The 144179-nt window shown below is 39.9% G+C and overlaps 1 protein-coding gene and 1 non-coding gene across 2 annotated transcripts; both read left to right on the top strand.

Annotated features, from left to right (window-relative positions):
• Window positions 1–43983: 43983 nt before the first annotated feature.
• Window positions 43984–124248, top strand: TMCO5A (transmembrane and coiled-coil domains 5A). Its single transcript, XM_029237122.1, has 11 exons — window positions 43984–44069; window positions 44633–44730; window positions 45634–45783; window positions 46202–46325; window positions 46947–46997; window positions 47721–47792; window positions 50910–50966; window positions 51420–51479; window positions 51908–51972; window positions 52913–52970; window positions 124003–124248. Exons 3-11 carry the CDS (start codon window positions 45695–45697, stop codon window positions 124246–124248), a joined length of 822 nt encoding a protein of 273 aa, XP_029092955.1. The 5' UTR covers window positions 43984–44069; window positions 44633–44730; window positions 45634–45694.
• LOC114905440 lies at window positions 55648–55755 on the top strand. The gene has a single exon (XR_003796265.1). It is a non-coding gene; the product is annotated as a small nucleolar RNA U13 (small nucleolar RNA).
• Window positions 124249–144179: the final 19931 nt, after the last annotated feature.

The raw sequence follows: 144179 nt of genomic DNA, 5'->3' as shown, positions 1-144179 counted from the left end.
GAATAACTGAGGCAAAGGAACAGATAAGCGACCTGGAAGATGAAATAGTGGAAATAACTACCACAGAGCAGAATAAAGAAAAATGAATGAAAAGAATTGAGGACAGTCTCAGGGACCTCTGGGACAACATTAAACGCATCAACATTTGAATTATAGGGGTCCCAGAAGAAGGAGAGAAAAAGAAAGGGACTGAGAAAATATTTGAAGAGATTATAATTGAAAACTTCCCTAACAAGGGAAAGGAAATAGTCAATCAAGTCCAGGAAGCGCAAAGAGTCTCATACAGGATAAATCCAAGGAGAAGCACGCCAAGACACATGTTAATCAAGCTATCATATATTAAACACAAAGAAAAAATATTAAAAGCAGCAAGGGAAAAGCAACAAATAACATACAAGAGAATCCCCATAAGGTTAACAGCTGATCTTTCAGCACAAACTCTGCAAGCCAGAAGGGAGTGGCAGAACATATTTAAAGTGATGAAAGGGAAAAACCTACAACCAAGAGTGCACTACCCAGAAAGGATCTCAACCAAATTCGATGGAGAAACTGAAATCTTTACAGGCAAGCAAAAGTTAAGAGAATTTAGCACCACCAAACCAGCTTTACAACAAATGCTAAAGGAACTTCTCTAGGCAGGAAACACAAGAAAAGGAAAAGACCTACAAAAACAAACCCAAAACAATTAAGAAAACGGTAATAGAAACATACATATCGATAATTACCTTAAATGTAAATGGATAAAATTCTCCAACCAAAAGACACAGACTGGCTGAATGGATATAAAAACAAGACCTGTATATATGCTGTCTACAAGAGACCAACCTCAGACCTAGAAACACATACAGACTGAAAGGGATGGGATGGAAAAAGATATTCCATGCAAATGGAAATCAAAAGAAAGCTGGAGTAGCAATACTCATATCAGACAAAATAGACCTTAAAACAAAGACTACCACAAGAGACAAACAAGGACACTACATAATGATCAAAGGATCAATCCAAGAAGATACAACAACTGTAAATATTTATGTACCCAACACAGGAGCACCTCAATACATAAGACAAATACTAACAGCCATAAAAGGGGAAATCAACAGTAACAGAATAATAGTAGGGGACTTTAACACACCCACTTTCACCAATGGATGGATCATCCAAAATGAAAATAAATAAGGAAACACAAACTTTAAATTACATATTAAACAAGGTGGACTTAATTGATACTTATAGGACATTCCATCCAAAACCAGCAGAATACAATTTCTTCTCAAATGCTCATGGAACATTCTCTAGGATAGATCAAATCTTTAATCACAAATCAAGCCTTGGTAAATTTAAGAAAACTGAAATCATATCAAGTATCTTTTCCAACCACAATGCTATAGAACTAGATATCAATTACAGGAAAAAAACTATAAAAAATACAAACACATGGAGGCTAAACAATATGCTACTAAATAACCAACAGATCACTGAAGAAATCAAAGAGGAAATCAAAAACTACCTAAAGACAAATGACAATGAAAAGACGATGACTCAAAACCTATGGGATGCAGCAAAAGCAGCTTTAAGAGGGAAATTTATAGCAATATAATCCCACTTCAAGATACAAGAAAAATCTCAAATAAACAACCTAACCTTACACCTAAAGCCATTAGAGAAAGAAGGACAGAAAACCCCAAAGTTAGCAAAAGAAAAGAAATCATAAAGATCAGATAAAAAAAAAAAGAAAAAGAAATGAAGGAAACAACGGCAAAGATCAATAAAACAAAAAGCTAGTGAGGAGATAAACAAAACTGATAAACCACTAGCCAGACTCATCAAGGAAAAAAAGGGACAAGACTCAAATCAACAGAATTAGAAATGAAAAAGAAGAAGTAACAACTGACCCGGAAGAAATACAAAGAATCATGAGAGATTACTACAAGCAACTATATGCCAATGAAGTGGACAACCTGGAAGAAATGGACAAATTCTTAGAAAAGTACAATCTTCTGAGACTCAACCAGGAAGAAATAGAAAATATAAAAAGACCAATCACAAGCACTGAAATGGAAACTGTGGTTAAAACTCTTCCAACAAACAAAAGCAAAGGACCAGATGGCTTCACAGGTGAATTCTATCAAACATTTAGAGATGAGCTAACACTTATCCTTCTCAAACTCTTCCAAAATATAGCAGAGGGAGAAACACTCCCAAACTCATTCTACGAGGCCACCATCACCCTGATACCAAAACCAGACAAAGATGTCCCAAAAAAAGAGAAGTACAGGCCAATATCACTGATGAACATAGATGCAAAAATCCTCAACAAAATACTAGCAAACAGAATCCAACAGCACATTAAAAGGATCATACACCATGATCAAGTGGGGTTTATCCCAGGAATGCAAGGATTCTTCAGTATATGCAGATCAATCAATGTGATATACCATATTAACAAACTGAAGGAGAAAAACCATATGATAATCTCAACAGATGCAGAAAAAGCTCTCAACAAAATTCAACACCCATTTATGATAAAAACTCTCCAAAGAGTGGGTATAGAGGGAACCTACCTCAACATAATAAAGGTCATATATGACACACCCACAGCCAACATCGTTCTCAATGGTGAAAAACTGAAACCATTTCCTCTAAAATCAGGAACAAGACAAGGATGCCCACTCTCACCAATATTATTCAACATAGTTTTGGAAGTTTTAGCCACAGCAAACAGGGAAGAAAAAGAAATAAAAGGAATCCAAACCAGAAAAGAAGAAGTAAAGCTGTCACTCTTTGCAGATGACATGATACTATACATAGAGAATCTAAAGATGCCACCAGAAAACTACTAGAGCTAATCAATGAATTTAGTAAAGCAGCAGGATACAAAATTAATGCACAGAAATCTCTTGCTTTCCTATACACTAATGATGAGAAAGCTGAAAGAGAAATTAAGGAAACACTCCCATTTACCACTGCAACAAAAGGAATAAAAGACTTAGGAATAAACCTACCTAAGGAGACAAAAGACCTGTATGCAGAAAACTATAAGACACTGATGAAAGAAATTAAAGATGATACAAACAGATGGAGAGATATACCATGTTCTTGGATTGGAAGAATCAACATTGTGAAAATGACTATACTACCCAAAAGCAATCTACAGATTCAATGCAATCGCTATCAAACTACCAATGGCATTTTTCACAGAACTAGACCAAAAAATTCACAATTTTCATGGAACCACAAAAGACCTTGAATAGTGAAAGCAATCTTGAGAAAGAAAAATGGAGCTGGAGGAATCAGGATCCCGGACTTCAGACTATACTACAAAGTTACAGTAATCAAGACAGTATGGTACTGGAAGAAAAATAGAAATATAGATCAGTGGAACAGGATAGACAGCCCAGAGATGAACGCACACACATATGGTCACCATATCTTTGATAAAGGAGGCAAGAATATACAATGGAGAAAAGACAGCCTCTTCAATAAGTGGTGCTGGAAAAACTGGACAGCTACATGTAAAAGAATGAAATTAGAACACTTCCTAACACTATACACAAAAATAAACTCAAAATGGATTAAAGACCTAAATGTAAGGCCAGAAACTATAAAATTCTTATAAAAACATAGGCAGAACAGTCTATGACATAAATCACAGCAAGATCCTTTTTGACCCACCTCCTAGAGAAATGGAAATGAAAAAACAAATATAAACAAATGAGACCTAATGAAACTTAAAAGCTTCTGCACAGCAAAGGAAACCATAAACAAGACGAAAAGACAACCCTCAGAATGGGAGAAAATATTTTCAAATAAAGGAACTGACAAATGATTAATCTCCAAAATATACAAGCAGCTCATGCAGCTCAATATCAAAAAAACAAACAACACAATCCAAAAATCGGCAGAAGGCCTAAACAGACATTTCTCCAGAGAAGATACACAGATTGTCAACAAACACATGAAAGGATGCTCAACATCACTAATCATTAGAGAAATGCAAATCAAAACTACAATGAGGTATCACCCTCACACCAGTCAGAATGGTCATCATCAAAAAATCTACAAACAACAAATGCTGGAGAGGGTGTGGAGGAAAGGGAACCCTCTTGCACTGTTGGTTGGAATGTAAATTGATACAGCCACTACGGAGAACAGTATGGAGGTTCCTTAAAAAACTAAAAATAGAACTACCATATGACCCAGCAATCCCAATACTGGGCATATACCCTGAGAAAACCATAATTCAGAAAGAGTCATGTACCACAAGGTTCACTGCAGCTCTATTTACAATAGCCAGGACATGGAAGCAACCTAAGTGTCCATTGACAGATGAATGGATAAAGAAGATGTGGCACATATATACAATGGAATATTACTCAGCCATAGAAATAAACGAAATTGAGTTATTTGTAGTGAGGTGGATGGACCTTGAGACTGTCATAGAGAGTGAAGTTAAGTCAGAAAGAGAAAAACAAATATCGTATGCTAACACATATATATGGAATCTAAAAAAAAAAAAAAAGGGTTCTGATGAACCTAGGGGCAGGATAGGAATAAAGACACAGATGTAGAGAATGGACTTGAGGACATGGGGAGGGGAAAGGGTAAGCTGGGATGAAGTGAGAGAGTAGCATTGACATACATACACTACCAAATGTAAAACAGATAGCTAGTTGGAAACAGCTACATAGCACAGGGAGATCAGCTTAGTGCTTTGTGACCACCTAGAGGGGTGGGATAGGGAGGGTGGGAGGGAGACACAAGAGGGAGGGGATATAGGTATAGCTGATTCACCTTGTTATACAGCAAAAACTAACACAACATTGTAAAGCAATTATACTCCAATAAAGATGTTAACGGAAAAAAAAGGAACTAAGGCTATCAAGTATAAAATCCAATAGAAAGTGTGAAAATGTGATGGTATGTTCATACCCACCAATACCCAAGGAAGGCAAGGGAAGGTACAAATGTATTTACATTTGTCCATGAAATTTGAAGAACTCTTTGTTAATAGGAGTTGATATTTGAGTCTAATAATGATGGCATATTGATTATATTGGACAAATCATAAATACATCCCTCTTATCTATAAAGTGAAAAGATAATTAAGCTCTTTAGCATATGCAAAGTATTACTGTAAATACGTATAAGGATACACAGAACACCCTATTATTTGGTGCAGTAAGAGTACTGAGTGTTTAAGCTAATCATGTATTTCAGTCTTCTATAGTTTGTCAGTTTTGAAGGAATTATAAAACAAAACAGAAAAAAGAAACTTAATACCAAAACTATGTTGAATACAATTCAGTTTTGTGAAGATTCATATGACACCACAGGATCTAGCCATGCTTCATAATCATCATTTATTATAACTCTGCTAACAATGGGAAGATGCAGAAATCATATCCTTTGAGAGCACAGTGTATTGAACATAGAATTAGAAGACCTAGATACATGTTCTCACTTTGTCACTTATTAATAACACTCTATTTTCTGAGAACAGTTCCAGCTTGTGCCGTTGAACTGAAATACTTATTAATGCTATTCTCTTTTAATCACAAAACTATCCCAACTGAACAAATGATATGGTCACCTGACTTACATTTGACCTTGAAGAGCCACTTAAGATATCACAACTCTGGTTTCCTCAATTACAGAAATGAGGATCAAACTGAAATAATATACATAAAGGGGATTTGCAAGCTACTAAAGCTATTAAGCACTATATACTTGTAAGGCATCATCCCCATTATTGGAATTTTTTTTCCATAAAGTATCAAATATGATATGCAAAAAGAATGAAGGAAGGAAAGATCTCTTATACAAGCAAAGCTGTGAGAAAGATCCCCATGTAACCAAGTAGGACAAGAAAAAGACATTGAGATGGGACCAGTGTCCCTAGGAGGGAGCTATGAAAGAAGAAATATCCACAGGGGTGTCCTCCCACCATGGGAACTCCCTTCACAGGCTGGGAGGTCCACCAGGACAGATAGAGGAGTTACGTACAGGTGGCACATAGGTTCGCTGTGACCACACTGGCCTCACTTGCTCCAGCATACACATCCTTGGGGACAGAGCACACACTCAAGGGCAATAAAGCCTTATTAAATCTGACCCTCAGAGCTTCCACTCCAACAACTGGGAAGCAGACCCAGCCTCTGACAAGGCTATGACAGCCACGGAGCAAAGAAGAGGCCCTGCCCCACATCCAGTGCAGGCTCTGGTCACCACAACACCAAGGACATATCCATATTAAGGGGATAACGACCACCACACTCTGAGGAAAGATGTGGCTAGCATCCATACCTAAAACAGCCCTTGCACCAAAAAGATTAGATTCATACAGTCTACACAGGTATGCTCCCACATAAAAACAGCCCTTCAAGACCACAGTAGATAACTAATTCTCCTAAATTCATAATTCACAGAGATAGAAAAATTTAAATGAGATGAGAAAAAAAAGAGGAACTACTCTCAATTAAAGGAACAAGAGAAATCCCCTGAAAGAACAAAGAATAAAACAGACCCCTCCAGTCTATTAGAGCCTGAGTTCAAAAAGGAGGTAATAAGGGCTTCCCTGGTGGCACAGTGGTTGAGAGTCCACCTGCCGACGCAGGGGACACGGGTTCGTGCCCCAGTCCGGGAAGATCCCACATGCCGCAGAGCGGCTGGGCCCGTGAGCCATGGCCGCTGGGCCTGCACGTCTGGAGCCTGTGCTCCGCAATGGGAGAGGCACAACAGTGAGAGGCCCGCATACCGCAAAAAAAAAAAAAAAAAAAGGAGGTAATAAAAATGCTAAAGGAATTAAGAAAGACTATCAATAGAAATGTAGATCACTGTAACAAAGAACTAGAAACTACAAAGAGGAACCAATCAAAATCAGACAACTCAATTGCCGAGATAAAAGCAATGAATAGCAGATTAAATAATGCATAAGAATGAATAAGTGATCTGGAAGATGGAATAATGGAAATCACCCAATCAGAACAGCAGACAGAAAGACAAATGAAAAAAATAAAAGCAATATAAGAGATTTATTGGATAAGATAAAGCATGCCAACCTATGCCTAATAGGGGTTCCAGAAGAAGAAGAAAGAGAGAAGGAGATCAAAAATGTCTAAAGAAATTATGGCTGAAATCTTCCCAAACCTCAAGAAGGAAACAGATATCCAGGTACAGGAAGCAGAGAGGCTCCCAAGCAAGAGAACCCAAACAGATTCACATCGTATCATAATTAAACGTATCATAATTAAAATTGCAAAAGTTAAAGAAAGGATTCTAAAAGCAGCAGGAGAAAAACAAAGAGTCAGTTACAAGGGAACCCCCATAAGGCTATCAGCTGATTTCTCTACAGAAAATTTTTGGGCCTGAAGGGGGTGGCATGATATATTCAAAGCCCTAAAGAGGAAAAACTTGCAACCTAGGATACTCTACCTAGTAAGAATATCATTTAGAATAGAAGGAGAGACAAAGAATTTCTCAGACAAGCAAAAACTAAAAGAATACAGCAATACTAAACCTAACTTAAAAGAAATATTGATTCTCTAAATAGAAAAGAAGCAAGGATGTATAGGAAAGGAAAAAACACAATAGAAAAGGCAAATATATAAAAGGATTGAAGATCACTTAAATAAGCCAGTATATAGATTAAAAAACAATCAAAAAATTTTTGTAAAAGTGATTATAACTACAATTAACAGCAAAAGGATAAACATGAAGATGTAAAATAGGACATCAAAATCACACATTGTGGAAGAAGGAAGTAAAAAAATACAGCTCTTTTAGAATGCGTCTGAACTTTTATGACTATCAACCTAAAGCAAGTAGATATAGGTATGGGTTAACATACATGAAAACCAGGTATCCACAAATCAAAAACATACACTCACAAAAAACAAAAAGAAAAGAACTCAAGCATAATACAAAAGAAAACCATCAAACCACAAAAGGAAAAACAAAAATAACGAGAGGAATAAAGAACTACAAAATCAACTGGAAAACAAGATTTAAAATGTCAATAATTACAGACCTATTATTAATTACTTTAAATGTTAATGGACTAAATGCTTCAATCAAAAGACACAGAGTGGGGCTTCCCTGGTGGCGCAGTGGTTGAGAGTCCACCTGCCGATGCAGGGGACACAGGTTCCTGCCCCAGTCCGGGAAGATTCCACATGCCGCGGAGCGGCTAGGCCCATGAGCCATGGCCGCTGAGCCTGTGTGTCCAGAGCCTGTGCTCTGCAACGGGAGAGGCCACAACAGTGAGAGCCCCACGTACCGCAAAAAAAAAAAAAGACACAGAGTGGCAGATTGGATTAAAACACAAGAAACTACAATGTGTGTTGCCTACAAGAGAGTCACTTTAGGGCAAAAGATACACATAGATTGAAAGTGAGGGGATGGAAAAAGATATTTCATGCAAATGGAAACAGCAAGAAAGTGGGGGTAGCAATACTCATATCAGACTAAATACACTTTAAAACAAAGTCTGTAAAGAAAAAGAAGGACACTGTATAATGATAAAGAGATCAATACAAGAAGAGGCTATTACAAACATTAATATATATGTACCCAATATAGAAGCACCTAAATATATAATACAAATACTAACAGACATAAAGGGACCTATTGACAAGAATACAATAACAGCAGGAGACTTTTAACACCCCACTGACATCAATGGACAGGTCTAACAGACAGAAAATCAATAAGACAACAGAGATCCTAAATGACACAATAAACAGGTGGACTTAATTGATAACTATAGGACACTATGTCCAAAATTCAAACAAAAAAACAAAAAAAAATACACATTCTTTTCAAGCACACATGGAACATTTTCTAGGAAAGACCACATATTAGAACACAAAACAAGCCTCAACAAATTTAAGACAGAAATTATTTCAAGCATCTTTTCTGACTAAAACAGTATGAAACTAGAAGTCAACCACAGAAAGAAAAACAGGAAAAAAAGCTCACATGCATGCTAAAAAACATGCTACTAAAACACCAATGAGTCAATGATGAAATTAGAAAATACCTCGAGACAAACAACAATGAAAAGATAACCTTACAAAATCTATGGGATGCAGCAAAAGCAGTCCTAAGAAGGAAATTCATAGTGATACAGGCCTTCCTCAAGAAATAAGAAAAATCTCAACCAACCTAACCTACCACCTAAAAGAATTAGAAAAAGAACAACAACAAAAAAAAAACTCAAAATAAGCAGAAGGAAGGAAATAATAAAGATCACAGAGGAAATAAATAAAATAGAGACAAAAAACATTAGAAAAGATTAACAAAATCAAGAACCAGGTTTTTAAAAAGATTTAAAAAATCGACAAACCTCTAGCCAGGATCACCAAGAAGAAAAGAAAGAGGACCCAAATAAACAAAAGAAGACATGAAAGAGGAAAAATAATAACCAATATTGCAGAAATACAAAAAAATCATGAGAAAATACTATGAACAGTTAAATCCCAACAAACTGGACAACCTAGAAGAAATGGACAAGTTTCTATAAACATACAGCCTGCCAAGATTAAGTCAAGAAGAAACAGATAATTTGAACAGACCAATCACTAGAAGTGATATAGAATTGGTAATTTTTGGAAAAAAAAACCCAAAAACTCCCTGCAAACAAAAGTCCAGGGTCATATGGCTTCACTAGGGAATTCTACCAAAAATACAAAGAACTTATACCTAACCTTCTCAAACTAGTCCAAAAGACTGAAGAGTAGGGAACACTTTCAAAGTCATTCTATGAAGTTACCATCACCCTGATACCAAAACCAGACAAAGACACAACCAAAAAAAGAAAATTACAAGTCAATGTCTCTGATAAATATAGATGCAAAAATCCTCAACAAAATATTGGCAAACCAAATCCAATAATACATAAAAAGGATCTTACACCTTGATCAAGTTGGGTTTATCCCAGGGTCATAAGGATGGTTCAAATATGCAAATCAATCAATGTGATGCACCACATTAACAAAAGAAAAGACAAAAACCACATGATCATCTCAATAGATGCATAAAGAGCATTTGATAAAATTCATCCATTCATGATAAAAACTCTCACCAAAGTGGGTATAGAGGAAACATATATCAACATAAAAAAGGCCATTTATAACAAACCCAAAGCCAACATAATACTCATCTGTGAAAAGCTGAATGGCTTCTAACTAAATTCTGGAACAAAACAAGGATGCCCACTCTCACCACGTCTATTCAACATAGTATTATTGGAAGTCCTAGCCACAGCAATCAGACAAGAAAAAGAAAGAAAAGCTATCCAAATTGGAAGGGAAGAGGTAAAATTGTCATTATCTGCAGATGACATGATACCTTATATAGAAAACCCTAATAAAGACTCCACACAAAAACTATTAGAACTAATAAGTAAATTGAGCAAGTAGCAGGCTACAAGATTAAATACAGAAATCTGTTGCATTTCTTTACACTGACAATAAAATATGAGAAAGAGAAAGTAAAAACCAAAAAATCCTGTTTAAAATCACATCAAGAAATAAAATAAAATACCTAGGAATAAACCTAAGGAAGCGAAAGAACTATATGCTGAAAACTATAAAACATTGATAAAGAAAGCTGGAGATGATTCAAAGGAATGGAAAGATAGCCCATGCTCTTGGATTGGAAGAATTAATATTGTTAAAATGGCCACATTACCCAAAGCAATCTACATATTTAATGCAATCCCTATCAAAATACCCATGATATTTTTCACAGAACTTGAGCAAATAATCCTAAAATTTATATAGAAAGACCCAGAATTGCCAAAGCAATCCTGAGGAGAAAGAACAAAGCTAGAAGCATAACCCTCCCAGACATCGGACAACACTACAAAACTACAGGAATCAAAACAGCATAGTACTGACAAAAAGACAGATATATGGATCGACAGAACATAACAAAGAGCCGAGACATAAACCCACACACCTATGGTCAATTAATCTACAACAAAGGAGCAAGAATATACAATGGAGAAAAGACACTCTCTTCAGCAAGTGGTGCTGGGAAAGCTGGACAGCCTCATGTAAATCAAGGAATTTAGAACACTCCCTCACATCATACACAAAAATAAGCTCAAAATGGTTAAAGACCTAAATATAAGATATGACACCATAAAACTCCTAGAAGAGAACATAAGCAGAACATTCTCAGACATAAATTATAGCAATATTTTCTTACATCAGTCTCCCAAGGCAAAAGAAATAAAAGCAAAATAAACAAATGGGACCTAATCAAACTTAAAAGATTTTTCGGCAAAGGACATCATAAACAAGACACAAAGACAACCTACAGAACGGGAGAAAATATTTGCAGATAATGCGACCAACAAGGGGTTAATTTCCAAAATATACAAACAGCTCATACAACTTAATATCAAAAAAAAAAAAAACCCAACTGAAAAATGGGCAGAAGACCTAAATAGACATTTCTCCAAAGAAGACATACAGATGGCCAAGAAACACGTGAAAAGATGCTCAACATTGTTAAGTATTAGGGAAATGCAACTCAACACCACAATGAGGTATCACCCCACATCAGTTAGAATGGCTGTCATCAAGAGGTCTACAAATAATAAATGCTGAAAGGGTGTGGAGAAAAGGGAACCCTCCTACACTGTTAATGGGAATGTAAATTGGCACAGCCACTATGGAAAACAGAATGGAGGTTCCTTAAAAAACTAAAAATAGAGTTACCACATAATCCAGCAATCCCACTCCTGGAAAAGATGAAAACTCTAGTTCGAAAAGATAACATGCACCCCAATGTTCATAGCAGCACTATTTACAATAGCCAAGACATGGCAACAACCCCAAATGCCCATCAACAGATGACTGGTTTGAAAAGATGGGATATATGTGATTGAGATATATATATACAATGGAATATTACTTAGCTATAAAAAAAGAATGAAATATTGCCATTTGCAGCAACATGGATAAACCTAGAGAATATCACACTAAGTGAAGTAAGTCAGATAGAGAAAGACAAATACTATATGATATCACTTATATGTGGAATCCAAAAAATAATACAAATGAAAATGAAACAGACTCACAGACATAGAAAACAAATTTAGGGTTACCAAAGAGGAAAGGGGGGGCATAAATTAAGAGTATGGGATTAACAGATACAAACGACTTACATAAAATCAATAAGCAACAAGGATTTACCATGTAACACAGGGAACTATAATCAATATCTGTAATAACCTATTTTGGAAAATAATCTGAAAATATATATATATGTGTGCATGTGTGTATATATATATATATACATAACTAAATACTTCACAGTACACCTGAAACTAACACAATATTGTAAGTCAACTATACATCAAAAAAAAGAAGAAACAAATGGTCCTTACTCAACCATAGATTTTACACTAGTGCCTCTAAAAATTCTGTTGCGAAAATCTATTTTTTCCATTTAATTGGGGAGACAACTAAAGTGCAGAAAGGTGAGCTTCTCAGATCACTCTGCAACTCGGTCCATTTTGGACAGAAGCTAAAATTTAAGCATCCTAGTTCATATCCATGCTCTAATCAGTTCATTATTTTGTTTTTAAAGGATTAATGGAAATTCTTATAGTGTCCTTGATCTTACCTCAAGAGATCTCCTAGTTCATCCTGGCCTCTAGGCAGGATTGCCCTTAAAGGCACAACAAAAATAAGGCTAATCCTGGCAATTGTGAACAAAGTTGGTCAGTCATGTTTATACTGGCTCCACAAACCAATCTTCAGGATGTTATTTTCAAGCTTAACAGTCTCATCTTCAGAACTTTATGAGCTGCTATAGCCCTGTAAACCTCAAAACAGTCTAACATTCTGTTAAGAAATGGAGGACTTTGAAGGGAAATGAAAGGAAGGAGGGAAGCCTTCCATAATTAAATGTCCAAACAAATCACAACTGAGCAGTTTTGGCAAAGGATCTACAAAGGTAAGTTTTGGGGGTGAATATAAATGTCTTTTCTCTGCTATATTGTGTGATTATCAAAACAGCAGCTCCTTTGGATACTAATATATTACTATACTATAAATACAAAGGGAATAAGATTATGAATCACTAATATTAGGTGCACCTAAATAAATGTGTGTCTTCAGCTTGAAAAGAACAGGTCAGAGCCTAACCAACTGTGTCTTCCACATCCCTTCTAGGTTCAAAAACCATATTTTAATTAGATCTATGCTATGGGAGTCAGAAAACATCCTGACAAGTCTAAGTCAAATGCCTGCCCTGATGCAGCTGTAACACCATTCAGAGAGCTCCCTCTTTTGGCGTAAAGAGAGAATTGCAATCCCCTTCTGTTGTCAAAAGAGCCCTTTGTAAAAAAGAACGTGTTTACAACAAAGCCCTTTACTTATGAGCAAACCACAATGATGGCAAGTGAAAGTTGCCTCTAGTCAAAGCACTTCTGCTTTCAGAAAGCCTCATTAAATGAGTTTCATTATACTTTCCTCTCAACCCTGGTCGGCAAACACTGCTCATTCTTAACCCTCAGTCGAATACTGGATTTTAATAGCAATTCGTCAGGGAACGGCATGGTTCTGTCTTATAAGCTGCCTCTGAGGACAGTTTGTGGCCACCAGTTACCTGTCCTCTTCTTCTCTTCATTTAGCATTTATTTCATCCTGTCCTATACTGTAGTTAGCGATTTACAAAATAGCTCGTCAATTCCTTGAGGAAAAGTAAACTTGTCAGTAGCTTTCCTTCTAGGACTTTTGGAACTTGAACACAGCAATAAGAACCCAATGGTATTAGGTGGTCTAAGTGTTTCAAAGGAAAAGGAGATACTTAAAGTTTTAGGGTCCCCTTCCTAGGTCTCTGCCTTTAAAAAATTTACAGAAAATGCAGTATGATGTTAGTTGCAACCCTTAGTCTTCTACCTTGGCAAAGAGATATACAGTTGGTTATACAAAGGTAACAAATTCAAAAGCTACCAGGTCAGCATCAAACCTTATAACATATTGTCATAGGAAATGCAGCCTTTGTCTGAAAGATATCCTTGAGCAGATCTTAAGATCCTAAACTAAATATTTTCTCAGGCAATATGCACATCAACTTTACCGTTCTTATTACTGCTACAGCTGAGTATGGTGGATGTGCACTGGAAATGCTTGCTTGATAAATTACACTGAAAATTTTTAATGTGACATATACATCAGATGTTATATCACATCTTTACTAAATGTGGCTTTCTGAAATTCCAAAAGACAACGTTGGCTGTATATTCCATATACAGCCTAAATCACAGCATAATACAAGTCCATAATGGTCACCTATATGACCAAATTAAGTTTTATCAGCAGTTACCTCAAAAGAGATTTGAAGATGTACTAGGCGCACTTTGATAAGAGAGGGCCATTCTTTGCCATGAATTGGTTACCGAGCACCTACCAGATCCAGGGCACCTTGGCAGCTACTTGGCTAGAAAAGCAACAGATGCTGCCAAGAACCACGGTCCCCAACCAGGGGGACTCAGTCCACTTAACTAACTGGCTGAGTGGCCGACATTTACAGAAAGTAGTTGAAACACAAACAACTAGAGACACCCAATATAAATAAACAGAATAAACCCCATTATAGCAAGATGCTAATAGACGGCACACTCAAGTCTACTTGATATCTGCATAGAACAAGTATATGAAAAGATAATGAATCTTCTAAATGATTATTTGTTGGAAGGGGTATATTGAAGGTATATCATCCCTGCCTTTCCTTAGCCCAAGAAGGCTTTATAAAGTAACTAAAATAGAAACATTGCTTTCAATTAGAAGCTGTGGTAAAGGATCAAGACTAAAGTGTCAGTGGATTAAAAAATAGTGAAGTATTCAGATATCTTTCTCAGAAATAAATAATTTGACAAGTAAATTTAAAATCTAAAATTTTACCTCTCTTTTTAAACTAATATATGAGGAACTGATGACATATATGAGGAAATATGACATAGTAATACAACCTAATGGGACAAAAGTAATTAATTAGCGGATATTTTATAAATTTTATAAATTTATTTTTAAAAACCTCAATAGATAAGCAGAACAGAGATTTGTAAATGGAGAATACTAGTCATTTATATATATTTTTAATTAATTAATTTATTTTTGGCTGCATTGGGTCTTAGTTGCTACACGCTGGCTTTCTCTAGCTGCAGCAAGCGGGGGCCACTCTTCACTGTGGTGCACAGGTCTCTCATTGTGGTGGCCTCTCTTGCTGCGGAGCACGGGCCCTAGCACGCGGGCTTCAGTAGTTGTGGCGCATGGGCTCAGTAGTTGTGGCTTGCGGGGTCTAGAGCGCAGGCTTAGTGGTTGTGGCACACAGGCTTAGTTGCTCCGAGGCATGTGGGATCTTCCCGGACCAGGGCTCGAACCCATGTCCCCTGCATTGGCAGGCGGTTTCCTAACCACTGTGCCACCAGGGAAGCCCGAGAATACTAGTCTTTAAGGTACTGAGACACTTCCATTTTTAAGTCTTAGCCCTAAAATATATCATTAACAAAAATAACTTTACTGCACAGTTGATAAAACTTTGATATCTACATATGTCCATATATGTGCACATAAATATAGACCTGTATGTATAAATATGTACACACACAAACACACACACACACATACACATAATCACAAAACATAGTTGCTTGGGGAAATATTTAAATCAAAAGACAAACCCATAAATTTCTTTTGCAGAAACTATTTGTTAGCATTTCTCCTGAACACATATTCAGCAAAGAAAATATGGTATTAAATATGATATATTTATTAACATTTCCAATTTTGTTCCAGTTTTATAAATTTTCTGTCTGGGCTAAAGCATTCTGTATTTGATCATCATGCATAACCATTTAGGGAAGCAGAAAAAAAAAGGTTTTGTGAAAAATATGTTTAGTCCTACAGCTATTTGTCAACAAGGTAAGAGTATCACTGCTGCTGGATCATCCACCGCTTCATGAAAATAGAAGAGGCAAAGGAGGAAATCAGACCTTATGGTGGTGGTATCTACTATTTATCTATCTATCTATCTGTCACTCTAGATCTATTTCAGAACATTATCTAGTCCAGGGTTCATAATTTTTTGTGTGCCATGGGCTCCTTTGACAATCTGGTGAGATCTGTGGATCTTTTCTGAAATAATATTTTTAAATGTGTATAATAAAATACATTTTTATAACAAAGAAAACAATTATATTTAAGTATATTAAAACATTTTAAAATGGAAAATTATAACAAAATATGTGCTTCTTTAACTTATTAAACATCAATATCTAGTGGTGGATTTAATAACTACCATAATTTCAAAGTAGTGATGACTATAAATGACATTTTGAGATATCTGCAACAACTCTAGTATGCTATAATAATATCTCTGGTTGTAAAAATCTCACTCATTCTTCAAGATGAAGCTCAATGTCAATTCCTTGAAGTCTTTTCTAGTGAACACTCTCTAGTTAGAATTAATCTGTACTTCTCTACTTTGGCCTTTCAGCATTCTACCATACCACATTATGCTCTCCATTGGGTTGGTTTTGTAAATGACTGGTTAGAGTGACCAGATCTTTACGGCAAAAGATCATAAGCTCCTCATGTTTGATATTCTCAATAGCATTTACTATCATGCCTAGAATATAACAGGTACTTAATAAATGTTTATATATTATCATAAATATCTCATCAACAAGAACCAAATCCAATGATTCTGTACCATTCATGGAGTCATGCTGCTTCTGACCAGTAGAAATGCCCAGAATGAAGACATAATTGTCTACTCATTAGATACCAGCTCCGGAAATGACCTCACCAGCCATCTACTACTTTGCTGGGTTTTAACGATGACAAAATTAAAGTCCAGAAAAAATTTTGCTTATTACTGAATATCACAGCATAAAAAATAATGTGGGGCTTCCCTGGTGGCACAGTGGTTGAGAATCTGCCTGCTAATGCAGGGGACACGGGTTCGAGCCCTGGTCTGGGAAGATCACACATGCTGTGGAGCAACTAGGCCTGTGAGCCACAACTACTGAGCCTGCGCGTCTGGAGCCTGTGCTCCGCAACAAGAGAGGCCACGACAGTGAGAGGCCCGCGCACCGTGATGAAGAGTGGCCCCCGCTTGCCACAACTAGAGAAAGCCCTCGCACAGAAACGAAGACCCAACACAGCCAAAAATTTTTAAATTAATTAATTAAAAGAAGGCTCAACATTAAAAAAATAATAATAATAATGTGGATTTCCTAACATCCAGTCCACCAATCTTTTGGCTTCACCCTAACATATATTAAGAAGAGAAGAAAATAGGAACTCTGAGTTAAAAGGCCATAATTCTCATCACATTAAATTTAGCTCTGGGGGGTGTGCTTTTATGTTTTGTTATGCTTTTAGTAACTACAAACTAAAAATAAATGGAAAAATAAACAAGATGGCAAATAATATATCACAGGAAAAACTGAGACAATTTCAAAACTGAACTCGAAGGTGAAAGACAGTGAACAAGCTGTAAAGAGATGAGGAAGGCAAAAGAAGCAACGTGCGCGTAGGAGATGCAGAGATGAGTGGAGGGGAGAAGCTGGCACATGTCTCCCTGATGTGTACCATCATCACTTTAGTTCTTCCAGCTCCTCAGACAAAATGCCGTGCGGTCATCTCTAGCTCTCCTTTTTCTCACCTCCTCATGTAGTAGTCCATCAGCATATCCCATTGGTTCTACCTTCAACATACAGCCAGAATTTAACCGTTCTCACCATCTCCACTGTCACCTCTTGTCTAGATTCTTGCGATATCTACCTAAATTGCCTCCACTTCTGTCTTTGCAATCTATACACAGCATAGCAATCAGGGTAACCCTGCCAAAATGTTTGTGAGATCACATCACTTCTCTGCTCAAAGCTCTCCAATGGCTCTCCATTGGCCTCAAGGTAAGAGTCAGTGTACTTACTGTGGCCTACAAGGCCTACATGATCACCCCTCACTCCCCATTAACTCTAACCTCATCTCCACTATCATCCTTACTCACTCAATTCCAGCCACACTGGCTTCCTCTCTAACCTCTCTAACCCAGACCCACGCTGCCTCAAGGCCTTTGAACTTGCTCTTCTGGGAAAAAGAAGAGCCTGGCCACAGACGGGTTCAAAAGTCACATTCTCAGTGAGACCTTCCCTGGCTACCTATCTAAATTGAACTCCCCATCCCCTCATGATTCATTTGTCCTGCGTGTGCTTTTAAAATTCTTTTAAAAGTTCCTAGCACTGAATTTTACATATTTGTCTTGTTTATAGTCTAATGCCCAAATAAAACGTTAGCTCAATTGGGGCAATTTTTGCCTTTTTTTTTAATCACTAATATATTCCTAGTACCTGGAATGCTGACTGATAGCTAGTTGGTGCTGAATAAATATTTGTTGAATAAACTAATGAATAAACTCACAAATCACACTCTGCTCTTAATAGGCTCTTAACATATTAAGCCTTGCACCTACCTAAAGGAAAACTATACCCACACTCTAAAATCATTTAAAACTAAACAAATTCTCTAAAAGGTAATTAAGGTGTTTTGTTTCAGAGACAAATTAGACAATTTCCTACTGACTAAAGAACTCCCTACTTGATCACTGGAATTTATTAAGCATACCAAATTCTCAGGCTGCACGTTAGAGAAGGGATGTGTGTGTGTGTGCATGCACAGGCGCACAAGAAGAGGGGAAAAAGAGACGTGTTTAGAGAGAAACTAATGTCCTTCAGACCTAAAGACTGGTAAAGGCATAATTGGTGGGCACCAAGTCATTTGGTTACCGAGAAACCAGAATAAAGAGTTATGAAGAGTTTCACCAAAACTGGAATATGAACTAAAAAAATCTCCAGGAAGGACAGAAGCTACTATCTGGAACTCAGAAGTTGTCCTTCTGAGCCTCTGGAACTTTGGATATAATTCTCATTCTAAAAATTAGTTCCATCCTGTTTCATAATATTCATTTCAGAAATTCTCTATAAATTTCAGGCATTTTTATGTTCCAAACTTAGTGAAAGTATGCTAAGAATAGATGGTACCTAGAACCTAGAAAACAATATAGTTTATAAATATTATTATTAACTAATATTGAATAAAACTTTACAGTTCACAAGGCATTTTAATGTACATTTTTGAAGTATATGAACTATATTTCTACATTTTACCTTCCCCCTCAATCTTTATTGCCCACTGTACTTGTATTTTCCCTGAGCATGAATTTCATGTTTTATCTATTTTAATTTAAATCATATATGGAACAAGGTAAAAAGAGCAAGTGAGGTAAATATAGTGGGTGTGTAAGTACAAAGTTTCATTATCCATATTTTGCAGGTAAGGAAACTGAAACTCAGAGAGTTTAAGGGAATATGTCCAAGGCCACACACCTCACTAAACTATGGAGCTGAGATGCATACAGAGCTGATCTGACCCATGCTTTGTCTACCAAACCATACTTCTTTTCTGTGATATGCCATCCAAGCTAGCACAATGCTTTGTCCAAAACACTAATCTAGTATAAAGTATCACCTTGTATTGTGATTGTTTATACAAGGCTGTCCCTCCAGCTGCAGTATGAACACTACAAGTTTTCATATGTAAATACGGAATGTCAGATTGGCCTCTCTGCACTTAGACTTTTGACTGGCCCAATGCATGGCACAGTGGTATTCATCTTGGCTGAGCATGGCCCTGTGAGCACACACACCCAATCACTCTACCTAGTGCTCTGCCCATTCTCTATTCCTCACCCAACATCCACTCACATGCACATTGAGCTACTGTCCAAAGGAATTTGTTGGACATAAATTTAGAAATTTGGGGCTATCTTATCATCATGCAGTACTGGCATATAGTGGATATTCAGTAAAAGTAGTTTAATTGCTTAAAATGATGGAAATGCTTAAAATGAGGGATCTATGAATTGGAACATGGACATTTATATTATAACCGGCATTTGTGACAGTCTGTTCATAATAATGCTCCTAGCAAGATCTGATCTATAATGACATCATTAAACTCATTTTTAAAATCCAGATGCATCAGGATATTTCCCACCACAACCATTTAGGCCAAATGAGTGAAGCTTCAAGAAAACCTCTCAGAAGGCTTAACATGCAACCCCTGGAATCTGGAGGACACAGAGCCTTGGAGGCTGACTCTAGTCTGGAAAGAGTCCAAATGTATGAAGCTTACACGAACTACTGCTTTTTCTGGCCAAGGAGAAGAGAGGGCTATGGTGGGAGCAGCCTGCACTTCAAAGTTTATGGGACAAAAGAGCCAAATGTTTCCTCTGAGCCAGAACGAATGCCAAGGAAAGTAGTAGTACTTGAGTTGCCATCAAAGGGTCATGCCCAAGTGGTCACCCTCCAGAGCCAGCTGACTCTAACAGAAAGAATCAGAACCAGGGTCAACCAGAGGGTACAACTCCTTTGCCAGGGGACAATGCTATAAGAAATATATCCCATATTCCATTCAGAGGGCTACAAAGTCATATGATCACTATACTAATTAACTTTACTCCTTCCCTTCCTCTCCCTCACCTCACTGTGACCTTGAGAAGTGAGTAGGACAAGGTGGAATATACCAATAGAAAGCAAAAATACACCACATATCCTCTTCCCAGTGCAAGCTTCTGAGCCTGGGTCAGGCTGGGAATTATAGGGTGGAGATGGGGAGAGGATCTTTAAACTGAATGAGAGATTGAATATTTGGCATTCCAAATACTGGGCTTCCAAGATGAATACTTTTTTTTTTTTTTTTTTGGCCACACCATGCAGCATGTGGGATCTTAGTTCCCCAACCAGGGATCAAACCCAAGCCCTCTGCAGTGGAAGCGTGAAGTCTTAACCACTGGACTGCTAGGGAAGTCCTCTAAGATGAGTACTCTTTCTGTGCATTGTGTTGCTAACTCATAGCAACTTCCTGTTTTCATATATACCTATTATACAGTATATTTATCAGACCACACAGTGTAGAGCATAGGAGCTCTGGCCAAGGAGGCAGAGAGACATGACTTTGGGCAAGTTATGTCACCTCTCTAAGCTTCAGTTTCCTTACACACAGAAAGTAAATAACAGTAGCATTACAGGATCAGGTTGTTGTGAAAGATGTGGTAGTACACATGAAGCAGTAGAAAATTCATGTATATAACCAATATTTATAGACTATCTACTGTATTCGTTTCCCAGGGCTACCATAACACAGTACCACAAACTGGGTGGCTTAAAACAAGATCTCACAGTTCTGGAGGCCAGAAGCCCGAAATCAAGGGGTCAACAGGGCCCTACCCTCTGAAGGTGTGAGGGAAGGCTCTGTTCTAGGTCTCTCTCCTAGCCTCTCTTAGGACCTTGACTTGGGCCAGCATAACTCCAGTCTTCACATGGTGTTCTCCCTATGTGCAGGTCTGTGCCTAAGCTTCTCCTTTTTATAAGGGCACCAGTCATACTGTATTGAGGCCTACCCTTCTCCTGTACGACCTCATCTTAACTAGTTACATGTGCAACAACCCATTTCCAAATAAGGTCACATTCTGAGGTAGTGGGGATTAGAATTTAAGCATATGAATTTTTAGGGTATATAATTCAACCCATAACACGTATTTTGTGCCAGACACTCGCACTGGAAGTCCAGCAGTGAATAGACCGTGCTTGGGGTATTTATGTTCTCGTTGGAGAAAGTCACACAATAAATGTACAAACAAATAAATAAACAAAATAATTTCAGGTAGATGTAAGAGCTCTAAAGAAAGTAAAATAATGGATTAGCGCAATGGTCCTCAAACATTTTGGTTTCAGGACCCTGAAGCATTTGTGTATGTGCGTTATATATCTGTCGATATTTACCATATAAGAAATTTATTCTATTTTATCCATTGTTCCAAGTTCAAAAATTGGTGACATGTATTTAATGCTTCATGTGGAAACACCAGGTTTAATATTTAAAAATACTAAAGTAATGCTCAAAAAAATGTAAAATTTTAATGTCAACATTTATAACTCAAAACACATGATTTTTACACTATCATGGAATGTTGGCTCAAGTGATCACTCAAAAATCATGCCTAGCTGAGCCACATCTAGCCAAATAACTAAGCAGTGTGTCCCTTTTGGTAGTAATTTACTGCCACTTCCCTCTGAATTTGTGGTTCTCAGCCTCACTGCACCTAAGAATCACCGGGGGAACTTAACATTTTTTGATGACTAAATGCCACCCTAAATCATTTTGGTCAGAATGTTTGGACGTGGGTTCTCTGGGTATCAGTGTTAATTTCCTGATGCCACCATAGATAATTATGTATGCTACAGCAGCTATGGAGAATCAAAACCAAACACACACAAATGCTATACAGGTAATTTTAAGCCAGGATTGAGAACCATTGCTCTATTCTAGACGAATATGAACTCCAGCAGGCATAGATTAGTAAAAGCAACGTCTCGTTCAATATTCTGAGAGTCCCCAACCTGACCTTGTTCTACTCTATGAAATCATTTTGATCCAACATGAATATGAACTAGAATATGTACATTATATTAATTCCACCTGTATATAGACAGTCACGTGATTTCAATGCTGGAAGGAAAAGTTCAGCTCTTGCTGCCTTGGAAAATGCCCAACAATCTGTCCTGCAAAAAGGCTGAAATGTCAAATGACGTTGCTTCCTACAAAACTGAATTAGAGCATGACCTCAAATGTTAATATATTCAGATTTTTCCTCTGCCCTTAGAAGGTCAAATATTCACAACAGTCATAAAATCTAAACTGCCCTATCCTCCCAGGACTTCTGAAGCTGCAGTAACAAATTATAAAATAAAAAGAAATTCCCTACTGAAGGAAAGTTATAGCTAAGAAAAAGTAAGACTTCATGAAGTTGCAGCTAAACAGAGAAACATGTCAATTCCATGTTAATATCTAATAGTTATGCCATGCTATACAACTTAACAAAACTCTCTTGCATCTGTCAATTGATTTGATCCTCACAACAGTCGTATTTGGTGATTATTACACATATTTCCATTTTCTATAAAAGAAAATAGAAATTACAAATGGTTAAGTGACCCATCCAAAGGTAACAGCACAGATAAGACCTAAATTTAGGTCTTAGTCAAGAAAGGCCCTTTCAACTGCTTTTCCCTATATAGGGGAATGTGTCAACATTTCTTGAACCTGTTTTCCTGTTAGATGCTACCCAAAATAAAAACTTCCTTCCCAGAACAAGTAAATGCAAAATCTGTTTTTAAATTTTATCGATATATTATACCACTCATAAGTCAGAAAGGATAAATTCATTCATTAAAATAGCATTTTTCCTCAAAAGATTACTGGAGATTTTCTATTCTATATTTTCATTAACAATGGTTAAAACCAATAGTTACACAGGAGGGCCAGTTTGGGGCAGATTCCTTAAATGCTAGATAGAATATTTTTTCAGAACTATTTTTCTCGGTATTATCTCTCATGTAAGTCATATAAACTGTAATAACGATGAAAAATCTAACCAAACAGACATGAACACAATTATCCCTAGCAGACAATTCTGAGTCAAATGAAAAGGCACAACGGTTAAAGAAGAAAGAGCTCTCTAGCATTTCACCTAAAAATCTGATCTGACAAACAATGTAGTAATGGTAACCTACATAAAAGGCAGTACTTTGAGTAATAGTGATGAATTTGAAATCCAGTCAATGTCCCATTTTAAATAACATCTGTGGCTCTTTGTAATCAATAATAATAAAATAATCCTCTTTAGTTTGTGTTCTTGTGTAGAGGCTGAGGGGGAAATAGCCCTCAGAGTAACAAGATGGCAGGGACATGCTCTCCTTTCACATTATTCCCCCCAAATAGCAGCCGTTTGTTACAGAATCAAACAGCCAAATGAAGACTGGACAGAATAAGAGACCAAGGGCAACAGAAAATCAGATGCTTTGGCGAGAAGGCAGCCTATAAATGTTGGTTTCCCAGGATTTTGATAGCAGTAGTGTTTTATCTTTATCTCTGCTTGAAAGCAGAGTCTAATTGAATAAAAGAGTTTTTAAAATAGTGGGCCATTAATTAGGCGGCATGGGGTAAAGCACAGATTCAGTAATGTATGAGGCTTCTGGGAGCCACAGACTGCACTCATCGATTCTGTCAGGGCGCCAGAGAAATGAGAGAGCCGAATGTTTTGCCTCTTCTGGAAACCTACCTGATACATTTGGAAGTGGCTTCCCCATGCATTGCCTCTGCCCAAATCATGCCATAATTACTCTGGCACTGTAAGCTGTGAACTTGGCGGGCTCTGAGAGATACCAGATGTTTTTCTCATGCTTGCTGAACCTCTCTTAGACAAATTTTGCATTGTTTTTTGTGTCAGTTTTATCGTGAAACATCGTGTTGCCATCTGGGAAGAAAAACAACATGGTAGAGGAACAGCTGGTAATGGCAATGGCCAAATAAACATTGGCAGGCACCCGCCATTAGGTGAGATAAGAGGGATGGGTGGCCGCCAACACCGACAATCCCTCACCGCTGGAACATTTTTCACTGTCCCCTTCTCTCTTATCTTCATTCAAATTCATGGCAATTTTTCATTCAGATACTCAAGCTCTCCAAGTGTCAGGTGTTGGGCTTTTCCTGCTCTGTCCTGGAGGAACAAGACAGACCTATAAATTCCCCCTCCAACTGAATTTCTCTCCTGGGCAGGACAATGGGCTTCTTGAAGCAACAGGTGAGCTTCTGATACCTTAACAGAAAGGCTCCCCTGAGGAATAAGAGGAAACCAAGGCTCTTACCAAGCTTTTCAACCAATTTGATGGCCTTTATTTTGGTCACACCCAACAACATCAGTATTTGTGGCTCTCAAATCCTTAACTCTTTTAAAGGCCATATGTATGATAAACCAACAGAAATAATATTGTCATGCCTTTGGGAGCAGGGCAGTGAGAGGAAGTAAGTTACACCTGATTTACAAAGTTATACCCCATGCTTTCTTGTTTCTAAGGTAAAAATTTTCCATTGCAACATTTCTAAAATTGAGATGCATAGAATAGATGTCTAAAAAATATCTGACAACCTCCAGACAGCAGAATAAGTTGTGAAGTGCCAATAGTCACCACTGCCTGCACATATGCAAACTGGTGAACATTTGAAGGTAAACATTCATCCAATCACCTCAGTTGTATTATTTCTATTGTTGGAACCAACATCGTTGAACTTTTAACTTAAATTTGGATTCCAAGTTTTGGCTTAAAACATCTTCAAAATATTATATTGAAATACAGCATTTTTAATTTGTTCAGTTTGCAGAAATTTGTTTCACATAGGCAATGTGATCAGAGGCAATAGAAATTGCTGAATCACTCAAAATAACTCAAAAATTTTTAAGTTAATAGAGGTTGGAATGATGAGCACATGTGTCTTGGAGACTGACACTCAAGCTAGTACATCACCTGACAAAACCTTTCAACTAACTTTCAATACACAATTCAATTATATATACTCACTATATATTATATTCATTAAATTGTATATTCAGTGTATTACATTCAATATATATTTATATACTTTATGGTCAAAATATTATATATTCAATATATATTATATTCAATATATTATATATTCAATATATTATATTCAACATATAATTCAATTAAGGGAAATTTTATATGAAATATAATGGACATGTATTATACATAATTTTCCCTCAATTGAATTATACATCGAATATAATCTATAGTGAATATATACTGTGTTATATATTGAATATATATTATATAAGATTTTTTCATACGTATGAATTTAACCAAAAGTGAAACGGAAATGCAAACAAAACCCTGGAACTCTTGACAAGATTTAGCTCTAGGTTCTAAAAAGGATGAGGTTACAAGAAAGAAGAGCAGTGTACCACCATGCCATTTATAAAGGCCAGTGACTGAGGACCTTTGAATGCTGGAGTATAAAATGCTTAAATATAAATTTCACTTGTGAGAGTTATGAAAATGGCATGAAATTGTATGCATCATTGATTATTTTAAAAAATCATACATAAAACCTATGTACAGTTAATGTATTGTTTCTTCTACTACCAAAAAAAGAAAAATTGATGGTGATATAGGAAATATGCTAAATTTCAGAATTGCTGAGAATCACCTAATTCATCCTTTTGTTTTAAAAAGTAAGACCCTAAGGTCGCACAGCTCACTTGCAACAGAACTCAAACTAGAATTGCGAACTAAGCAAGTGGACATGAAAGGGAGAATGGGAGAGCGTGAAATGACATGCCTTGACCTAAGGGACAGACCAAGTTAGGACCAGCCAGGAACTCTCCTTAAACAACATTAGAACAAGTTCTCTGGAAAAATTCCTCCTCCTAGAGATCAATCGTCACTTATACAACTATGATTAAACACAAACAAGAAGATTGCTGCGAAAATCTAAGCAAAACCAAAGCATAAAGAAAACTTCCTAAAAATCTGTTTAGATTTGTTTCAATATTATTCATGAGAAAAGTCAGTCACTCTGAATGTTTCAATAAGTAATATAATTTATGTGTAGCCACATTCTTTTGTCAATGTATTATTCATTCTTTTGATATCTGTCAGGTAAATATATGACAATTGTTAATACCCTGATTTGAGCTCCAATGAAATTAACTGAATGAGTCTCGTTATATTGCTAATTCAGAAATTCTGAGACTGTAATCCGTTAGTCCATAATGCTTAATCTATAAACTCAATAAAATTTTTGCCTACAGACCACTCATTTATAAGAAGTTTGATACTAGAACAGCAGGGAAATACTTTTTAAAGTAAACCCATCATTGGAAAAAAGAAACTGCAAGTACTTCTTCCTTTCTTAAGCATCTACTGTGTATATAACACTTAATGGACTCTGTAGTATAGTAATGTCAAGAAAGGTCATTCTCGGCCCTATTTTACAGAAGAAGAAACTGAAGCCTACAAAGGTAAATAACTTGCCCAAGGTCAAGCAGCTTGAAAATCTAGAAAATCTGTCTCTAAGAACTATGACCTTAACTGCTACACTATGATGCAAGGTGTCCAATAATTAAATACTAAACTAGTAGCATATAACTGATATTGTGACTTAGAAGTCAGTTAAAGTAGTTCAGCAGGCTGGAAAATAAATAGGGCCTTGAAGGATAAATAAGCTTGGTAAAGGTAAATTTTGTCAGAGTCAGCAAATAGACAAATATAAACTAAATAACAACTATTGGACAACAAGAAAGGGAAACTCAGAAGGAAATAGTTGGAATTTTGTAGAAAGCCCACAGGAGAAGAAACTGAAATTGGAATTACATGTTGGCCAAGGCAGTGCAAATCAATCTGTAAATGATGGATGTTCCTTTGGAAGGCTTCCAGGGAGACACAGGAGTATAGACAGGAAGTAGCCCCCTCTTGATGAGTAAGTCAGTGCCTTCCTGAGAAGGGTAATAGCCTCACCTTTCAGTAGGGCCCAGATGACAGAACGCAAGAAAGCGACAAAGCTAATATGATCACTGCATTATAAATTAGAGCATTTAACCACATGGATATTTTTCACCCCAGAAGACAGGATCTTGTCACTTAACAGGATCAGTGAAGAAAGAAGCATATCCCTGGCCACAGAGAAGCACCCAGAGTTGCTGTATCTCTGCCCTGTTGAGAGTAAGATGGTTTGGGCACAGCTACAAGTTCATCTTTTGACTTACCAGAAGGTCCCTATCAACAACAGAATTTCACAGAAATAGAATAAAATGTAATTATTAAGTACCCCAAACTCCAAGAGGGGTATGCAAGTTAAAGCTCAGGCTTTGACGAGCCCAGATTTGTGATGTCTAAGGTAGAAAAATCTGGTAACATCAACATTAGCAAAAGGGGCACACTGAGTTTAAAAAACTAAGTAAAGTATCCTATCACAAGTAGAAACAAACAAACAATAAAACAAAAACCAACCTCTACACTGCACACTTACAAACAAAGCCAGGCCTGGGGCGAGGGGTGGGAGAAGTATTGGGAGAACCAGGGAGTCCTTGCCACAAAGTGGGCATAGGTGGGAACCCTAAAGGCTATAGAGTCTGTTTAAATATGTAAGGCAATTTATTCTAACCTCTAAATGGACTGCTTGGAACAATGTCAAGTACTTTAGGTCCTCAGAGTGGGAGCCTAATCTCTGGGGAAGCAAACGCAAGGAACTAAGAACTACTGGACCTGACAATGAACTCCTTAAAGAATGGGATAATATTTTATTTATATTAGAATTTCCAGTACCAAGCACAATGCCCAGAAAATATTAAAGAGTTTAATAAACATGTGATGGCTAAACAGAGGCATGATGTCCCTTCTAAGAGTCCATGAACTGTAGATGGATGATACAGAATAAGCCTCACCCTGAGATAAAATGTACATCGCTTAGGTGATGTTATCTGAGAAGGGCAGAGGGCACCTTCTTCCACTGAACTTCTTTGACAGCCCTCATGTTAGGCTCAAATGTGACCATTAGAGGGTCATTTCTCAGTGTTAGGCATTGCCCTCTCTCCTGGAAGAATGGCCCTGGGAGCAGCAAGCTCATGAAATACAGTACAACATCTAACTAATGTCACTCTCCGAAGCACAAGTGGCATGAATAGCCTGATTTGGAGATATTAAAAGCAAATGAGGACCAAAAAAAGGAATTTTCAGAAAGAAACCGCCCACTTAATTTGCTTTGAGCTCCAAACAGAGAAGACCACATCTTTTGTAACACAGAGACACCGCCATATTTTATAGCGGTAGCAATATTTGGATTCTCTGGTGCTACGTCCTCCCTTTCTTACTCTCTTCTTCCTTTTTTAATTTTTTATTTATTTTTTTAGCATCTTTACTGGAGTATAATTGCTTTACAATGGTGTCTTAGTTTCTGCTTTAATAATTGCTTTACAATGGTGTGTTAGTTTCTGCTTTATAACAAAGTGAATCAGCTATAAATATACATATATCCCCATATCTCCTCCCTCTTGCGTCTCCCTCCCATCCTCCCTATCCCACTCCTCTAGGTGGTCACAAAGCACTGAGCTCATCTCCCTGTGCTATGCGGCTGCTTCCCATTAGCTTTCTATTTTACATTTGGTAGTGTATATATGTCCATGTCACTCTCTCACTTCGTCCCAGCTTACCCTTCCCCCTCCCCATGTCCTCAAGTCCATTTTCTATGTTTGCATCTTTACTCCTGTCCTGCCCCTAGATTCTTCAGAACCATTTTTTTTTAAGGTTCCATATATATGTGTTAGCATATGGTATTTGTTTTTCTCTTCCTGACTTACTTCACTCTGTGTGACAGACTCTAGGTCCATCCACCTCACCACAAATAACTCAATTTTGTTTCTTTTTATGGCTGAGTAATATTCCATTGTATATATGTGCCACATCTTCTTCATCCATTCATCTGTCGATGGACACTTAGGTTGTTTCCCTTAACCTCAGCTCCAGGACAGTCCAGGTACATAGGCTGCCTCTTCTGGGTGAAAATAGGCTCTGTTATTGTAGGTAAACCTCCTGGCTCCAGGTCTTTCTATCCCCTCTCATTCAAGCTACCTGCCATTTATTTGCCCCACCAAATATCAAAGCATATTATATAGCTACAATAACTAAAATACTGTGGGCCTGGAATAAGACAGAAAAAAAGTCAATAACTGGCTTAGAAATAGAAAGCAGTGTTGATTAAAATGTATATATTATAAATGTGATAACTCAAATCAGTTTCAGCAATATTATTAAAATATTAAGTTATCTATTTGGCTTTTAAATCTATTTAATTCTAGTCTGTTTTAAAGATAAATGCAAAAATATAAACCATAAAAAATTGAAAAAAAGTAATTTTATTGACTTTTTGGCTCTTTAAGCTTTAAGGTTAGATAAGAAATTATAGAAAACGTTAAATTTAACAACATATTCTTTGTTTTCATATCAGAATACACCTTGAACAAAAAAATATAATAGACATCTAATTTTTTTGGTAGCAGAACCTTAATTTCCCTTTGGGCAAACACTGCTCCCGCTTGGTCTATTTGGGTCTGTCTCCAATCCCTCCAAAAGTGGATGAGCAAGGTAAATATGGACAATACCACCACATTTTATATCCCTGGATATGGACTGTTTCAGGAATGGGCACAAGGCCATGTCCACCCCGTGAGACTCACTTCAAGAGACTGTACTACAATGGCTGGGAAAGAGAATCTTCCTTCACTGTGGTGACTGAGAGGGCTCAATCTCTACATGGTCATTTCACCACCAAGAGAAAAGGTCAGTCTGAATTAGGTCAACCCAGAGGAAATCTCAGCTGAGAGATGGACAGATTCTGAGTCTGGATGATGCTATTAAGTCCCTGAACTAGGCTCTACCCAAAGGCAGTTCTCTGGAGCCTTCAGTGAGCCGGTAAATACCCATTTTTATTAAGCTACTTTGATGTGGCTTTCTGTCTCTTATAACCAAAAAGCATTAAAACTCAAAACAAGGGGGGAAGAAAAATACAATATAGATTTCATAAAGGTGGTAATTTTCTGGCCATATAAGTTACTCATGTAAATTGTTAAGCATTTAACCTCGTCAAAAAATGAGCAATTTAATAAGAGGATAAAATGGCTAATAAAAATGAAAAATTTTAAATACACCATATTAATAATCAAAGAGATATAATTAATAACATTTTAGATGTCATTTTTCACCTATAAAGTTGTGATAATCATGAAAAATGGAAACAAAGATGAGATAAGACAAGTGCTCTCAAGCACTGCTTGTGGGAAGATAAGTCTATACAGATATTTTTGTTGGTTCAAAACCTCGGGAGCTTCCCAGGTGAAATTTGAAACTGGCCCCCATACAATGAGGGTAAGGAGAGACAGAAGAAAAAGGCAGATCACTTCAGACTGGTAGGTTGCAGACTTAGCAAGCAAGGGAACTTACATTCAAGGCTTGTCTTGAGTGACCTCTAGATGAGTAGAGTTCTGTACCTGCCCACCAGAATCTTAAAAGTTTATATGGATGCCTTAATGGGGTTCAGTCATATATTCAATCCAGATGGTCTCAGCAACACATTACTATCTCAAGGCTATGTCCTTGAATCAGCTCCAGCTGTGGGAACAATAGGCAGAATGCACATTCCAAGGACAGGGGTGGGGTAAGAAGCCTCTGATTGCCTGGGTCCAGCTTGAGGGTCAACAGGCAGTCACGTCCTCTCTGTGGCCTCCTCCAACAACTTTTTAAAGAACTACTGGATAATATATTATATTATATACAAGAGAGAGAAAGACTTAAAGCCTCCAACACTTTGTTATAATAATTCCACATTATTATAATCATCATCCTAAGGAATAATATGAAATAGAGATAATACAATATGTGTAAGAAACCTCAAAAATCATGTCATTAAAAATAAAATTTACAAAGTTTTAAAAGCATAGTAAAATATTTTCATTATATCCTTAAATCAAAAAGGTAGTAAACAAACTTGCATTTATAATGTGATTGTGACTGGAAAATTATGTAGGCAGAGAAAAAAACAGCAAAAACTAAACCAATGTTTATAGTGACTATCACTGGGTAGTTGGGTAATATTTATTTTCTTCACCCTACTTTTCTGAATTTTCCTAATTGCCTATAATAAGTGTAATCTTGGTAGTCAAAGGAATTTTTTTTTAAAGTTACTTGCTCCTCTGTCCCATTTTCTCAGAAGTATACAGACTCTTGGAGGGTGCAGGATATCACAGACTCAAAGGGTACTCTAATTAGAAGAGATTTCAGAGACGATGTGGATCAACGTTTCCTCTATTTGAAGACCTGCAGTGAGAATGCGAGTGGCAAGGCACAGAGTTCATCCATAGTCAAGAAGGCTCATAGCTGTAAATGATGGAGAGTTCCTCCTTCTATTAACTGAGCACCTTATTCGGAACTTATGTTGACTCACATCTTGGTAACTTCAAATCATTAATCTTAGTTTTACTCTCTGGGGCAATGAAAATCATGTCATGGGAGGATCATGGCTTTATCATCAGGTAGATCAAAGTTTGAATCTTGGCTACCATTGTACTAGTATTATCATCTTGGGCAACAACTCTGAGACTCTGTTTCCTCAACTGTAAAACCAATATAATGATAGCCATCTCTCAGACAAGAAAAAATGATCCTATGTGTAAAACACCTAGCATAAGTATACACAGAAGACGCTTATCGAATGTTAATTCTCTATTCTCTTATCCTGAGGGTTAAGCACATGCCTAGAATACAAGAATTCAAAAATATTTCTTGAATGAATTTCTTCTCGAACAGCTGTGAATCCACCTATGAAAACAATAATGCACCCTAGTTTCCCCATGACATCTTTGAGAATGCAATGAGAGAATGTGAGATGTTCTATGGAATTTAGGATACATTATATTTCAGCTTTACTCTGAATTCCTCGTCTAACAAAAGGGAAAAGATATTTGAATAGTCCAGCTAATGTTTCTCTTGAATCCATGTTACTCTCAGTGAACACCCTCCTCTCATAACTGCTCATAAACCATCTACAGAATAGCTTAGTCAAGAATTATGCTTACAATGACATCAAAATTATTAGGCTATAGTTTTCAAAATCCTTTTCCTTTTTTTTTTTTAATTGACTTTTTGGCATTTTCTCTGTAAACTTTCAGTAAACTTTCAAGAAAAATACTGAAACAACAACAAAAAAAAACAACTACTCTTAGTGATGACCAAAATGTAATCAGAAATCATATTCATTGGTTCTTTGTATCCTGGGATGTAATGTATCAGGGTCTGAAGATCTGAACTTACTTAAAGCACATTGGTACTCTCTGTTTCCCTCCAACTCCCTATAATTTGATTCTATCTTCATATTTTCAGTTCTGCTCTTCCCAGGAAGGAGATCAGGGACTCATAACAGAAGCATAATGTGATTATTGGTTTTTTTCTATTAACTGTGACTATTATTCCAGGTGTCCCTGAAAGGAGTCTCATCCCTTTGGACTCCTTTTAGGATTTCTGGCAAGCCTCTCCCTCACTGGGCCAGCAAATTTCCCCAAATGATTCATAGTAGTTTCTGCCCATTCATCTTTGGTTATTTGACTCTGATTTTATTCTTTTAGGATAGGAACAGCAACAGTGATTTTATTTAATGTTCTCCCCTTTTCTTTTTCCTCTGGATTGAAGCAGGATATCAAGTGGAAATTTTCCAATTTCCCCAGTATGGCATCTAAGATCAAAGGTGAACGCTAACATACTATAAGACCCCCATATTCTAATATATGGGAGCTTACTAATAGGCATCAGTTTAGAACAAGCCTTACTACTAATCATTACCATCTCTCCCTGGGCAATGTGAGAAAAGAACTTAGAGGGCAGTAAGGAGGGCGGGCAGCTGTTTAAAGAGACACTATTCCATGAGGGAGAAAGAAAATAGGTTACCTTGTTACCAAAAACCAAGGGAAGAGGGCTCCAAGGGAATTCATGTTAAGAATAGGGGGTGAAAGAGAAAAACAAATACCATGTGCTAACAGATATATATGGAATCTAAAAAAAAAAAAATGTTCATGAATAAAGACGCAGACCTAGTAGAGAATGGACTTGAGGATACGGGGAGGGGGAAGGGTAAGCTGGGACAAAGTGAGAGAGTGGCATGGATATATATACACTACCAAATGTAAAATAGATGGCTAGTGGGAAGCAGCCACATAGCACAGGGAGATCAGCTCAGTGCTTTGTGACCACCTAGAGGGGTGGGATAGGGAGGGTGGGAGGGAGGGAGACGCAAGAGGGAAGAGATATGGGGACATATGTGTATGTATAACTGATTCAATTTGTTATAAAGCAGAAACTAATACACCATTGTAAAGCAATTATACTCCAATAAAGATGTTAAAAAAAGAATAAAAAAAATAGGGGGTGACTACATGAAAGGAATATGTGCAGTTCATTTTCCAGTTGGCAATCTGTTTGGCTAGCACACCTGAGTTACCTGAGCCAAGGAAAAGAGAATTAGAGAGCACAGTGAGGCTGGGAGGAGAGGCAGCCAAGAAATTATTTGCCTCATTATTTGACATGTCATGGATGGATGATTTTCCTAAGGGTCAACAGATGAGGAGAAAATCTGCTAAACTCTGTCTTTCCAGACCACCAAGAGGGCTGATCACCAAGAAAAGGGATCTCAGTTTGGAGGTGATCACCTTTTGGAGGGCCTAAGGGAGTAGAAAAGGTAAAGCCGGATTTCTCACACCAGGAAACATGCATTAAGAAGGGAAGGAGGGCTTCCCTGGTGGCGCAGTGGTTGAGAGTCCGCCTGCTGCTGCGGGGGACACGGGTTCGTACCCCGGTCCGGGAAGATCCCACATGCCGTGGAGCGGCTGGGCCCGTGAGCCATGGCCGCTGAGCCTACGCGTCCGGAGCCTGTGCTCCGCAACGGGAGAGGCCACAACAGTGAGAAGCCCGCGTACAGCAAAAAAAAAAAAAAAAAAAAAGAAGGGAAGGACTTTGTAGACGCTCAAAAGAACTCACATACGAGAGGACCAGCAACTACGTGCCACCCACACAGAAGGCATTAATGATTACCTTGAGCCAAACCAATGAGGACAGCTAGCCAAGCAAAGAACTCAACCTCACCATGGGCAGTGAAGGAGGTGTTTGCCCTGTCCCTCTTCTTCTACACTGCATGAACATGACAGAAGCTAGAGGAGGGAGGAGGGTGAAGTCAATTCTTTGTAGAATGAGAGGAAAAGACCTCCGAATTTAGTTTAAAACTTAAAACAACAACACAAGACTATTCTAATAATTAAAAGTGACTGGAACATTCTGCAATCTAGCCAACATATTATTAAGGTACCTGTTATTAATTGCCTACAGTGAGGTAGTATAGTACTTAATGGTACTATAGTACAATGAAAAAGAGCAGTAATTGGAAGCTTAAACCCAAATGCACTGAAACTCTTCAACAAATATATTTAGTTATATCTTCCCATGCTCTCATCTTCTTTTAGAATGAGGACAGCAGACTGTCATTATTTGATTTCTCTCCCTTTTTCTCCCTTGTCTGGATTATACTGTGGTTCTGTACTCAGGATACTTATGCCTTTTGGTATCCCTTACAGCAGCACAATAAAAATGACTCAGAAAAATAATCTGATATGAGAGTCCTCAAAGGGTCCCTATTCTACCTGTGCACTGCAAGAGTTCAGATATGCCAGTGGGCTTATGTGTGGACTACACAGGATGATTACAGGGCCTTTATCAATGAGAAATGACCTCACGGAGTAGAGACAGGTTACATACACATTCAGCAAAAGGGACCTGGAACTCCATGGCAGTGTGAAATACAGAGGGAATTCATCTCAATAGGAGATTCGAGATGCCTATTTCAGTAGAGGGCCAGTGGTTAATTTTATAGGTCACCACGGACAACATCATTTGTAATACCTCCCAACCCATTTCCATAATAACTCACACAAAATTCCACTAGAAGAGGAGATATAGGAAGTCAAAGGGTGAGGAGAAGAATTATTCAAGTAAAAATAATTAGAAAATCAACAGGCACACTAAGAAAATAAAACTCAAAATCAGATTATTGTACAAAAAAGTCGTAGCTGGTGAAAAGAGAGTTCTTCCCCACATCATCAGAGCAACACTTACAGCCCTATAGGGTGACATGAATTTCAAGAATTGTGTCACCATAAGGCAATGACAAGTCCTGTGGCCTGAATGAAAGTTCGTCCACCTTACCAGGAATGCCAGCCTAAAGAAGAGAGCTAGAAGGTAACAGAGCACAGACTGGCACACATACAAAAAAACACGTTTAATAAATAGTTGTTAAAATGAGAATAAATGATGGAATACGAGGACTTTCAGGGATACAAGAGAATGTGAACTACTCTGAAGACCCTGCCAAGAAAAGGGATTTCACAGATTACACTGACAGAGATTTGAAAAAAAGAATACTTTCATCATAGTTCCCTTTATTCTTTATTAATCTTATCATTTGGGTTACACTGAATCCCCAGGTTAACTGTGGTCTGGAAGATTTAATAACTTAAAATGAAGATGAGAATCAATGGTTGAAAACTTAGCATTTTTATTTTAAATGGGCCTTTCAATATCTTAGGCCAAAGTCATATGTAACATAGGAATGTCAGGCACCACTACAGGGAGAAGAGGAGCCTTTTGAGGACAGACTTCAAATTTATAAAATTCTTAACAGTATTGGCAGCCTAGTACTCTACATTGATATGCTATTCTACAAAGCTGATATTTCTGACCAGTGTTATCAAGGGAAATGTTTTGGGATTTTTTCTGTTTTTTACAGTCACTGGCGATGAATTTGGGCTGATCCAATACATGGCTCACACCTCCCTGTGACCACTGAGTAAAGGAAATTGTATCCTCATGACGCTCATCTTGTTCTGCTTCTTTTTGTCTTACATGAAATTTCCTATAGCCAATGAACAAAACAAATTGGCAAGTTCTGTTTCAGAATAAACCAGCTGAATACTTCATATCCAACTTCTTGTTATGAAGCCCTGAAGTGATATTGGAAACCTAAAGTGATTACTTCTCCATTTTGAATGTTTTGCTTGGAAAAAAAAAAGAGGCAAGTGAATCTGCTGCTATAGGACTAATTCAAAGTTGAAACTTATAACATTCAAAACTCAGCATTACTTATTAGTTAGGAATTCAAAATATCTCTGAGTCATGGTACTTTTTAGAAATTGAAGAAGGAATTGGACTGGCATGCCTTATCTAGCTTGACTAGAGACAACACAACTGCAAAGCAAATAACGTGCACTTTCACCCCCAATGACCTGCGAAATAAGCACAAACAAAATATTCAAGGGCTTAAAATTCAGCTGTGGGAAATTACTGCAGCTAAATAGAGAAGAAAACAGCTGATCCCAGGGGAAGCAAGTAGATGGCAATGTGGGATGCAATTAAGAGCAGTGGCAAAGTCATTCACCATGTTTGCTTAATCCAGTCACTCTGAGCAAAGGTAGCTACAATGAGGAGCTGTTCTCTCTACTCAGTACCTGGGGAATTCAGGGGTTTCCAGCACAAAGGCCCATCAGTTGAAGGGCAATGTGACAAGGATTCAGAGAGATTGGCTGGCTAATGGATGGGGGAATAAATTCTCCCAGAACGCTCCCTGTTCAAACCATTGGAAATGGAGTCGCCCTTCAGATCATCTGTATGCCTGTTTCTTTTTTCCATTTTCAATTTATAATAACAATAACGACCTAGACATAGGACGTTTCCTGGGCTTTAATGACTGTCTGAGGTTAATGGCCCTCAACTACACCTCAGGCCATCAACCCCTCCCAGCTGGTCATTAATCTCTGGGAAATATCCTGTTCCTGGGTCATTATTGTTTCAATATCAACTATACCTTAAAAGCTTTATGGATTCTGCAAATACACATCTCTTGCCAAGAGAGGTTATAAAACCTGTTTAGAATTCTGAAATTATCTTGAGTTTGACCTCTCAGACATGTTTTGTTCAAAACTAAAATTGGCTTAAGAAAACATTCAACTTTATCTTTGTTTGTTTATTCATATTTTATCAGGAAAGAGGCCTACTGAATATTACAAGGACCCAAACAAAAAGTAATGAATATTGGAAGAAAAAGATCAACTTTAATGGGGAGTAACCTCTCTCCTGAACAGTAGCATAACTCAGCTTTTGACAACACTATGTTATTTGTGAAAATAGTTCCCCAAAATGATTTTATGTGTTTAAATATCACCAGACTACACCCCATACATAGAATTTTCAAAATATATCCCATTTCTAAAAATCTCATTTTTAATTTCCACAAGAAATACTTCAATTTATACATTAAAATTATTACTACAAGGATTCTATCCATGGCAGAATGTTCCATATGAGGAGGGACTGCTGAGACATGAGTGAAATACAACTTCTGGAAAATGCAGCTTTTAAGATTCCAATTCAGCAGCAAAGAGGAGGATGACTCCCCAGGAAGTTGTCTGAGTCGTAGAGAGTTGGTATAAACAAAGGAGGGGGACAGGGCAGGTGTTTAAAGCCAAGGAAATCCAACAAATGGTAAGAGGGGCATGTCCCTGTAAACAGACAGGCCAAGGAAACACGGGGACTTCGGCAGGCACTACCTTGAAGAGATGAGGAAGCCCTGGATGGGCTCCAGCTTTGAGGAAGAAATTAGGGTCAGAGACCTATGCATGAGGTTCTGATAAAAACATACTCCACCTGCAGAATTAGCCAGAACTGCGTTCCCAGGTAGGCTTGTAACAGAGTTCCAGACCCTGCAACTGAGGAACAAAATAGGACACTCGTCACAGCAATGGGGCATGAGCTCAGGTGCCAGTCTGGGAGCACAGTCAGAGAAAACAGGAGGGCAGGCTAACTGGGCTCTATGTGAGTTAGAGTCCCATCATCAGAGGGAGTGGTCCCGGAGCCTGACTCAGCGCTGAATCTTGCAGCTGTCAGGCGGTGGAACAGAAAAATCAAACAGATCACACACAGCTATCCAGTCCAATATAACATTTTGAAATTTTTTCAATAAACCTTTTCTGTGAAATGCCACTTGAAGATTTTATTCTAAGTCATATAAATGTGAAAACTGCAAGGTATCAGGACACAAAGTGGGAAGTAAAAGAAAACAATATGTCCTAGAATTTTCAAAATTAACTCTTCATCAGAGGGAAGTGAATCATTTAACTGATAGAAAATGAAATAATATATTATTGTTTCCCTACTTGACTGCCATTATAATACCTTATGCAGGCACCAAAGTTGACATACTAATTGCTACTGGAATATTTTAACAGGGAAATCAGGAAAGCATAATACAAAAAATGAATTTAAAACAGACTTCGAGATAGACTTGAGTGTAAATAGTTTATTTGGAGAACTTCTCAGATGATTCTTAAACTCCTTGTCTACTTTTAGAATTAAAGTTGAAATAAGATTGGAGAGATTCCTTCAGAGGGCTGTGCTGTGAGTCTGTACCCACAGTGGGGGAGGGTGGGAGTGCTACCCCTCCCTAGCCTAGTGAGATGAGAGTCCCTAAGGGAAGGGTGGGAGAGCTGCTTCTCCCTTTCCTTAAGATAAGTGATGTAGACTAATGACCCCTAAATATGTCCATGTTGTAATCCCCAGTGAATATGTTACTTTACATGGCAAGGGGTCTTTGCAGACGATTAAGGATCTTGAAATAGGGAGATTATCCTGGGTTATTCAGATGGACCGGAGGTAATCATTAGGGTCCTTATAAGAGAAGGGAAGGAGGATGAGAGTGAGAGAAGGCACCATGATGACAGAAGCAAAGGTCAGAGTCTGAGAGAGATGTGAAGATTCTATACTCCTCCTAGCTGTGAAGGTGAAGGAAGGGGACACAAGTCTAGGAATACAGGTGGCTTCTAGAAGCTGGAAAAGGCAACGAAACAGATTTGTTCCTAGAGCCTCCAAAAGGAATGCAGGTCTGCCAACACCTTGATTTTATCCAGTGACAGCCATGGAAGACTTCTGACCTCCAGAACTGTACAGTAACAAATTTGTGTTATTGTAATATTTTTCAGGTATAACCTGAAGAACTGTGTTTCCGGTATAGGACAGAAAGGACACAAAGTTACAAAAATTGAGAAGGGAGTATAAAACTACACCAAATTTCAGTGTACATTTTTTATGAAAGTGTGCATGCACAGGCACTAGTTATCCTTTTGAGGAATCCTCCATTTAATGATCACTCTGTGATTGTAAATTTTTAATTAAAGCTAGAGAAGCAAATTTAAAATAAAATAAAGGGTGATTAGAGACTAAGCATTGGTTACCTCAGAAGAAATAACCTCACTGAAAACAAAAATTATGTCACTAAAATGTGGGTTACACTGAATCAGTTACTCCACAATACCAGTTCCATATTATAGCTGAGGAAATTCCCTCTTCCTATTGCACTTTCCCAGGCTTACTGCAGAATGAACTAGAAAATGTTGAGGGATGCGGTCACAGGTATGGGAGTTCTTTTTAATCTTTTTAATCCCAGCAAGACATTTAATCTCTCTTGTCCTTGTTTTCCTATTTGTAAAATATAAAGCAGTTGACTCATATGCTAATGAACAGACATTCAAAAATGGTAAAAATATAAGTGTATATTTTTAACATTATACTTTGGTTATACTTGAAAAATATAATAACTACACAAATATGTTCTTTGAATTGCTTTCATCTGGGAGGAAGGTGGGGAAACAATCTGAATGTTCATAAATTTGGTCACAGTAAAACAATTGTTGAGTATCTCATATTGGTTGAGTTGTGTTCCCCCGAAACTCATAGGTGGAAATCCTAATTCCTAGTACCTGAGAATGTGACTTTGTTTAGACATAGGGTCTTTAAAGAGGTAATTAATTTAAAGTTAGGTCATTAGGCTGGGCCCTAATCCTATATGAATGGTGTCCTTATAAGAAGAAGTGATGAGGACATAGCCACACAGAGGAATGACCATGTGAGGACACAGAGAGAACACAGCCATCTGCGAGCCAAGGACAGAGGCCTCAGGAGGAACCAACTCTGCCAACACCTTGATCAGGACACAACCTCCAGAACTGTGAGAAAATAAATTCCTCTTGTTTAAGCCACCCAGTCTTGTTTAGTACTTCGTTATGGCAGCCCTAGAAAACACAGGCATTCTCCTGGCCCTCAAGAGGGGACAGATAAGTAAACAGAGAAATAGTTTGGTGAGAAGGATATGGTGAAGCAAATTTTGCATATTATCAACTCAGCAGAATTTATGCGGCAACCAAAATGATAATTATAGAGAGCATGTAACAACCTGAAAAAATGTTTATAAAAAACATTAAGTGAAAAGGCAAAACACAGCAACATAGCTATTCTACGATTACTATAAAAGATGGTTTATTAATAGACAAAAAATAGAAGAAAACTTGGAAAAACAGTTTTTTGCTGAGGTGAATCCTTGATGAACTTTCATTTTTTAGTTCTTTATCGCTGTTATAATAGCAATGATGCAATAAATTTTTAAATATTTAATTTTACTGATACATTCTCCCTTTTTTTCTTTTTTCCTTCACATTTTGGTTTAGTTCAAGTTTCTGCTTTTGAGAAAGTTATTCCTGAAAGGGAATTCAAAAAGATTTTATGAGCCTAAAGATTGTACAGAACACAGAGATGTACAATATATATCTTTTTAAATTCGTGACTATGTTTTCTTCATATAAATACCCAGAAGTGGAATTGCTAGATCATATGATAGTTCTATTTTTAAGTTTCTGAAGAACCTCCATACCATTTTCCATAGTGGCTGCACCGATTTACATTCCCACCAACAGTGCACTAGGATTCCCTTTTCTCCACACCCTCACCGACACTTGTTATTTCTTGTATTTTTGTTAAGAGCCATTCTGACAGGTGTGAGGTGGTACCTCACTGTGGTTTTGATTTGCATTTCCCTGATGATTAGTGATGTTGAGCATCTTTTCATGTGCCTGTTGACCATCTGTATGCCTCCTTTGGAAAAATGTTTATTCAGATCTTCTGCCCACTTTTTTTTTTTTTTTTGGCGGTACACGGGCCTTTCACTGCTGTGGCCTCTCCCGCTGCGGAGCACAGGCTCCGGACGCGCAAGCCCAGCGGCCGTGGCTCACAGGCCCAGCCGCTCCGCGGCATGTGGGATCCTCCCAGACCGGGGCACGAACCCGTGTCTCCTGCATTGGCAGGCAGACTCTCAACCACTGCGCCACCAGGGAAGCCCCCTGCCCATTTTTTTTAATTGGATTGTTTGGGGGGTTTTAGTATTGAGTTGCGTATGTTCTTTGTATATTTTGAATATTAGCCCCTTTAGCGGAAATAGCCACTAAAAATAAGTAAGGACTTAAGGAAAATGGCACACTTGATTCTGTATTCGAAAAATAATGATCTAAAATGAGATTATAGAGCCTTGCCTGGCTATAAGCCTCAAGATCCAGCTCATTTATAAAAATATCCAGGGCTTCCCTGGTGGCGCACTGGTTGAGAATCCGCCTGCCGATGCAGGGGACGCAGGTTTGTGCCCTGGTCCGGGAAGATCCCACATGCCGCGGAGCGGCTGGGCCCGTGAGCCATGGCCGCTGAGCCTGCGCGTCCATAGCCTGTGCTCTGCAACGGGAGAGGCCACAACAGTGAGAGGCCCGCGTACTGAAAAATATATATATATATATCCAAAGAAGAATTTGCCAAAGTAAAAGTGAGGACAAATGAGGTGAGCAGAAGATATAGTTCTCCATCCCTTGAGGCAGCCAGAAGGGCCAGGGCCCAGGCAGCTCCATTCAGGGCTCACACACCTGGCCAGGCCCCTTACAGCAGAAAGGTGAAGCACAGCACACAGAGCCTGAGTGCCCAGCCTGGAAAAGAGCACGTATTTTCACAACAGACTTCCACACAAAGGCCACTGCATTCCTGACAGCAGTACAGCAAAATCTGTCATGTCTCTCAGTAACTTTTGTGTGGGGCAGGGCATAGCATGGAAAAGTTAACAAGGTGAAAACAGCTGCCCTAAAGCTGCACTGGATGTTAATCAAACCTCCTAAAGAGCAGGAAGGCTTATATCCAGGACCTTAATTTGCCCCCTAGGCCCTGTTTTTACCTTGATTTAGCAGTTCTCACTATAGCAATTTGTCGTCCTCATCCCACACAGGCCCCAAGCTTGGGATTCTGCTGCTCCTACAGGCTTGCCTTTGGTAGCCCCTCAAGTAGAAAAGCTCCCCAGGAAGGAGATAGAGTTTTATTTTTATCCCAGTTAAAGTCCCTATCCAATCCATTAATAGCTACAATAACCTTGGTCCAGGGCATTTCCTGGAGAATCTATAACCAGCTGGGGTTAATGAACTCTCCCTACCATTAATTCCTGGGAGAGGCCATTGGCCTGCATGGTTACTTAATTACTCTTCTGTGTACAGCTTCATAAAGCAATGAAATGCCTTCTTTCAGGAAGAAGGGAGATGGTAATGGGGGTCATCAGAGGCCATTAATTTTACAAATAGTTTGTTGGAAACTACAGTATGTTAAGAAGTCACTCTGGCCCACAAATCAACTCAATGCGGTCCTTATTAAGTTGAGATCCAAACCTTCCCAGGTTTCCATGATTCACACACATAAAGTTAACAAGTGGTGCAGAATCTGGCCAAAATGTACATACTCAGGTATGCAGAAACATATTCTTTATATTCTGCAAATGATCTTATCTTCCCCTCTAGCTCTGATTCCTTAAGTTGGCAGAAAAGACTCAGTGGGGCCAATTCAAGACACCATAGACTTTTCCCAGTTAAAAATCTCTTTCAGGTAATTTCTCAGTCTTAGGGAGATTCTCCCTCTCCAGAGCTCTCCTCTTTCCCAGGATATTGGCAGGTGCAGGGAAAAACTACATATACTTAAGGAGGGTTGAAGGAGGAGCTTTGGGTCTTCATGGCTCCTCTTGCTGCTCCTGGGTCTGCTGGCCTTTCAGGCTGTATGCTGGCCCATGCTGCTTGTGCTATCCCTCCCCCCAGCACACACACACACGCCCTAGAATGTAAACCCCATGAGGGCAGATGTCTTGGCTGTTTTGTTTACTCTGTCTCCCTAATGCTTAGAACAGTGCCTGGCATACATAGGAGCTCCTTCAATGTTTCAGTGTTTGTTCAATGAATGAGTAGTTAGTTGGCTACACGATGGGATTAGACTGCTGGCCTTAGGAATCAGACTTTCCATATTAGTCACACTTTGAAGCAAGGGAGCACAATCTGCCAGAGAAATAAAAGACAGGGGCTACCCCTTCATACTGCCCAGAAATCAGATCCATTAAACTACTGCTGCCAAAGGGAAGACGTGACCATGAAACACACACAACCATCTAGGGTCTGAAGTCTCCATAGATGATGAGAAACCGTTGCCACCCACCCTACTGTGACATGCTGCCCCCCATGTCAATAGCAGGGTCATGACACCTCAGAAGGTTCTGAGATTCTACTGGACAGTTCCACTGGGGAAAGATTAGACTCTTCAGAAGCTAACTGCCTAGAGCAGAATCAGGAAGACCATACACATCAGAAGAGAGGTGGAGTTTAAGGAAGTAATGGATTTAAAGAGGAAACCAAAGGGGCAGAGCAAGCCAAATTTACTTCTGCTTGGTTTTTCTGAGCCCTGTTTAATACTAAGATCTTAATATCTGGAGATTCTTACAGAGGCCAGGCTAGAGAGCCGAGAGATTACTTTTCAGAGAAGTTGTACACCTACACCCAGGCCCATGGGCCCTTTAGGAAAGCAAGTGGCCCTAGAGTAGAAAGGGACTTAAGAACAATTGATAGCCTCTATTGATTCTTATTGCTGTGTATAAATTCCAAAGGGTTTTGTGTTGGTGAACTATCTCTGAATATACCTGCTAGCAGGATATATACTGAAATTTCCAGCATTATCCCTGTATCCTCACTGTATCCTTACTGAGGCATAATCAGAACATGAGCAGAAAACCAAAAGGCTGAATTTTGTCATGGCCAAAATGTGAAGTTGGAGGGAAGAGACCAGTTCTGTTTCTATATCTGGGGGCTCTTGGCTAGTTACTCTACTTCACAAATGACTCATTTCCCCAACTCATTAGATACATCTCTGCTGATATTTTAGGGAATCTACAATGGAAGAACACAAGGAAGATCAACTAGATGATGAGTAAGTAATCATGATTAGGCAAAGCCACATCCAAGGGCCAAGGTATGAAGCAGGTCTGCTGTAGATGTCTTCCTTCATCTTCTAGTCTCCCTCTCTCTCTCCATCTACTATCTATCCCTCCCCCATTGCACTCCACCTCAAGCCCTTCATGCCCTCCTGAAGTGATAGCTATTATAAAGTCTTCTTTTCCAAAATCATCCCTCATCCTTACTCAAAAGTCTGCCTCACTAACTTATTTATGGTTAATCATTTGAAAAGCAAACTAATTAATGATACAAGAAAAAGAAAAGTTTATTGAGAGCTTCCATGTGCCAGGTACCCTTTCTAGATGACTCTAGTGTTACCCTTATTTTATTCAAATTTACTTAAAAAAGATTTTTGAATTCTTGAAAGTGAATGCCTGGATCATATCTGTGTGCTCAATGAAGTGACTCTCATGATAGATACTCAAGCTTTGTAGCAGGCACTGTAAGAGAAGTTTTGAGATGGGAGAAGGAAGGGAAAGACTGAAGCCCTACCTGCTGGTGGAAATCTCTTGTGGCTCTGCATAAAGCTGGGCTCAATCATAAGGAATGTGCCAGCTATCTGGATAAAAGTACTCAATAAAAGTGTATTGCATGAGCAGATTTTGTGAACAACTTGTCTTAGAAACCAATGCAGGACACTATTTAAGGAAGCAAGACTTCTGGAACCAGAGTGGAGGTGCACTAGTATATTGAGCACTTTGGCTGAGAAAGCCTGAGAAAAACCTCTCTTGCTGACCAAGTTGAGAATTATTGAAACAAACTGTAGAGCATGATTAAGAAATGTAATTTCCTAAGAATGAAAAAGGACAGATGTGCTTCCAGAAACAGCCAGGTTAATGAATTACGTGCCTTCTAGATAACCCATTTAGTCCAAAGATTACTGATCTTAAGATAACTGGCCCTTGTTCAATTTGGGGACTGAGTCTACAGGTCAGAGAAAGTGGAAATCTTAAGACTGGCCCAGTCAAAGAGGAACATTAACAGTTTGAATATGGACCTTGAAAGGGATATGCAGAGAATTGATGAAGCAAATCAGGACCTTCTTCTCAAAATCCGCAAGAAAGAAGATGAGATTCAGAGGTGAGTGTTGGGGTTCCATGAGGGAAGTTCTCCATCCAGAGGATGGGGTAGAAGAGAAGAGACAACACTAAATTTTCCTGTTTGTTCTAGAGACCTAATTCTTGTACAGCAAAGTTTCTTCTTCATTCTCTGGCATTTCTCTGTGGCTCAAACTCTGAAATACAGCAAGTTTTAAAGAGATTCCTAAAAAAATTGAGTGATACCTGAGCTGAAAGAACATTGGGGTGTTTGACTTGGGAATCAGAGGAATCTTACTTTTCCTGCCTTGAAAGTGATTCTGAGTCTAAGGATCCAGGAAAGAATGGTTTCCGACTTGAGATTCGTGTTTATTGTCACTGAGGTTCCCTTGAAACTGATATTTGTGTTTTATCAGTTCTGAAACTGCCAGATCCTCAGAGTGTGTGCTTGCGTCATCTAGGCTGGAAAATGAGATCACTCAGACCAGAGACCTGGCACAGGGTGAGGAGTGGGGGAAGGAGAACCGCACCACGATGGAAACGGAAAGAGCCTTGCAGGTGCTAGAAGAAGAAACAGCCAGACTGGTAAGCAAGAAGCTGGGAAGAGCTGTACGATAGGTTTTATTCATCATCCTGTCTCTCATCAACTATCAGATAAGCTAGTCTCTCCTTTTTACATACAACTAGTAGTCAACTCAAAAGTCATGGCAAGGGCTTCCCTGGTGGCGCAGTGGTTGAGAGTCCGCCTGCCGATGCAGGGGACACGGGTTCGTGCCCCGGTCTGGGAAGATCCCACATGCCGTGGAGCAGCTGGGCCCGTGAGCCATGGCTGCTGAGCCTGCGCGTCCGGAGCCTGTGCTCTGCAACGGGAGAGGCCACAACAGTGAGAGGCCTGCGTACCGCAAAAAAAAAAAAAAAAAAAAAGTCATGGCAGGATGTGTCCATGCATGGAAAGGGATGTGTGGAGGGTAGGGTTTCTTTGGTAATATTTAGTATTGGGAAGCCCTGCGTGTGGGCATCTCTATCCCTGTTAAGTTGGTGTGTATGTATTGAGATCAAACCACAGGTTCTTTACCTGACCTTATACAATAAGGTAGAGTTCCTGCAGGAAATCATCACTGGAGCGAAATGGAGAACAATCAACTAAATAAAGACGGATGATGGTATGCAGATGCACACTTACACTCTGCTTCTTTCTCTCAACAGGAAAGGAAGAATGAGACTCTGGTCCACAGTATAGCAGAACTTGAAAGAAAGGTGGGATGGGGCTCTTGTGTTCCCCAGTGTTCCCACAGAATCCCCAGGCACCAAAGAGGCAAGGGAGCAAAAGTGGTCATAGGGGATCCCACATGTTAGAGAGGCCTGTGCTGGGGTGGATACTACTCTCCTGAGGCTGAGCTTCATGACCTAAATAAATGCCATGGATCTTCCCTGCAAGTATCAGATGGACAGAGGGAGTGGGTTATTCAGGGTATTCAGTGATCCCATAGGTTCCTTCATTCTATTACAAGAAAAGGGATTCCAGTAGACACTCTGTTAAAGTGATTGGCTGGCAGCTCTGTAGTGAGAGTTAATTTTACTTTCAACAGAGACTTAAAAATACTTAATTCCTAAGGATTCCCTCTTCCTTGTCTAGGCATTCCCTCTACCTCAACTCCTGCTCAGAATACAGTGGGCTTCCTATGATACCCTACTTTCTGACCCATTCCTGAATAACCCAGCATGGATGAGGGGTTCAGAAAAGTACCCCTGCCTTGAGCAGGCTCCAGCTTCGGTGGCCAAGACTAGTGAGAAGAAGTTAGAGGTAGAATAAAGATGTCTCCAAGAGCACCAAGTATCCACCAAAGGACCACCTCCTGGCAGCTTTTATCAAGACCAAATTACCAGCCCACACACACACCAGAGAATGTCTTTGTTTTCTTTATTTTTTTATTTGATGTATTTTTTATTTGCAATGTGTTTTTTTATTTGAAACTGTAGCTTACAAGGAAATCTCAAAAGGCAACTAAGTGTGAACAAGGCAATCTAAAGGGAACCCCAGAAGAGTCAAAGGTAAATGGAAAAGCAATCTTGAATGAGTGTGGACTATGTGAACAGGAAACAAGCTTTCAAGTGGAAACAACTGTCAAAGTTGGGATAAATTCTTTGTAGTTTTACCCATGTCAGGCATAAGCCTGGGCCACTGAGTACTGACATTTCCTCTGCTCTTAGTAAGGAATTTTACTCTGAAGCCGTATATTTTGTTCTTTCTTCCATGAGGAAGAGCAGAACACAAATGCATATATAACACTGGAGGCAGTTGAAGTCCCTAATTTAAATCCTGTCCCCAGTACTTAGTGTGGTATATGAAGGGCAATTTAATCAGTCCCTCCCAGCCTCCGTTTGAAAATTGAGTGAAATTGTGTATATAAAGTATTCTTTCCTTTTTTTGGAGAGCTAAAACCTGAAGTCACATAATTTTAAAGTGACTATTTAAGAGTGTGGCTAAGGCATATGTATGAATTCATAGAGGCAGAGCTAGGATCTGTAACTCTACTGCATGCTAGGCAACTTACACATCCTGTCATGGAATCCAATCTAGAAAAGAAATCATTAAGTTGGTCATTCAAGTATCTAGTGAGTTCTGCATGCTAAGTGCATCAGACAGTGCTTAGCATTTCTCTAATTGTGTTCCAGAGCTAAGAACCTGGACACAACCACAACACATCCGATCAAAGATGCAAGAAGAATTAGAGACTTACTTTTTTTATTTAGAGAACAGGTAAAATTCTAACTTGATACTTTCTGTAGAATTACATCTTTATCCTTGCCTTAATTTTTCTTTAGCTTATTAAGCACACACTTAAGCCCATACTGTGTATATGAAGCCTATGAAGATATGGACACACTGAAAATAGAAATATAAAAAGAAAGAATAGAGAATCACTCTCCTATCTTCTCTTGGCCAAATGAGTGTTGATGGCCACAAAAAAAAAAAGAAGAAGAAGAAGAAGAAGAAGAAGACGTTTAAGGCCACCAAGTAAGCTTGCTTAGTCGTGCACATCCAGGAAATTTACCTGGAAAGAAAGAAATCTGGATCCTGTGTGTACATCAGGAAGAAAGTGAAGTTAAGACTAGAAAGGATTATGAAGCCCCATGACTATCCTTACCATATAACTGCAGCAGTCAGAGACTGATTTTTCTTCCTTCTCCTGCCCAAAACAAGTTTTCCTGACAGTAAGGCCACCAGAATCTAGTGGGGACACTTTAATGCTGGCTATGTCAGGTGAGCTGAGCTGACAGACTATAGAGTTCCAGGTGTTGTCAGAACAATGGCCATTATTTTCCTAGCAGCAACCAGCCCAGCCCTAAAGAGTTCCAGAGTATTATTAACCCTCTGAATCACTCCCTTTTGCCCACCTGTTTTGTAGAATTCTTAGGTGATATCTCTAATTCTATGAAATATACAGCATCTCCTTTGCTTCTGTTCCTGTTGCATGGTGGTGATTAGTTCAGTAGTTTAATGGGATGCCTGCTTCAACTCCTTGTGACTCAGGCCACTGTCTTGAAAATATAGCCTTTAGCACATTTTTCTTTCTGGCCCTGGTTGTAACTGACTGGAGGGGAAAGGAACTGTTAGAAGCATCCAGATGTAAAATAATGATCCCTAGATGAAAGTGGGAACAACAGAGCTGAAAGGGAAGGAAGGGAAAATACAGTTATATCTTCTCTTCCTACAGAATATAATCCAAATGCATCCATTCTTCCCTATCTACTACTACTAATAGTACTACCCTCTTGCAACCCACCATACCCCTCACCTGGATGCTGAAGTAGCCTCCTAACAAGTCTTCCTGCTTCAACTCTTACTCCTAAACAATCTCACTTTCCACATATTGAAAAGTCTCTTCTTTAAAAACACAGGTCAGATTGTGTCTTCACCACTTGAAGCTCTCTCCTGGCCTTTTACTACAATTAGAATAAAGAACCAAATTTTGGGGACTTCCCTGGTGGCGCACTGGTTAAGAATTGCCTGCCAATGCAGGGGACACGGTATCAAGCTCTGGTCCGGGAAGATCCCACATGCCACGGAGCAACTAAGCCCACGTGCCACAACTACTGAGCCTGCGCTCTAGAGCCTAGAAGCCACAGCTACTGAAGCCCACGTGCCTAGAGCCCATGCTCCACAGAAAGAAAAGCCACTGCAATGAGAAGCCCGCACACCACAACAAAGAGTAGCCCCCGCTCGCCACAACTAGAGAAAGCCCGCGTGCAGCAACAAAGACCCAATGCAGCCATAAATAAATAAATAAATAAACAAACAAACAAATAAATAAATAAAAGAACCAAATTTTTTTAGAAACTATAAGGCCCTACGTATGTAACCTCATCAGTGGCTACCTTTCCCCACCTTACCAGTATCCCCTGTGCTTCAGCCACATAACTTCTTCATACATACCAAAGTTCACAGTCTTGGCCCTTGTTGTAACCTCTGCATGGGACATATTTCCTCCAGATCTCCATTTGACTAATATTTATCTTTCAGATTTCAGCTCAAGTATCATCAGAGAGGCCTTCGCCAACAACCTACCTATATTAGCTCTTATGCCATCACTCACTCTCACCCCCAGCACATTACTCGGCTTTTATTTCCTTCACAGCACTTATCATGTTGACTCATCTGTTATGTCCCCCAACTAGAATGTCAGCTCTGTGAGGCAGAAAGCCTATCAATTCCGTTCACCACTGTATCCTCAGTACTCCCCCTGCCCTTTCCCTGTCACTCCAGTATAGTGGCCGATATAGAATAGGCTTTCATCAAGTATTCAAGGAAGGAAGAGAGGAAAGAAGAAATACAGGGAGAAAGAAAGGAGTGAGCCATGAATATATAAAAGCAAAAGTGACAGTGAATTTTTCAAGGTTGATGTTTTTCTAAGAGAAATAGCTAAGGAAGAAGGAAGCTAAGAATTGAAGTTTAAGGGCGAACAAAGCACTGATGAATACTCAGTGGTCAAGAGTGCAGGCTCACCAGGCAGCTGCAAGGACAGTTTGACTGCCCTCCATCAAAAATATATCTGAAATGGTGCCCAATGCACGTCAACCACCTGTGAGATAACCTCTGCTATAGCATTTCAGAATGGAATCCTGTTTTTGCCTTGCTGAGTTACCAGCCTCCTTCCCTGTCTATAGGTTAAGTTACAACAGCTGGAAGCCTCCTGTGCAGACCAAGAGAAGGAGCTGGCCAAGGTAACCACAGTAACTTCAATGTTACTCCTCCCAAAGGAAGGGATACTCCATTCTTGGTCAGAGGATCTAATGCATTCCTCAAATGACTGAGCTATAATAAGGTTCTAGATCCCAAACCATTATGGGATCAGGAGGGTATGAAGGAAAGGAAGATGACTATAGTCTCCTAAGTTACCTTCTATTTAATATTTTTTATAGGATACACTTCATAATCTATATCTTCCACAAATTAGTATCTATTCTACTCCCAACTGTCCCCAAATAATCCCCAAGGGACTATAAAATATAGCTTGTTTACCCTCAAAAAAATTAGTTTATATGTACAAAAAAACATATTTAGAACAATTAGAAGGCCACATTTAGGGTCTGGTACACAGAAGGAAACAAGTATACTATTGTTCTTACAGCAATTCACTGAGAAAATTTAAGACTAATAAATTTTAGTCTCCCCAGGTAATAGAAGACTATGCACTTTTGGCCCAGCTCTGTGAAGATCAGGCCCTCTGCATAAAGGTACAGCCCTTCAGTAAAGGGACAGCAAAGGGTTTGTTCAGGTACAGGGTGAAATGGAACCAGGTTTTTCAGAGCATACTGTCTGGAACAATTTTAACTCTTCAAGGTGTCATTCCAGAGGGATTTTAGGGTCTATGACACTCCACCACCAATATCATTCTGTTACTTCCCTGGTCTCCCAGCCTCTGTGCCCTTAACTTAATAATGAACACTTTTCCTGTTTGTAATCCCAATTACCCCCAGAGACCTGTCCAATGGTGAAATATAGTGAGAGATCAGTAGTGGTGGGGTGGAGGCTAGGAAGGAGAAAAAGTGGCAGTGGGAATACCAAACATTTATGTTACAATGTAATAATGCATGTTTATTATGATTAGGAAAAGCACAGGACTTTAATTAGTAACCGCGCTTTCTTTTATTTCTCTTTGAAGAAGTACCGGGAAACTTTGAAGAAAATAGAAGAAGAACTAGAGACTCAGTTCCTCGAGAGAGAAGTGTAAGCTTTGGCAAACAAAGGAACATCCTGGTTTTAGTGGTAACTCCATCTCAGCCTGGGTCAGAGCAAACATCTCTCTAATTCCAGTTTGGAATTATGAGGCCCCCAACACCACATATCTTTCCCCTGTGTAGTGATCAGGTCGACTCCCACTGAACCACACCAACTGTAAAGCGCAGGTCCTTCCCCCATCCTTCTTCAAAGACTGTAGAAACACATCTCCCTTCATAGCTTTATCACGTTACCAATTATTTGGGTTTATATTAAGGGTAGGAACATGTGCTTTAAAAAGGGTTAGTGGTCAGGCACCTTGATAAGTAGAACATTCATATTAAACATAAATAAAAGCTTCCTTCCCCCAAAAAATACCCCTTGAGTTTGTCAAAAGAGTTTAAATGATGAGAAACTAAACCAAAAACCTCACTTCCATTTCTTGACCCTCTTTAGATGTTAAATCTTAATTCAGTCAAGAAGTATCTCTATATATTAAATATTTTGGAACCTTGTGGTAAAGAGAAAGAGACCCAAACTGCATAAAGCCTCTAAATAGGCAGGTACACAGGTACACCGTGGCCTTGTGTCCAAGACACTAGGACTTGAAGGTCCTCGCCCCTAAAGGATACCTTCAAGTCTCCCAAAATCCTTCCTGAGTACTAGGTGTGGCTTGACTGCTAAGCTAAGTTTCTAGAACAAGGCTATTCAACAGAAATTTCTATACTATCTATTAAGTATCCACTTGGCCACTTACTGAGTGCTTGAAGAACAGGTAGTATGACTGAGGAACTTATTTTTTATTTTAATTAATTTAAATTTAAATAGCTACATGTAGCAACTGGCTACAATAGAATTAGAATATAAGACTGTTTTTAAACAACCATCATATAGTATGAATCTTTGAGGGCACTTTATCCAATCTCTATCTTGGTTCTTTTCCCCCTAGGTCAAAAGTCATAAGCATGAACTCAGCAAGCAAAGAGTGTAATGGCCAAAATAACAAGGTAAGCACCTACTCCATCTTCAGCTTCTTCAGTGTCATCACCTTTCAAAGGAGTTTCCAAAATCACTATAAGCCACCAAACATCTAGCAATCTTCCCATGTGGATTTTCCAAGAACAGTACCAGATATAATTCCAAAGCATTTCAACCCTAAACAAATAAAGAGGATGCTAAGGAACAGTTGTCTTCCCTCTTACAGCTGTGCAAATGATGTGTTCTCAAAGAAACCAGCCCAAGACCAAAGAAAGTTTAGAACAGAAGCGAGAAGGAACATTAACTGAGGGTGCACTCTGTGGAGAGAAGGCCAGTACATGACACATACACCACTCCTCTATCTCCTGTAATCACAGCACTTTTTCCTGATGATCCCAGCATGGTCCAGAATCTTTTACTACACAGAACACCAAGGGCATCTATCACCATCTAATCAGAGTTGGCCTATGAGTTAAAACATAGGAAGCAGTTGCTTCTTTATGATACAGCTTCAGTGTCTATTCATCTTTAACATCATGATGTCACCAGCACATATGCAAAGGTCTGAAGGAAACAGATGTGGATGTAGAGCCCCCGGCCTCTTGGCCTGCTTGGTGTCCTGTGGAAGCAAGTACATAGATAAAGTTTATTGGACTTTAATTGTAATTTATATTTCCTTTAGAGCCAAAGTAGACATTCAGCAGAAATTTTATGTTGTTGAGATATATGGTCTTTATAATCTCAGAAAAGAGAAGTCATCTCTTCCTTAAAAGCAAATATCAACATTTGACTATTACCCTTGAGGTGCTCCAGATGTTTGAATATGTTAGACCATTTCCACAGTGACTATAGTTCCCACTGTCCCGAACAGGTTATTCTGGTCCCAAGCTTATGTATTCCACTCAGCAAGCAAAACTCCTGAAATTAACTGAAGTCCACCTCTCTAGAACCAAGCTTGGCATGCTACCTGATGTGTCCCACCATCTATTCCCGGTGACTTATTAAAGTATTCCTTCTGACCACCTATCAGAGAAACAACAGGACTGTCTTCATCAAGATTATCAGAGTCCATGTGATGGTTCAACGACCTATGATGTTTGAGCAATCTCTTTAGAGAGGCTGCCTGAGCAGCTGACCAGCTAGCATGCCACTTAATCTCACTCAAGCTATAGAATCAAATTTGTAACCCAGAAAGCTGCTTTCTAATTCCAATTCTGCAAGCCTCATTTCCAGTTTTAAAGTGTGATCATAATTCCTCTTCCTTTTTATCTCACAAGGAAGTTTAAAGGAAAATGAAGTAACTGAGAAAATATTTTGGAAGAGGGATGTTACAGAAATCCAGGATATATTCTCATCTTTACATTTTTATAGCTTTCAAAATTTATCTCTTGGAATATGTTTGTGTGGTTTTTATAGCCTGTAAACTTCTCTAAGGGTCACTGGCTAAGTAGAAGGTAAGGGTATAGTTGAGAGAGCCCAAAATGTGAACTGAGAGGACCTGGGTTCCAGGCCTGGTCCTGCCACTTACAAGCTGTATGACCCTACCCTTCTAAGTCTTCATTTATTCCTATCAATATATAAAAAGGTAATGCAGTTATATATATATATATATATATATATATACACACACACACACACACATATATATACACACACACACATATATATATGTACATATATTTGGCTTTGAAAATTTCATCTGCTTATGTATATGAAAAAATTTGTAAAATTTTACCTAAAATGACATTTAATTAATGGCTCAGTACTACTTGGCAGTGCTAACAGAGTCCAGAAATTGTTTATTTATCACTGCCCTTTCTTCTTCTCCCAGGATAACTCTCTCCAAAAGAAGAAAACAGGATTCTGTAAAACGTAAGTAAATTCCTTTGAGTAAACTTCCCAGAAAACTGGGAGTTCTACTTAGCCATACTAGCAGATAGCAAAGTCTAGACAAGGAGAACATTGTATACACACACACACGCACACACACACAGTCAAGTCAACAAATTTGTTTTATCAATGACTACATTTCTCAGTTCACTGTTATGACTTCCTTGTCCAAAGGCGATGACTAATCTCAGTTTTCCAGTATTAGAAGCCAGTGGCCTAGCAGTAATCAGAAACAGGAATCCTATCACCTAGAAGAGATGTGACAAGTGTCATACTTACCCCCTTTTCCCTTCAACACTTTCAACTAGTTTGATGTGTCTGGTTTTCCAGTAACATCAGTTGATTAGAAATGGGGACTCCAATAAAAAAATTAGAAATAGAAAAACAAAAGAAATTTCAAAAAGAATAAACAAGGAGGGCTCTAAAAAAGAAAGAAAGAACTTCTGCAATATATGATAACACTGAGGCACCTTGAGGACATTATGCTAAGTGAAATAAGCTAGTCACAGAAAGACAAATACTGCATGATTCCACTTATATGAGGTATCTAAAACAGTCAAGTTCATGAATCAAAGTGTGGAATGATGGCTGCCAGAGGGTGGGGAGAGGGGGCACGGGAAGTTACTAATCCATCGGCATAAATCTTTGGTTAAACAAGATGATTAAGTTCTAGAGATCTGCTGTATAACATTGCACCTGTGGTCAATGATAATGTGTTGCACACTTAAAAATCTGTTAGGAAGGTAAATCTCATGTTAAGTGTTCTCATCACAATAAAATAAATTTTTTAAAAAACTTAAAAAAAGAAATGGGGAGATCCTTCTGTGGTTCGTAAGCATGAAGATTGGGTTTTTACACTATTGTGTGAGATGTGCCTCCCTCAAACTTTATCACAATGTCAGCACATTACCCCCTAATGTGAAAAATAAAAATAGGGAGAGAATTTCTAAATGCAAGTATACCACTGCCTTACAGCAGATAAAAGAGAGAGAAAATGATTGGGAAAAGGAGACAGCACCTAACAGTATTCAGCACATAATAACTGCTCAAAAATCTTGTTAAACCAAATAAGAACTCAAGATTCAAACAAATGAGTGGATATTAGTCCTTAGGGAATCACAGTGATAGCAAAGTAAAATTGGTATTGAAGCCCCTGCATTTTTAAGAAAAGGTCAAATTATGTTCAATATAGTATGTTTAAGAAGGCACAGAAAAACATATATTTAAAGTGGTATGAAATGTGATTTAGAAAAAGTCCAATCAAAATGGTTAACATAAAATTACTGGTGCTTAAAGGTCAGCTCCAACTGTCTGGAAAATTTGCTTAAGAGGGATACTCCTTCATACCAGATAAGTGAAGAATTATATATTTCAATATCCTTAAATACATGTTCCCAGAACAACTAGCAGAATTTTCCCTAGAACTCCTAGGCCACCTTCACCTATAATTCAACACCAGCGCCCAACATGGAATTGCCCATGTTCCTGGGATAAGGACTATCTGCCATAAAGAGAGTTAGTAAGCCCAGCAAGTCTAGCTCATCACATCAAACTACAAATGTCTTTCCTCTTGCTCTGATCCAGCATCCTTGGAGCACTGGTATACCGTGCGCTGATAAGAAATTAGAAAGCTAGGTTATTCCTAAGATTGTCCCTGGGCACGTCATCCCAGACCCTTCTCATGAATACTGTATCCAGCTTCAAGAAGAGTGGTGGGAAGAGGCTTTTAAAAGGCTTTTGATTCTAATTTTGAGCAAGATCCTGTATTAGAATGGATCCTGGCTCTTGTCACCAAGATTAACTCTACAGGAAAACTTAAGAAAACTGGAGGGGGAGGGGCTGGTTTTCTTTTTTTTGCAGTACACGGGCCTCTCACTGTTGTGGCCTCTCCCACTGCGGAGCACAGGCTCCGGACGCGCAGGCCCAGCGGCCATGGCTCACGGGGCCCAGCTGCTCCGCGGCATGTGGGATCTTCCCAGACCGGGGCACAAACCTGTGTCCCCTGCATCAGCTGGCAGACTCCCAACCACTGCACCACCAGGGAAGCCCAAGGGGCTGTTTTTGACTGGTGAGTGGAGATGGGCCATGAATTTGTCCTGAGGCAGAATGCAGCCCAGCACAACCAGATAAGGGTAATATAGCAAAGGCAACAGTGGAGGTTTGCTCGTGGAAATCATATTAAAACCACAAGGGCAAAATAATTTATCAGTTAAATAAGAAATCAAGACTACCATAAGGAAATTTATAGAAATTTATTAGGAAATATTAAAGGTAATATAAATGAAAGAAGAGAAATACCATGATCATGGATAGGAAGCCTTAATGTCATAAACATATCAATGGTCTCCAAATAATTAATAGAATCAGTTCAATTCCAATCAAACTCCCCCGAAGATTTTTCATGGAATTGAATAAAATGATACTAAAATATTGTATATGGGAGAGTAAATGGGTCAAAAATAACCTGGGCAATTTTAAAGAAGAGCAAGAAATGAGAAACATGCTCTTTGAGATATCAAGACATACTGGGAAGCTACAGTAATTATGATAGTGTAGTATCATCAGAGGAATAGGAAAATCAACCGATGGAAAAGGACATGTGCTCAGAAATAGTGCACATATAGAACCTTGATATATGACAGTGATTATATGTCAGAGGGGAAAGAAAGGATTGACTGTTCAGTAAATATGGTGGGGAAAAAATGGTTATCCAGATGAGAAAGAAATAAGATTGAATTACTACTATACAGTATAACAAAAAAGCAAGCCCAGATGTGTTAAAGACTTAAATACCAATTAAAAAAAAAAACCTACAAAACTCAGTATTAGTTATCTATTGTCACATAACAAATTACCCCAAAATTTAGTGGCTACAAACAACAAACATTTATCAACTCACTTTCTGTGCATCATAAATCTGTGAGCTACTTAGCTGGGTGGTTCTAGCTCATGGTCTGTTACGAGGTTGCCGTTAAGATGTTGGCTGAAATTACAGTCATTAGAAGGCTGGGCTGAGGCTAAAGGATCTATGTCCAAAGGAGCTTACTCACACAGCTGGTTGCTGGCAGGAAGTCTCAGTTCTTCATCAGATGGACCTCTCCACCAGGTTACTTGTGTGTCCTTATAACCTGACAGCTGGCTTTCTCCTGAGAGTAAGGAGGAAGCCACAGTGCTTTTAGTACATAGTATAGGAAATCACACACTGTCATTTCCATGATACGTTATTCTTTAGAAGCAATTCATTAAGTCTATTCCACACTCCAGTGGAGAAGAATCTCTCTAAGGAAGGAATACCAAAGAATTTGTGGACATATTTTTAAACTACCATAAACTCTTAATATAAAATAGTATCTTTTAGGCGTTGGGGTAGGGAATGATTTTTCAAACAAGATACAAAAAGCAGTGATTCTAACTAAAGGAAATGTTGATAAATTAGACTTTATTAAAAATAACTTTAGGGACTTCCCTGGTGGCACAGTGGTTAAGAATCTGCCTGCCAATGCAGGGGACACGGGTTCGATCCCTGGTCCGGGAAGATCCCACATGCCGCAGAGCAACTAAGCCTGTGCACCACAACTACTGAGCCTGCACTCTAGAGCCTGTGAGCCACAACTACTGAAGCCCGTGAGCCTAGAGCCTGTGCACCTCAATGAGAGAAGCCACCTCAATGAGAAGCCCATGCACCTCAACGAAGAGTAGCCCACACTCGCCGCAACTAGCGAAAGCCTGGGCGCAGCAACGAAGACCCAGTGCAGCCAAAAATAAATAAATAAAATGCACATTAAAAAGTAAATAAATTTTGTTCTTTAACACCTTAGAGCAAGTGAAAGTTATAAAGTAGAGGGCAGATATTCAAAATACACACAATGGAAAAGGATTAATATCAAGAAAATATAAAGAATTCCTACAAATTAATAAGAAAAGCCCAAACAACATAGTAGATAAATGGGCAAGAGGAAACACATAAGATGAATAAACCTATGAACAGATGTTCAGCACCATCGTTCATCAAGGAAATGCAAGCCAAGACCATAATGAGATATTACTTTATACCCAGCTGATTGGCAAAAGTTTCAAAATCTGATAACATCAAATGTTGGAGAGGATGTGGATCCACGGAAACATAAACCCTGCTGGTGGAGTATAAATTGGTGCAACTGGGGCTTCCCTGGTGGCGCAGTGGTTGAGAGTCCGCCTGCCGATGCAGGGGACACGGGTTCGTGCCCCGGTCCAGGAAGATCCCACATGCCGTGGAGCGGCTGGGCCCGTGAGCCATGGCCGCTAAGCCTGCGCATCCAGAGCCTGTGCTCCGCTACAGGAGAGGCCACAACAGTGAGAGGCCTGTGTACCGCAAAAAAAAATTAAATAAATAAAAATAAATAAATAAATTGGTGCAACTACTTTTGAAAACAATTTTCCAAAATAAAAATAAAAAACAAAACAAGATAATTTCAGATAGTGATAAATGCTGAAAGAAAATTAAACATGGTGATGGGAGAGAGAGTAGCTGGCAGGCCAGCATATGGGAAGAGGCTACCTTTGTAAGGGGTTGTTAAGAGTAGAGACATTTGAATATCAAGGAGTCAGACATGCATTTAGATTATGACTATTTTGTTCCAGGTTTTCTAACCTCTAGTTAACAGTTTCTTGGCTTTCTCTTTCCAGGATTTTTCAATATTTCTTTTTCACCACCCTGTTTTTCATCAGACTGCTGGGCTACTTGTTGTTCCACATAAGTTTTATAAATCCAGATCTCTTTGTCAATATACTGCCCAAGATACTGAGCAGGAACATCTTGTGGAAGCTAAGATGCCTTCTCTTTCCATCTCTCATGCTTGAGACAGAGGACATGTTACCCCACTGACCCCCAAGAAATATCCTGGAGCAAAAGAAGGCAAGTGGTATCCGAGTCCGTAGACTAAGAGATGATGGAACTTGTGGAGGAAAGAGGTTTTCTTCAGTTATTTCCTTGAGGTTTTCCTACTTGATTACCAGCCCTCCTCACACAGTCTTTCCAAGATTAACCTTGCCCGGTAAAGAGCTCTGTCAATGGATTTCTGTGGCTATATGGATAAGCTAAATAGTACCAATAGTAAACAAAGCAGACTATTTTTGGAATAATATCATAAATGCTGAGCAAAATTAGAGCTGATCAATTCTTCTAGTGAATCTTAAAAATCTAAGACACAGGATCCCTGCAAATCAGAAGATTGTTCATTACTTACATTAGAACTCTTTCATTGTAAGTTGCCTTAGTTTAAGCTAATTTATAAATTTATAGCACACAAAAAAGTATTGCCTCATGGAACTAAAAATCTGGGGCTTCAGGCATGGCTGGATCCAGAAGCCTCAATGTAATGTCACTGGAGTTTCATCTCTCTCTTCTCATCTCATTGGATGGGCATTTTCCTTTTAGTGGGAAGATGCTGCCAACAGCCTAAGACTCATACTACCAGATTAGCATCCTTAGCAGAATGAAAGAGTCTTTTCTAATAGCTCCAGCAGGAAATTTCAGATAAACTGACTTAGTTGTGGTCAACTGTCTACCCCATCCCACAATCAATGTGGCCAAAGGGGTGGGAATACTCTGATTAGTCAAGCATGAATCCATGAACCATATGTCCAAACTCTTGTAAGGGGCAGGGGAGGTAAGGGGACAAGAAAGAGATAAGGGAGTCAGCCCCATGTAAACTATATGGAATGTGTTTCCCAAAGGAAAGGGGACACTCAATTCCCAGAGAAGGGGAAAGAGATACTGGACTGGCAAAAGCTGACATTCACTTAATCACTAGTTTTAGCCATATATATAAATATCTGACTTGGGCAATTAAAACTCAAAGCTGTAGCTCACTTCATATATCTTCTTACCAGTAAAAACTATAGCTTCTCAAGATCATAAATCGAGGTAAACTACTGCAAAGAGCTCAATATAAATATGTAAAGAACCAGGTCTCTAGGGCTAAAGTAAGCAAGGATTCTAAAGTAAATAGCACATGACATATAAACTGCTTCACAAACTTGGCGTAACCTAACTATGGTCAAACCTCCTATTTTTCCAATTAATTGCTGAACCATCCATGTGCCTTATTAACAGGATATACTCAAACTACCTCTTGAACTTTCCCACCCTCCTAAATGATCAGGACCCTTAACAGAAGAGCACAAAGGGGTCATTCTGGCTTCCACACTAGCAGGGAATTAACTTTAACTCTTTGGTTCACTGTCATGTCTTCTTGGGGCCACATGATGTCACTGTTGAAAACTGGTCCTACACAGGTTGATTAAATAGTTAATTATCCAAATTGAGACATATCTGATAATAGGAAATGACACAATTATGTCGGGACAAGAGAAACTAGACAGGACTGTTTCAGCAAACCAGGATGTATTGCCATACGTATATATATATAAAATCCAAGATCTCATTGACATGGTGTATTTTGCTGAGGCTGCTACGTCTCATTCTTCACTGTTAAGGGTGTCCATGCTCAGGACCCTAGCGCCACAGCTGAAGCTGCACCTCTCCTTCCTTTCACATACCCAGATGTATGTTCCAAGGTCAAGTTCCTAGAGGATTAAGATTGACTCCAGTTTCTGCCACCATCACCCTTGCCTCCACAGGAAGCCCTGCAGTCTGGGAAGTCAGACTACTCTCAGGAAACCCACCCTCTGGAGGTCAAGGGGTTGGTCTGAAGACTCAACCCTCAAAACACAAGGGCTCAATGATACCCTACAAGGGAGGCTCCAAGGTGCACACCTTCCCTTCCAGGCACTTCCCAGTGCCTGGGAACTTTTCTGAACTTCTGCCCCTTGAGAAGAGAAACATTCTACCACACAAACTAAGATGTCTCAGCAGACCCAGACGTAATGTTCATGATCATGAATTCCATTTATTAAGCACTTGTATCACGTGCCAGGCACTGTACTACGTAGTTCATGTGCATTATTGTATTAAATACAACCTTCAAAGGTAGATACTCTACCCAGTTTACAAATAAGCCAGTTCTGAGAGCAAATAAAACAACCAAAGTTCTGAGCTGAAAGAACCAGAATCTGTGCCTGTGTCTGGCTCAAAACCTTGGCCTCTATAACCTCTAATGTTTCTAATATTAATAGCAGACAATTGACCAGACAGCTGTCCAGGGAGAGGCTGAGGCATAGTCCAGAGTGGTGGGATATTTACCCACCTGTGAAGGGGGAAATCCCAGCCATGGCTATATTTATAGAATTAGGGAGACTCTCAGACAAATCATAGATTCATAAAATTGGCAAGGAATTTAGAAATTACTCATTCAGACCCAGTGAGGCCCTTTCCCCCAAATCACATAACTAGTTAGTGACAGAACCAGAATAAGAACTTGATGTCTTGAGTATTTTTCAGTGTGCCTTCTGGGAAACTACCATTTCCCAGCTCTTTACAGTCAGGCAATAATATAATGAAGATATTGCTGCAATTGTTACTTAAAACCAAAATCAACTGCACCCTCCTGTCTTCTAATGTAAAGGCATAATTCTTAGCTCTGGGGAAATAAACCTCTATATTTCTCTCCCTGTCCCTAACAGGGGAAGAGGAGAGAAGAAAGGGTGACACTTGGCATGCATGAACCTTTTTCTAGCAGAGTACATTAATAAATCTTGAGTTATGCAAAGTGTGCACTGTGGGGGAGTGATAAGTGCTAAAACTGAAATGATCTTCATAATAATGAAATACATGGAATTTTTATCATATCTGAGAGGAGAAGAAGCAGGAGAGAAAGCTAAACAAAATGATGAGACACTGAAATCCAAGTTGGTAGAAATGGACAAGGGACTTTCAGAGGACAAGGAAAGCTGATATTCAATTTTAGATTATTTTCTAATAAGTGGTGCTGCAATATATGCTCTTACACACTTACTTAACTGGCCAGTAAAATCTACCAGATATAGTTGTATATATTTGCCTCTAAAAGTTGCCTTTTATTGACTCCTACAAGTGAATTCTGGGAGAAAAGAAGCTGTTACCTCTCAAGTTTGAGTCAATGCTGAATCAGATATAAAGAAACAGCCATTAAGTTATAGAATAGAGAAATAACTAGGAGAAAAGATTTGCAGAAATCCTTAGAAAAAGAACAAAAGAACAGTACATGGAATATGGAGGATGGCAGAAAAGGCAATCTTAGCTAGTATCAAAGAGTAGGGTGGCTCCTGGTGACATCTACAACAGAGTGTAGAAGAATCTCCTATACCTCTTCTTTCCTATTGGTTCTCTCCAAAGAGACTGATGTCAAGGAGATTTTCCCCTATGTTTTCTTCTAAGAGTTTTATGATTTCAAGTCTTACATTTAAATCTTTTGAGTTGATCCATTTTGAGTTGCTTTTGTGTATTGTGTAAGATAAGGGTCCAATTTCACTCTTTTGCCTATGGATACCCAGTTTTCCCAACACCATTTATTAAAGAGACTATCCTTTCCCCACTGTGCATTCTTGGCATCTTTGTCAAAAATTACTTGACCAGGGCTTCCCTGGTGGCGCAGTGGTTGAGAGTCCGCCTGCCGATGCAGAGGACGTGGGTTCGTGCCCCGGTCCAGGAGGATCCCACATGCCGCGGAGCGGCTGGGCCCGTGAGCCATGGCCACTGAGCCTGCGCGTCCGTAGCCTGTGCTCTGCAACGGGAGAGGCCACAACAGTGAGAGGCCCGCGTACCACAAAATAAAAAAATAAAAATTACTTGACCATATATATGCGGATTTAATTCTGGGCTCTGTATTCTGTTCCACTGATCTGTGTGTCTGTTTTTATATGAATATCGTACTGTTTTGATTACTACAGCTTAATAATACAGTTTGAACCCAGGAAGTGTGATGCCTCCAGATTTGTTGTTCTTACTCAAGATTGTTTGAGCTATTTGGTGTCTTATGTGATTCCATATGAATTTAGGAATATTTTTTCTGTTTCTGTGAAACTTGCCATTGGAATTTTGATAGAGATTGCATTGGATCTATAGATTGCGTTGGGTAGTAATTCTTCCAATCTACAAAAATGAGATGTATTTCCATTTATTTGTCTTCTTCAATTTCTTTCATCACTGTTTAATAGTTTTCAGTGTACAGGTCTTTTACCTCCTTGGTTAATTTTATTCTTAATTATTTTATTCTTTTTGATGCTATTGTAAATGGAATCATTTTCTTAATTTCTTTTTCAGATAATTTATTGTTAGTACACGGAAACACAACTGATTTTTGCATGTTGATTTTGTATCCTGCAATTTTACTGAATGTGTTTATTAGTTTTTATAGCTTTTTGGTGAAGTCTTTAGGGTTTTCTATCTATAAAAGACCACGTCATCTGCAAAGAGATAATTTTTTTACTTCTACCTTTCCAATCTGGATGCCTTTTATTTCTTTTTCTTGCCTAGTTGCTCTGGCTAGGACTCCCAGAGCTATGTTGAATAGAAGTGGTGAGAGTGGGCACACTTGTCTTGTTCTTGATCTTAGAGGAAAAGCTTCTAGCTCTTCGTCATTGAGTATAATGTTAGCTGTGGGCTTGTCATATTGGCCTTTATTATGTTGAGGTACAATTCTTCCACTCCTAATTTTTTAAGAGTTATCATGAAAGGATGTTGGATTTTGTTAAATGCATTTTCTGCATCAGTTAAGATGATCATATGGTTTTTGTCCTCATTTTGTTAATGCAGTATATCACATTTACTGATTTGCATATGTTGAACCATCCTTGCATCCCAGGAATAAATCACACTTGATCAAGGTGTATGATCTTTTTAATGTGCTGTTGAATTTGATTTGCTATATTTTTGTCAAGGATTTTTGTATCTATGTTCATCAGGAATACTGGCCTGTAATTTTCTTTTCTTGTAGATTCCTTTTCTGGCTTTGGTATCAGGGTAATGTTGGCCTTGTAAAATGAGCTGGAAATGTACCCTCCTTTTCCATTTTTTGGAAGAGTTCAAGATGGATTTGTATTAATTATTCTTCAAATGCCTGGTAAAATTCACCAGTGAAGCCATCAAATCCTGAACTGTTCTTTGTTGGGAGAGTTTTGATTACTGATTCAATCCCCTTACTTTTTATTGGTCTGTTCAGAGTTTCTATTTCTTCTTAATGTAGCCTTGATAGTTTGTATGTTTCTAGAAATTTATCCATTTATTCTAGGTTATTTTATTTGTTGGCATCTAATTATTCATAGTAGTCTCTCATGATCTTTTGTGTCAGTGGTATCAGTTGTAATGTCCTCTTTTTCATTTATGATTTATTGCATCTTCTCTCTTCTTGGTCTAGCTAAAGGTTTGTCAATTTTGTTCATCTTTTGAAAAAACAACTCTTAGCTTTGTTGATCTTTTCTATTATCTTTTTACTCTCTTATTTATTTCTTCTCTGATTTTTGTTATTTCCTTCCTTCTACAAACTTTGTGCTTAATTTGTTCTTTTTTTAAATATATTTATTTATTTATTTTTGGCTGCATTGGATCTTTGCTGTGTGTGGGCTTTCTTTAGTTGCAGCGAGCGGGGCCACTCTTTGTTGCAATGTGCAGACTTCTCATTGCCGTGGCTTCTCGTGGCGAAGCACTGGCTCTAGGTGTGCAGGCTTCAGTAGTTGTGGCATGTGGGCTCAGTAGCTGTGGCTCGCAGGCTCTAGAGCGCAGGCTCAGTAGTTGTGGCCCACAGGATTACTTGCTCCACAGCACGTGGGATCCTTCCAGACCAGGGCTCGAACCCGTGTCCCCTTCCTTGGCAGGCAGATTCCCAACCACTGCGCCACCAGGAAAGCCCTAATTTGTTCTTTTTTTCCTTCTTTTTTTTTTCATTTTTGGTCTTAAGACACCAAAAGCACAGACAATAAAAGCAAAAATAAGCAAGTGGGACTACATCAAACTTAAAAGTTTCTGCACAGCCAAGGAAACAATCAACAAAATGAAAAAGCAACCTACAGAATGGAAAAATTTTTTGCAAATCATATATCTGATAAGGGGTTAATATCTAAAATATATAAGGAACACTTAAAATTCAATAGCAAAAATCCAAATAACCCAATTTAAAAATGGACAAAGAATCTGAATAGAAATTTCTCCACAGAAGACATATAAATGGCTGACAGGTGTATGAAAAGATGCTCTACATCACTAATGATCAGGGAAATGCAAATCAAAACCACGATGTTATTACTTCATACCTGTTAGGATAGCTATTATCAAAAAATCAAAAGATAACAAGTATTGATGAAGATGTGGAAAAAACGGATAACTTATACACTGTTGATGGGAATATAAACTGAGACAGCTATTATGGAAAACAGTAGGGAGATTCTTCAAAAAATTAAGCTAGAACTACCATATGATTCAGGAATCCCACTTCTGAGTATATATCCAAAGGAAATAAAAATCACTATTTGAAATACATATCTGAACTCCCATGTTCATTGCACCATTATTCACAGTAGCCGAGACATGGAAAAAACCTAAATGTTCGTTGACAGATGAATGGATCAAGAAAATGTTGTGTATGTATGTATATGTATACACACACACACACATATACATGTGTGTATATATATATACACAATGGAATTTTAGTCAGCCTAAAAAAAGGAAATCCTGCCATTTGAGACAACATGGATGAACATGGAGAACACCGTGCTAAGTAAAAGAAACTCATATATATGTGGAATCTTAAAAAAAAAAAAGTTGAACTCACAGTAGTAAAGAGTACAATGGTAGTCATTCTACCAGATTTTAATTTTGAGGTTGTAGGGGAGAACAGTGTTAATTTTTCTTCTAAAATTAGAATGGTTTACCCTGGTTTTTATTACTGGGTTCCATGCTCTTATAAAAATATTTCAATGCAAATTAACCAAAATTATATAACTTTTGCTGTCTTCTTTCACCCCAAGTGAAAGCACCCCAACATAAGTTTCTGTTGGAGTTCTAGCAATACACTGTAAAATTTTTTAAGTTCTGTGGATAATTATAGGAAATGTAGTACTGTACCATGATAAGGAAAATTTTTTTTAGGAATTTTAAAATTCCTTTCCATTCTGTTTTTAAGAAAATAATTAAGTAGGTTGAATTTCTCACCTTTAGAGACATCACAGAGAGCTATGAAAATGATTTCAAGGCAGACAGACTAGTGACCCATATTACCTTGAATCCCTTTAATTCAAAATCTGTGTTCATTCAGATGTCTGTATACTAAAGTTTTGCCTTGCTCATATTTATCTATTAATTGAAACATGGCCTCTACCCAGCTACCATGTTATCCTCTCTCAAATCAAATTGTTTTTGAGATTGCATTTATTTAAAACTCAATTTCTCACTAAGTCATATTAGCATTCCCAAAGTTAACCCAAATTTTACTATATTCTCTGCAGAAAGAAGATATCTTGGTAGGAGCCTCTTCTGTTCAAGGAACCAATTATTCACTAAGAAAGTAATATGCCTTTATCATCCTTTAGCTTCCAAAATTTATAGAATTCCTTGTTAGTGTTTAGAAATGCAACTGATTTTTGTGTGTTGATTTTGTATCCTGCTATTTTGCTGAATTTTTAAATTAGTTTTAACAGGGTTTTTTTTGTATGGAATCTTTATGGGTTTCTATGGATAAGATCATATAACCTGTGAACAGAGATAATTTTACTTCTTCCTTTCCCAGTTGGATGCCTTTTATTTCTTATCCTTGCCTAACTGCTCTGGCTAAGATTTCCAGAACTATATTGAATGGAGGTGATGAATGCTGGCATCCTTGCTTTGTTCCTGATTTTAGAGGAGAAGCTTTCAGTCTTTTACCACTGAATATGATGTTCACTGTAAGTTTTTCATATATGCTTTTAATTTTAATTATGGTTTTCTCCTATTCCCAGTTTGTTGAGTGTTTTTACTTTATCATGAAAGGATGCTGAATTTTGTCAAATGCTTTTTCTGTATCAATTGAGATGATAAAAATGTGAAGATGGCCCACCCAGCTTCTTGTCACATTTAAGTTTGATAAATGGCCTTCTACAGAGGAAAGTTCCATAACATGTCCCTTGAAACCCCCTCCAGATTGGCATCAGCCCATACTCAGCCACAAGAAGCTGTTTCAATCTGAAATCCCATATATGTTAATGTCTACAGCTGTAGGAGCCAGGCAAGTTATGGGAAGGAGTAAAGGAAATATTTAAAGGCAATAGTGATTTGTGGGTGGCAAGGACTGTTCTATACATTCCCCTATCACTTTAGTAGCTCATCGAAGAGAGGAATGGTAGCACATCTTGATTTGTTCTTGACTCCCCCAAATTTCCACAATCACAGCATTCTGTTTTAAGTGCTGGTAAAACTTTTTCTCTTTTGGGGTTAGGAGACTACAGAAAGAGTAAGACTGGAAGGGTGGCCTGTTAGGAGTTAAATAGTGCTAGTTCTTTATAAGCAACAGTCTTCCCTACCTCCACCTATTAGAGCCCCATCCCAACACACACACACCAGTCAGTTTGGAAATGAAGAACCAACCTCTCAAGGAGAAGCAGGCTTGCCCCTCTCCAGGGATCTTGGTGCCAGCCACACAGGAAAGGCCACTATGGAGGTACCAATCTTTCTCCTCTCTTTGCTAGCCGCTCCCCTCCGTGGGATTTAAAGCCACAGTCAGTAGAACTGCTCTATATTCATCTCTCCTCTTCATTCTACCAAAAGAGTCAGGAGAGAAGCTCCACTTCACATTCCCACCCCACAGGAGGCAAACCATGTGGTTTGGTAAAAATCTTTTGCACCCTACCACCAGATCTTATGTCTCTTCCTTTCCTCTGATTCAGCCTGCACCTCTTGGGTAACAGAGGTCAGAAAGTTCCCTCAGAACAGGTCCTGACATTTATCACTGAGTCCAAATTGGTAATATCCACTTTAGAGCCCAGTGGCTAATCCCGAACTAGGTGTCTAATTTACACTCTGCCTGATACAAAGCTGCTCTGTGAATCTGCCACTGTCATCTCCCTGCATGAGGTTCAGTCATTTTGTAGAAGCACAAGATCCTTGAGAGCCCAGCACTGTATGACACTGCTGCAAAAAATATTTCTATCACTGTGTTGCTCTGCGATGACTCAGAAAAGATGAAACAGGCGAGAAGATACCAAAATCACCTTGCCAAAGGCACAGCACCGGCCAGTTATGCAAGGCAAAGAAAAGTCTGTATCCACTTTGTCCACACGGTGGTGCTAGCCTCAAAGAATTACCCAAAAAGGAACTAAAAGTGTTCCACTTCCCTCTCATTAATGATAAAGCTGTATACTGTGCTCAAAACATCACTCATGGAAGGGTGATTAATCTACATTAATTCTGCAAATAAGCATGTAAAATAAATGAGTTTCTCCTCATCCTCATTCCCACCCTACTTCCCAGGGGGAATGAAAGGAACCAAATCACTGGGGTTTTTTGTGGGTTTTTTTTCCAACTCACTGATTCAATCTTTACCGACCCTGGGGCAAAAGAATGACTCATGCTGGGCTGTTGGATGCGTGCAATCCTGGCACAGAATCTTATTATTCCTGAGGGGGAGCTGGGGTAGCCTGGGGAGAGCTGGTCAGCTAGCCATCTATAAGGTTCGTCACTGGGTTCTTGTTAAGTGCTGCTGGCAGTCTAAGAAGGTAGGAACAGCAGACATTTCACTGGTGTCACTGAATAAAACAAGGTGGGTTCCATGTGGGTGCCTTCCAGGCCAATGGGCAGAGAAGAACAGAAAGTCTGGTTTTGGCTTCTAAACCCAAAAATATGCCCTCCACCTGGCGTAATAACCAAGTCTCACCAGCCGCCTCTTCTATTTGTGGAATCTAACTCTTTCACTTAAATGTTTTCAAAGCTCAGGGGGATCTCATTAAGCATGCTAAATAGTGCTTAGGCACAGCAGGTGATGCCAGATGGAACCAATTACCAGATATATAAACAAACAACTTTTAAAAACATAGTGCCTGTCAACACCAAAAGCACCCTCAACCTTAGAAAGGGAGAACTGACATAGTTGGTTAATGGTACTCTGTAAGTACTCTGTAAGTCAGCCCGCACCTGATGCTGATACTGATAACAATGACAATCATGAGCACAACGATGCAAGTCCAAACTGTGTTCAGACCTGGCCCTAGACACTGGCAGCTTCCTAATACCTGTGATTTGGGAGATAACACAAAGTACCACTTACCATTATGCCTAAATATCCCCCTCTGGCCTACCATGGACTTTTGACCCTTTTACATGTTTAAAATCCTCAACTTTAGACAAGAGCTGCAAGAATATTGTCCCTATAATTTCATTCATAAAATATACATCTTAACAGAGAAGAAAGGAAACACCCTAGCAAAAATGCCCATTAGAGTGAGGGAGGTCATTAGATTGCCTGATTTACCCTGGAAATAGCAAGGAGCTGGATCCTGAGAACATGCCATATGAGACAAGTGTGTTGACAAAAGCCAAAGAGTTCAGCAGTCATAGGTTCCAGGGTCCAATGACTTGGAGTACAAGTAAGAATGAATCTGGAATGAGTCTGGAAGGATGTTCCCATTTACCACAGATCAGACATAGCAAAGTGATGGCTCACAGGCTCAATCAGAGTTGCATTTCATTTGGCTCAAACAGTGTTGTTGTTGTTTTTTAATTTGAATTTATTGTAAATTCTAGAGATACCATCTAAAATTCTAGATTTTGGACTTTAAAAAGAGAAAAGTTTTGTCACCACTGGACAGAATTCTCATGGGACAGTAATTTCTCAAAGCTGAGAAATAACAGCTGAGTCAACAGTACATGGCCATTTGTTCACCATAGCCCCCATTACCCCAATTGTATCATACCTGGTGTACTTCACTCATCTGTGCCATCACATGCCCCTTTAAGTCCTAACTGACCTTGATTCCTGAGGGCCACATAGAAGAGAAAATCCTTAAAAGATGGTGATGCCTACAGTGAAGGGAGGTCCCAAAAGACAAAAATTTTCTGGAAAGAACAGCGTCATCCATACCTGACTGAACTAAAGGAAACATCTAGAGAAAAGTTAATATAGCACAGCTTATACTGGGCTAAGTAGAAAGCACAGAGTTTCCAGGACTCAGAGCAGTGTGAGGAGGAGAGACAAATGAAAAACCATATGATGAGAAAGTGTTCCTGAATCGCAGGAGGAGGCAAACCACAGACTTACCAACGAGTCATATGAACTTTAGAAATAGCCAAAGGCTCCCTGTGTGGCAAGGATGCAGCCTATGTGCTCACTTTCCCACAGCTCATGGATGAGGAGCGATGGAACTGAGCTGCAATAAAGGAGGTTTGGCTTAGGCTGAACATCAGGAACAAATCATGCTCTAGAATTATATATACATTAAACTCTGAGATAACTGCACAGAGTTATAAATAATTTGTCCTTAAGCAATCTGTGCCCGAGTCTTAATTTATAAAGGTGACTGAGTGATGATACAAAAAAGTCAGTATCACTGAAAAAGAGTGTATTGTTACAAGTCCCCAGGAATGAGAGGCACATGGGGAAGCACCAGAGTCAATCAGGAAGCAGAAGCAAGAGGAACAGGAAAGCCTGGCCTAGAGTCTTGATTATGTTTTCCATGGAAAAGGCAAAGCAGGGAAGAGAAAGCAGTTTGAAACTGGCTAGTCTGAATAATATTGGCAGCCTCTACAGAGGTGGTCTCTAGTTGTCTAGTACCCGGCCCTAGGTGATTAGGGCAGGAGAATTATTGGGTTTATGTGAGATTTAGATAAAGGAGGTAGTTGGGGGTATGGACTCAGAACTGGTTGGTAAGTTTATGACTTTTGTGCACCTGTGAAAGCTGGACCACAGGGGAGATGTAACCAGCTCTGACCATTAGTTTAGCCTGGTGATTAATGGATGCCAAATAGACAAACACAGAATCTAAGAGAAATCAGATCATTAGGGAATTTAAGAACTCTTCAGTCCAGTCCCTCCATTTTATAAATGAGGAAATTGATACTTAAAGATGTGGTGTCATCTGTCCAAAATCCAATGAAGCTTGTTAACAGCACTGCACAGAATAGGATTCTCATGCAGGACTAACAGCTCTGACCTATCTGCTACATTGTATTGACTTATGCTGAAAAGCACACTGACGTCTGCAATTCCCTTTATCATGTCTTAAGAATCGAAAGCAGGGAATGGCAAACTTTTTCTGTAAAGGATCAGGTAATAAATGTCTTAGGCTTGTGGGTCATATAGTCTCTGTCACAACTACTCAAACTCTGAGACTGGAGCAGTAAAGCAGCTGCCGGTTAGTGACATAAACAAATGGGTGTGTCTGTGTTCCAATAAAACTTTATGGACATTGAAATTGTAATTTGATATTAATTTTCATTATTGTCATGAAATATTATTTTAAAATTGTTTTCAACCATTTAAAAATGTAATAACTATTCTTAGCTTGCAGGCTGTACAAAAACAGGCAGCAGGCTGAGTTTTGCCCTTAAGCCAGTTTACTAACCCTTGGGCTAGATAATTTGCACACTTCCTATGAAATCTCAGATAACTGAACAAGATGACAGTTCATCACTCTTAGTTTCTCTATTGATAAAATGAGGTAACTAGACTCTAAGGTCCCTTGCAGACCTGTGACCTCGAGGCATTAGCCAAGGGCACTCAAAGACAAAAACAGGCTGTGAAAGGGAATCTGTGGGCCCTTTCATGGGATACTATAATGCGATACTTCTCTCAGATATCTCCAGCAGCCAAATTCAGGAATGATATTGCAAAAAACATTAGATACACAAAATTTTAGAGTTAAAAAAAGATGTGTAGAACGGCAAGTTTAGAGAACAGGACTAAGTAAATTTCTCTACTCTAGAACCTCTCAAACCTAACATGCATAGGACTATCCAGAGGCGGGGACTTCCAAAAGCAGGCTTTCAGATAAGGACTTGGGTACAGGTAGTGTATGTCAGAGACAGAAATAGGAAACACAATGAGACAGGGAAAAATGAGATAGGGAAATGGGAAACACCATGTAGTTCATGTTAATGAACAAGTTACTGCTCTGAGAAACTAGAGCTCAATTCTGCTGGAAACTCTCCACGAAACTATGGTGTGGCTTCAGAATTATTTCGAAGAGAGTGAGGTGGTCTCAGAATTTATCAAGTCCAACTTCCCAAAAGACGGAGGGCTGTCCTGAGGGCATGAACACTCCCATGGCTTCTGGGTAGCACCTGGAGGGAGCCCAGAGAAGCTCCCAGAGTGCTGAAGAAAGCCCTCGGGCAAAGAAGAGAGCTGGATTAAGGTAAGAAGCTATCAGCATTCCAGAAACATATACCACGGCTATATTCAGAGAGGTGTTGGAGAGACAAGGTGTGGCTGTCAACACATTGACTACAGAGGTAATGGGGGGAGGAAAGGAATCAACATTTCCTAACCTCATTTGCCCTCAGAACACTTTCTTCCATAATTTGATTCCAGAACTCCTTTTTTTCATGAAGCATCTGTCCTTAGAGAGATACCAGTTGAAGGTAAATAGAATAGTGCCAGCGACTGGGTAATCTCAGTAAAATTAGAAGATCTCTTCAGGCTCTATTTTCTAAAAATTGATATGACAAAGCATACACTAAATATCAATAAGCCTCTATCATCTCTGGGGCAGAATCTAGGCCAATACGTTTCACACAGTGCCAGGTATGAGGTCAACTCCAGCACAAGAAAAAAAGAAAAAAATAGCAAAGAACAATTCACCTCCAAATGAGGCTGCCATCTGAAGTGATGCATGTCGGAGGAGGGACAGAATGTTCAAAGTGTAGTTGGAACCATGACAAGGCATCACCATCTGCCATCCGAGTCCCATCTCCCTAGTCTTTAACCATCTGCACACCTGCTCAGGCATGTCACACTGGGGAAGGGACAGCCCTGCCATCATTAATGCAGTGGCAATAAAAACAAAAGCTGGAGAAATAGCTCCAAGGCCTCTGACGGCATTACTTCCTTAAATTTGGAATCTGCTTCCAAGAAGAAATCTATAGAAAAGAGATTCATAAGTCTAAAGTTTAAATCTACATAGAGTTGAAATATGTGTGATCTGAATTTTTAGACTAACAGGTCATACACAGAAAATCAGCAAATTGTTAAAGGCATAACATAGCAAATGCTAAGCAGAACATAATCTGGAATACATTACACATTCTCATTTTGAACTTCGATCAACACAAGAATCACCTCTCTCTACCTTTATTCAGATTTCATCTCTAGATGCACTTTTCCCAGGAAAGCTAAAATAAATCTGTTTAAAACTAGTTATGGAGAAGTGCCTTTAAGTGCTCAAAGCAATCAGTTCTTTACAGTTTGACTGTTCCAGCTCTTTAGAGCCCGCACACCAGAGACTGGGTTTATGTAAACGTGGCACATCAAAAGAGGGGTGGACCTCATCCAGGATCCATTCTCTAAGGGATGCTATTTACTTGGTCTATCTTCTCTAGGCAACAGGATTTTGATTGTAAATGTTAGATAAGGTCCTCCCAGTTCAAGTGTCTTTCCTTAAAAATAACTGAAAATTTCAAAATAACTAAAAAATAACTAACATTGTTTTAACTTAGTAATTAAAAAGACACCACAGGACTTCCCTGGTGATGCAGTGGTTAAAAATCCATCTGCCAACACAAGGGACACAGGTTCGAGCCCTGGTCCGGGAAGATCCCACATGCTGTAGAGCAACTAAGCCTGTGTGTCACAACTACTGAGCCTGTGCTCTAGAGCCCGTGAGCCACACTACTGAGCCCCCATGCCTATAGCCTGTGCTCCACAACAAGAGAAGCCACCGCAATGAGAAACCCACGCACCGCAACGAAGAGTAGCCCCGGCTCACTGCAACTAGGGAAGGCCCACAAACAACAACGAAGGCCCAACACAGCCAATAAATAAATAAATAAATAAATTTATATTTAAAAAAAAAGATACCACAAAACCCACCATTAATAAGAACTCACTGAATATATTCTATGCCGTGAAATGGATATACCCTTTTCTAATTACTTAGGTTAAGCATATGAACCTATGGGGAGGCAATACCAAATAGCAGTTAGATAGACAAGCTCTGAGGTCAGACTGCATGGGTTCACTCTAGCTTCATCACTTACGAGCTGTGTGTCCTGAGACAAGTCACAGAAATTCTCTGAGAGTCAGTTTCTTTGAATATAAATGAGTAGCGATAATCCATATAGATGAAAATACATATAAAGTGTTTACCATGGTATCTAGAGCATAATAAGAGTTTTAAAATGTTAGCTATTTGTGGTAGGCTGAAAAATGGTCCCCCCAAAGATATCTACATCCAAAAACCTGGAACCTGTAAATATTACCTTATGTGGAACAAGCATCTTCACAGATGTCATTAAGGATCTTGAGATGGGGAGCTCATGTAGATTATCTGAGTGGGCCCCCAAATGCAACCACAGGTATACTTATAAGGAGGCAGAGGGTGATTTCACACACACGTATACACACACATGCACACATTGAGGAAAAGCCAATATGAAGACTGAGCAGAGAGATTTAAAGGTGCTAGCCTTGAATACTGGAGTGATGTGGTCACAAGGCAAAGAATTTCAGCAGACACCAGAAGCCAGAAGAGGCAAGGATTTTCCCCTAGAGCCTCCAGAGAGAGTGCAGCCCTGCCAACACCTTGATTTCAGCCCAGTGATAAAGATTTTGGACTCCTGGCCTCCAGAATTATGAGAGCAAACTTCAGTTGTTTTAAGGCCACCAAATTGGTGGTAACTTGTTAGAGCAGCCGTAGGAAAGTAACACTTGTTATATATTCATACTGATTCCCTATTGCTACATAACAAAACTTAGTGGCTTATTTATTTATTAAATAACATTTACTAAATAATATAACAAATTAATAATAAATTAAATAACATTTAATAAATATTTATTACCTCACAGTTTCTGTGAATGTGGAATATGGGTACAGCTTAGCTAGGTTCTCTGCTTCAGTCTCTCACAAAGCTATAATCAAGGTGTGAGCTGTGGTATCATCTTAAGGCTTGAATGAAAAAAACTCCAAGCAGGATTCAGTCCTTCACAAGGTACTAGACTGAGGGCCTCAGATTCTCACTGAATGATGGTCAGAGGCTGCCCTCAGTTCTTTGTCACGTGTGCCTCTCCATAATGCAACTCACAACACGCAGCTGACTTCATCAGACTGAGCACGAGAAAGATCAACAGGGAGGGAGATGGAAGTCGGACATCCTTGTTAACCTAATCTCAGAAGTGATACCCCATCACTTTTGCTGCATAGCCTTTGTTAATAGTGATTCACTAGGTCTAAGATCATTCGCTACCCAGAATGATTACTGCACATGGTAAATACACCCATGTGCCAGGAAGGTGACAACCCCAACTGCATGAGGACAGAAGCTCCTGTGCTGAGGACCCTTCTAGACCTTGCCTTGGGTACCTCTTTATCTGGCTGTTCATTTGTATGCATTATAATGTCCTCTGTAATAAATACTGGTAATAGTAAAGCACTTTCCTGAGTTCTGTGAGCCATTCTATCAAATTATTGATCCTGAGGAGAGGGCCATGGGAACCCCCAATTTATAGTCAGCTTGTCTAAAGTACAGGTAGCTCAGACTTGAGACTGGCATCTGAAGTGGGGGCAGTCTCGTGGGTCTGAGCCTTTATCCTGTGGGGTCTCTGCTAACTCTGGGTAGTGTCAGAATTGAACTAAATTGTGGGACACCCAGTTGGTATCCACAGAAAACTGGAGAATTGCTTGGTGTGGAAAACCCACACATTTGGTGACAGAAGTGTTTTGGGTAAAAACAGCCCATTACTGGCTGTAACAAATTACCACAAACTTAGTGGTTTAAAATAACACAAACTTATTCACTTACAGCTCTGGAGGTCAGAAGTCTAAAATGAGTCTTCTGGGCTGCATTCCTTCTGTGGGCTCTATGGAAGAATCCATTCTTTTTTCTAGTTTCTAGAGATGAGCTACATTCCTTGGCGCCTGGCCTCTTCCTCTATTTTCTTTTTTTTTTTTTCATAGATCTTTATTGGAGTATAATTGCTTCACAATACTGCCTTAGTTTCTGTTGTACAACGAAGTGAATCAGCCATATGCATGCACATGTCCCCATATCCCCTTCCTCTTGAGCCTCCCTCCCACCCTCCCTCTCCCACCGCTCCAGGTCACCACAAAGCACTGAGCTGATCTCCCTGTGCTATGTGGCTGCTTCCCACTAGCTAACTATGTTACATTCAGTAGTATATATATGTCGATGCTACTCTCACTTCGCCCCAGCTTCCCCCTCCCACCCCGTGTCCTCAAGTCCATTCTCTATGTCTACATCTTTATTCCTGCCCTGCAACTAGGTTCATCAGTACCATTTTTTTTTTCTTAGATTCCATATATATGCGTTAGCATACGGTATTTGTTTTTCTCTTTCTGACTTACTTCACTCTGTGTGACAGACTCTAGGTCCATCTACCTCACTACAAATAACTCAGTTTCGTTCCTTTTTTTGGCTGAGTAATATTCCATTGTATATATGTGCCACATCTTCTTTATCCATTCATCTGTTGATGGACATTTAGGTTGGTTCCATGTCCTGGCTATCAGTATTATCTTCTCCCTGACCTTGCTTTTGTCCTCACATTTTCTGTCTGACTTGTCCTTCCTGCCTCCCTTTTACAAGGACCCTTGTGATTACACTGGACCCACAAGGATAATCCAGAATACCTCCCTACCTAAATATCCTTAATTTAATCACATCTGCAAAGTCTCTTGCCATGAAAAGTAATATACTCACAAGTTATAGAGATCAAGGTAGAGATCTTTGGGAGGCCATTATTTTTTGTATCATAAAATCCTTCCTAAAATTAAAGTCTCTTGAATATTACCTAGTTTTTGCTTCATGTGTACTTTCTTATATAAAAGGATCTCAAAACCTACCTAACCAGTTTCCAAGATGCCAAAATGAGCCACCAGATACCCTTGGTTTCTCTTCAGCTCCCCTAATTTTAATCTACTTTCACTTCCTTGTAATTCCTTTTTATTAAATGACAGATGATACTTTAGCTTTTGAATTTACTAGACCTAATGACACAAGTTTCCTCACAGACCATTAATAACTCTACTAACCTCTCTACATTAACTTGAACTGTCTTCCAAGATTTAGAGGGATTTCTGGATTAATGAACAGTTGGAAATGGCCATTTGGCACACATACACACATACGAAGTCCTACCCCACAAGCCTAAAGTTGCTTACTTTATTTCCCTCTCTGTTCCAAGTACTCTTTACTGTCATTCTGCTTCTCAGTATATGTATGGCAGTAGAGAAAGTAGAATACATAATTAATTCTAGGGCATTGAAAGATTCTCAGGGCAAAGACAGCTTTCAACCAGAATGCAGAGTATAAAAATGGAATTAGGAAACAACAGTGAGATACCACTACATATGTATTAGATGGTCAGAATCCAAAACACTGACACACCGAATGCTGGTAAGGATGTGGAGCAACAAGCACTCTCATTCGTTGTCGGCGGAAATACAAAATGGTACAGTCATTTCAGAAGACAGTTTGGCAGATTCTTACAAAATTAAACATACTCCTATCAGATTATATGATAATCTACCTAGAAAACCCAAAGCACTAATTAGGATAGGTTAAGCTGCTGTAACAAACACCAAAATGTTAGTTACTTAAAGGATAATAAGTTTATTTATAGTTCAGAGGAAGTGCTGCAGGTCAACATGCAGCTCTCCATGATGTAATACAGGAACTTAGGAGACTTTCACCCTAGGGCTCCAACATTCCCTGGGGACTTACTAGTATATGCATGGCAATGCTTGCAACATACATGAAAAGTGTTGGTTTCCAAAACACACAAAGAGTGGCTACAAATCAATAAAGCCTTTCCGATAGCTAAATGAAACCTCCTTGGAAAACAATTCAGAAATTACCTACTTCATCTAAAGTAATTTGGAGGTACACCCTCCACCTTAAGAATCTTACCAAATATTTTCCCATCATAATAGTTGCTTTCAAGGGCTTTGGCAAGGGTTGGGGCAAGAATCACCCTAAGACATAGCTGATAGAGGTATAAATTAATTACATTAGTCACATTTAAAATGCACCTGGCCTTAGACACAGCTATAACACATTTAGGAGTCTATTCTACAGAAATATTAACCCAAGGATATAAAAAAAATCATTGCTGGATTGACTGAAACCCTCTGCTTGAAACATACTCTTTCCAGGAACCTACTGCCTCTATCCCCTCACCTCCTCCTGTTCTTTGCTCAGACCTCATCTTCTCAGGAAGGTTCCTCTAGACCATCTTATTTAAAGTTGCAACACCCTTATGCCACTTTCCTACTTTATTTTCTTTGTAGCACTTACCTTCATCTGACATTGTATATAATTTAATTTTTTTAATGGACTGACTCACCCCACTAGTACGTAAACTCCATTTTTGCTGTTGTTCATTGCTGTATTTCCAGTGACAAAACAATTCTTGGTGCCTCAATAAGAATGTGTTAAATGAATGGATGAATTTCAACATTGTTTTTAATCATGAAAAGAAAAAATTAGAAACAATCTAAATGCTCTTTAAATAAATAATGGTAACACCATTGCGGAAAAAATTATGCTCTCTTAAAATATGTTGTATATCTATGTATACCAGCTAATAAACATATCCATGACATGTTTAGGATAAAAGAAAGAAATTATTGAACAATATATGAGAACTTCTGGAAGAATATTTACAATGTTTACCTCTGGAGAATGAAACTAGAGAGGAGGAAGAAGGGTGAAGGGAGGTGTCCCTATCTTTTACCAGGTGCTGAGTTTCACTCAGGCCAAAAGACCTGAGGAACATCATTCTACCTTGACTTGAACATAGCGCCACCCTTAGACCCATGCAAAATGGGTCCCCACCCTTAGTCCCTGCACTGTGCCTGTCATTTAAATGGCTCCTCTCTAACAACCATCACTGGGGCTGTGCCCCTTTTTAAAGGGCAAGGAGTTCATGGGGACATGCCAGTCTAGTGCCCATACCTCCCGATCTAGACAAGAGTCTAGGTACCCAGAACCCTTGCATCCCCCCCTGCTAATAGCCCTGAGCTCATTTCCAGGGCCTGCCTGGACTTTGTCCCAGGACATATCTCCTGAACAAGAACTGGGCCAATAATGTCCTCTCCACTGGGCCAGAATGGCAGGCAAAAGCAGTTGTCAGGATTTAGTGGACAAAGCTCAGATGTGTGGGCTGGGGATTCCCCAGGACACTACCTGGTGTACAGCAAAGCCAGGACTGAGAAGACAAGGGGGAAAACAAGGCTGGGGGCCTCAATTTGTCCCTTTGCACCACGTTCCACAAATGTCAGGAGTGGCCAGTCTGAACTTAACCACATGAACCTTCTCTACCAAGGCCCAAGTGTTTCGAATGCTGGAAATTCTTTCCAATCTCATGTTAGCCTAACTGTTCTTCCCACCCTTTGGGTTGGGCTTTACTGAAACAGAAACCAACTGCTTTCTGAAGGCTACAGTCCACTGACCAGGACACAAACAACACATGTCATCCTGTCACACCAGGGCCTAATGGCTCTGCCAGTCTAAAAGCTGTTTGATGGCAGAAATCCAGTCAGCGTCTTGGGGCCAGTTAATTCACCCATGCCTGTCACTGACTGGCATGGTCAGTGACATGGTCAGTGGCATGGCCACTACCCAAAATGCAAGCCCCTCCGGTCACATGTCCTTTCTTCTATGCTCACCCCCATTCAGTTCTGTGTCTCTGTCCCCAGTATTCACCTATCATCCTCCCAATACTGACATAGCCACCAGCCCTTCTCATGTTATTCTCTGGGATTCCCATTCTTTGTAAACTATCCCTGATTATCCACCTTTTTCCCAAACACTCCCTCTACCTGCCTGTTTCCACCTCCTAATCCTACGTTGCTCATTTTCTCACTATCCATATGATGAGGGGAGGGACACACATCACATTTTTCTTGCTCTACATTGCTGCCTTCATAGAACTACCCCGCCTCCTGCACATAAAAACACTTCTGTTGAGGATTATATCATCTGTCTATAGCCCCCACTGTTTCCCTTGTCATTGTTATTATTGACTTTATAGTGACTACTCACATTTAATACAGATTAGAGCACCTGGATCATACTTATTACCTTCCATTCTTCTCTAATGCTGTCATCATTCTAGGTCCTAAGTGAATCTGATGTCCATGTGTACAAGGTATCTGGCATCATGGTTCCCTGTCTCTCCACTCTATCGCAGCAATTTACTCTTATTCCAAATCCAGTTATTTGCCATTTGCTAAATCTATTCCACCTCTTAAACTAAAATCCTGATATCCACCCCAGACTGCATCTTCACATTCTCTTACTCTTTATTTTCTGTATCCCTATTTTAAACCTTATCAATACCTCTAAAATTTTAATTCTACATTTTCCCCAGCCTGCCCCTTTCTATTGGACTGTGTTACTCTCCTACTTAAAATTCTTCAGAGGCTCTTTATAAGTTTAAAAAATTTCAAATTCCTTAAACAATGTTTTTTACAATTTGGCCTTGACTGACCACTCCAGCCTTATTCACTGCCTAACACACACCCTTCACTCCAGTTTTACTGGCCTAGTTTCAGTTCCATTTGTCCATCCACCTAGAATGCCCCTCTCTACTATCGCCTCTCAGCTAACCCAATCTTAAAAACAGTTTAATTTTTTAAACTAAACTTTTGACTTTAAGATAATTGTGGGGCTTCCCTGGAGGCGCAGTGGTTGAGAGTAGGCCTGCTGATGCAGGGGACATGGGTTTGTGCCCCGGTCCGGGAAGATCCCACATGCCATGGAGCGGCTGGGCCCATGGGCCATGGCCGCTGAGCCTGCGCATCCAGAGCCCGTGGTCCGCAATGGGAGAGGCCACAACAGTGAGAGGCCCGCGTACCGCAAAAAAAAAAAAAAAAGAAAGAAATACTCCCTCTTCTTCTGTCTTTCGGAAAAGATGATAGAGAAATGGTGCTAATTCTTCTTTAAAAGTAAAATTCTCCAGCGCAAGCCTCTGGTTCTAGAAATTTCTGTTTGGAGAGTCTTTTCATTAAAAATTCCATTTCCTTGGGGCTTCCCTGGTGGCACAGTGGTTAAGAATCCGCCTGCCAATGCAGGGGACACAGGTTCGAGCCCTGGTCCAGGAAGATCCCACATTCCGCAGAGCAACTAAGCCCGTGCGCCACAACTACTGAGCCTGCACTCTAGAGCCCGCAAGCCACAACTGCTGAAGCCCACACGCCTAGAGCCCGTGCTCCGCAACAAGAGAAGCCACCGCGATGAGAAGCCGGCGCACTCCAATGAAGAGTAGCCCCCACTCACTGCAACTAGAGAAAGCCCGTGTGCAGCAACAAAGACCCAATGCAACCAAAAATAAATAAAAATAAAATAATTTTTAAAAATAATTCCATTTCCTTAATAGTTATAGGCCACTGTAAGTAACTATTCCATAGTGAATGGAAGTTTTTGTTTTTTGAGGAATTGGTCCATTTCATATTAAGTTGTCAAATCTATGTTTATAGTTGTTCATAGTTTTCCCTTACTATCCTTTTGATATTTGCAGGATCTGTAGTAATATCACCTGTTTCATTCCTGATATTGGTAATTTAAGTCTTCTCTATTTCTTAATCAGTTTTGCTGGAGGTTTGTCAATTTTATGGATCTTTTCAAAGAATTAGGCTCTTTATTGAAATGGTTTTCTCCATTGTTTTCTGTTTTCAATTTCATTGAAATTGAACTCGTTTCTGCTCTTCTTTTTATTAGTAGTTCCTTCCTCTTGCTTGCTTTGGGTTTATTTTGCTCTTTTTCTCAGGTTCTTGAGGTGTAGGTTTGAATAAATTATTTGAGACCCATCCTCCTTTCCTAATGTAAATATTTAATGATATAAATTTCCTTCTTAGCATTGCTTCAGCTGTATTCCATAAATTTTTACTTGTTTTATTTCCATTTTCATTTAGTTCAATATTTACTTTTATTCAGTTCAAATTGGGGGGGTTACCCTATTATCTGTCATTTAATTGGTGCATTTGAACTTACAGTTAATGTAATTATTAGTATATCAGGGTTTAAATCTACCATGTCATTTTTTGTTTTCTGTTTGCTCTGGGTTTTTTTCATTTGTTTTCTTTTTCTCACCTTCCTATGGATTACTTGAACTTTTTTTTAGAATTCCACTCTGATTTGTCTATAATATTTTTGATTATATCTCTTTGTATAGCTTTTTAGTGTTTGCTCTATGTATTACATTATATGTATACATTATATACATAACATCATAGCCTACTAGTCTTTTTACCAGCTTAAGTAAGGTATAGAATCCTTACCACTCTTATATACTTTTACCCCCCCTTTGTTTATAATTATCTTAAATAACTCCTCTATATACATTGGGAATAACAACAGAAGCATTACAATTTTTGCTTCAACAATCAAATATAATTTAGAAAACTCCAGAGGAGGAGGAAACTGTATTGTACTTACCTATATTTTTGCTTACTGTGTTTTTTTCTTCCTTTCTGATGTTCTAAGATTCCTTCTTTTATTATTTCTATGATAGGAAGAAAGGAAAAAGAAAGAAAAGATGGCTAAAATTCCTTAAGCTATTCTACGTTAGGTCTACTGACAACAAATTCTTTTAGCTTTTCTTCATCCAAAAACATCTTGATTTCCCCTTAATTCCGGAAGCATATTTTGCTGGTTATAGGATTCTGGGCTGACAGTTCTTTTCTTTCAGCACTTGAAAAAACTGTTGTATCAGTTCCTTCTGTCTCCATGGTTTCTGATCAATAACTGCTACCATTCAAATCATTCTTCCCCAAAGGTCAGGTGTCATTTCCCTCTCGCTGCTTTCAAGTTTTTTCTTTGTCTTTAGCTTTCACAAGTTTGACAATGATGTACCTTGGCATGTTTTTTGGTTTAAAGTTAGCTCAGCTTCTCGGATCTGTAAATATATTATTTTTGCCACATTTAGAAGGTTTTCAGCCCTTATTCCTTCAAGTCATTTTTAAACACTTCCCTCTTTCTCCTTCCCTTCCAGGACTCTGATGACACATTTGTTACAATCGCACATGTCCCTAAGGCCCTGTTAATTTTTTTCAGTCTATATTCGCTCTGTTGTTCAGATTAGGTAATTTCTATTGTTCTATTTTCCAGTTCACTGATTCCGTCCTCTGTCCTCTCCCTTTCTTCAGTTGAGTCCATTAACTGAGTTTTCATTTCAATTATTATATTTTTTAGTTGCATAATTTCCATTTGGTTTTTCTTTACATTTTCTATTTCTGTCCTGAGATTTTTTTTTCACTTATTTCACACACGTTCATAATTGCTCATTGAAAGATTTTTATGACGGCTCCTTTACAGTCTTTAGCAGATCATCCTAATATTTGTCATCTCAGTATTTGTCTTTTTTCTGTTCAAGATGCTAGTTCACAGCATCTATTGATTGTCTTTTTTTCATTCAGTAAGAGATATTTCTGGTTGTTGATATAAGTGATTTTCAATTAAAATTTGGCATATGATCTTCTGGGACTCTGAATCTTAATTAAACTTTCTGTTTTACCTGGTTTCTTCTGACAACACTCCAGCAGGGGAAGCGGGGGTAGGGATAGGTATCACCAGCTTATTACTGCCAGGTGTACAACTACTCCACTGCCTTGGCAACAGTCTGGTGTCTAAAATATGTATTATTTTTTCAATCAGAGAAAGTAAAATATGTGCTTTGAAAGACTTAGTTCAATTATAAGTTCCTCCAGGAAGCCTTTCCTAATTCTTCAATCCCATGTTGGGGACCCTTCCTCTATCTGTTCCCAGGTCCACCTATACTTGTCTATAGATGTCTATAAGACTGTTAACAAACGTGTCTACTATTTTGTAGATGTCTGTCTACTTGTCTGTCTTCACTAAACTGCAAGCTTGTTGACAGTACAGATACTGTCTTCCTTGATATTGAATCCCTAGACTAGAATAGTGTCTGGCATGTAACTGTCACTCAATAAATATATTTTAGGAAGCTATCATTTTGCTGTTCAAAACCTTCAGGACCTTATTAGTAACTTTGAAAGGAAAGTTCACACTCAACTGGTTATTGAAGACTTTGCAGTCAGGCCTACTAATCTCCAGAAAGGAAGCTCCCACCACTACCCTATATCTTTCTTTGACCAAAATGCTCACCTTGTCTCCAGAAGCCTCCTAGTAGCCTGCATTTCTACCTACCAGTCTGGAGGATAGTGTAGTAGAAGGATCTTATCTCATGTTTGTCACCTCCTTTTCTAGAATCCTTTTCTAACCACCCTGACCTACTTTTTATAGTATTTATGCATTGGAACTATCTTTGACATATTCTGACTCATTTTATTTCTTTCTAAGTACATCATTATTCCCAGGATCTTCATACCTACAAGGTCCATGCAAGTAGGAACTATGTCTTTGGACCTTAACATATGGCACAGTATCATATGCATCTCTTACAAAGAGGTACTCAATAAATATTTGTTGTTGAAGAAAAAGAAAAAGAAAATTTGGAGTATTTTAAGAGGATCTAATATTAAGCCACAATTTAAGAAAACTGGCTTCTCCATCTAACTCACTTCCTTACTCAATGTAACATAGTACCTAGATCCAGTCACTTAACCCCCTATTCTTAACTTTCTTCATCAGTAAAATGGAACAAAACTTGATAATATGTAGACACCTTAAAAGATATTTGAAGTCTGTGAGCAAGTAGTGTTCAACAAAATTGTTTTTGTCTGAGTGTTTGTTAAACATAGCTCAATATGTTTAGGTAAACATAGGTAAACCAGGTAAAACACCAGTTTTATAGGTAACAGGCTGAGGAAGTGAGCTCAAGAGTTTAGAAGTGAATTGCTAGCTTCACATTAATTCAGCCTGTTTCAAGCCTCTTTATATGACAGCTGCCACATGGGATAAGCCTCTGACTTGAGTGACTGGCTCAGCCAGTGCTGATGTTCCATTCAATAATTCTCAGCAAATGCATCTACCTGTGCAAACTCACTTGTGCTTACAGGTTAATTTCTCTATGAATTGTCTCAAACACAAGTATTTTGGAAAAGAGTACAGCACAGGATCTGTTTGCAGAATCACTTTTGGGGAAAAAAATAGTCAAGATAATTGTGGTTGTATAAATGGTTTCTTCCAAAAGGGCAGGGAGTCAAGGATTAACAATCAGTGGGGGACGGAATGTACAGAACAGCAATGAGAGGTGAGAGGCAAGGGGACAGGGCAGTAAACAGCTTAAGAAAACTGCTTTTTCTTCCTGGAAAGGGTCTTCAGCTCACTTGGTACAAAATAGTTAGTCCTACTGGACTCCAAAACTTCTTCCATAAGCTCACAGAATGGACCACAAAGGAATTCTTTGACACAAACAAGAAAGAAAAACAAGAAAGTCAGAAAAGTCATCCGAAATAGAGACTTATCTTTGAGCCTATACTCACTGGAACCTAAAGGTGGAGCTTGAGATTCTAGAGAAATACTGCTATACTGTTCAATAGAAAATAATTTTAGCAGTTTCTGTAGGAGGAAAGGAGGAAAGAGAAGCAGATGAATCAGACTAGCTTGAGTGTATAAAAGGACTAGTGGGAGTAGTAATGATCTGGAATAAAGTGGAGAGAAGAGGGAGCCAAATGGAGAGTTATCTGGCTCCCTGTGTTTGACATAATTTTAAATCTTAACCCCCAATGCCAGTTAGGTCTCACTTAGGGTTGCTGTTACATATATAGTATCTACACATACACATACACACACACACACACACACACACACACACACACACAGAGTGGTTGTCTGCTGATTGTTCACTATTCCTAGAAGTGTAATTCAGGAAATCGGTATTGTAAAGTCGATTTCATCACTAATTCAATTCTCTCAGAACTGAGAAGTTTGAAGAGAAAGGTACTGAATAACTGATGTGTATTTACAAACAAGAGGTTTTTATACCAGTAGGGGAAAAAATGAAGTTTCCTACCGGAGGCAAATTTGCTGCTATAGAACATTTTTGGTTAAATTATCTCAGGTAAGAATTGACTTTTCCTTTGCCACCATACAAAACCTCCTGGAACTCACTCCATTGTCTTCTGGGGTATATAAGAGTTCATACTAGTTTGCCCTTGAGTTGGAGGAAATCTTTATAATTCTTAGGAATTGTTTTACTTCCTGTACTCCAACCTCCACGGTAAGGAGGAGCTACATTTGCAAGCTCCCCTCTTCCCAGGATCTGTGACATAATTTTCAGAAGATTTAGAACAAAGTCGACCTTACCGATGATATACTTCTACCCCTGTAGCTGAATCCCAGTAACTGGATCAAAGAGACACAGCCCAGAACTTGTACCTCATTTCTGGTCATTATATCCCTTCCTGCCTTCTTTCCTTACAGTCGGTCACAGACAATTAAGTCATGATCCTGGGCATTACCCTAAACTTCCTCTTCCCCACCTTCCTACTAATAATTATCAGATTCTAGCAACTTTACCTCCTAAATATCTCGAGTCCAGTTCTCACTGACCCCAATTTGGGCCACCATCAATTTGCACCTGTATTATTATTATTATCATGGCTTCTAAATTCCTCTCCCAGCCTCCACATTCGCTAATTTCAAAGTATTCACCATGTGGCGGCCAGAGTAATCTTTCTTAAGTGTGTATTCTTTCCCTAAAGCCCTTTAGTAACTTGCTCTTGCTCCCCAAATAAAGGCCAAACTCTTTAACAAGAATAAAGGGCTCATCCTGATACTGTACTGACTTTATGTTGCTCACCCCTCCACCCACACTCACCTCCAATCTAGACTCCAGACACACTGAATTACTTTCAGTTCCCCAAACAGGCCATTCTCTTGATTATTTCCCAGCCTATGTCCATGCTTAGAACATTACCCTTTGCCTACTCATTCTTTAGGTCCCTGCTTAGATGGCACCTCCTCCAGAAGTCCTTTCCTGATTCTCCCGAATGAGTTATGTTCCCTTCTAATGCTCTCATAGAAACCTGTACTTTACCCTATTATAGAAGTTATTATGCTAAAGTGTAACTGCCCACTTATTAATTTCTATGTCCCCTTGAACCGTAAGCTGCAGGAGGTCAGACTATGAGTAGGTCCTCTCACCTCTGCATTCTCACATCTGGTACATATGGTAGCACATCCATGCTCCCAGGTAAACATTGGCTGAATGAACTAATGCACACTCAGGCCCTAGGAATGAGGTCATGCCTCTACCTTGCCACTTCCTTACACTCTTCAGTGGCTAGACTCGTAGTCTTGTGGCTAGACTCTGCTTAAAACCCTTCTAAGTCTTCTCATTGTTCTTGTAATAAAGTCTAAAACCCTAAATATGGCTTCTAGTCCATCTAGCCTTGTGGTAGACAGCCTCCAAGATGACCCCAATGACCACAGCCTCCTGGTATTCATATTCTTTTGTAGTCTACCACACATGGTATCAGTATTAGTTTGTGTGAACAACAGCATACATTAAACGTGATGACATACCACTTTTGAGGCTAGATCATAAAAGTCATTGCATCTTCTGCCTCTCTTTCTTTTGTGGATTGCTTACTTTGGAGAAAGTTAGCTGCTGTGTTGTAAGGAACACTATGGAGAGACTTCACCCTTTGGTGAAGAAGCAAGGTTCTAAAGCCATGGAAGAACTGAAGGCTCCAGCCAAGAGCCAAATATAAGAGCCTCTTGGAAGCAAATGCTCCAACCCCAGTCAATCCTTCAGATTACTACAGTAATCTGAATAGTAATATTACTATTACTAATATTACTACTAATACTACCAACGAATATTTTGATTATAACCCCACGACAGACCCTGAGCCAGAATCACCATCTAAGCCACTCCTCAATACCTGACCCACAGAAACTATGAGACCATTAGATTTTGTTGTTTTAAGGCCCTAAGTTCTAGAGTCATTTGTTATCCAGCAATAGGCAACTAGTATAACACTCTAGCCCTACCATTGCCCACTGCCCTTTGCTAGACTTCCCTCAGTTCCAGAACCATGACAGGCTCCCTCCTGCCTGCAGGTCTTCTCACATGCTGTTTTGTCACCATGACAACTGCTTTTTATATCACCCTAAACAGCATTTCCTCAGGAGCTTTCCCTGTCCCCACAGACCAGGTTAGTCCACCTTTTATATGCTTTCAGGACAGCAGGAATTTTTTCCTTCTTAGCCCTTTTAACATCTATCATATCATTCAGTAACTACTGGGGGATCACCAACTGTTTGCCAAATGCTGTACTACGTAAGGGACTATGTAAGGGGCAAAACAAGCATTATCCTGCCCTCATAAAGTTCATAATCTAGAGTAATTCTTCACTTAGTTATTCACACAATCATTTACTTGATTATACACATTTGATATTTATAACTACTTGTTAACTTCCATCTTTTCTGCTGGCATAAAACCCCATGGAGGAGTTGGTGCAGCCACTATGGAAAACAGTGTGGAGGTTCCTCAGAAAACTAAAAATAGAATTACCATATGATCCAGCAATCCCACTTGGACAGACCACTGTGTGTGATTTACTTGACCAGATTCCTGAAATGAACAGACTTGTATGTTTGAGTCACAATGTATGTGTGATTGGATCTATGTATGTGTATATAGATCCACTATGTGTGATTGGATCACTAAGTCAGGTCCTCCCACCTCAAGAAATGTATACAATAATAAAACCATAATTCAAAAAGATACATGCATCCCTATGTTCATAGAAGCACTATTCACAATAACCAAGACATGGAAACAACCTAAATGTCCATCTACAGATGAATGGATAAAGATGATGTGGTACATATATACAATGGAATATTACTTAGTCATAAAAAAGAATGAAATAATGTCTTTGCAGCAACATGGATGTAACTAGAGATTATCATACTAAGTGAAGTAAATCAGAAAGAGAAAGACAAATACCATATGATATCACTTATATGTGGAATCTAAAATATGACACAAGGGAACCTATCTACAAAACAGAAGCAGACTCATAGACATAGAGAATAGACTTGTGGTTGTCGGGGGTGGGGAAGGACTGGGAGCTTGGGATTAGCGGATGTAAACTATTATATATAGGATGGATAAACAACAAGGTCCTACTGTATAGCACAGTGAACTATATTCAGTATCCTGTGAGAAACAATAATGGAAAAGAATATGAAAAAAAGAATGTCTGTATATGTATAACTGAGTCACTATGCTCTACAGCAGAGATTGGCACAACACTGTAAATCAACTACACATCAATTAAAAAAATAATAATAAAATTTAAAAAAAAGAAGTTTGGGGAAAAAAATCCCATGGGGACTACACCTTGCTGTTCCCCAGGACTGCCCAAGTATCTAGCCATGCTTTCATTCATTCAAATCCTCATCAGAGCAATGCACAACGAACTGAGAGTAGAACTGTTAGGAAACCACATCACAAAACTCATTCTCCCTTACTTTCCTAACAGATTCTTTTGTCACGCTTTCATATGCCTATCTTTCTGTTCCTTCCTCCTTTTCTCCCTAAGGACATCAAGTATCCTTACTTATAGCACAAACGGCTATGAATAGAAGTAGACTAAGCCAATGAACCTAGATTTTTGGTCTTTCTTTGCCACTAAACAGCTGTAAAATTTGGGGTAATTCTCTATGCTTTCTGCACCCTCTCTTTCTTTATTTGGAAAATGGATGAGTCATATTAGATGATCACTTAAGCTCTTCCAGAGCTCTAAGCTTCTATCTAATATTCTTCTACATTAAAGCATTAGAATCAGCCCAATACACTGCATCTGTATAGAACATTTAATTTTTGTCAAAGGGCTTCCCTATCTATTATTTTACCTGACTCTTACAATAAACTAAGGATGATAGTATTAATCCTATATTACAGTTAAGGAAATGAACACCTAGAGACATATGAGGACTTGAGATCTGAGGAATTTCCCCCTCAGTCCCATAACATCCTTTGTCTAAATATCATATTAATGCTTCCAAAAAGTCACTATGCTTCTCCCCAGGTAAGACTTTGTTTCATGTGGACACTGAACACTAGAGTCCTCCGTCTCAGACAGCTTGATGAGCATAATATGACCAGTGATATAATTAAGAGTCTACATACACAGGACATGGAGTGAGTATAAGAAAAGAACACTTTAACTCTATCTTGCTGCTTTAGGGACCAACTTGTTTGCCTTTTAGCTTAGGAGAAAAAATTCTTTTAAAATGTCAAGACGAAACGCTCTGAGTCACTCCAGGAGGCTGCTGCTCCTTTGCCTCCTTCCCTGGCTCCACCTCCCAGCCGCCCCCGGGGTTCTGTTCTTAGACCTGCTTCTCTGCTCAGTCCACCTCATCTTCCTAGTTGAGTCTCTCTACTCCCACCATTCCAAGATGATCCATATACTGCCAACTTCCAAATATTTATATCAAGCTCCAACTTCTCCAAGCTCCAGATCTATGTTACCAATCACCTACCAGACAGTTCCAGCAGGATGCCCCATGGTTGCACCATGCCTAAATGCTGCCAGAAAGGCCCCCTGAGCCCCAAGGTCTAACCAGCTCCCCTGTGGCTTTCCTCTGAGTAGGACTCTCACCACAACATGAGGATTCTCCAGGCCAGTGGGATGTGTCCACCAGAGCTCATGCCCCCACTTCTAAACAGTGCTCCAGGTAGCCAGGACCCACTCTCAGAACCTTCAGTGTCCTCCTTCCCACACTGACCCTCCTGAGGGCAAGCTGCATTGCTTTGTACACATCCCTAGGTGTGAAGGTGGCTCTTTGCTGGAGGTGTGGGCAGAGCTTGCAGGCTGGAGTGTCCACACACAGTATGTGATAGAAAAAGAGGTTGAAAGGGAAGGGGGGTAAGCGGTGGGCCTGGACATTTGCACATAGCCACATTCCGGCATGGAACTCAGAGGAATCCAAGAATTCAACATTCAAATACATACAGGTATGTGGGAGAATGTAACATTTTATTTAATAACATGTTTGCTTGATTTATAACTTCTAAATATTTAGAAATATGAGATGTGAGCCTCCATTTGTAACCTTTAACCAAGTCCCAAATATAAGCAGAGGATCCAGTCACCACAGACTTAATTCGTCTAAAGCCAAACCAGTCTTTGCCTCTCCACCTATCGTAGCTTAGGTTGCTTGAAAAGTCATGCCTGAAATAAGAACTTAGTTGCAAGTAGTTTACTTGAGAGGTGATCCTAAGGAGCAGACCTGTAGGAGTCGAAAGGGTGAGACAAGGAAAAGGGAAAAGACAAGAAAAGCCAACATAGAAGTGCATTATTGAGGTTCCACAGTGAGCATCAAGGCTTGGTTCTGACAGACATTCCTGAGAAGGTACAGAATGCATCTTGAGATTGACCACTCACAGGATAGAAGTGGGAGCATTTATCCTCTGGATCCCTTCTGCATTGATTGACCTTGTGCTGTGAGTGTTACCTCCCTCGAGGTATATGCTTGGACTCAAGAGCCCCAAGACAAAGTGAAGACCCAGTGTGCACACACAGGAGGCAAGATGCTCTCAGCACAAATGAACTGAAGCTGCCCTATAACGGTCAACTCCAGCCATGGTCAAAAACAGAGGGAAGGCCAAGAGGATATGAATTGGACACCAGATGATTGCTATACCACCCTACCTCCCTTCCTCCCAGCCTAAACTTATATCCTTCTCCTGTATTCTATTTTTATTAATAATGCCAACAGCCAATGAATCACCCAAGGAGAAAATTCTGGACTCACCCTCATTCTCCCTCCCTCATCCTTCTCATCCCATCAGTTACAATATCATGAAAATTCTACCTCTGTAATTTTCTCAGCTGGAGTCCCTCCTCTGCATTTCCCTCCCTGTGACTGGGTTGAGTCTTAGCCCAATCCAAGCACCTCATACCCAGATCTACTAATGGAGGGCTCCACGGCAGGTGCGTCCTGTAGGCAGCATTAGATGTCTTTTTATGGAGCCTCCTGACACATCTCTCCCAACTGTACTCTCATCTATATACTTCTATTTGTTCTATCTTCCTATCATGTTACTATTCTGTTTTAGGACTTCCACTGTCCCCCACTGCTACACAAGTCAGAATTCCACACCCAGTCTACAACATCCTTCTCTCTCCCCAAGCTTCCCCACGCCCAGCTCATCTCTCAGAGCCCATCTCCTTCTCTCTCTCTTTCTCACACACACATACACACACACACACACACACACACACACCCTACACTCCAGTCATACCCAATTTCTCACTATTCTCCAAGCCAGCCGTGTCCTTTCATGTCTCTACATAGCCATTCATGCTGTTTCCTCAATCTAGAAATCACTTCTGCAGCTGCCACCCCCACATAACTACACGTCTGCTAAATTCTTATGCATCTGTCACCACCCAACTGCAACATCACCTTCTCGGACTCCTCCAGGCTGATTCAATGCTCCTAGCCCTGCTGGAGCACATAAATCCTGTCATAATGATGTGCTTATGTGACTCTCCATCTTTGGATGTCCTTCCAAGTCAGGGAATAATGTTTTATTTATCTTTATATTCTTAGTTCCCAGCACAGTGGTTGGCACAAAACAAACACAAAACAAAGTGACACAATTGTTAGATGAATTCAAGAATGAATGCCTCTGAGTAAAACAAGAACAACTGGGGCATGTACTAATAACTTACACACTCCTAGTTTAAGACACACTTGAGCAGAGACAGTTAAGAGGAGAATTCAGAAGGGAAACAGTACTGAACAGAATCTGATGCCCGCAGAGGCTTGAGAGCTGAAGTAGATTGAAAACCAGCTAAGTCATTGGTGTTTCTTATGGAAGTAGCAAGGAGGTGTTAATGTGCTATTTAACATGAACAACAAGTAATAGCAAAGAATGAACTGGAGTAGGCAGGACTAATGCTGTGAAAATTACCTAGGAAAGCCTACCTTTAGGAGGAAGAGAAAAACAACAAATGTTCAGCATCAGCTCTATCTCATTTTAATCCTTATGACAATGTATGCCCTTTACACTTATTTATTTAAAACCTTGCTTTTCAATTTATAATTGCAATGTAAAATTAGCTAATTTCTGTTTGGGTCCAAGTTAACAAGTATATACCTTTATTAAAAGGATCTGTGAAGCATTAGGAATTACAGTTGCAGAGCTGGGGGTTGGCAGAGTGATATACCCAACTCAGGAGGGCCAAGGACACAGACACTAGAAAAAGCAACCAGGACAGTACTTGTCATCCAGAAAGTTCCCACCAGCTGCCAAGAGGAGTAAGTGGAGAACAGCAAATAGAGGCTCAAGGACTTCTATTGTGGAATTGGAGAAATGGGCAAAGGAATGGGGAACTAGAGCAACATGACATCATAAGGTCCCAGCAAATTGCCCGAAGTCAATGGAATCAGCTATGTAAATATAAACATCATCCCTATTGTTCTGCAAGCACTTTTTAAAAATCAATACAGAAGGGCTTCCCTGGTGGCGCAGCGGTTGAGAGTCCGCCTGCCGATGCAGGGAACATGGGTTCGTGCCCCGGTCCAGGAAGATCCCACGTGCCGCGGAGCGGCTGGGCCCGTGAGCCATGGCCACTGGGCCTGCGCGTCCGGAGCCTGTGCTCTGCAACGGGAGAGGCCACAACAGTGAGAGGCTCGCGTACCGCAAAAAAAAAAAAAAAAAAAATCAATATAGAAAATGAAAACAAAGAAAAATGATGAGAACCTATTCATGTAAGGCGCTACCCCTATCCTGTCCAAGTAATCTTTTATTGTTTCCTAGCAAACTTCTTCTACGATGTACATCACCTAAAAAATGATTCCATCCATCTTATCTCTATTACCTATGACTGGAATATGGATGGCACTGTTGTGAAAATAAGGAGAAACACAGTTGATTCCACTCTTAGCAAAACAATGTTTTGCTTTTTTTTGTGAGACAACTGGTGTGAGACATAGGGAGATGTAATGCCAGCGATGACTGAATCTTCCACTCTACAGTACTAAGTTATCATACATTCATTTTCCATCAGTTTCAATGGCTTTGTTCCCCAAGTACGAAATTTTCAAGTCATCTGAGATAGTTATTTAGCTGTATGTTATAAGCAGCGTGACTTTTCATTTTAGTCACTGTACGTTGAGTCATCTATACAGAGCTTGAAATTAAAATCAGATCACAGTTGGAAATAAAAAGGTATTCCACATGTCTCTGTGCTACAGGATAAAATCCAGCTCACTCTCCTCACCTAAGTCAGTCAGGAATTAAATGTAACAAAACAAAATGATATGACAAAGGCAGTCAAAAGATTCACATAATCAGCTGTCGCCATCTGTTTGGGGGCAGGTATGAAAGAACACAGGCTTTCACTGAAGAATAAGGGATTTATGTGAGCTATAAGTTAAAATTTCTGAGTGTGAGAGGTGTTAAATATAGAAATGGGTGACTAAGAAAGATGGAATAGTCCTAGGTGGGTTCTAAAAATAGAAATGATGTTCACCATGCTGGGACTGTTTGGTTACGATGTGGCCAATGAAGTATAAAGGAAAGTTAGTATCAACTTCAAGCTTATGTCTGCAAAGAGGACTAGGCAAATTAGAACTATTGCATGACTCTATCAGGGCATGGCCTGAAGTTCGTGCTTACTCTCTCATCCCTATGGTCTTATATAAATTACGATTACTCTGATTATTGTTTCTTCTTGGAATAAAGTTTGTAGAAATGTATGTGTTCCCTATAAGTCAGGCAGGCAGAGTGGAACTCCATTTCTTACTTCTGCCATTCTCTTTTTCCCATACTAGAAATTATACCCCAGGTATGGATTACTTCACAGCCACCAAGCACATACCTGACTTATATGACAGTTTAACCTTTTATGATAATCACACTGATAAAGAGGATATTTGCCTTGACAAGGCAACTCGTGGCATCCAGCTCAGATTATATAATGGAACCAAATTCTAGACTTCTGAATTAGTGTTCTAATGCTGCCTAACAAATTACCACACACTTAGCTGCATGAAACACCACATATGTATGATCTCAGTTTCCATGGATCAGGGGTCTGGGCACAACTTACTTAGCTGGGTCTTCTGCTCAGCGTCTCACAAGGCTGCAATCAAGGTATTAGCTGAGTGGCATTTCTCATCAAAGGCTTAACTGGGGAAGAATTTACTTCTGAGTTCATTCCAGTTGTTGGCAGAATTCATCTCCTTCCAGTTGTATTGCTCAGGCCCTATTATTTTGCTAACTGTGGTTCTCAGGTCCTAGGGGTCACCTACAGTTCCTTGATACATGGGTTTCTCAAACTGAGCTGCTTACGTCATCAAGCCCTCAAGGAGAATCTCCAGTCTGCTAAAATGGAATCTTCCACAATATAACATTATCACCAAAATGACATCCCATCATTGTCATATTCTATTGGTTAGAAGCAAATCACAGGTCCCACCCAACTCAAAGAGAGAAAATTACACAAAGACATGAATACCAGGAGGCAGGGGTAACTAGGGGTCACCTTAGGGTCTGTCTGCCATAACTTCTGTAATGGTGTCTTGATGACAAGGACTACATAAGCACTGAAGAGCTCACCAGGCTACAGATTCTGGCATTCTCTTGGAATCATAATTCTACTTCTCTGTGAGCAAATGGAGTTACTATATGACCCAGCAAGTCCACTGCTAGGTGTATTCCCAAGAGAAATAAAAACACATGTCCAGGGCTTCCTTGGTGGCACAGTGGTTAAGAATCTGCCTGCCAATGCAAGGGACACGGGTTCGAGCCCTGACCTGGGAAGACCCCACATGCCGCAGAGCAACTAAGTCTGTGGGCCACAACTACTGAGCCTGAGCTCTAGAGCCCGCGAGCCACAACTACTGAAGCCTGCACACCTAGAGCCCGTGCTCCGCAACAAGAGAAGCCACCGTGGTGAGAAGCCCGTGCACCGCAACAAAGAGTAGCCCCCACTTACCGCAATTAAGAAAGCTCGTGCACAGCAACGAAGACCCAACACAGCCAAAAATAAATTAATTAATTAATTTTTAAAAATGTCCACACAAAATCTTATATGTGAATATTCATAGCAGCATTTTCATAACAGTCAAAAAGTGGACACAACGCAAATGTCCTTTGATGAATGGATAAGTAAAACGTGGGATAGCCATACAATGGAATGCTATTCAGAAATAAAAAGAAGTACTTAGACATGCTATAACATGGATGAACCTCAAAAACATTATGCTTAGACAAAGAAGCTAGTCACAAAAGACCACATACTGTATAATTCCATGCATGCGAAATAGGCAAGTCTATAGGGAGAAGAAGTAGATCCATGTTTACCAGGGGCTAGAGGGAGGGGAGAATGGTGAATGACTGGTAATGGATTTCTTTACATGATAATAAAATGTTTTAAATTAAGATTGCAGTAATCGTTGCACAACTCTGTGACTATACTAAACACTTTATGTGGGTAAATATTATAGTATGTGAACTATATCTCAATAAAGCTGCTTTTTAAAAAAGAAGAGTGCCAGAAGAGCGTTATAAAAAGAAATCTAAAATATATTACTTAGATCCTAAAATATAGAATTATTTGCATTTCTCTGGCATTTAAATGATTTATAGGCACTATCAATATTCAAAATGGGGACCATATGCTATAATAAGATCTTTCCACAGTACAGACATAGAAAGGTAAAAGCAAGGCACATGGATGGCAAGCGTTTTCCCAACAGCCCAGCAAAAGTAAGTTAGGTTTTCCAGAGCTTATGCCAGAATTCCTTTCTGCATATTCTTTGGTGAAGGTCTCCTCTTGCTCCTTTGTTAACTCAAATATTAAGCAGACACCAGTACAGTTTAAGAAAACTAGTAATTTCCCAAAAGATATTTCTCTGTGTTTCAGAATACAGAAATTCAACAGGGTATACCTATATCAAAACATCAACAGTGGGGAGGGATAAGATAGGGGTAGGGGATTAAGAGATACAAACTAATAAATAAGCTACAAGGATATATTGTACAACACAGGGAATATAGCCAATATTTTTATAATAACTATAAATGGAGTATAACTTTTAAAAACTGTGAATCACTATGTTATACACCTGAAATTTATATAATATTGTACATCAACTATACCTCAGTAAAAAATAATAATTAAAAAACCACCTTTCTCTCAGGCTTGTTGAGAGGATTAAATGAGGTTTAAAAAAAAAAAACACAAAAAAATCAAGTTTTACATCTTAAATATATACAATTTTTGTCAAAAATATAGAAAAAAAGAAAATTCAAGAGAACAGTCAAGAAATAGTACTAAGGTTATCCTCTCCTCATTCAGAACAACAGGTACCAGCTCCAGAAAGTACCTTAAAGGATAAAGTGTAACTAGTTTTCAAGGTGACAATTTCAGCAGGGATCCAGAGAACTAACAGTTCCAGAAACCTTAGTCAGCAAAGCACACCTGCTCATACCTGTTTATAGAGACAAATTTCAACTGATACCAGTTTAGAGATGTATTTCCCACAATTATTGACTTGTACATTCATAAGCTCCCTCTCTATCCAACCTACCTCATGCTTCCATCTGCCCTTTTGCCCAGATCCACATGTGGAAAAAGACCTAATCCTGAGAAATAGTACTTAACCAGAGGCTTTACATATCTGAGTGACCTAACTGCTGCAGACGTGCTCTACAAAACAGTGATATAGCCTGTAAATTCCTTAGTGCTCTAATTGATGCCTGCCCTCCCCCATCCCTTCCCTTATTATCTTTTGGGAAGCAGGAGAAAAATCAAAGTATGTTATAGACCTTGAAGCAATTTAGCCTTTCAAAGAAAACAGTACAGCTTTCCATGCAGAGCTGTTACCTGTAAGACAATAATGGTGGCTTTCTAAGGTTGTTCCACAGAAAAAGATATACTTTTTTCTTAGCTGCAGAACATCTATTAGAAAACACCACCACTTTAAAAGAACATTTGTATCCAGAGGCAAAGGGAATGGGTTCAGCCTAAGTCAAGGCTCCAGCACTTGACAACTCATAGCAGTCATCTAAACATGGGACTTCATCCATCTTTTTAGCACTTTGGGGAAAAATTCAAGGGTATGTCATTCTGTCTTCTGTCTCTAGCAAGGACTGCACCTTGGCCACCTCTGACATGCCTTGATTCATTTTCCAAGAATTCTATAGCAAAGGGGATTTCTCCAGCCACATACCCATGATGCTATGTGTACATTTACCTTTCAGAATTTAGCCCTTGGGCTTGTCTCTCAAGCCCACCAAGTTCCCTTGGTGCCATCACTGAATGTGTGAAAAGTCTCCTCCAACCCCTAGATGGTCTTTGGACAGGTGGAAAGTGAAAGCATATTCTTTTCAGATTTCACAAAACAATCACTTGGAATTGTGACAAACTTCAAGTGTTTTTAAAATTCCTACAGATAAAACCAAATTTTTTATGGGATCCTCTTCATAATCTTATAATCTTAATATTTAATCGTACACACACACACACACACACACACACACACAGACATTCTCCTGGTACAGACCATCTCCTCATTAGATGGGCCTGCTGCCCTAGGATTTGACACATGGGAGGAAACGGTGGGGGCAGGAGAGGAGCTAAGGCCCTGAGAAGGCATCTACCAGAGCCTAGAAATGAGAATTGCAAAACGCAGTTCAGCAGAGCCCCCCGAAGGGATCACTGCAACCCCCTGTATCTCTACAAGCGCCTCATTCCCATTCCTCAGTGGCCACAAGCCCCGGGGATGCTGGCATTACACAGTCTCAGGGAATCTCAGCCCCGACATGCTGTCTCCAGTTCCACTTTATTGTGCCTCTCAGGCCGGCTGCTTACAAAATTATGTTCATCCTCCCACTTCCTTTGTCAATACTTCCTCCAGGAGCCAAAACAAACATTCAGCAATAACAGAAACACACCAATCCCAGCACCAGAAAAAAAGAAAGAGAAAGGAAATGAAAACATCACAGCAAACAAGTGGCACAGGAACACAACAGCTCCGTTTCTGGGAGAAAAGAGACAACAGCTATGCTCTGTATCTTTTTTTTTCTCCCCTTCTTCCCCACCTTCATCTTCCTTCTCCATACCACACAGATAAACCCAGAGGTTTCAGCCTGGGATCCTGGCCAAAGGGTCAAGGACACTAGATGTTCCAGGCTCACAGCCCTTCCAGCCCTGCTCCGCCAGTCACTTTTGTTCCGGTGGGGCTGGGCAGCTGGGCGGCAGGCTCAAGATCCGCCACACTAGAGCCTGTGTATGTTCCGGTGTTGGAAGCATTGCGGTGGAGCTTCCAGGAGCCTCACTCTTCCAAGGTTTGACCTTTCCTCACAATGGCTCCACTGCCTGGGCTTAAGAAATGATGATACGCTGCTTGAGAAGGAACACTCCGTGCTAGGAAAAGGCCCTTCACTGGGAGGGAGTTGACCTCAGATATGGCCAGCCTCCTCCATCGCTGGGTCCCTCTTCACCCCAACCTGGGTGAGGTTGGGCAGATCATTTTGCGACGAGGAGGATTTTGTATAAATGGGGAAAGCAAATTCTGACCTGACTAAAAGGCAGGGCTTCGTTACATCTTGAGGTCCTTCTGGCTCCAGCATCAATGATTCCTTCATAGTCTAGTCCAGGGATGGCAAACTCAATTGTCAAGGGGCAGGTGACACAAATAGGTGACACCAACTGGAGAATGTATGCTGTGTCTAAAGGGGCAGCGACTATTTAGCTCCAGCCAAATTCTGGCATTCAAGAATGTAGGCTTAGTTTCACCAGAAATTCTGTATTTCAAGAGAAGGCAGAAATATGTTTTGTCCTACAAAAACTTCTGATTTTAAAATTTTGACACCTACTTTAAACTCACAATTCTGTGAAAGCCAAACAAAACATATGTTCTACCCATTCTACCTCCCACCAGTTTGTAACCTCCTGTCTAGAAAGTGATTCTCAACTAGGTATGATCCAGCTGGGGGTGACATGGGGGAGCCTTGTATAAAACTCTCTGTGAGGGGCTTTTTCAACTAACGAAGCTCCCACTTACAATCTACCTTTACGCTTATTCCCCCTCCACAATGCTCACTTTTGCTCTTGAAATATATTGCATGACATGATGGGAGTATATTATGCATGTGAACATTGTGACAACCGAATAAGATTGACAATTACTAGAAAGGAAATGCTTATGTCCATTTGGACCATGCAGTTTTGCAAGTGTTTTCATGTACTTTTTCTCATCATCATCCCTTTAAAAAAAAAAAAAAAAGAGGGGTGGCGGGAGGGAAAGAAAACAAAAATAGAAATTATAGCTCAGAGTAATTAAGTCACTTGCCCAAGGTCACATGGCTGACAAGTGATAAACATGGAATTCAATCCAAGGTCTTCCAACTTGGAACTCTTGAGAAGCCCTGAGTATCTACCTACAGACCTGTGACAGTTTCCTTCATGGACAGTTTCCTGGTCCATGTTTCCTTCTTCCAGACCCTGGCCTGGCCTTGCTCTACTCATGTTCTTCCCAACCCTGACGTGACTCCTCATCTTCCAGAACTTTTGGAGCTCATGACATTATCAGCTTGACCACAGCCGATTGGAAGAATATGTACCATGGCCAGACCATTACCTTTAGAGAGCATAGTGGTTTCCCAAACGAAATTAATGTTCCCACTACTGATCATCCTGGGAAAGGAAAGGGGTTTAGGAGAGTAGGATCAAATTTTGGACATGGAGGAAGAGATCAAAGAAACCACCACTGGGGTCAGGTGGACTGGCCCTTTCAACGTGACATGGCCAGAGCAGAGGCCAAAAGAAGACAATGAGAAACTCCTTGTAAAAGGCGTGGTCAATGGGCTCAGGAGCTGGGAAAACTATTCTGAGGTTTTAAATTTGCATTTTATTCATTGTAAACCCTTCTGTTACCTTCAGGCTTTCAGTAAAATATTTTAAATGTCATAATCTTCCTTACTTACATTACTTACATTTTAAAGAATTATAATAGGGATACTGTCCACACTTAAAATGAAGTGATTCAGGGAAAATGGAAAACTTGACGCTAGGGGTCTTCTGACTGCCCCTCCAGATCTGCTCTCCATCCTCCTCTACCCTCTGTGCTCTGTGAGGCTGAGCTGTACAGAATACAGCTATGGGCTTCCTTACTCCCAGGCTTCTGGTTGGGTTTGTCCAAGGAGCAGATCAGAGGGAGAGAAGGATGAATCTGAGATTAGGGTATTTGTTCCCCCAGTTCCCTCATCATAGGGTTGAGATGTACTGGCTACATCACTTGACCAAAGATCCCAGCTTCTGCCAAAATGGTCTTCTCCATTTGGCACATTTGGATCCATCACATCTTGCACATCACATTCTGGTAACTGCTTCCTTCCTTTGCCTCTTTCTTATCGGAGTGTTCATGGGACTTAGGTTCCAGTGCTAGGGTACTACACCCTACTGACCCATTTTTTAAGTTGACCTTTTACTAAACTCTCTTCAAATTACCAAATTGAGTGTTTATCTGTTTCCCATTAGGACTGTGACTGCCATAATCACTTTGTTTTTGTTGTTATTGTTAACCAATCATATTAAGGAATAATTTCCATAGATAAAAAACACACAGATTTTAAAGAGTCCACTTCGTAAATATTGACAATGTAACCAACACTCCAGTGAGGATAAATGAAACTTCCATCACCCAGAAAGTACCCTCATGTTCTTTTCAGGGCTACCTCCTCCAACTCCAAAGAGGCAAACACTGGGTGAAACCACTTTTCACAAAATGGAAAGAGAAAGACCAAGAACAAATTTTGGCAGATTAAAATTGACATGTAGGGCTTCCCTGGTGGCGCAGTGGTTAAGAATCCACCTGCCAATGCAGGGGACACGGGTTCGATCCCTGGTCTGGGAAGATCCCACATGCCGCAGAGCAACTAAGCCCATGCACCACAACTGCTGAGCCTGCGCTCTAGAGCCCGCGAGCCACAACTACTGAGCCCGAGTGCTACAACTACTGAAGCCCGCATGCTGAGAGCCCGTGCTCCACAGCAAGAAAGCCACAACAATGAGAAGCCTGCGCACCACAAAGACTAGCTAACTAGCTAACAAAGACTAGCTCCCTACTCGCCGCAACTAGAGAAAGCCCACACACAGCAATGAAGACCCAACACAGCCAAAAATAAAAACAAATAAATTAATTAAAAGAAATTGACATGTAACAAATAGGAAGGATTCATATCTGAAGAGTAAGTATTCTTCAGATGGGACCCAAAAAACTCGAGAGGAGAAGTTGATAAATGATTTGACTTCCTACGATCATCTGGAACACAAGGCTCAGACTTATTTTTAGTTGGGTGTAACAGGTTAGGGTAAACCTGAAGGCTGGAGCACTTTAGGTTACTTGGCTTATACACAGAACATATTTTGTTTACCACAGGACTCTGTCATCCTGAAGACAGAAGACTGAACTAGAGAAAGGTGCCTGATACAAAGTGTGCATCTATAATTATCAGTGATCTACAGCCTGGCCTGGCATGGGGCCTCTAACCAATGAAGGCCCCTAATCATGGAAAGACCCTGGAAGGTCAACTAAAATATATATACTTTCATGGGGAATTCAAAAAGAAGACTTCAGAGCAATTCAGATAGCAGAAGAATACAGAGACTGTAAAACAGCAGAAGCTATTATGACTAAACAGAAGCCATTGGGTAGGTAGTAGAGAAAGAGATTGTGAGGTAGAGGAGGAGAATTAGAAAACAGCTGAGTCACCACAATGGTCACGTACTAGACTAAGACCATTGGATGCCTATTTCTAAGGAGATGAAATTCAGAAATCACTGCAGAGTCACCCCAGCTACTGCTGTATTATTACAGCTACTGCTACAGATGTATCCCGAACAACACTTCTATTCTCTGTGAGGCCTGGGTAGGTGGGGGCAATAAAGTATTTTTTTCTTTTTTTCCATATAATAAACTCCCAATAATTTAGGAAACTTGATTTATCTCTATTCCTTACCAACTGAACTAGCAAACTGTAGGCAAGTTTTGTAATACAGAGAGATCATAAGACAGAGGCCCAGGAGTCATCAACTCCATGTGGGAGAAACTAGTTGTATTTCCCTAATGTCTTCAAATAGGTCTGGGTAGGGAGGAAACTCCAGTGAAGAGGTTGCTGGGTCATTGGTCAGTTGTGGTTTCTAACCACAACCCCCTACCAAATAAGAACACTTGGCAGGCTTGGAAGGAGCTGCAGGAGGTTCACAGTGAGGGCCAGGATCTATGCCTGAGGCTGGAGTGTGGGCACTGGTATCAATTATTTTAAACAGGGAAACACACTAGATTTTGAAGAGAAAAGGTGACACAGGTCAGAAATAAGATTTGAAAGGGAGACATAAAATATCTTGAAATAAAAGAAGTCATTTATTCAACAAATACAGTTGACCCTTGAACAACACAGGTTTGAACTGTGCAGGTCCACTTACATGCAGATTTTTTTCAATAAATATACAGTCTATATATATATATCATATATAATATCTGTGGATATGGAATTCGTGGATATGGAGAACTATGGGACTTTTGCTCCCATAGGTTTTGGTATCCATGGTGAGTCCTGGAACCAAACCCCCAAGGATACTGAGGGACAACTATATTGATGAACACTGTACAATGCGATACGAAACAAAACCAAAAAAAAGAGAAGTGGATGGTGCATGGTTCCTGGGGAGCTCTTGGGGAGCTCATAGTACAATCTGACAATTCTGCACTGATTTTATTATCAGTAACCACTGCAGCAATAGGTAACCCGTGTGTGTGTGTGTGTGTGTTAAACACACATGGCACCTAAGTACTTAGTAGATGAGAGCAATTATTAATGTAATTACAATTTTACTATAAGACCATTTTGATTTTTGCTGTTCCTCTGTCCCCATCCCCTTGAGAGAATGCCCCTGTGACAAACATCACTGGCTGCCTGCCCAGTAGCCATCCCATTCTCTCTTCTGAGCTAACAGAAGCCTGATTTGTTGGGGCAGCAGTATATTAAGATTAGTCTTCCAAAGCAAAGCCCTCCTAGCCATTCTCTTCTCCTTCGCAACTTTTCCATTTCCCAAGATCACCTGCAGCTAGGAGTTACCATGTGACCCAGATCTGACCAATGAGATGTCAGGCCATGTCTGTCAGGGAAAATCTTTTTTCTTCGTGGATAAAAGGAGACTTGAGAGAACAAGACTTGCTCTTTCCCCTTCCAGGTATTAGGATGTCATATCAGAAGCTACTACAGGCATCTTATGACCATGAGATGACAAGCACAAAGAAAGCACACTTCCTCAGTGTGCTGAGGAAGACACATGAGGTAAAAGGCTGGAAAGACCTGGATCTCTGATGACATTTTTAGTCCTCTGAACAACTCCCTGCCTCCAGTAACCTTGTTAATTAAAAAAAAAAAAAAAAATGCCCCCACAGTTCAAGCCTTCTTTAATAAGTTATTCTGTCATTTATAGCTAATAACAAATTTTCATGATTTTTAAGAGACAGTATCCCTGCAATGATATCTTCCATCTAGAGCTGCACTGTCCAACCCAGCAGGCACTAGACACATGTGGCTACTGAGCATTTGAAATGTACTTAGTCCAAACTGAGATGTTCTGTAAGTATAAAACATGTGCCTGGTTTTAAAGACTTAGTACAAAAAAAAAAAGGGGGGGAGAGATGTAAAATACTTTGTTAATAATTTGATATTAATGAAATGTTTTGGATATACTGGATTAAATTAAATATTTTATTAAAGTTAATTTTACCTGTTTCTTTTTGCTTTTTTAATGTAGCTACTAGAAAAGTTAAAAATACGTATGCGGCTCATATTATATTTCTATTGGACAGCACTGTCTAGCATATAAACACAGGACCACAAGAGTGTTTAGCTGTGTTGGAAAAATAGAAGTAGAGGAAGGAACAGATTTTAGGACACGGGAGTGGTGGCTCGCTCCATCAGATGGCACTGGTGAAGCTTCTTAGTATTTTCTGTATTTCTAGATTGACTTTTATTTCTATGCATTGGGAGAACCAATAAAGTTAGAACTTGCACTTCATAATGTACATAACTGATTTATCACACTTTGGCCCTTTCTATCACGTTACCAACAACTTAAGTAATTTTCCTCTCAGTAGTTGAAAGAACATATGCCCACACCCCTTAGTAAATTCTCCATCTTGATACTACGTTAAGCTTACAGTTCAGAACTACACCAAATCAGAAAGTGGAGAGTCTATCCATCTCTGCCTCCCTCCCTCTCCTCCTTGTTCTCCTGATGCTCTCCGCATTCCTGAAGACCTGCGATGTCCTACCCTGGGCCTGACTCCACATCAAGTTCCAAGTTTATTTCATCAGAATGTTGCCTCTTTACTGCAGCTGATTTCAGTTAAGTATATAAAAGAGATAATCAACCTGAGGTTGCTTTAAGGTACTAAATGTCCCTCATGCATGTTTGCATTTTGCATTTTTAAAACAGATCTCCAGCTAACCCAAATGATTTGCTCATTGTTCATGTCAGAGCTAAGGCAAATCTAGGCAGCAAGGTGGAAAGGGTTTGACACAGTAGTTCACTTCCATCAGCTGAAAGGAGACTAAGTAAGCTTTTACCTACTGGGCCCATGCATGATGCTGTTCCTGCTAATGAAAATGAGTGCATCCACTTAATTCCCCCGTCTTAGACCATTTGGGGTGCTATAACAATACCACGGACTGGGTGGCTTATAAACAGCACAGATTTATTTCTTACAATTCTGGAGACTTGGGAAGTCCAAGCTCAAGGTGCCAGCAGATTCAGTGTCTGGTGAAATCCTACTTCCTAGTTCATAGCTGGCTGTCTTCTTGCTGTTTCTTCACATGGAAGAAGAGCAAGGGAGCTCTCTGGGGGGGGGGTCTCTTTTTAAGGGCACTAATCCGATTTGTGCGGGCTTCACCCTTATGACCTAATCCCATACCAAAGGCCCCACCTCCAAACAGCATCACTGTGGGGATTACGTTTCAACACATGAATTTGAGGGGACAAGAACTTTAGTCTATAGTACCCTCCCAAACCACAAACTAGTTTGATGAAAGAGTAAGTGCTGGCCCTTTTTATACCATCTGGATCGATTAACAATCTCCAACCCTGACCAATACACACAGAAAAAGAAGTTGATTAGATTTTATAAAATGTGGGACAAAATGAGAAAGAAGCGGAAAACCAGGTTCCAGCTCTGAATCTGAAAAACATAAAATTTAGTATCTTCCTAAGAAGGACCAGGAGGCATCAAATGGGAGGGAAATTCTTCCAAAGGACTAGAGAGATACAGATAATGTTCACTTTTAGATCCTGTGCTGTTCCTATCAACAACATGAAATCCAATTGACTATTTCAGCAGCATATACAATTCAGCTAATCAGAAAAATATGCAAGCAGTTGAGCAGCTGTCTTCTAGATACACTTTAATATATGGATCTGGAAATCATCCCAAATTCTGGGGCAAAACCAAATCCATCAAAAAGCCATTAGGGTTATCTTACCACATGTCAGCAAGGCAGTGCTATTTTCAAAAGTAACAGCTTTTAGATCCACAAGGAGGTCTCTTGAGTTTCCCTTTATTGCAAGAGAAAAGCCACAGGACCTGAAATCTTGGCTTGGCTCCATCTCACTAACTCCACTGGTCTTAAAAAAAATCATTTCACCTTTCCAAAAGACCAGATATAGTCCAAGGTCTCATTTAACTCTAACATTTGATGATTTGATTCTCCTGATGAGTTTTTTAACTTGTGCTAATAGCTATTCATTTAAATTTGAGGAGCAATAAAGAAAAAATGAGTTAACATTTTTATGTCTAGCCTATCGAAGATCTAGAAGTATCTATACCAAAATGTTTAAAGTGTTTCCATCAAGTTGGTGGGATTGAGGATGGATATTTTCCTTCACATATGTGAAGAAGTCTTTACCTAAGGATGGGATAACGAAAGGGATTTATATCTGTGTAGTAAAGAATCTGATCTTGCTCAAAGAAAACATCATCCTATGTGCTCAGCTTCTGAGAGGAAATCTCTGAGCCCTCCAGATAGGAGTGTCTTTGTATGGAAGCCTTGGGTCACACTGGACAGTTTAATAATGTGATTTAGGGGAAGGGCTGGCCACGCCATATAGTCTGGAGGAGGAGGGAGGAGCTGACAAAAAACTAACAATGTCAGTTAGGATGGGAACTTTGGGTTACGCAGGATCAGTCACCTGGAGACTGAGATCATCTATGTGGGCAACAATGAATCATGCCTATGTAATAAAGCCCCCATAAAAAACTCTGGACACTGAGGCTCAGATGTACTTTTCTGGTTGGCAATACTTTGTCATACTGCCACACACTGATGCCAGCAGAGGGATGTGTCCTGAGTCCACAGGGAGAGGACAACAAAAGCTCCATGTGTGGTACTTCTCCTGGACTCTACCATATAACCTTTCCTTTACCAATTTTAATCTGTATCCTTTCCCTGTAATTAACCGCAACCATGAGTATAATAACTGTCAGTGAGTTCGATGAGTCTTTTTCATGAATTATCAAACCTGACGATGGTTTTGGGGACCCTCTGAACTTGGAGTTGCTATCAGATGTAAGGACTATTCCCTCTATTTTTCTGTTGGCCTAAAACTCTATGCACTACCACAGCAATGAAAAGAAAACTTAATAGATATTCTTCGTAAAAATCCAGTAGCCTTTGACCATTTCCCACAAATCAGCCAAAAGCCTCACAACACGTTCTTTATTTATTCTTCCTCTTTCTCTTCTCTTTATCACTCTCCCATGTGTGCACTCTTCTCCCCCAAGAAATGCTTATTTTTAATGCAAGTCATCTTTCCTATTTCTCTTTATTTTTGAATCCTACATATCCATTATGGAATTTCACTTTCCTATTAACAGTTATCTTTATTTCTTTGAATTGTTTATGTGTATATTTGAAATTTTCTCCATGAAAAAAAATATGTATGTGTATACATATATGTATGTGCATATATATCGTTTTAGTAAAAAATAATCTCCTCCAAACCAGGCCCACATATTTTACTATCTTGACACATATTCACATACAAAAATATAACTGTCCAGCAAGAACAATTAATTGAAAGCAATTATATTTGACAGCTTTTAAAATTCTCCCTTGCAATTTTCAACACTATGATATAGCTTACATTCCAGCTTCTAATCCCCCAAATTTTCGCTTCTCTTTCAAAATTTTCTTTAAACTTCTCCTGAAGACTTCCCTGGTGGCGTGGTGGTTAAGAATCCGCCTGCCAATGCAGCAGACACAGGTTCAAGCCCTGGTCCAGGAAGATCCCACATACTGCGGAGCAGCTAAGCCCGTGAACCACAACTACTGAGCCCGCGTGCCACAACTACTGAAGCCCACATGCCTAGAGCCCATGCTCCACAACAAGAAAAGCCACCACAATGAGAAGCCTGCGCACTGCAACAAAGAGTAGCCCCCACTTGCCGCGACTAGAGAAAGCCCATGTGCAGCAACAAAGACCAAACACAGCCAAAAATAAATAAATAAAATAAATTTATAAAAAACAAAACAAAACACTTGTCCTGAGCTCTTCAGTCTTGCCACCTCTTCCTCTTTTCTCTGCATCTACTGTCTTCTTCTCTACTAGTTATTCTCTAACCTTTTCTAAGAAAATCCTGATATCCTATTTACCTTTTCCTCTTATTCTCACAGAATACCTCCACTGTATCTTATAAGCAAGAACCAAAACCATCTACACCCACACCGCTTACTAACCATATTAAAAAACCCTTATTATTCTAATGTGTTTCTCAATATAACTTTATTATTCCAAGAAACTTGCCCCCCCGAAAATAAAAGTTACAAATAACTTCACTCTTAATTCCAGTGACTTTCTGAAAGGCCAATCAATTCTTCAATAGCAAGAGGGCAGACAGCAGAAGCAAGAACTACAATCCTGACGCCTGTGGAACAAAACCACATTCACAGAAAGATAGACAAGATGAAAAGGCAGAGGGCTATGTACCAGATGAAGGAACAAGATAAAACCCCAGAAAAACAACTAAATGAAGTGGAGATAGGCAACCTTCCAGAAAAAGAATTCAGAATAATGATAGTGAAGATGATCCAGGAACTCGGAAAAAGAATGGAGGCAAAGATCGAGAAGATACAAGAAATGTTTAACAAAGATGTAGAAGAATTAAAGAACAAACAAACACAGATGAACAATACAATAACTGAAATGAAAAATACACTAGAAGGAATCAATAGCAGAATAACTGAGGCAGAAGAATGGATAAGTGACCTGGAAGACAGAATGGTGGAAGTGACTGCTGTGGAACAGAATAAAGAAAACAAGAATGCAAAGAAATGAAGACAGCCTAAGAGACCTCTGGGAAAACATTAAACACAACAACATTCGTATTATAGGGGTCCCAGAGGAGAAGAGAGAGAGAAAGGACCCGAGAAAACATTTGAAGAGATTATAGTTGAAAACTTCCCTAACATGGGAAAGGAAATAGCCACCCAAGTCCAAGAAGTGCAGAAAGTCCCATACAGGATAAACTCAAGGAGAAACACGCCAAGACACATAGTAATCAAATTGGCAAAAATTAAAGTCAAAGAAAAATTATTGTAAGCAGCAAGGGAAAAACGACAAATAACATACAAGGGAACTCCCATAAGGTTAACAGCTGATTTCTCAGCAGAAACTCTACAAGCCAGAAGGGAGTGGCATGATATACTTAAAGTGATGAAAGGGAAGAACCTACAACCAAGATTACTCTACCCGGCAGGGATCTCATTCAGATTCGAAGGAGAAATCAAAAGCTTTTACAGACAAGCAAAAGCTAAGAGAATTCAGCACCACCAAACCAGCTTTACAACAAATGCTAAAGGAACTTCTCTAAGTGGGAAACACAAGAGGAGAAAAGGACCTAAAAAAACATACCCAAAACAATCAAGAAATGGTAATAAGAACATACATATCGATAATTACCTTAAACGTGAATAGATTAAATGCTCCAACCAAAAGACACAGGCTTGCTGAATGGATACAAAAACAAGACCCATACATATGCTGTCTAAAAGAGATCCACTTCAGACCTAGGGACACATACAGACTGCAAGTGAGGGGATGGAAAAAGATATTTCATGCAAATGGAAATCAAAAGAAAGGTGGAGTAGCAATACTCATATCAGATAAAATAGACTTTAAAATAAAGAAGGTTACAAGAGACAAGGAAGGACACTAAATAATGATCAAGGGATCAATCAAAGAAAAAGATATAACAAATATAAATATATATGCACCCAACATAGGAGCACCTCAAAACATAAAGCAACTGCTAACAGCTCTAAAAGAGGAAATCGACAGTAACACAATAATAGTGGGGGACTTTAACACCTCACTTACACCAATGGAAAGATTATCCAAACAGAAAATAAGGAAACAGAAGCTTTAAATGACACAATAGACTAGATAGATTTAATTGATATTTATAGGACATTCCATCCAAAAAAAGCAGATTACACTTTCTTCTCAAGCTCACATGGAACATTCTACAGGATAAATCACATCTTGGGTCACAAATCAAGCCTCAGTAAATTTAAGAAAACTGAAATCATATCAAACATCTTTTCTGACCACAACGCTATGAGATTAGAAATCAATTACAGGGAAAATAACGTAAAAAACACAAATCCATGGAGGCTAAACAATACGTTACTAAATAACCAAGAGATCACTGAAGAAATCAAAGAGGAAATCAAAAAATACCTAGAGACAAATGACAATGAAAACACGACGATCCTAAACCTATGGGATGCAGCAAAAGCAGTTCTAAGAGGGAAGTTTATAGCTATACAAGCCTACCTCAAGGAACAAGAAAAATATCAAATAAACAATCTAACGTTACACCTAAAGGAACTAGAGAAAGAAGAACAAACAAAAGCCAAAGTTAGCAGAAGGAAAGAAGTCATAAAGATCAGAGGAGAAATAAATGATACAGAAACAAAGAAAACAATAGCAAAGATCAATAAAACTAAAAGCTGGTTCTCTGAGAAGATAAACAAAATTGATAAACCATTAGCCAGACTCATCAAGAAAAACAGGGAGAGGACTCAAATCAATAAAATTAGAAATGAAACAGGAGAAGTTACAACAGACACCGCAGAAATACAAAGCATCCTAAGAGACTACTACAAGCAACTCTATGCCAATAAAATGGACAACCTGAAAGAAATGGACAAATTCTTAGAAAGGATAACCTTCCAAGACTGAACCAGGAAGAAATAGAAAATATGAACAGATCAATCACAAGTAATGAAATTGAAACTGTGATTAAAAATCTTCCAACAAACAAAAGCCCAGGACCAGATGGCTTCACAGGTGAATTCTGTCAAACATTTAGAGAAGAGCTAACACCCATCCTTCTAAAATTCTTCCAAAAAATTGCAGAGGAAGAAAAACTCACAAGCTCATTCTATGAGGCCACCATCACCCTGAGACAAAAACCAAAGATACTACAAAAAAAGAAAATTACAGACCAACATCACTGATGAATATAGATGCAAAAATCCTCAACAAAATACTAGCAAACACAGTCCAACAACGCATTAAAAGGATCATACACCATGATCAAGTGGGATTTATCCCAGAGCTGCAAAGATTCTTCAATATACGCAAATCAATCAATGTGATACACCATAATAACAAATTGAAGAATCAAAACCATATGATCATCTCAATAGATGCAGAAAAAGCTTTTGACAAATTTCAACACCCATTTATGATAAAAACTATCCAGAAAGTGGGCATAGAGGGAAACTACTTCAACATAATAAAGGCCATATACAACAAACCCACAGCAAACATCATTCTCAATGGTGAAAAACTGAAAGCATTTCCTCTAAGATTAGGAACAAGACAAGGATGTCCACTCTCACCACTATTATTCAACATAATTTTGGAAGTCCTAGCCATGGCAATCAGAGAAGAAAAAGAAATAAAAGGAATACAAATGGGAAAAGAAATAAAACTGTCACTGTTTGCAGATGACATGATATTATACATAGAGAATCCTAAAGATGCTACCAGAAAACTACTAGAGCTAATCAATGAATTTGGTGAAGTTGCAGGAAACAAAATTAACACACAGAAATCTCTTGCATTCCTATACACTAAGATGAAAAATCTGAAAAAGAAATTAAGGAAACACTCCCATTTACTATTGCAACAAAAAGACTAAAATACCTAGGAATAAACCTACCTAGGGAGACAAAAGACCTGTATGCAGAAAACTATAAGACACTGATAAAAGAAATTAAACATGATACCAACAGTTGGAGAGATATACCATGTTCTTGGATTGGAAGAATCAATATTGTGAAAATGACTGTACTACCCAAAGCAATCTACAGATTGAATGCAATCCCTATCTAATTACCAACGGCATTTTTTTACAGAACTAGAACAAAAAAATCTTAAAATCTGTATGGAGACACAAAAGACCCCGAATAGACAAAGCAGTCTTGAGGGGAAAAAAAGCAGAGCTGGAGGAATCATACTCCCTGACTTCAGACTATACTACAAAGCTACATTAATCATGACAATATGGTACTGGCACAAAAACAGAACTATAGATCGATGGAACAAGATAGAATTCCCAGAGATAAAACCACTCACCTATGGTCAACTAATCTATGACAAAGGAGGCAAGAATATACAATGGAGAAAAGACAGTCTCTTCAATAAGTGGTGCTGGGAAAACTGGACAGCTACATGTAAAAGAATGAAATCAGAACACTCCCTAACACCATACACAAAAATAAACTCAAAATGGATTAAAGACCTAAATGTAAGACCGGACACTATAAAACTCTTAGAGGAAAACATAGGAAGAACACTCTTTGACATAAATCACAGCAAGATCTTTTTTGATCCACCTCCTAGAGTAATGGAAATAAAAACAAAAATAAATAAATGGGACCTAATGAAACTTAAAAGCTTTTGCACAGCAAAGGAAACCATAAACAAGACGAAAAGACAACCCTCAGAATGGGAGAAAATATTTGCAAACGATTCATCAGACAAAGGATTAATCTCCAACATATATAAACAGCTCATGCAGCTCAATATTAAAAAAACAAACAACCCAATCCAAACATGGGCAGAAGACCTAAATAGACATTTCTCCAAAGAAGACATACAGATGGCCAAGAAGCACATGAAAAGTTGCTCAATATCAAAAATTATTAGAGAAATGCAAATCAAAACTACAATGAGGTATCACCTCACACCAGTCAGAATGGGCATCATCAGAAAATCTACAAACAACAAATGCTGGAGAGGGTGTGGAGAAAAGGGAACCCTCTTGCACTGTTGGTGGGAATGTAAATTGATACAGCCACTATGGAGAACAGTATGGAGGTTCCTTAAAAAACTAAAAACAGGGCTTCCCTGGTGGCGCAGTGGTTGAGAGTCCACCTGCCGATGCAGGGGACACAGGTTCATGCCCCAGTCCGGGAAGATCCCACATGCCGCGGAGCGGCTAGGCCCGTGAGCCATGGCTGCTGAGCCTGCGCATCCAGAGCCTGTGCTCCACAACGGGAGAGGCCACAACAGTGAGAGGCCCACGTACCGGAAAAAAAAAAAAAAAAATTAAAAACAGAATTACCATATGACCCAGCAATCTCACTACTGGGCATATACCCTGAGAAAACCATAATTCAAAAAGACACATGCACCCCAATGTTCATTGCAGCACTATTTACAATAGCCAGGTCATGGAAGCAACCTAAATGCCCATCAACAGAAGAATGGATAAAGAAGATGTGGTACATATATACAATGGAATATTACTCAGCCACAAAAAGGAATGAAATTGGGTCATTTGTAGAAATGTGGATGCATCTAGAGACTGTCATATAGAGTGAAGTAAGTCAGAAAGAGCAAAACAAATACCGTATATTAACGCATATATGTGGAACTTAGAAAATGGTACAGATGAACCTGTTTGCAAGGCAGAAATTGAGACACAGAAGTGGAAAAAAAACCTATGGACACCAAGGGGGGAAAGCAGTGGGGGTTTGGGGTGTGTGTGATGAATTGGGCGATTGGGATTGACATGTATACACTGATGTGTATAAAATGGATGACTAATAAGAACCTGCTGTATAAAAAAATAAATAAAATTAAATTTAAAAAATATTCTTCAGGGGCTTCCCTGGTGGCGCAGTGGTTAAGAAGCTGCCTAGTGATGCAGGGGACACGGGTTCGAGCCCTGGTCTGGGAAGATCCCACATGCTGCGGAGCAACTAGGTCCGTGTGCCACAACTACTGAGCCTGAGCTCTAGAGCCCACGTGCCACAACTACTGAAGCCCACGTGCCGCAACTACTGAAGCCCACGCACCTAGAGCCCGTGCTCTGCAACAAGAGAAGCCACCGCAATGAGAAGCCCGTGCACTGCAAGCAAGATTAGCCCCCGCTCGCTGCAACTAGAGAAAGCCGGTGCACAGCAAGGACCCAACACAGCCAAAAATAAATAAATAAAATAAATTTATATTTTTTAAAAAAGAATGGATGTAAAAAAATATATTCTTCAGTAGAAACTATTAAATGACAGTATACACACTAAAACTCTTGGACTCCCTCTTCAAAATCCTCACATTGTTAGGTCCACAAATCCTAGACTATTATATCCAATCCTAACCAAGCCCCTGCACTGAAAGACCCACCTTCATCTAGGTAGGTCTTCAAAATCTCAAAAGATATCCTGACTTTGCCCTTCCACTTCTGAGGTTCTATTAAGACTATATCAAGGTTATGTTCTCCCTTACCACGGTAAGAACAAACTCAGCTTTGCACTATCAAAGGTAGTTTTGGTGACATTTTCGAGAGCTAGTATTTGACCTAAGGCCCAGAAGTGAAGATAAAGCAGCAAGCCATGGTTTTACTTTGTGATTGAGTGTTTATATGTGAACTTTTGGTGGAGGGGGCAGTAGGGAAATGTGTTGCAGGGTGGTAGGGAAGAGAAAGAAATGTACAGATGTATGCGACTTTAAAATTTATAAGAGGCTTCCACAACCAATATCTCATTTGACCCTTATGATAATGCTTTGTAGTAGACAGGTCATATATTACCATCCTTCTTTTAAAGATAGAGACACTAGACTTATAGAGGTTAAGTGAGTTTAAGATTTGGGACACATAACGTGAAACAGATAGAAGAAAATTCTAAAGCAGAGGTCAGCAAACTGCATTCTGTAGGCCAAACCTGGCCCCACGGTCTGTTTATGTAAGGAAAATTGTGTTGGAACACAGCCATGTCCATTTCTTTGCATAATTGTCTATGGCTGCTTTAGTGCTACAACAGCATCACTGAATCGCTCTGACAGAGAACATATGGCCCACAAAGCCTAGCATATTTACTATCTGGCTCTCTACAGAAAAGGTCTACCAGCCTCTATTCTAAAGCAAGATGTCATAAAGTTAACTCTCAAATAAATGAGATAAAATGATTAAACACTAAAGGCTTGAAGCTATCAATCAGATAGTTCATCATCAGGCAAAGGGACATTTGATAATATGAAGTGATAAATTGCCAGGTTCTAAGGTTTCTATATCATAGAAAAGAGTCTTCCTGGGTAGTTCTCAACCCAGATCCAGAGTGCGTAGATACTATGAATTGAAATTATGTTGGAAAAGAATGATCCACCAGCCAGATTGCAGGCATCCATGCAGCAGCAAGTAGGAACACAAATAGCTACAGTAATAAAAATATTGTTGATGAAACTTGAACTTTAGAGAATTTGAGCATCAGAAAATATCAGGAGAATGTCCTATAATCACTGAATCAGCAATAGCTGAGAAAGGAAACCAGTGTGACATAAGCAGGAGTGAATTATCAGGAAATACAATAGCTTAGTGGATAACAGAGTCAGCTTTCCGGAAACTCACAAGAGTTATGTCTGCTTTTTTATTTTCCAGCTACAGCCTGAACTTCAGCCTCTGCACAGATCTCCCTGCTTCCAGGGTTGCTCCCCTATAGTCTACTCTCCAAACAAAATGGTCCTTTCTCAACGGCACTTAGATCATGTTACTGCTTGAAACCTTCCAATGGCTTCACATTTCACCAGAGGAAGATTTTCCTTGAAGCTAATAAAGCTGCAGATTCAGGACCCTCACTTGCACAAGGACCTTTGGAGGCCCTGGCAATGTATTCACATGGTCATTTTATTTTTAATTTGTTAATTGTGAGATATTTTAACCTCCACTGTCTAATTTTGAATTTCCCTCTGTCACAATTCTCTATGAGTTGAGTGGTGCTAATAGCCACAGGCACTTTGGGATCTAGTTAAGGAGAAGTTGAGTTAGAAAAGCATTTAGTTTGAGTTAGTGGTATATACTATAGTAGTTCAAGGTTATTGCAGTGTAAAGTTTTTGCTGGCATAGGCATGCCTTCTAGGAATACTTCTACTATCCTCAGTGCCAGCATACACTGTGACATTAAAGATCAAACCTAGAGGTCAAAAGATAGGAACTTCTCTTCATCACACAAGAAATAGTGGCTAGTGAAGGAGAAAAGGGGCTTGAAACATGGAGCCAGAAGCTAGTCTGTGGAAAATTCTTACAAATCTTATAGTTCATATAAAAAAGAAATCTGAGAGAAACTTCCCCAAATTTAACAACAATCCTAGAAAAGTACACAGAATTACCCATAATGAGTTGTGAAATAAAACTCTGCTACACTATGCATAAAAAATAAAAAAGTTTTGATCGAATAAGGTAAAGGAAAGACTGAATTTTCTTTCTATTCTTCCTCTAGAAAATGGTATTACAAAATAATATGTAAAGAGGTACTCAAAAGGACTTCCCTGGTGGCGCAGTGGTTAAGAATACCCCTGCCAATGCAGGGGACACGGGTTCAATCCCTGGTCCGGGAAGATTCCACACGCCGCAAAGCGACTAAGCCTGTGTGCCACAACTACTGAGCCCACGTGCCGCAACTACTGAAGCCCGCGTGCCTAGAGCTCGTGCTCTGCAACAAGAAGCCACCACAATGAGAAGCCTGCACACTGCAACTAAGAGTAGACCCCACTCGCCACAACTAGAGAAGGCCTGCACGCAGCAACAAAGACCCAACACAGACAAAAATAGAAAAAAATGTTTTAATTTAAAAAAATTTTTTAAATAAAGAGGTAATCAAAGAGATTTGAGCCAGAAATAATGAAGTGGAATAAGGTAATACAGAGGGGTGTCTCAGTTAATTAGTAAAATTATTATGGGTTGTTTTTTTTTTATTTTGTGGTGTGTGTAGTGCAGGGGAGGAAAAAAAAATTTTTTTTCCTCTACCCTCCCAGGTTCTGCATCTGGGGCCCTGGGAATTAAATTGACAAAAGACAGATTAACAAGGGGAAAATAAGCAGAGTTTATTAACAGGAGCGATGCACAGACACACAGAAGAAACTAAGCAATGAGTAACTCCAAGGGGTAGTTAGAACTTGGGGCTTATATAGTATCTTGCCAAAGGATAATAAATTTTTATAGAAGTGGCAAGATAAAAGAAAAGGGATTTGACATTTAGGGGCAGCAAACCGGGAAAGTAAATATATGGGGGAAATGAATAGAAGATAAGGGTTGTTTTAGTAGTTTGTTATATAGATTCCTCTCTATCTCTGCACTGATAAGAGTCTCTAATGATTAGGTGTCCTTTTGCCCTTCCTCATATGATAGTGGGGAAGACAGGAGCTTTTTTTACATCTGCTGTTCCTCATTGTCTTCAGCTCAAAATAATCCTTATGCCAAAGTGGTATATTTGGGGGTGGCATATTCCTATCCCCTATATTGGTATTTGTCACTTTTAAAAAACTGGTGATTTCTTTTTTTTTTAATATATTTATTTATTTTTGGCTGCATTGAGTCTTCGGTGCTGCGCACAGGTTTTCTCTACTTGCGGCAAGTGGGGGCTGCGGTGCGTGGGCTTCTCATTGCAGTGGCTTCTCTTGTTGTGGAACATGGGCTTTAGGCGTATGGGCTCAGTAGTTATGGCTCACGGGCTCTAGAGCACAGGCTCAGTAGTTGTGGTGCACGGGCTTAGTTGCTCTGCGGCATGTGGGATCTTCCTGGATCAGGGCTCGAACCTGTGTCCCCTACACTGGCAGGCAGATTCTTAACCACTTCGCCACCAGGGAAGCCCAAAATTGGTGATTTCTTGTGGGGTCTTTTTTTCCCATTCCAAATAAGTATTCAGGTTTGTCCCTAATTTTATATTCCTTTACATATATTCAATACAAGGCCTCAAGGACTAAAATTCCAAACCCCACAAATCCTGGATGCACCCTTAAATCTCAGAGTTAAATACAATGCCCTAATAATTAGCCTGGCAAGGCTTGCACGATGGGGCCCTGCTACTCTCTGACTCCTCTCCAACACTCTCACCTGCTGGCACTCCACTCAAGATGCTATAGCCAAGCTGTTCCTGAGTCACACTCAGAACCTCCCCACCACAGGACTTTTGCACTGGCTGTTTCCTGTCTAAAATGCTCTTTCCCCAGATACCACCATGACTTTTCTCTTACTTTCTTCAGATCTCTGTTATTGTCTTAATGGAGCAGACTTCCCTGATTACCTTTCTAAAATAGCACTGCCCTCTAGCTCCCATCACTTTCTATTGTCTTTCCTTGACCTAATTTCCTCCTTAACAATCAGCATCACTTAAAGCTCTAACTAGTTGTTTATTATCAATTTCCCCAAGTAGAGTGTAAGCCTCAAGGAGGCAGAGACTATTGTTCATTGCTGTATCCCCAGGGCCTAGAGCAATTTCTGGCTCATAGTTGAGTCAAATTATTTGTTGAGAGAAAGAACAAAAGAATAAATGAGAGAGAATTATTAATACCTGAATTTAAAGGGATTAGTAGTAAATGCAAGACTAAGTTATAGCTGTACCTGATTTTATTTGCAATTTGCTATGTATATTATATAGTTTGATAAACTATATGTGATTCACTATATGTGGAGAGCAGGAGTTTAGCTGTTTTCAACTACAACTTATAGTTGCATATAAAAGGCCAAAGTAAAGAACCTTTTCAAGTGTTACTGAGGACAAATAAACTGTATGGACACAGTATATATGTATGACTCTTTCTGATAAGGTAAACCAGGCGAACAATATTTTTACCAAACAGCACCTGTTGGAGGCCCATTCCTATCGGTTAATAACATTCCTTTCACAATATCTTAAACTTACAGTGCAAACTGCCTTTTCAAAATGTTTTTAAAACTGTGATTTATTTCTCATAAAATTAAACAGAGGACCTCATATCCTGCAAGCCGGAAGAAGTTTCAGAGATTACGGGGCCTGATGGTTCCCAAGCCAGCTGTGTATTAGGAGGACCTGGGGAGTATGTTTCAAGGAAAGAAAAGAAAGAGAGAGAGAGATTACCAAGCCCAGGAGCTTTTTTTTTTTTTTTTAACAGGCTCTCCTCTGACTGTTACCCAGCCTTCCTGACTCGCAGTATTCGGGAGCTGCTGAACTTGTTTGCTCCTCTTGTTTACCGTGTCTCACCAAGTGTATATAAACCTTGAATAGGAAATAGAAAAAAAGAATCCAATACCAGCTGAGATAGTGGTTCTCATTCTGACTAAACAAGTAGAGTCACCTGGAAAGCTTTCATTCCACTGGCTAGGCTCTGCCCCAGGCTAATTGTATCAAAATCTCTGGGTGGGACCTATAGTATTGCTGTTTTAAAATCGTCACAGTGAGTCTAATGTGTAGCCAGGAATAAGGAACCCTGATCTAGAAGAAAATAATTTCAAGAAACAAGGCACTTTCTATTTCCTGAGTCTGGAAATCATACTGCCAAAAATCAACTTGGAGACAGCCCGTTCAACTGACATTTTTATAGTTGAGAATCTTGGATTTTAGAGAGAAACTTGCCCAAGGTCAAATCATTAGTTAGAGGCTGATTTAGAACCTGAACCCAGGTGTCTCATGTTTAAAGCTGGTTATCACTTTTACTGCATCAAAATCTCCTGATCCACCGTACTTCATTCCATAAGCAAGCCTTGAGTAAGATTCTATCAGGTCACTCTATCTCCTGGTCATACTAGGGCTTCATTTCTGCAGTGAGTCACAGACAGGGAACAGTTACAGATCAGATTAAATGGTAGGCTAGCTAAGCTGCTCCAGGACACCAATCTCTAACAGTATTTTTCAAACTTGCCTGGTCAAGAGTCATATGTAGGGAAATGGTTAATAATACAGATTCTCAGAGCTCTCCACTGAAAAGTCAGCACAGGAACTTGGAATACGTAATTTACAAGGGTTGCAGTTCATTCATGTGCTGTGCAAGTTTGGAAAAGACTGTACTAAAATATATGATATTTTTATCCCACTTAATTCTGATTTCCACATATGACTTTTTACATGAGGAGTCAGCAAACTTTTTTCCATAAAGGGTCAGTTAGAAATAGTTTAGGCTTTGCAAGCCATGTGGTCTCATTTGCAACTGCTCAACTTGCCTTTATAATATGAAAGCAGCCATAGATAATATAAATGAATGGAGTGGCTATATTCCAATACGACTAATTACAAAAACAGATAGGGAGCTGGATTTGACCCATACACCATAATTTGGCAACCTCCTAGTTTAGATAACAACCAAAATATAAGTTTATAATTATATCATTTAGAAGTATTTGCCTACAAGACATAAAAACTAACAGTGACTACAGCAAATGAGGGTTTCTTTTATCTCACATAACAAATTTAGACCCAAGTATTTGCTAATGTTAGTTTAGCAATTTAATGATGTCTTGGAAGTGGCAGCATCTGCCTCCAGAAACCTCTAGAAGACATCTCCTTATGTATCACTGGCTAGATCTGGATGACATACCTATGTAAAGTTCATGACTAAGCTCACTATCTCTGAAACCAAGGGAATTCTACCGAAAATGTGTGTATGCTGGGGAGGAAGGAGAGGGTACAGAGAACTATTAACAAGGAATAAAGCTGGATAAGTAGCGCATTTTGGTAGTCAACTAACAGTGCCCAGCACTGTCCGCCTCTTTGGCAATCTAACTGCCACACACATATCCTTCTTCCTACACAGGCAGTTCATAGAGGTGTATTCACATCCTCCCCAAAGGAGATAAACCACAAAGTCCCATCTAGCTACTATATCCAGGTCCAAATCTAGGATCTCTAGGTGATGCTCAATTTTCTTCATTTGGTCCAAAGATATCTACTTATAGATCTGGAAGTTTTCTCTAAAGAACAGGTTATCTGCTACCAACACACTTAATATACAATGGTGGGAAAAGACTAAATCAATAGTTAATATTTACTATCATATACTCCATCCAGTTAGAAAGGAATAGTGGAAAATGCCTGTCCTCTCAATGGAGAAAGTTCCTTGGTTAATCAATCTGACAGTTCCTATTTCTGCTTGTGAAAATCTATTTTTCTTCCATAGCCTCTGGTTCTTTCCTCTATAAGATATTCTTTAACCACTATTTTCAATACCTAAATCTGAGATGGGCATTCAGGAGAAAGTTATTTTCTAATTTTAGCAACCTCTACATGTTGGTACAAGTTTAGACACCTCAGGATTTCTTTTGAGGTTCAACAATTATATGCAGCGGTTGGTGAGGCTTGCTTCATCTTTAACAATGAAGTTCCTCTCAAAAATTTAGTAGATTCCGTCTATTTGGTCCTGGTCAATTCCTTGCATTAGTAACCACAGCTAAAGATTTTGTCTAGACATAGTCTTTGAGGCTAAGGACTCTTGTCTCCCTGCTGCTAGATCCTGTACTCTTCCAAATCCTCTGGCATTTAACACACATAATCAGTTCTTTGTGGTAAGAAGCCCCAGTTTTATCGGTCTTAAGGGTGCCAATTTCTCATCTCTGCTTGTTTTAACGTGGGGTACCAAAGACACCATCTATAACACTGCAATGGTATAAATTATGGGACTCTGTTCATTTAGATTGTAGATCATAGTTAGAGTACCTTTGCTTGCAAAGTCATACTTTTCTCTCTGCATGGAGATTAGCTATCTAGCTTAAGTTTGCCTCTCCTAGTAGGACTTCTTTGCTAACAACAGAGCCCCATCCAACATCTGAACCCAATTTAACCGCTACATTGGTCCTCACGTACATCCATGGAAACTGAAGAGAGCCTTGAAGCATAGCTTGAAAATCACAGATTGAAAACACACAACCATTTATGGGTAAATTACCTGAAATTTTACCCCATATAAATTACTTATTTTGACTGGCAAGTGGGTAGTATGAGGGATAGCTAGAAATGTCTTGCCAAGGTCATCTCAGTTCCAATATTCCTTATCGTTTGCCCAAGAGACATGGATGCTGGGATATCAACCACGAGGGAACAGAGTAAGTGACCAGCACTTAGAAAACCAATTGATATATTTTGCATAAATTTAAGAAAATCTGCAGTAAAAAACTTGATGTTTCTTTTTCAAGGCAAGTGAAGATAAATCCAAGAAGGGAAAAAGTGCAAACTTTCCCTGATGGCCTCATTTATTTTTTTATACAGTTGAATAATACACGTATATTTATAAATATGTATATATTTGCAAATTTTTTTTGGAAAGAGGTGAGAAACGGAGAGTAGAAAAGGAAGAGTTCCAGTTCAAAATGGCGACATAAACGGGTCCTGAACTCAACTCCTCCCGCAAACACACCAGATCTACAGATATATATGGAACACGGTCCTCTGGAAACAAAAAAAAAAACCCTGAAAACTGGCTGAACAACTCCTATACATCAGGTCGCTGAGAGAAAGCCCACATAGAAGCAGGTAGAGAGGCTGGGACAATCTCGTCATAAACCCCACACTCGGTACAGCAACCCACAATGGGGTGGGAACTCAAAACCCGAGCTTCTCCCTGAGGAGCAAAGGGTTTGAACCCCACATGTGGCATACCCAAATTTTAAGACGTACACCTGAGAGACAGGCCTCCAAAACGTCCAGCGTTAAAAACCAACAGGGCTTGTGTCCCCGAGACCCGCAGGTTATGAGGATCTGAGAATGGGCTCTCATAGGGCTCAGTGCTCAGACTCACCTGCCCAGGGCCCAGCACAGGAGCAGCAGATCCAGGACCGCCCAGAGCGTGTGGGAGAAGCTCATTTGCTTTGTGCTTGTTCTGGAGCCTCGGCCTGAGGGTCAAGCAGCTGGTTTGGAGGCCTACCCCGCCCTCCGGGACGGAGACGAGGACGCCATCTTTATGCTGCTGCGGCGTTCACGCAGGGATCTCTGGCGGGAGATTCTTCGCGCGGCTGGTGAGCCAATCCCTGCAGCCGCTGCCCTGGGAACGCCCCTTGATCACGTGGCTCTGGGGCCTGAGGGAGATGAGCGGGCTTCAGCGCCTTACGCTTGGGTCAAACGGACAGTATAGAGTTGCTCACTTTCAAAGCTGTTGCTTTCCAGTCAGCCTAAATCTAGGAGCTTAATGCTTTGGAACGCTGACAGTTCTTAGCCCCCTCAACTCCTGGGGGCCATTAAAAAAAAATAGGCTGCTTGGACACTCACAAATGTTTGAGAGACAACCAAGAGCTGGGGCAGAGTTGAGCGAGAAGTTTCATCTCGTACACGAGCCCACTCCTTCAAGACTGTGAGAGGTGAGTGACTTTTCTCTAATGCATAGAAACCAACACAGAAAGTCAAGCAAAAATGAAACAGAGGGAAGGAGGGAGGAAAGACCGTGAAATGGCAAGATGGAAAAAGAAAAGCTATGTGTGATAAAACTGATAAAGATCCAGGGGTCAAAATGGATAAATTCAGGGCTTCCCTGGTGGCGCAGTGTTGAGAGTCCGCCTGCCGGGCCCGTGAGCCATGGCCGCTGAGCCTGCGCATCCGGAGCCTGGGCTCCGCAACGGGAGAGGCCACAACAGTGAGAGGCCCGCGTACCGCAAAAAAAAAAAAAAGGATAAATTCAGCCACTCATTCACTATTCAAGAGTTATTAGACACTAACTTTGTTCTAGGGATCTCATGCCAGGTCCTGGGGGTACAAAGATGGGAGTGCTGCCTTGGTGGTGCCTAAGAGCAGACGGAGACAGGGCTGCTGTGCTGCAGAATTTCAGAGAATGCCCTCTAGAGGCATACAGTGAGGTGGCCCTGGGTGGGCACACTAGGCTTGAACAATGAAATAAGTCTTATAGGAGTCATGAACTCTGAGAGCAAAGGGATAGTGACTAAGACCATCTGGATGAGTTAGGGACAGCCTTACGTAGAAGGTGATAGCTGAGCTGACTTCAGAAAATGAGTGGAGGCTTGCCAGCCAGAGAAAGGGGGAAGGGTCTGCCAGGCACTGGATAAGGTGACCATGTGTCAGAATTCTGATGCCTAAAGTCTCTGTGCTCCATAAGATGCCTATATTCAAAACAAGCAACCTAGTGTGTAAGGAACTTCCTTAAAGTCACATAGTGGAACTACACAGAAAAATCAGTGAAAACTCACTTGAATCAAGACTTGAAAGAAAACAAAATCTCCTGCTTTTTTGTTTCAGTAATAAGGACAACCAGCCTGGGAGCCCTCTCTGAACTGCTTGCCCCTCTCACCAAGTAGACATATCAAATGCTGTGGGAAAACCCTAGAAGTTTTCAGTTCCTGCATTTTACCCAACTTTTCTTCCCTTCTGAACAGTGCCAGGAAGGCAAAAAGAAGTAACTAGGACAAGTCAGCAATTCTGTGGAATTTGAGGCAGGTTGCAGAGCCTCTGCTTCAGAATTTTTAAATCTAGAGGTAAGGAAGAGTTAGATAATAACTAGCCTCTGACTTACTCAGTGGTAAGGCATGAAATGCATAGCACTTGTGCTGCAAGAAGGTCATCCGGTTTACAAGCAAGCTCAGGATCCAGAATCTGCAGTTCTGCCTTCCCTGACAGAAGAACACTGGACAGAAGAAAAGTCACCTTCTTTATTAACTGCTCAGCCTAAAAAGAAATTTGCCTTAAGACCAAAGCAACTTTAAAGACTCAACTTAAATTTAGAACTAAGGAAAAAGAAACATAAACTGAGGGCTCTAGACCCTGATGTTTTAACCCTTTTTAAGTTAATCAAACAATTGCAAAGCATGTTTCCACAGTGTAGCATTTTCTTAATTCCCATGATTTATTATCTGGAACAGATGATAAATATGCCAAATATGCTCAAAACATCAGTTTTATCATTTAAAAATGGTACAGATGAACCAATTTCCATGGCAGGAATAGAGATGCAGATGTAGAGAACGGACGTGTGGACACAGAGGGGGAAGGAGAGGTGGGATGAATTGGGAGATTAGGATTGACATATTATATACACTACCACGTGTAAAATAGATAGCTAGTGGGAAGCAGCCGCACAGCACAGGGAGATCAGCTCGGTGCTCTGTGATAACCTAGATGAGTGAGATAGGGGGTGGGAGTGGGATGGGGGGGTGAGGGTGGGAGGGAAGTCCAAGAGGGAGGGAATATATGTATACTTATAGCTGATTCACTTTGTTGTACGGCAGAAACTAACACATCGTAAAGCAATTATACTCCAAGAAAAAAAAAAGCAGTAACGGGTTTCCCATGCGAAAATATATCATTGTTGCTAAACTTATGGTCTCTGAAATCAGACCTCCTTGGTTTAAATTCTAGCTTCACCCCACCTCCCTGTATAACTTTGGCAAATCACTATGTCTTTCTAAACCATAATCCCCTCAACTGCAGAATGGGGCTAATGATAGTAGCCACCTCGCCGGGTTGTAGTGAGGATTAAAGGAGACGACCTGTGCAAACAACCTACCGTATCTTAACTACTCAATAAATCCACTGTTTATCTCCTCATTTCATTCCTGGTATTTTCCCTTTAAATTGTTGGTGGAAAGAGAAACTTATGAGAGTGCTTGGGTTTTTTTTGTTTTTGTTGCGCTTTTGGTGCGGTTTCGGGGTTTGATTTTTTTATTGAGGTATTATTGATTTGCAATATTATATTAGTTTCAGGTGTACAACATAGTGATTCAAAATTCTTCTAGATTATACTCCATTTAAAGTCATTAGAGAGTGCTTGGGTTTTTTTATTTTGTTTTGTTTTGTTTTTTCAGTACGCGGGCGTCTCACCGCCGCGGCCTCTCCCATCGCGGAGCACAGGCTCCGGACGCGCAGGCTCAGCGGCCACGGCTCACAGGCCCAGCCGCTCCACGGCATGTGGGATCCTACCGGACCGGGGCACGAACCCGTGTGCCCCGCATTGGCAGGCGGACTCCCAACCACTGCGCCACCAGGGAAGCCCAGTGCTTGGGTTTTAACGCACTTGCACTCTGGATTTATTTTGAGCTGTCCGTGTTAAGAGCGAGAGAACATCTCTTTCTTCTTTTACTCCTCATATTAGAAAGCCTTAAGCAATGAACTACAGTAGAGACTGCAAGGATAAAGTGTGAATGTATGCAAGAATATTTGAGAGAAGGAATAAAAAAGGAAAATAAAGGTCAAAGGGATTTACAAAATAATTAAAAAGTGGCAATTGGGGCTCCCTGGTGGCGCAGTGGTTGAGAGTCCGCCTGCCGATGCAGGGGACGGGGGTGCGTGCCCCGGTCGGGGAGGATCCCACGTGCCGCGGAGCGGCTAGGCCCGTGAGCCATGGCCGCTGGGCCTGCGCGTCCGGAGCCTGTGCTCCGCAACGGGAGGAGCCACAACAGTGAGAGCCCCGCGTACCGGAAAAAAAAAAAAGAAAGTGGCAGTTGTATTTAGGACAGTCTTAAACATAAGAATCACTAGAGAAAGGAAAGAAGAATCAGCTAGCCTATACAGCCCCAGATCCCAGTCTCCCTGCCTCTCCACAGGTTTGGAATACAGTGGAATCACAAACTGATGTGTACTGAAGTCACCTCTACCTGATCAGCACCAGGTCCTGAACCTCACCATCAGTGACATGGGCCTAAGTTCACTTGGCTCTCCACAAGGCCACCTAACTCACCTTGGCAGTCTGGATGAGTCTAGGCAGGGAATAGCTACATTAAGGGTTTTCTTGGTTTGTTTCTTGTTTGCGTATTTCTTTGTTTGTTTGTTAAAGGGGAGGTGTTAGTTATTTGGGAGCAGAGGAGAACTCCTATTTCCAGTGAGCTACTGCTCACTGTCTTTGATTTTAACTTTTTTTCTTTCCTAGTAAGAAAAGTGTCCCCTGATGCAGAAATGACTTATGACATAGAAAAATGCTTGATTAGTAACCAATCTGTCTGTCTCCAGCTGTGTAGCAGACTCATCTTAAAAACCTTTGGGAGGTTCTACTTGAAGCTGTGGTTTCATTTCAAAGGAATCCAAAAAGTGGGGGTGGAAGAGTGAGATACTATATAGAAAAATCTCTTCCCTTTGTCTTCTGTACTCTTCTAGAAGGGGAGCACAAAAAGAAAATACACAAGGAGGTTCAAACACAGTAAGAATCACAGTTTCTAAAGGATAGTGAGGGGTCAATGATTTGAGAGTCAAGAAATTCATGTCTAATGTTTACTTCAGCTGTGACTTATGAAACGTTGGCGAGGGTCACAGAAACCTCCAGCCCTCGGTTTCCCCATCTGTAAAATGAAGATTTGAATAACTGGGCAACCCATATTACATCTGATGTGTTTTCAGAGACTCAGAATGAAAGTCATGAGCATGTATTAATACAAAGACGAGAGGTTCGCTTCTGAGAGAGACCAGACTAGCAAAAAAAAATTCACATTTGCATGCTAATTGGATGTCCCAGATTAAAGTAATTGAGTAAAAATTAGTGGGAAGAAAAATCTGTGGTTTGGTGATAAAAAGAGAGGACTTTTCTATAAGAAAAATCATAGAGGTTCAGTGACTCTCATTTACTTGGAGGAATTAAAATGCTTCCCCTTCATCCTATAAGGGAAATCCTTGAGAAGTTTGCAGACTGTCACCATCTGTTCAGCAAAACATGCATCAACATAATATTTTCCACATGTTACGTTTTTTTAATTTTGAAAACAGAAATTAATCTTTTCCTAGCCAAATGTTTTACTATAACCATTGCAAAGAAAATTAGGTAGAAGCTCTCTGTTTGGATCCCACTCCTCTCCCTACCCACACCCACCACCAAATCAATTCTTTGCATTTTCTATGGCAATGTATGGCTTAAAGCTAAGAAGAAGCTAGTAATTTGACTTTTTTTCAAAACATAGCAAGTCTATATTTCCTAAGTCTGTAGAACTGCTCTGAAGCCCATCTTTCACGTAGTTGCAAAGTCCTATCTCTCCATTTTCCTCCTCAGAACCTCATAGTGACTTCCATCAACAACTTGATCAAGGCTAAGTTAACTATCACCACTTGGGTATCCACTCTTGGCTATACCATGGCAGCCAACCACCCCTTTCCCTACTATCCTTCTCCCGCCACCACTCCTCTGACTGATGCACTCAGAAACCAGGCCTAGAAGTCAATGTAGTCGGCCAACTAGTGCTTACCAAGCCCCAGCTCTATGCCCAGCACCATGCAAGGGAGAAAAGGACATGGACAAACAATGCTAGACATACTTCCTACCCACAAAGAGCTCACAAACTTGTTGGGAAGAAGCTAGAACTACTAGAGGATAAGACAATAAAAAGCATCCAGTGTGACATGGTAAAAATGATGATGACAGCAATGATGATGGTGATGATCATGGTGATCGGTCAGGATCTCAAAGTTAACTCCTTTATTTCATCTGTGCCTTCTCTTGCAAGTTTCTAGACATTGGTTGGCCAAAGGAAAATGAACTTTTAATCTTGTCTGGTTTAATGTCTAACCTGATCCAATAATTTTGATAGTCCCTTTAAGTAAGACTCAGCTATGTATGCCCATTTTCCAAAATGGTAAAATCTTAGAAGACAGTTGTCCTGTCCATTTAGCTGGTTTTGTGTAGCTCTGAGCAAATCTTGGTCCATCTATGACCTTTGATAATATTATTGTCTCTCCAAAAACTAGATTTATTTCTACCTAACTGCAAGTCCCATAAAGAAAACACTGAGTGATGTGCTTATAAAATACATGTAGAGCAGGCATCATTATTTTTAAACAAGTAAACTGAGGCACAGTGAGTTCAGCAATACTTTAGAATAATTGATATGAGCTGAGTGTGTCACTCCAAAATTCATATGTTAAAGTACTAACTCCCAGTACCTCAGAATGTGACTGTATTTGGAGATAGTCTTTAAAGAGGTAATTAAAATTAAGATGAGGTCATTCAGGTGGGCCTTAATCAGTATCAGTGTGTCCTTCTAAGAACAGGAAATTTGAACACTGATGGGCTCAGCAGGAAGACCATGTTAAGAAACAGGGATATGACAGACCATCCACAAGAAGAGAAACCTCAGAAGAAACTGACCCTGGCGACACCTTTATCTCAGATGTCAGGCCTCCAAAATTGTGTTTAAGCCACTTAGTCTGTGGTGCTTTGTCATGGCAGCCCTAGCAAACTAATAAAATAGGCAGCCTCTAAACACAGCCCTCTCTGATCAGCATAACAGAAAGATAGGGTTTTTAGTCTGTTTTTCCACTGGTATTAGCTCTTTTACATACTTCAGCACTGTCTGGCATAACAGATTTTAAATAACATTTGTTAAACTCATGAGTGAACATTATCCTTTTAGTTAATTCAAGATATAATTTTAATGCACTTTACCAACCAAAATAGAAAATTAAACTGCAAAAGTAACTTCCTCATTTTAAAAAATTCTACACTTATATGCTAGGTAATTTCTGATAATTGTTAAAAATTTTTCTTTTAAGGCCAAAATAGTAACAAGCCACAAAAGTCATTATTTCCACAAATGTTAAGCATTAGCTTTCTTGGAATAAAAGCATCAAATTATGGAGAGGTGACTGATAAAAGTATTTTATTTGAATTTTCATGTATGTTTCTATAGCCAGAGTCCTCCTAAGATTCAGTGCCTTGTTTGCTTTTTTTCCTATCATCTCATTGATCTCTTCCAAGTCCTGGTAAAGTTGTCAGAAGTACAGTTTTCCCCATTTTATAAATGGAGAAAATAAGCAAGTCAAGGATTGTTATTCAGTATTGCAAAGCAGGCTCAAAGCGAAGGCAGTTAAACCAGATGAAAACAATGAAGCATATGCACTTGGGAGAGGGAGGGGCAAGGAGGGGAGGAAGGAAATGAGGAGGAACACAGTCTTTGTCCCCCCACTCCACCCATGAGTGCGATCATATCTAGAGCCCAGCAATTTAGAATCCAAAAGGATTTGGTTCCAGAAGTATCTCCAGGATCTAATTAGAAGGCCTTGACCTCTGTGTAAGCAGCCCAATTCATTCATTCATTTATTCACTCATTCATTCAGTAACTACTCATTGAACACCTACTATATGCAAGACACTCTTGTAGGCTGTTTTGTACACTGTCTTGTAGTGAACAAAACAGACCAAAACATCCCTGCCCTCACAGGGCTTACATTCCAGGGGTGGAGACAGAAAAATAAAAATGATAAGTAAGTAAAACATATAACATGTTAGATAGTATTCAGTGCTAAAGAGAAAAAAATAAAAGTGGGATGAAGGATATAAAATGTGAAGGATGGGTTGAAATAGTAAGTTAGCCAAGAAAGGTCTCATGATGATGAGTTAGGAGGCTGACTGCATGAGAAAACATTGAAACACTTGCTTTCTTTTTTTTTTTTTTTGTGGTATGCGGGCCTCTCACTGTCGTGGCCTCTCCCGCTGCGGAGCACAGGCTCCGGATGTGCAGGCTCAGCGGCCGTGGCTCACGGGCCCACTTCCCGGACCGGGGCACAAACCCGTGTCCCCTGCATCAGCAGGCGGACTCTCAAGCATTGCGCCACCAGGGAAGCCCTTTTTTTTTGTTAAAGAAGATGTTGGGGGTAGGAGTTTATTAATTAATTAATTTATTTTTGCTGTGTTGGGTCTTCGTTTCTGTGTGAGAGCTTTCTCTAGTTGTGGCAAGCAGGGGCCACCCTTCATCATGGTGCGCAGGCCTCTCACTATCGCGGCCTCTCTTGTTGTGGAGCGCAGGCTCAGTAGTTGTGGCTCACGGGCCTAGATGCTCCACGGCATGTGGAATCCTCCCAGACCAGGGTTTGAACCCGTGTCCCCTGCATTAGCAGGCAGATTCTCAACCACTGCGCCACCAGGGAAGGCCTGAAACACTTTCTTATCTTCTCAAACAGTATCCTGAATTCTTAGATTCCAACAGCTCGGCTTCCATTCACAACTCCATTCTTTATTTATGTGTGAATTTGAGCAAATTTCCCAAGTTTTCTGGCTCTCAATTTCTTTATCTGTAAAATGAAAATTATACTTAACTTGCAGAATTATAAGGAGTTAAGGCAATATATATATATTGCATTATATATAGATATAGATATAAATATATACTTCTCAAGTGCCTAAAACAGTGCCTGACATATAAGAACTCAATAAATATTAGGTTTTGTTATTGCTTTTATTTTACTAGTGGTCTTCCTACAACTTGATTTCAACATTGTAAAAATGAGACTAAATGCAGACCACCTCACTGGATTGTTGTGGAAATCAGATGAGATAAGATGTATAAGGAGCTCTTGGAGGCTGGATCACAGTAAGGGCTAAATATATGCCTCTTGCTCTTGTTATGGTTGTAACCAGATAAGAGTTTTATTTTCTTAACAACTACAACAGCTTTCCTCTTGGAAAAGTAGCCTCTGGGAATAGAAAGTGAGATCCTAAGGGCATGGATATGTGTCTACAATAATTTGAGCAAAGAAGAAAGGAGAGCTAGTTAAGCTGCTCTGCATTTGAAAACAAGACGGTGGGAGATTGGGAGAAAAATGGGAAGAAGGAGGGAGGATCCAAGGAGCTGTTGTGAGGCTAGGGATTTTACAGGGTGAGGGAACTGGACACATTCTCTAAGGATACATTGGTGCAAAAACATTTTACACATAGGGATGCGTGAAATTTAACTAGAAATTATCTGGTTTGTTGCAGCATGAACCCTTCTTTGGCCTGCTCATGCCACTAAAATCTGTAGTAAAGCCAATTATACTTACAAGTGCTGTGTATGAATAAATAAGTCTTTTGTACAAATTGGGAAGGGTTTGGTGAGCCAGAAGTGATCATGAAAATATGAACTCCACAAGAATTTGGAGAAATCCTAGAAAGAACTTTGGGCTTCTATAGGGAATGGATGAGGCCTTTGGGACAATCCTACCTAGTCTCTGACATCTGGATGACAATATTAGTAATAACGACCACAGCATTAGAAGGGTGTGTGTGTGTGTGTGTGTGAATTTTGGTGGTGGAAGGGAGTGGACATTATAGGAACCTTATGTAAGGAACAGCACCAAAAACGGAGGAGAGCTTAAACAAGCTTTATTTGGGAATGCTCCGGGACGAGGTTCACTGGTCCGAGAGAAAGGGGCCAGAGAAGTCGCGCCCGGGTGTGGGCGCGAACAAAATTTATAGGGGCGGACGCAGGGGAGGTGCTTGCTGTGTGAAGCAGCCCTTTTTTAGTAATCTCTCGGGTGTTGTGGCAATGTCAGGTGTCGGTTGCATCAGCCTCAGAGCCGTTGGTTCCGCCCCTCGGGAAGCTGGAAGACCGGGGCTGAATGGTGTGGCAATGTCAGGTGTCGGTTGCATCAGCCACTTTGGCGGGGGTTCCGTCTGGCTCCCTGGGCCCTTCCTCGGACCTGCTGGCCTTACACCTTACACAATGGTGGGGGCCGGTCAAACAATCTCTGTTAGTCTTTTGTCTGAGGCTGGAGCTTGAAGTCCACAGGGCAGGTCATCAGAATAAGAAGGTAAGATAGAACGTCGGGGTAAGCAAGTACAATCTGGGACCCACAAGGGCAGGGACAGACTGGAACCCTTGTCAGTGATAGCTGCCTCTAATCTCGATGATGTAGACATCCTGCCTGAAGAAGCCAGGGACTTTTGTCACAGAACTAAATACACATGTGGCCCAAGAGGCAGAGAACTTTATGGAGGATCCCCAGGAAGGTGGCTGCTGCCTGGTGCCAATGAGGTAAGCCAACAGATAGCAACAATGCCTGCCAGTGTGAGCTACCAGAGTGCCTGCCCTGACATTGTTTCACTTTCAACCTCCAAACCTATCGAAAACGTTTTTTGTGGCCCATCCCAACCAGACACATTCAGAGAAGGGATTTCTCAGAAACATAATTCAACCTAGCCACATTAACATATGACAAAGCTGCCACACTAATAATTCTCACTACAGCCTGAGCTAGATACTTCATCCCCATTTTCAATTGAGGAAAATGAGATTTGGGTGAGGGTCCATAACTTGCCTGGAGTCACAGAGCTAGCAAATGGCAGAGCCAAAATTCCAGATGCCTCTACATTGCCTAATTAGACATATTAAATAACAGTGGTCCAAATGGGAATAGTGATTTAATAGGTATCCCCAAAGGAAGCCTCCAGTATTATTAATTTTTATAATAATCCCTTACAAATGTAAAACACCGCACTTTTCAATATTGTTTCTTGTAAACTTTTCCTCTGGATCCTCAGAACACCACTGTGGAAAAGGTAGGTGTTTATTACCTACATTATACAAATGAGCAAATTAATTCTTATATAGACTTTTCCTAAACCACACAGCAAGTGGCAGAGCCAACTCTGGAATCGAAGTCTCCTGACTTAACCCATAATTCCAGAGCCCCATTCAATTAAAAGTAACTGGCCAGAGGTGACAAATGAGACGAGAAGGAAAGGAAAGGAAAGATGATAAAAGACCATAAACAACAGAAGATCTCGTGGGAATTTTGTTAAAAAATTTTTAAACACTTGGCCACAGACCTGCTCCTTGTCTAGCAAATGAATTTACCCACTTCTTCCTTAACCTCATCTCTATCCCAGTAATAGTGAGAACCAAACAATTCCCCATTACCTGACATGGTTTGCCATGTCCCAGCACTAGATTCTGAGTCCTGCTGCATTCTGAGGATGGGAGGTAGGCACTGAGTCCATCCAATTTAGGTAGAATCAATGGTGTCATCTGTGAAAGGAGTCAAAATCCCATCTACATATTGCAAAAAAAGCAAAAACAAAACTGTAGTTCTCTCTTGTCCAGACTTCAGGAGAAATTCAGCTATGTTGAATGTTGTAGCTAGATATTATTCATTCCTTCTACAGACATCTGTGGAATTTCTATCATGGGTAAGCAGAGTGTAAGGCACTTCGCAGGCACAACATGAATCAAACATAGATTCTGCCCTCAAGGAACTTACAGGAAATAAATGGGTGAGACATGAGCATAAATCTATGTACCATTCGGATGCCATTAGAGAATCTGTAGATCAAGTGCTATGGGAGTTCAGTTAGAGATCGTTTCTTCTGGTTGGGGATAATAAAGGGAGCCTTTGTGGGACTTGAAGATAGTGTCTAAAGAAAGCAGCTTCGAAAACATGGAGTCCTTTAGATTAGCAGGGGCATGGGCATGTGAGGATAAGTGGGAAACACAGAAGGGAGGGTTGGGAGTAGTAGGAAATAAAGTTAGAAGGGTAAATTGGAGCCAGATTGTAGTGGGCCTTGAAAATCTAGATAAGGAATTTGAAATTTAGGTGTGGGACAACTGAAGTTCTCAAAGAGTTTTGGGAAAACTTGAAACACTTGGGTTAACTCTAGTTTGCAAAGTTTGAAGAAAAGCAAATCTCAACTTATTTACATTTAACCATTTTCTCTCCGAATTAAGTGTCATGGAATAAATAAAGATGATTAATTATTTTTAATCAAAGGTAATGTATTAACTTGGCAATTATCCGTTCTGATTAGTCCCACATCCTCAATGATGAATGCCTAGGTTTGGATAGAGAATTCAGAAGAGGCAAGGAAGGGAAAATGTCCTGTTGGTGACTAGATCCAATGCTCAGCTTAACTTGCTCAAACTCCAGGATAGTACTGCTTTGTTGTCTTCAATTATTGTTTTCTATAAGCTGATGGCCCTTAATTGGAAGAGAAATCCCTAGTCCATCTGTAAGTTCTAGTACAGGGAAAATAAAAACAGACAAATCAGTACCTAATTTTCTGATGGAGAGAATTCATTACAAGGACGGTTGCCTCTGGAAGTAGCTCAACAGGAATCACATCAAGTCTTTTCATTTCAATGACTAGGAAAATGAACAAACCTAGGCGAGACAGCTCATGAAATTATCCATCCCTGCATCATGCAGCAGTCATACGATAATGTCCCAAGCTATGGTGACTGCATAATACTCATATGAAACTTCATTCTCATGGGAGAGAAGAAATCAAGTCATTACACTGTCACTGTTGCCTAATAAAGATTTCACCGTCTGAGACTGTGAAAGAATGGGGGAAACTTTTCATTGTTCCTTTAAATATACATTTCTTTTTAGATTTTTTTAAATTAATTTATTTTTGGCTGCATTGGATCTTCGTTGCTGCGCGTGGGCTTTCTCTAGTTGCAGCGAGCGGGGGCTACTCTTCATTGCGGTGCGTGGGCTTCTCATTGTGGTGGCTTCTGTTGTTGTGGAGCATGGGCTTTAGGCATGCGGGCTCAGTAGTTGTGGCTCGAGGACTCTAGAGTGCAGGCTCAGTAGTTGTGGCGCATGGGCTTAGTTGCTCCGCGGCATGTGGGATCCTCCCGGACCAGGGCTCGAACCCATGTCCCTTGCATTGGCAGGCGGATTCGTAACCACTGCACCACCAGGGAAGTCCTAAATATACATTTCTATGTGTATACAAATACACAAGTATATTAAACATATTCTTATGTTTTATTAAACATGTTATATTAACATAATAGTATTTTATATTATTTTTAATTAAAATAACTTTCTTCATGAAAAGCAAAAATTACCCATTCCCAATAACACATTCCACAGACCAAAGAGCAAATATCCAGTTGTCCAAATTGTTCATTTTTCTAGAAAAAATAGTTTACGACAGTCAGTTACAATACAAATGATGATAATGACATACACATTTTCACACATTTAGTTATTAATTTTGGCTAAAACTACTTTATAACTACCATTGTCTTCTTTGACCGGCACGAAGAGGCAGGCAAAGAACCCCAAGTACTGGTAGCCTGGAAAATTCTCCAAGTGAGGAAGGAAAGGTGAAGAAGCAGAGGTGAGACACTCTGGACCAGCCGGACCAGCAACCAGAGAGTGACAGAGGGTTCCATCCTCTCCACTCCTCACCACCATTACTCCCCAGGAGCAAACAAACCCCTTCTCAATTCACCTTTTAAGCTTTTATTTAGTCTTTACTATTATTCTCCTGATATGAATACTATTCTCTATCTAATGAATCCTTCTTATCATGCAAGTACAACTAACTGAATTCAGAGAACAATCAAATGAAAACAGAAGTCTCCCTCCAGCAAAACTGTTGAAAACACATTCCTTTAAGGTTAAAATTAAACAGCTTCCTCTGACTTTTTTTACCCCATGGCAGCAAACACTGGGTCTGTCTCAAGCCTTCCCTGGCCACCCTGCACATTTATACTAGCTCAGAGGCCTCCAAGAGGCAAGTAACAAGCAGAATTTAAAAGGAACAAATGATCCACAGCCCCAGTGCTTTGTTTCTAGGAGCAACTGGTGTCCACTTCCAGAATCTCTAAGGCTGTAAATGATAGGGGAACTGTGTGGTCCAGAAAAAAATACGTGTGGGCCTGAACGGCTTGTCATTATTAAATTTCCCTACTGGGCCAACATACTGCCTCCTCGCAGTTTACCAAATTTTGTCTAACCTCATCCACATTTAAAAGTCTGGAAAAACAGGAGAGCCTTTCAGGGGGAAATTCATTCATGTTTGGATTCAGGCAGACTGAGGAACCTTTAATAGCACTGTCATTATCCTGCAGGGCACACCACAGAGCAGCCAGCGAGCTCTCTCTCAATGGACTTGAAATTTCCTCTGGAATTTACAGAGCAGAAACCTTAAACACACATCGCCATAAGAACCAGATTACATAATGTCTCCATCACCCTCCTGACAGCTACAATTATGAGTCAATCCCTGGTTTAAATATGAAACCGGAAGCTCCATGTTTCCCCTCTGACTATGTGGCAGGCTAAGTGGGGCTTTCTGGGTCTGTCGATATGGAGATCTGAGCTGCTCCCACAGTCACTAATTTAGCATGAGACCAAATGATGGGGTAACTAAAAGCAGTGCTGCAGAGACCCACTCCAGGACCAGATGTTCTCCTTGTTTAACCATTGCCCACATAAGGAACAGAAATAGTGCCCCCCACTTTAATTTTTCCTTTTCTTTATCCTTCCCAGCTAATTTCCGGCTTCTGATCTTTCAATCCCACAAAATAAAAATAAAAGCCCCATTACCAAAAGATGACATGTTATTGAACACATGCCTGTAAGTTGTAATGTGCCCTGTAGTCTCCTCTTTGTACTTCTTGAAGCCTTCGAAGCTCAGAAGATTTAAGTTGCCCTGGCAACCTCACAGGACTAACAGCTCTAGAGAGCCCCACCTAGCTGCAAGGACACGAATTTGAGTCAACACAGGCCACTCTGGACTAGTGAATAGCATTGCTTTTTGGTTTCTTAGGAGCCAAAGACTGGCTGAATGAGGCATCCCCTCCCCTTTTATTGCCAAAAAAGCAGGACAAATAAAAGTCTCCACCCTAACTTCTAGAGTGCACTAGCTAAGAACGCCATGGATCATGTGGTAAATAAAGGAGAGGTCTTCTCTTCATTTTTCTGGCTGCTGGACAAATAAGACAGAAAAAAAGGGAAGTTGAGCTAATAATTTAAATCTTTCAAAAATGGAAAGGCAGTATGTGATATAGCTACTCCAATCTAACAGATTAGATGAACTAGCTTTCATATGTCCTTTGGGATCCAGGATCTGGTCACTGTCTAAAGTGCAGGCTTCCCTAGCATTAAAACACCAGAGACTGTAATGACTATCTTGCAAATCAAGAGAATAGAGACGCAATTGTAATTCCACAGTTTGTGACCATGGACAAGCCACTTTTACCTCTCTGAAATAACTTCTTAATCTGCACTAGGGAATGATAGTTTTTGCTTTCTTCTCTTCAGGTACTTATCTCTGCAAACTTCAACCTCACCAACTATTTCTAGGCATGTGCGCTTCTAGGTTTTTAAAATAAAAGGTATTACCAAATCCTGAGGATTTCCAAGTAAATAGGTATAGTCCTTTAAAAACTAAATACATCTAAATGTATGAGACATGACTGTTCACATGGCATTATTGACTCTATCAATGTAATCAGATAAGAACCTCCCATTCTGGCCTTCAACGATCCATTTGGATCATTAATTATCTGGTAGAGTCAGGTAGGTTGATCCAAGTCACTCCCTATTAATGACCCAATCTGAAATAAGGATAAAGCTGCTCTAAAAGAAATACTGTCAGAAGGAAACAGAAATACTCAATAATTTGGAGAAAATTCAGGAGTTCTGTAAAGTGAGGGACACTGCTACTGTTACTGTATATAACTTTTGTTCTATCCGAGAATCATTTCATATGTGGGATTTGATGTGGGTTGTGCCCACCTGGCTAAATAGACAGTAAGGAACAGTCTGAAAGTCTCAACTCTCAGGGATGATATCCACATCAAAACAAAATGCAACCCAGAATGACAGCTAGGCAGGGCCACATGACAAGAAATAAAGTATGTTGGGCATACTGTACCCTGACACAAACAAGGAATCACTGAGTTTCCATCTGTAAACTGGACTTTATATTTCTCACTATCCTGATCGGTGTGTGTGTGTGTGTGTGTTAAGGAAGTTTGGGGAGATGAGGGAAACATCCATTTGTTTATGTCAGTGTTACTTCAGTGGTATTTCCTGCAGATACCTGGAGATGTATTTGGAGTAGGATGTCCTCTACTGTCTCATTTATGAGCTTCCTCATTTGGATGCAAAAATCTACTGGTTTTTACTGAATGGGAAAAATATTCATGTATTCAAGCCCTCAGAGGAAAACACTCAAGTTAGTGGTCTAAAGAAGGCCCAACATAACAAGAACCATAGAGACATATTTAGATCAATATATAAGAAACAATGATGGCCGTCACACATAGCCACTGTGTCTTACTGTCCCATATCCATGGGATGTTTAAAGAATGAATGATCAACTCTGTACACCCCTTTGCAAATATAAAACGTGATTCAAGTTTGTCAGTATAAACTATCCACTCAGGGAAAAAGAATGACTCCTCCACATCAGTGCCCCACTCTGCCTTGGGTCATTCCAGAAAACATTTGCAGCATGTTTGTGAGCTCAGAATGTTTTCCTGCCGTTTCCTTCAAACTTCTACTTGGCCAAGAATCCCCAATACCCACTGAGCTCCTCCTATTTCTTGTTTACATTTTAAGTGACAGAAAACGGCAACAAGTTAGTATTCTTTATATACCACTTTGTTGCCCACTTACGATGGTCAGGGGCTGCTCTGGGGACAGGGGATGCCAGAATAAAAGACAGTTCCTGTCCTCAAGGAGATATATTCTAGTGGAAACAGACATAAGACTATTAACCCTAGTAATAAGTGGTACAAAGGCAACAAAACAGGAACTGTACGATATTTTTACATCGACGTTTACGGCAGTTCCAGTCCCATACATCTTCCACATGTGCCAGGAGATAAGGTGCTCACCTCCAATTTAGAAAGAATTCCACCAGCACCCAGAGGTTTATGGTATCAGTTATCTGGCCTTTTAATGTTCGTTTTAAAAGATGAAAAATATTAAACTCAGGCTATATGGGTTTTCTGGGGCCACACAGTTGTCTCAATGGAGGAAGCAGGGAAATCTTAGAGAATAATCCTAGTATCAAATAACTGTCGTATCCAAGAATGTCAAAGTTTTCAGGTTACATCATTTTACTGTGATCAGTTCTGGACCTGCAACATAGCCCACTCCACCTCAGAAAATGGAAAACCAGGAGAAATGACCTCAGAAAAACTTCCTCCTCCAAACGCAATTTCTTGTCCGCCTAAACCTTTACAGCAGGGCAGGTGCTGTGAGTCGTACCAAAGAGCCTTTCAAAGCAGGAACTCCGGCCTGCAGGTCGGCCTGGATCTTGTCCAAATTGGGTTCCACCCACGGTGAAAACCAATCTGTTTATGGGTGCGCCTTTACGATGTTACAGAACGTCTGCGAGAGACGGGGCTCCAGTTCCCGCCTGCTCTCTAAGTCGCCCGCCCCACAAAGGTGCACACACAAATACGCTCGAGACAGAAAAAAAAGCTGGACGGGCCTTCGCTCCTCCCAGGCCTGCAATGAAATGGGCTTTAATTGCATCAAAGGGCTCTTCTCAATGGGGTTTCAGAGCCGCGAGAGAAGCGTTCCCAGCGAGGGCTCCTTTCCGGCTTGCCAGCATTCCTCCGCTCAGCGAAGGGAAGGGGACGGGGCTCCTTCGGGAGGCCCGCAGGCTCATTTCCATTCCGCTCGCATACAGCCTCCGTTGTGCGGGCCGAGCCTGCCGAGGGCAGCCGCGGCTGCCGGCGAACAAAGCCCCATTCATCCCCGGGGCCGGCTTCCTCCCGGCCGCGCGGCCGCAGATGGGCTGGCCCCGGCAGGCCATCCAGAGACCCGGGCGCGCGGCCCGGTCGGGCGCGCACAGACCCCAATTCAAGAGGCCGGCTCTGGCCAGGGCCACCCCGGCTTCTATTTCGGCAGGCTCCGCAAGGAGGATCCGCCGAACCCCGTTTTCATTTCAGGGCGTGGGATCTGTGGACACTGAGTCTTTTCAGGGTGGAAATCCTGAGTTTACTCACGGCTCGTTGAGAACCAAGATGTCAGTTTCCACGGCCCTCTCCCCGGCTCCGCCACCCCTGCCCTTCTGGATGGTACGGCCCAAAGTTCTCCGAGTTGTGAGAGGACTTTGTTTCTCGTCCGCGGCCTCTGAAATCCCGACGAAAGGGTCACTTCCTGACTTTTGTGTCTCTTCAATCCAGTGCCCTGAAAGTTCTTACCCTCTTGTTGTGACTAAGTACATAATTGCAAGCCTTCAACGTTAACTTTTTTCAGAACTTAAACATTCCTCTAGGTTGAAGTTTGGAACTGTGGCTTCACAACAAAGACCACTGTTTTTCCTCCCCCCATCTCATTCCTGGGAAAAAGAAAAACAGAAAAGAGAACGCACTTGTTCACCGCCCCAGTTTACAGCCATCAAGCACATTTCCTCTGCCCCACATATTAGACCAACAACAGGTTAATGCCACAGAGAGCTCTAACGTCAAATAAAAGGGTTGCAGCCTCACTTAACTCCCAGGCAGCTGGTGGGGGGGGGGGGGCGGGGAGCTAGGGCTTGACTCCTAGTCCACAATCTAAAGCAAAAACAGGCTCCAGATCCACATTCCTATGATGTAGATGAAACAGGGAATGGCAGAATCAAAGAACACCAGATATAGGAAGACTTACCAACCCTAATCCATTCATTTCACAGATAAGAAGCAGATAAGATCTGGGAGGGGAAATGACTTGCCCACCCTCAAAAGGAAGCTGGTTCATCTTAGTAAAAATTGCCCTCAAGCAAACTTGCAAAATAACACTAAAAATAATTTTCAACAAGAAAAACTCCAAGATAAATTATTGTTCAAAAAAATATATTTGATGTCTTCTTTTTTCCTCTGTGTCAGAAGGGACCTCTCCTTGGGTTGGTGGGGGAAAGGTGAGAACCCAGGTTTGAAATGAGGATTAGAAGAGAATCTTCAAGTATTTTCGGAAAGAACGCTCCCTGTGTTTCTTTTACTCCCTGCATTTTGAACACTGCTGACCTCCCTCCTTAAAGTAAAATATTGCATCCTTGATGTGGTTAAAAAACACAACAAAATAAAAACTGGTTACTCACCACTTTAAGGCTCCTTTCCTCTCGCTGGAGAAAACCTTCAGCATCTTCAAATGGTGATAGGGTTACTTTGCTGTGGTTATTTGTGAAGGTACAAATGAATCAGTAAACACACAGAAAGAGAGAGTGTGCTGTGGCGTCCCAGGCACTATTCTAAGCACTTGATATACATTACCTTATTTAATCCTCACAGTAACCTCTGAGGTTTACTATTAGTCTTACTCTCATTTTACAGAAAAAGAAATCAAGGCTGAGAGAGGTTAACTGTAACAAGATCACAGAATGTTAAGTGGGCAAGCAGGGGAGCCTGATGCCTGGGCCTGATCTCTTGCACACTAGGCTTTACTGAAACTTTATGCACAAACACACAAGATCACACCCTGGGCACAGACATCTGGAGTTGGAAGCCTGGGAAGCTCCAGCCAGACATAGGTCTTTGTGCTTCTGAAAGAGGCCACACTGGCAGGCCTGAGGGCTATAGGAGGAAGAAGCTGCTTCATCCAGTCCCACTTGGAAAGAAAGACGACCCTTTTGAGGATTTACTAATGTAACACTGAAACTCCCCTTTCAGAATGCAAAATAGTGTAAGTTAATAGTCACTACCTATTGTGAGCGGCCTTGTGATTTTATCTTTTAAGCAATGCCCTGTAAGCTTATGACAGTGTCTCAGTGTGCCGTGTCAAACAAAACTTGGGTTCGAGTCCAGATCTGCTATTTCCAAGAGATGAGACCTTGGGAAATTTATTTAAACACAATAAACCTCAGTTTCCTCATCTATAAACTGAAGAAAATAAGAACAGCTACCTCATTTGGTTGTTATGAGGATTAAATGAGATTTTCCATGTAAATTGTTCACCGTAGTGTTTATCCTACGGTCAGTATTTGTATGAATCCCCGTAGACTAGGTTTAAAAAAATCTTAATTCTAACAACATAGATTTATTTCTCACTCACTCTCTATATATGTCCATTCCAAGTTAGCTGGAAGTTCTGTTCCATTTCTCTTCACTGATGAAGTATCTGCCATCTCAAACCTTGCCAGTTGTTATGGCACAGGGGACAAGAGAGCATTGGAAGGTAATTATTCTGGTAATAAAATGCTCAGCCTGGGAGTTACAAGCATCACTTTCCCTTATAACTCATCAGCCAGAACTAATACATTCCCTCCCATCTCACAACCCAACTACAATAAGGCCAAGAAGTACAGTACTACCATGTGCCTAGAATGGGGGAGGAGGGGGACTGAAAATACTTGGTGACCAGCACTAATGACTTCACCACGCTCAATAAACAAATATTCTTCTTCCTTAGGGTAGCAAATACTAGTCCTTTTTTACAACTTCCAAATGTATAGGTAGTCTCTGCATTTTTTAAAATAATTTTTATTGGAGTATAGTTGATTTACAATGTTGTGTTAGTTTCTGCTGTACAGCAAAGTGAATCAGTTATACATATACATATATACACTCTTTTTTAGATTCTTTTCCTATATAGGTCATTACAGAGTATTGAGTAGAGTTCCCTGTGTTATACAGTAGGTTCTTATTAGTTATC

Source organism: Monodon monoceros, unplaced genomic scaffold, assembly GCF_005190385.1.
Source record: "Monodon monoceros isolate NGI ecotype Baffin Bay Population unplaced genomic scaffold, NGI_Narwhal_1 Super_Scaffold_21, whole genome shotgun sequence".
In the NCBI taxonomy this organism is placed as follows: Eukaryota; Metazoa; Chordata; class Mammalia; order Artiodactyla; family Monodontidae; genus Monodon; species Monodon monoceros.
Note: the sequence above shows the minus strand (reverse complement) of the source record. Positions and strands in the feature narration are given on the sequence as shown.

Coding starts and splice junctions, on each gene's coding strand:
- TMCO5A (XM_029237122.1), top strand. CDS start 45,695: ATGGACCTTGAAAGGGATATGCAGAGAATTGATGAAGCAAATCAGGAC. Junction 47,793..50,909: donor GAACCCCAGAAGAGTCAAAG/GTAAATGGAAAA, acceptor CCCTGTCTATAG/GTTAAGTTACAACAGCTGGA. Junction 50,967..51,419: donor AAGAGAAGGAGCTGGCCAAG/GTAACCACAGTA, acceptor TAGTCTCCCCAG/GTAATAGAAGACTATGCACT.